Raw genomic sequence first — 101,783 nt, 5'->3', positions numbered from 1 at the left:
TTATCTTTGTGTCATACAAACCTGGTGTTTTCTTCTAGGTGTAAAATAAAATGCCTATGTGACTTAGGAACCATACATTCCATTTTAACAAGTGACTTCAGAAGTAACTCCCAATGCGGCCTATGTGCTTTTAAAAATCCCACTGAGGGCCTCGCTCCATCTTTAAACACCTAAATACATTTAAGAATCTGGTCCTTCGGCATTTAGGAGCCCAAGTTTCATTGTAATTTGCTCCTAAGTGCCTGAGACCTAAAGGTATTTAAGCACTTAGTTCCCATTGATTTAATGCCTAAGTAGGATCTGGGCCTAATTCTCTTTTGAAAATGGGACTTAGGCACTTTTGAAAATTTTACTCTCACAACTTATTACTGTAATTCATTTACCTCAGATATACTAGATCACAGAAACTGAAGAGAACTCCACAGACAATGCTGCCTTGGCTTGCATGCTGAACTCAATAGGGTTCTGTGGGAACAGGGTAAGTCAGGGCAGACTTTGACATAGAATTGTACCTTACAGGAAAGCACTACTCATTATTTCAAGTTCACTCCTCTGTTATTTTTTTTGGTGTTGCACCTTTCATTTGAGGGATTTGGTCAGATATTTTAAAGGGCAATCTCACACATTTGGTACTGAGAGTACAAGGTCTGGGCCCATTTGTTTTCTCTGCATTACAATAAGAAGGGGCAGTCTTGTCTACTGAATAGAGCTCTGGACTAGGACTCTGGGTTCTGTTCCTCCTTCTGATGATGATCTGCTGTGTGGTGATCTTGAGTGAGTCACTGCACCACTCTGTGCCTTTGTTTCCCCTCTTATAGTTTGTCTATTTAGATTGTGAGCTCTTCCAGGCAAGGACTGTCTCTCATTATGTGACTGTACAATGTCCAGCACAAAAGCACCCTGACCTCAGTTGTCTCTGGTGGTACCACAGCTAACTAATAAGCTCTGCTAACTTAGGCAGTTCTATAGGAGGTCATCTTGTCCTGGAAATTTCCCATTAACAGCTAGAGCTAAGGTCATCACCTTTTAAATTTAGATTTTTGAGACAATGTTATCCTATCACAATGTGACGTGGATTTATTCACAGAAGCAAGCATTTTCAGGAATTTTATAGCTTGCTTGAGCCAAATCACATGAATTTTCCCCCCAAACTTCAGCGGAGAGAGTAAAAATGCAATAAAATGGAGCATTCAAAAGAAACCAGAAAAAAGTGGTCTGCTGTTTTTTGTGGCTCTAGACAACTCTATAAGATGACTTCACCTAAAAATGCAAATACTCATGGAGTAACACCAGATATTTTTCCATAAACAGCACCAAGACATTTCTGAGCGCTTTAAAAAAATTCTTAAAATGATGTAGATTTAGAATAAGAGAAACAGCAGAAGAAAAAACAAACCATTTTCTTTTCAACATTTTTTTTTTTTTTTTAACTCTGCCAAGGTTTTCCCTGGTAACAATTTCTTCAAAATGTTCCAGTTCAGGGCTCAAAGGTGGTGTCTCTTTGCAAGGGGAGAGGAAGGGATGGGAGTAGGTATTCATTTGGAATGACTATAATGGACCTTTCTTCATGGATTACAACTAAGTTCAAATAATTATACAGACAAAAATATGATCTACAGTATGCGCAATCTAGCTGGAGCTATCACACGGCGTTTGTCACATTCTCTAGGTTAGATAAGCTTTGAAAAATCTCTTCTTCTACCTCCAAGGCAGAGAGGAGAATTACCATTTACTTGTAAGGTAAAATATAATTAGGTTTTCAAACAGTTTAACCCAAGTAATGTTTGTTTAAGATTCCCTAACCACACTGCACTGCCCTTAACACAGAGATTGACTAGCCTACACTTGGATGCTCTTTAGCGGATAAAGACCATGTTGCGGTGACAGCAAAGGAATTCAGTTCCTATATTCTCCATGCTGCTTTTTCTTTCTTTGTGGCAGTGCTCCAAGGGACAAAGGTGACTTTATGTTTTGTCTGTCTCTTTCGGCCTCTTCATCCTCGTCGTATCTTTCATCCTCATCTTCATCCTCGCTATGATGAGGGCTGGAATGCTGAGAGACAGAAGGCGATGGTGGTACTGATGAAGGCCTGGGGTACCTGAAACCTTCCGTCTGCCAGAGACATAAGCAAGAAATAAACATTATGCCAGTGCAGCTTGTTTAGTTACACAGAGTGACGATAGGTCGATATATCCAGAGGGCCAAGGCAAAGATGATGTATAAGTAGGGCCCTACCAAATTCACGGTCCATTTTGGTTAATTTCACAGTCATAGGATTTTAAAAATCATAAAGTTCATGATTTCAGCTATTTAAATCTGAAATTTCATGGTGTTGTAATTGTAGATGTCCTGACCCAAAAAAGGAGTTGTGGTGTGTGTGGGGGGGAGATCACAAGGTTATTGTAGGGGATACTGCTACCCTTACTTCTGTGCTGCTGCTGGCGGCGGTGCTGCCTTCAGAGCTGGGCAGCTGGAGAGCCACCGCTAGCAGCAGCGCAGAAGTAAGAGTGGCAATACCATACCATGCCACCCTTACTTCTGCGCTGCTGCCTGAAGAGCTGGGCCCTCAGTCAGCAGCTGCCACTCTCCCGCCACTCAGCTCTGAAGGCAGCAGCGTAGAAGTAAGGGTGACCTGACATGGTATCGTCTTGCCACCCTTACTTTTGTGCTGCTCTGGCGGGGCACTCCTTCAGTGCTGGGCACCCGGCCAACAGCCACTTCTCTCTTCCCGCCCAGCTCTGAAGGCAGTGCAGAAGTAAGGGTGGCAATACCCCCCCAAAAATAATCTTGTGACCACCCCTCGCAACTCCCTTTTGGGTCAGAACCCCCAATTTGAGAAATGCTGGTCTCCCCCATGAAATCTGTATAATATAGGGAAAAAGCACACAAAAGACCAGATTTCACAGGAGGAGACCAGATTTCATGGTCCCTTGATGCGTTTTTCATGGCTGTGAGTGTGATAGGTCCCTGTGTATAAGGTAATGAAGGCTACATCTGCCCCATACACCAAACTTAGACTCCCTTAGGTCTATTTACTGCCCGTGTTATAGGGAGTCAAAGCTGATGTAACTTACATGGAGGAACCATATGAAAACGAAGTGGGATGGAGGTGTTCCCCCTCTGCTGTGTAGCCTACATAAGGGCCAGGCAGAATTCTGAAGAGTGCAGGGGCTGTCCTTTTCCTTCCCCTCTGGGGACCATGCACAACCTATCACTCTCAGCCCTGGCCTGCAGAACCATAGTGATGCAGCAGGGGGAGTAAGCTGCAGCCCATAAGGAGTATAGCAGCGGGTGTGCTCCCTTTGCTCGACAAGTGGAGGCATCCTGGGGCTTTCCCTTTGCAGCAGTGCAATCTGTTTTATCTCTGGGCCATGCCTGGCAGGCATGATCTAGCCCAAGCATCTGTGACTTTTAAATAAAATTTTAACAGGAAAAGTCCATATTCTTCATGGCAACACAGAGCTGCCGGTTTTAAAATGGAGTGACGTGGGAAAACAAAAGAAGCATCTATAAATTAAGGAAGAACAGGAGTACTTGTGGCACCTTAGAGACTAACAAATTTATTAGAGCATAATAGAGCACATCCGAAGAAGTGGGCTGTAGTCCACGAAAGCTTATGCTCTAATAAATTTGTTAGTCTCTAAGGTGCCACAAGTACTCCTGTTCTTCTTTTTGCGGATACAGACTAACACGGCTGCTACTCTGAAACCTATAAATTAAGGGTTCTGCTCATTTTCCATCTGGTAACTCAGAATGGCCAAAACTCCCCCAAATCTACACACAGTTCGTCAAACCCTACAAAAAACAAAATTCAATTTCAAACGGATTAAAGACCATTCAAAAAGCGAAGGCTTTGTCAGGCCTCTGTTTTCACACTTGCAGTTTTGCCCGTATTTCACTGCAAGTGCAGTTTGGTTCATGCAGGTACTTTCAGGCCCCCTAAGGTACTTAGCTGCTCACATAACACTATTTGCACCCCACAAAGCAGAGCCCAGCTTTTTGAAAAGTTAACCGTTGGTGTGAAAAGTTTCGCCCTAAGAGGAGTATTTTTAGTAGTTAAAAATAAGGATTGTATGCAGAATATCCACCTCAGCTTTAAGTATAATGTAAGGCTTTAAGATCTACTATTATAATCTGACATTCGAGACCTTATTGACAATCTAAAGAAAACTACCTTTTGAATAAGATGTGGTACAACCTTCAACTCCCCGTATCTTTGGAGGAGTTCAAGGCTGGTTTTGCAGACATGGCTAAATTATTATAACACCAAGGCCATATCATAAGTCAGCTCTAAGATCTTATTGCAAAGCTAGGTTTCCAAAGCCTTCTGTCATGCTCTTTATGTCTTAATAGCCTGGAAGGAGTTCTAACATAATATTAACCCAGCACCCTAATATGCACATTCATTTCAAAACACTGAATTTAACTCCCCCTGCAGCAGCTATAAAATGTAGCAAAATACAAAACAATGAAGTAGATCAATAATCTAATTTTTGATGAGTTAACTGGTTTCACAAATGTCTACTTCTACCTTTCCCTTTAAAATTCCCCCGTGTTTCATAAATCTTCATTATTAATAGAGATTGACTGAAATCTAAATTTTGGGTCCAAAATCAAAATACGTGGTCCAAGCCCATCTATTGTTAGGTGCCAACACTAACCCTACCCCTAACCGTAACCAACTCCCATCAACTTCAAGATTCTCAAAACTTCCAGGATAAATTTTCCATTTACATTAAGTAAACTGGTTAGTGGAGTTACTGGATTTACATCAGTGCAACAGCTTGAAAAATCCCCCTCAAATATCTCTATAAGGGATAGAATCAAACTCCCTAACCTGAATATTCCTGAATCTAGGTGCGTATGAGCTGAAATCAAACCTCAGTCTGAACTTTCCTAAATTTTCGAGTGTTCACAATTGCCAGCGCAGATCCAGATCCAAATCCAGATAAAGGGTTTTGGTCTGGGCCCCCATCTCTAGCTGTTATTTTAAAAAAATGAATTGGCAGATAAGGTTTTAAATAACTGGGTCCTAAATTTAAAACTGAGCATAATGCCACCCCAAATGGGGGCCATATATATGCAATATGCTACAAAAGTAGATTGAATGTGTGGCTTTGCTCCATCCTCAGCCTTCCCCTCATGTTTTTCAGATTATTCCTGACAGAGATACAAATAATTTGCATGAGAACATGTAGAGAGGCTGGATCAGGGAGTGTATGTGCAACAATTTGCAGACCCTGCCTCCGTGCCCCTAGATCCTTTTCGCCCCTTCAAAGCTCCTGTTGCAGAAGGCCTGCAGAGCAACCTTCCTATGGGTTTTATGGGGAGCAAAAATAGAAATGGCCAGTTTCTACCCAGTAGGCCAGATCCTCAGCTGGCCTAAACTGGCATAGTTCCATCAAAGTTAGTGTACACCAGCTGAGGATCTGACCCTGTATTCTAGTTCATGGGGTTTTCTATTGGGCAGCCATACACTCTATCAGAATTTGGTAAAACTTGACTGTAATAAAGTATATTAAGTTTTTTATGCTCATAGGTTCATAGAATCATAGAATATCAGGGTTGGAAGGGACCTCAGGAGGTCATCTAGTCCACCCCCCTGCTCAAAGCAGGACCAATCCCCAGACAGATTTTTACCCCAGTTCCCTAAATGGCCCCCTCAAGGATTGAACTCACAACCCTGGGTTTAGCAGGCCAGTCCTCTCTTTTTCTCTCTCAAGACAGTAGTTGAAATGCAGACAAAAATCACCTATAACGATAGACATACCTTTGGTGGAGCATTTGGTTCCATCTCAAATTTATCTGGGAAAGTTCTGCTCAGAGCCAGGTGTCTGGCATGCATGTAGTACTGCAATAGAAAACAGAGGTCTACATGTGCAAAAACCCAATGAAGACTTGGGCACATTTAGGCAGCGAGAGGGAAAGTAACACTATTGTCTTCTCAAAGAAGATGCTGAAGAAAGACTGAATGGATGGATCTTTAACTGAGGCTAACCCAGTTGGGATGGCCCTTGTGAAACTGTGGACACATTGCACTGAAGTAATGATCATATCCTGAGAGATTTATACTGGAGTAACTGGGCAGAAACTGCTTCTTTGGCTGCAGTGAAGATACTCCTTAATCTCACAAAAGTGTAAGAGAACGGACTTCACCCACTTCAGCCAGTCTAGTTTTCTGGTGGGGATGGGGTGATTCTTTCATCCCTAAAAATATAGCACAGGTTTCTCTTTCTTGAGTGGAAATATTTATTTATTTATTTATTTCTGCTCACGAATGTAATACAGTAACACACAGTACATACAGTAGACATGTTAAAACTGACTCATCCTTCAGAATGAAGGCACTGTAAGGAGAATAGATTTATGACATTGACATGCTTTTGCAAATTCAGAAAACCAGTCTGATGGTTTTGCAAAAGTTCAAACTGCATGAGGTTTGCACATTCCGAGGGCCCACACCGAAATGACAGTTTACTGTGACAGGCTGTGATCCTGTAATAGGATCCACATGGACATAAGGTCCTCCCAAATGGATCCCAATGCAGGATAAGGCACATAGTAATTAAAGCAGTGGTACATTTTACTCATCTCTCCACCTGTGGACTTTAGAATACTGATCTACCTCCCTCTGGTTAATGTGTGGTATTGCATCATTCTCTGTACTAGGCTAAGGGTGTTATTTGGCCTTCACAGCACAGTCCTGGTTTGGGGATGGTGCAGAATCCCAATGGTATTTTAGGCAGAATAGGTGGGATTTTCAAAATGCCTAGGTGACTTGGGACCACAAATCTAACTGAAAGTCATTTACACTTTTGCTCCGAAATCACTTGGGTGCTTTGAGACTCCCACCCAATGCCTCCCAAGGTCTAGGGATGCTGCTGCACCATCCCTGAAGATGGTATAATGTCCACTCTCCACTGTCCAGTTTGGAGAGGCTCGTGCTGCCAGTGGCACTAGCCTTGTGCAGTCTTTGTGCTTGCGAGCATAAGGACCACATTGTGTTTGGCTCCTGTTTGAAACAAGCAGATCAAGGTGATTCCTCAGCTTGGAAATAAGTGGGTACTTGAGTAAGTTAATAGGGAGACTTCCCTGAATTGGGCCTTGGTGTTAATGATGACAGATTATATCCCCAATAACCATTGTGGTGGATGTGTGTTTGGGCCAATGGCTTGTTATATACTCACTAAACACAGTCACATACCCTGCCTAAATATCTCCAGTCCAGTAGGTCTGAGAGCCTCTCAGTTCGATTTCTCTGGATGATCCTCTGACGCCGTGACTGCTGGCAAAATCCATACAAGAACTGAGTCAGCTGGTTACATGACTCATCGGGAGAGCGGTACCTCCTGTCAACTATGTAAATACCTGAGGACACAAACAAAGTTGCAGATGAACAGGTATGGAAGCGAGCTTTTGACCTTTTAAATTTCATTTCTATCTTTCTTTACACGTAATCTTTTAAATATAACAAGTATGGACTTGTTTTATAATAGGTGGAGCAAGGAATGACAAGTGTTTCTATTCTAACAAGGCATTTCAGCAGCTGGTGAGAAATGCTTTTGATTTTTTACCTTTCAGGCTGAAATTTGGTAGATCTGTTCTCTGCTCAGGAAGGCTTTTATTGTTTTAAAGTCTGTGCAAAAATGGTCCAAGTTCTTTTGTGTGGTAAAAAAAAAAATCGCTTTTCCATTATAAAAAAAATTGCTACCTTTCTTGAATACCTGTGGTGGCTCAGTGATGTGAGGTGGTGGTGTGAAATTTGGCAGACAAGAGACACAGGCTATGTCTTCTCTGCAAAAGGTGGTGTGTTTTTATATTGAGACAGCTAACTTGAGTTAACTATCTCAATGTAAAATCCTAGTGGAGACAAGGCACAGCTAATTATTACCTCAGTGTTGCTAGTCAAGGTCAACACTTTATTCCCCATCTGTGGTTGAACGTGACTCACAACAAGGGGTAAAAACTATAGTGCTTTGTCGCCACTAGGATTTTACAGCCAGACAGCTATCTCCACGTAAATACCTAATTTTGCAGTAAAGACATAGCCATTCATGTACTTTTTGGAAGTTTGGTGAAAATTGGTTGTGATCTGTGAGAGTTATAAGGATTTGTAAATAGGTCTTTGTTCATGCACATCAAATTTTGTAATGCAATATCTTTATGATGTGCCAAAATGTGCCAACATTTTGTTCTTTTTCAACCTCACTCTAAACACCAACTTTTTTGAAGATTCGGGGCCAAGGCCCAGATCTTAAGGTATTTAGGCACCTATCTCCGATTGGTTTCAAGGACGTGGGCCTTGATTCTCATTTATAATAAGGCCCCATTACATCATAAAAGTGCTTTAAAGAGGCCTTATTGTAAATAAGAATCTCAGTTTGGTTTAGTCAAGTTATCCTCTCTCTTTCATGGACTCCACAAACTGTTGCTGCTATCCCAGGAAAGCCATCATGAATTCTTAAAGCAGAGGCAGATTTCCACCACTCCCTTAGAAAGACTAATAGATAGTCCAATTGGAAGGGATTGAAGGAAGAAGTTAGTTGAGATGGAAGAAGGGCTAATGAGCTAGCTGGGATTGGAGATTTGGGAAGACCAAAAAGAGACAGGAGGGAGAAGAACAGGTTTTGGATAAACACCTAAACTTTCAATCCAAATCCAATAGCTGAACTTTGGGGTTAGTCCATCAATAATTTTTCTTCAGCAAGGAGAGAAAGTGCAATATGCGCAGTCACAAAGCAGCTGGTTAGTTGGGTTCCGAAATCTGATGAGTTTAAAGCACTGTTAACAAGCTCACCATAAGCAGCTGGGTCAGCTACATGCTCCTGCATGAAACAGCCAAATCCAGAGAGGTTTGTGGTCACACTGGGAATGCCCATCACAGTGCACTCAGCTACCGAAAGAGACATAAAAAGAGATTTCATGTCAATGTGCTTGGCTCGGTTTCATCTTGAGTGGATAGAAACAGAAAATAGAATGATGTAAAGCCCTTTCAGTGCCAGAGCTGGTCAGAAGGTTTCAATGAAAAACCATCATGATTTTGCTGTGTGTTCTTTCTTCCCTCCCTCTCCCCTGCACTGCCATTCAATCAGAAAAGTTCAAAGAAAGTGACATTTTGATGAGAAATGGAAATTTGTCCCCCCCCCTTTTTTTTTGCAAGCACTTATTTCTGTTTTCCAGCTAACTCTAATTAATATCCTCTGTGAGCCCAGTGTTCACATGTGGGAGCCTAAATCCAATGTCCAGACCCTTCCTTTGGCTTTGAAATTGGCACCTGCTGTGTGCACATGCTCATTTCATGTACATATTTGCAAATCTAACTGCCCAAATGCAGGACTTGGGCCTCGTAATTAATCTCCCACATTTGTAAACTGGGTTCTGTATCTTAGGCCACAGGGAGAAAAATCATAAAAATATGATTGCTTTCAAAGCCAGTCTATCTAATTATTTTTCCAGTTATACAGTAGATGCAGAGCAAATTGTGCTATAAATCATAAATATGATATCAAATTGTGCTCTCCTTTTATAACTATTATTATTATTATTTACTGAGCACCAACAGGTTCTTCCATAAAGGAAGGCATGTTCCCTATACAAAGCAGCATACAGTTTAAATCAGACGTTAGCTCTTTAACCCTTAAAATGCCATTAAAAAACCTATATGACAATAGGACTGATACCAGATACAGAATTTAGGATTAGGATGAAACTAAAAAACCATCAAGGTCTATTTTTATTCTTGGGAGATTCATATGGGTAACCCATTAGGATGAGCAAAACCACTCCCTCAAACTGAGTGCCAGCCAAACTTTTCTGTGTTAAGCTATTCTAAAGTCTAACATCAAAATCTTCCCCAGCTCTCACAATTTCCCCCTCCCCCCATATCCTGGTTTGGGCTGGGACAAGAAGCTAAAGTGCTGAAATACAGCGAGATAATTGTGACCCAGTTGGAACAGGAGACAGGAAGTTTTAAACATTGTCTGAGAAAGCTTGATTTTGTGAGATTTCTACTCAGATTCACTGGCCAACTACAGATATGCTTCAGATAAGCACCCAAAACTTTCAGATGCTTATCATAACTAAGGGAGATATTTTCAAAGGCACAAATGGAAGTTAGGCACTTAGCCCTAGATCCTCAAAGGCATTTGGGCACGATAGGAGTTAGGCACCAAAATATCTTAGAGCATCTGGGCCCTAATTCCTAGGTTGAAAACCTGACTGCCACTGCGCCTTTAAATATCTCACCCTAATCCTATGAGGTTTATCTATTACTACTTGTAAGTTGTCGTCTTCATTTTTGCCACTTCTCTGTTCGTGGTTGGCAATTTTTATAGCCTTCTTCCAAAACTCTTGATCATATGCCAGGCTGTCATGAAGATTGGCCTTTGTGAGCTCCACTGATATCCAGTCCATGTACTGAGTCCTTGGTGTCTATCGCTACTCCTAAGGCCTGGTCTACACTGGGGGGGGGGGGGTGGGATCGATCTAAGATACGCAACTTCAGCTATGAGAATAGCGTAGCTGAAGTCGACGTATCTTAGATCAACTTAGAATCACTTACTTTGCATCCTCGCGGTGCGGGATCGATGGCCGCCGCTCCCCCATCGACTCCGCTTCCGCCTCTCGCCGTGGTGGAATTCCGGAGTCGACGGCAGAGCGATCGTGGATCGATTTATCGCGTCTACACTAGACGCGATAAATTGATCCCCGATAGATCGATCACTATCCGCCTATCCGGCGGGTAGTGTAGACGTATCCTAAATGTTCATAGTAAATACCAACAGAAATATCCAGCAGACTGAAATATTAGTACCAGATAGTGTAAATGTGCATCACACCATTGAAATCAATGTAGTTATGTCAAATTACACTAGCTGAGGACATTTTGGATTGCGTCTATTTTCTTGCCTCATTATTGCAATATATACATTCCTCCAAATCTCTTTTTTTAAGGGCAGATGCTTGATGTTACTGCACACAAAATGGATTTGTCTTCTGATGCTACAGCAGACAGAAAGGTTACATGTGATTGTGGGAAAGTCAGGGTTGAAAGCAGGGACAACGCTGGGTGGTTTTCTGTCAATGGAGCAATGCCAATTTACACCAGCTAAAAATCTGGTCTAAGAACTTTGCCATCAGCAGAAGCTTTGTAACGGAGAGGAAACAGAGTCAAAAGCATTCTTACATCATTACAGTAGAAACTGAATGGCAAGCTACTCCATCTTTTTAAATGCCCCGAGTGGTAAAATGCATATTAAACTTCTGACAACAGTCAGCCTAAAGATTGCTTACCTGGAGTGTAACCCCAAGGCTCATAGTATGAGGGAAACACCCCCAAATGGCAGCCTCTGACAAAATCTTCATAGTCCATGGGTAATAATGGACTTGTTGAAGACAGGAACTCTGGGTGTAATATCACCTGGATATTCAAAACTTACATTAGAGCCGAAAGAAAAATAGAATCAATATTTTTAATTATATAAGAGATCAAGTGCCTTCATCTCTAGCCTAAGCCTAGGAATCTGGACATTGCCTTCTGTGTCCCTCCCTAATTCTATTTGTACATAGCCCAGTTTGATAACATTCATAATTTTTGGTACCTTAATTTGTTTCCCCCCGCTAGAGGAGATTTTGGAACAAACTGATAAACTAAATAGTAATAAGTCACCAGGACCAGATGTTATTTACCCAAGTCTTCTGAAGTAACTCAAATGTGAAATTGCAGAACTACTAACTATAGTGTGTAACCTATCATTTAAATCCGCTTCTGTACGAAATGACTGGAGGATAGCTAATGTGACGCCAATTGTTAAAAAGGGCTCCAGAGGTGATCCTGGCAATTAGAATCTGGTAAGCCTGACTTCAGTATCAGGCAAACTGGTTGAAACTATAGTGAAGAACAAATTTGTCAGACACAAAGATGAACATAATTTGTTGGGGAAGAGTCAACATGGTTTTTGTAAAGGGAAATCGTGCCTCACCAGTCTACTAGAATTCTTTGAGGGGGTCAACGAGCATGTGGACAAGGGGGATCCAGTGGATATAGAGTATTTAGATTTTCAGAAAGCCTTTGACAAGGTCCCTCACCAAAGGCTCTTAAGCAAAGTAAGCTGTCATGGAATAAGAGGGAAGGTCCACTCATGGATTGGTAACTGGTTAAAAGATAGGAAACAAAGAGTAGGAATAAATGGTCAGTTTCCAGGATGGAGAGAGGTAAATAGTGGTGTTCCCCAGGGGTCTGTACTGGGACCATTCCTATTCAATATATTCATAAATGATCTAGAAAAAGGGATAAACAGTGAGGTGGCAAAATTTGCAGATGATACAAAATTGCTCAAGATAATTAAGTTCCAGGCAGACCGCAAAAAGGATCTCTCAAAACTGGATGACTGGGCAACAAAATGGCAGATGAAATTCAATGTTTATAAGTGCAAAGTAACGCACATTGGAAAACATAATCCCAACTATACATATAAAATGATGGGGTCTCTGAAAACATCCACTCAATGTGCAGTGGCAGTCAAAAATGTGAACAGAATGTTGGGAATCATTAAGAAAAGGGTAGATAATAAGTAAGGCTAAGATTTTGTCATTGTTATTTTTAGTAAAATTCACGGACAGGTCACGGCAGTAAACAAAAATTCACGGAAGCCGTGACCTGTCTGTGGCTTTTGCTGCTGCAGCTCCATGGTTTCCCCCCGCCACTGTGGTGGCTGGGAGCTGTGCGGTTCCTTCTCTACCCAGGGCAGCTGGAAGCTGCAGGGGGTCCCCTTCTGCACACCGCAGCAGGGAGCTGCAGGGTGACCATATTTCCCAAAGAGAAAACGGGACACTCCCAGCTACTCGCCTGAAGTGTTTCCCTTTCCCCTACCCCCACCCTGTGCGAGGCTGTAACCCTGAGGAGGGCCCCTCAGGAGTCTGTCACTGGAACCTTGCAGGGGGCTCCCTGTCACCTGTCACTGCTGTTGCCTGTTGCTGGAACCCTGCCAGGGCCCTGCTGGCTGCCAGCTGGAGTCCAGCAGTCCCTGGGGCTGAAGCAGAGAATGTCACAGAGGTCTCTGGAAGTCACAGATTCCATGACTTCCATGATCTCTGTGACATAAATGTAGCCTTAATAATAAGACAGAAAATATCATGTTGCCTCTATATAAATCCATGGTACACCCACATCTTGAATACTGCATGCAGATGTGGTCGCCCCATCTCAAAAAAGATATACCGGAATTGGAAAAGGTTCAGAAAAGGGCAACAAAAATTATTAGAGGTATGGAATGGCTTCCGTATGAGAAGAGATTAATAAGACTGGGACTTTTCAGCTTGGAAAAGAGACGACTAAGGGGGGATATGATAGAGATCTATAAAATCATGACTGGTGGGGAGAAAGTAAATAAGGAAGTGTTATTTACTCCTTCTCATAACACAAGAACTAGGAATCACCAAATGAAATTAATAATCAGCAGGTTTAAAAGAAACAAAAGGAAGTATTTCTTTACACAACGCACAGTCAACTTGTGGAACTCCTTGTCAGAGGATGTTGAGAAGGCCAAGACTATAACAGAGTTCAAAAAAGAACTAGATAAGTTCATGGAGGATAGGTCCACCAATGGCGAGTAGCCAGGATGGACAGGGATATTGTCCCTAGCCTCTGTTTGCCAGAAGCTGGGAATGGGCAACAGGGGATGGATCACTTGGTGATTACCTGTCCTGTTCATTCCCTCTGGGGCACCTGGCACTGGCCACTGTCGGAAGACAGGATACTGGGCTAGATGGACCTTTGGTCTGACCCAGTATAGCCATTCTTATGTTCACCCCTCTACATACATGGTACCTTTTCTTTTATAATCTCTTCATATAAACCTATTGTGGAAATAGTGTTGACATCTAAAACTATTCTTCAGATGGTTCATTGGTGACATCATCCCCTCTTTTTAATAAGGAAAACAACAGAATTGAACACTATGGGTTAGGGCAGGGGTGGCCAAACTGTGGCTCACGAACCACATGTGGCTCTTTTACCGTTAAAGTGCAGCTTGCGGAGGCCCCCACACCTCCCCCCAATTCTCCACCTACCAGGCTGGAGGGGAGGGGCAGAAGCTTGGGACCTCTACCTTGCAGCGCCGTGGTGGGGTAGGGGCTTCTGCCCAGCTGGGAGGGCCCTGAGCCCCATCAGGTGCCTCCCGCAGGGCTGAAGCCCTGAGCCCCAGCAGGTTTGCCCTGGCTCTCGAACTTCTGAAGATTGTCGTATGCGGCTTGGAGGGCCAGTAAGTTGGCCACCTCTGAGTTAGGGTATGGCATTTAGCCACAGCCTACAGTGGGGTGTGGTACCTAGGTACGCTGCCCCAAAGGAGATCTCACGAGGAGACGCAATCCCTCTCTGAGCCACATAACACTAAAGGTGATGATGTAAGCCATATCACCCACTTTGGGAACCCTGCCCAGAAGTGTGGGCAGAAAGAGGGTGTGGAGTACGGGCTCAACCTTTACTGGGCTTGCCTACCACAAATATATGGGGTTCATGTTCATTGCAAGGGTTGGAAGGTGCTCTTTTCCTCTCTTTATAATATGGCCCTGTTATTAGATTTGGGTAAACAACATATAAAGCTTTACTGGGCTACAGGCCCATCAGATGAAATTCCAGCCTCAAAGAAGTCAATGGAAGTTTAGCCATTGACTTCAATGGGGCCAGGATTTTAAAAATTGTATCTAGAATGTTTTAACAACAGCTATGCCACCCCTAACATTAAATGCCTAACTTGAAATTCTGTGAGTAATAAGCGGGTGATGGGGTCTGTAAACGTGACTGGCTGTTGCCATTCGAAGAGGTGTTGGGTATTTTATTCCGCATATCTCTAGTAAGAATAACCACACTTTCTCCAACTCAGACTAATTAGGCTGAGGTAGTTTAATGAAATTCCGTTAGGGAAAAAAAAGAGAAAAAATTCACAAAGAGAGATTGTACCTTAACTCTGTCTGTGCGGTTATTGAAGAGTCCGATGCGCCGAATGGTATTGAGGATCGGGTCATTGGAATCATCGATCATGTTGTGGGTGGTCACTGGAGGCAGAGACTGTCGCTACATCAGAATAAAGGCAAACATTGATCAAGGCATGAAAAATGGCTGGCAAAGAATCCATTAACATAGAATCTTAAGGTGAAATCCTGGCCCCGTTGAAGTCAATGGGAGTTTTGCCATTGACTTCATTAGGACTAGGGTTTAACCCTTCAATTTTAAGGCCAGAAAGGAACATTGTGATAATTTAGTCCAACCTAGTGCATAACACAGTGCCATAAAATTTTACCTAATCATTCTTGAATCTAGCCCAATAAATTCTGCTCGTAATAGACGGTATCTTTTACAAAGACACCCATTTTGATTTAACGAATTTAAGTGATGAAGAATCACCCACATCCCAAGGTAAGGTGTTTTAATGGTTAATTATCCCCACAGTTAAAAATGGAAGAGTCCAGGAATCAAGAAGGGATGGGAAATAAAACAAGGACTGAGATGTAGTAGGACGAGGAATTGTGAAGAATTTGAATTTACTATTAAAGGAGAGGACCAAGGAGTTCAGGGAAATACATCAGGTAGTGGGAGTGCTCTTGCGCTACCAAAAGTAGTTAAGATGGTTTGATACTAATTCTTAAAAAGAAACACAGAGACAATGGAAAAAACACACAGACTGCGTTTAAAAAGTTGACTTTAGGAGAAACGTACATGATGGAAAACGATTCTCCAATTCATACATATCCCTGTTCACTATACATGATCCTTATACATGACCGTGTTTATCTTTTCCATCCAATAACTGTGTAAGTACTGACTATTCTCTCTGACCTGAGTTGAAAAGATGGCTCTTTTCATAATGGTTACATCATCCCGGTCAAGGATCTTGTTCAAATCTGGAATTTCTCCCCTGCAAAGGCAATACAGACAGAATATATCACCAAATGGCTTGTTATTGGGCTTTTTGGACATTATGATTAAGAGTTTGCATTAAAGTTACACAGAGAAGATGAAGAAACTCAAATAGAGCTGATCCAAAATTCACTGAAGTCAACAGGCATCTTTCCAGCCTCTTCAATCAGCTTTGAATCAGGCCCTTATAGAGTTTTTTCCTGTTTTCTCTATATTGTATCCACATGACTATCCTGTTCTCTTTCTCCCCCCACAGCTTTGCTGCAATTCCCCCTTTGATGTATTTGGAATATTTGAAAAAGAAAACAAGTCACAAAACCTGTCATGAACTTTTATTTCTATTTTTTTGTCAAAATTTAATTTTCATTTTTAAAAATTTCCAATCAGCTCTATAGGTGAAACCAAACAAGACAAAAAGTGTAAAAAAAATTGTGTCCATTTTTCATAGACATTTCATTTTTGTTGTTTTTTTCCAACCCAATCTTTTGCATTTGGGATCATATAGATCTTCCAACTCAGGCTAAGATCCCTTTGAAATCAATGAGAGTATGACCTGATAAAGGAGTGCAGAAATTTTCTTCCTTTTTACTATAAGCAAAGTTTCAGTATATCAGAGTTCCACTGTATTTTATCTACCTAAGCTACTTATTTGGCCCCATCACCATAATACCCCACTATCCTTAATGTATTTATCCTCACAACACCACAGTGAGGTAGGGAAATACTACTATCCCCATTTTTTAGATGAACTGGGACTGACAGACAAAAGGATAACATTTTCATAAGCACGTAAGTGACTTAGGAGCCTGCATCCCATTCATTCTCAATGAGACTTAGGCTCTTAAATGCTTAAGTCACCTTTGAAAATGTTACCTTAAGTTACTTACCCAAGCTCACACAGGAAGTCTATTGTGAAGCAGGAACTTGAACATGGATTTCCGAAATCCCTAATGACACCATTTGTTCCTACCTCTCCCCAATTCTTTTCTTACATCCATAATACACATCTATAAACAACACAGGTGATACAGTGGGCTCCTCTGCAATATAAACACAAAGTGACCTACATACTCACTTCAGTAGTGCATCGTAGAGTTTCTTTCCAAATTTTTCTTTCACACATTGTGCGGTGTCCCTAGTAAATAAATATGAAAAATGGGACATGTCAGGGGCAGGGCCAGAACACACAGTGTTGCTGCTGGTGCCCTAACTTATGCAGGGGGACCCAGGATCAGGGGAGGCAGAAAGGGAGCTACGGCCAATTCCAGCCATACTGACTGTGATTTCAGCACTGCTGAGGAGATGACCCACAGAGATTTTCCCAAGGCCAAAAATGAAGTCAGTGGTAAAACCAGGACTAGAAATTGGGAGTGCTTGCTTCCCAATCCCTTACTCTGACAAATAGACCTCGCTAATGTCTCCGAAACAGAAAAACAGCACTGCAATGTCTTGGGTGGAAAAAGCAGTGAAATGGGACACTTTTCAAGGTTGAGAGGTTTCAAATTTAACCTAACCTAGGGGGGAAAAGAGAGAGAGAGAGAGAGAGAGAGAGAGAGGAAATAGGTTTATTTTAAAATTCCCACCTGCAAGAGCCTTCAAAAACAAGGGATAGGACAAACTGTAGATAAGCTACAAGCTGTTCCTCCTGATAAATTGGTTTGAAAACCAGATAACTTCTTGGCAAACCTAGGCCAAGTTGCAAACTCATAATAAAATCTGCACCAGACAATGTTTACGTCGTTTAACATTTTGTTGTAGCCCTTTTGCACACCAGTAAAAAGCGCCTCTAAGTACAACTTGCAGTTAGCATATCAAGCCACTAGATGGCATTTCACAGAACATAAAGTACAGCTAAAAGCACTGCACTCAAAAACCAGCAAATGTAGTGTAAAGTCATAAAATACTTCTATGGGACTTTTCCTGCCTTTTTGCTTGTTGAGCATTAGCGATGGGCCTCAGGCAAAAAATGTTATTGGAGCACCCCGAACTTTGGAAAAATTGGATTCCGGCTGCCAACGGTTGGTTGCCTACTGGGTTACAGTGGTTAGACTCTATATCCCACCAACATAAATCATAAAAAGCAAGGCAATAAGAAAGTAAGTCATTCACACCTCTTCGGATCCCCACTAAACAGCTCCCCTTGTCAGCCCCAACCACCTCTCTTCCACCATCTACATATTTTCACCTTCTTTCTGAACAACCAGCCATTACCTCAAAACCCCTTCTATCTTTAATGGTTCTGAGCAAGCTTTTCAAAGGTGTTCATGGGTGTTGGATGCATAGCTGCCCTTTTCTGCCTTTGGAAATTTCCCCCTAGATGTTTGTGTGCTCTGATACTTATGGTGTAGTGGTAGCTAACTGCAAAACCTTAACAGTGACCTCAGAAGCTTTAAGGCAAAATAATTCCCCAAACACACGGAATGTGTGACAGACAGATGTGCTGATTACAGCTGGGCAAATTTATTTTTTGGCAAATGGGAAATTAGCTGAAAAATTCATTTTTGGGTCACAAACTATTCATGAATTTGGACTGAATTCGGATTGAATTCAGCATGTGCTTGGGGCAGCCCATTTGCAGGGGCGGCAGGGATCCAGCATGAGAGCTGAGAACCAATGGGGAGCCTAGGGAGCCGTAGTTCCTTGGGCCTGGTCCACACTAACCCCCTACTTCGGACTAAGGTACGCAAATTCAGCTACGTTATTAACGTAGCTGAATTCGAAGTACCTTAGTCCGAACTTACCGGCAGGCAGGCTCCCCCGTCGATGCCGCGTACTCCTCGCGCTGAGCTGGAGTACCGGCGTCGACGGCAAGCACTTCCGGGATTGATCCGGGATCGATTTATCGTGTCTAGACAAGACACGATAAATCGATCCCAGAAGATCGATTGCTTACATCCGGACCAGGAAGTAAGTATAGACGTACCCTTGGTTAGCTCCCTGCCTATAGAGCCAGCCCTGGAGCAGGGAAAGAACTACATTTCCCAGCATTCCCATGGCCACTACCACCAGGAAAGGGGGATTGAGGTAGCTGAGACCTCATGCTGCAGTGAATGGAGAGCTGCACTGTGAGTAGGGATACCATATTTTAACATTCAAAAAATAGGACACTCCACGGGGAGGGAGGGTAGCCCCTCCCTGCCACCATCCACTCCCTCCGACTGCCCCCCACAGAAACCCCAATCCATCCAACCCTCTTGCTCCCTGTCCCCTGATCACCCCCTCCTGGGACCCCTGCCCCAACTGCCCCCCAGGATCCCACCCCCTATCTAAGCCCCAATGGTCCCTGTCCCTTGACTTGACCCAATGGGGGTCCAACTGCCCCCTCCTGAGACCTCCCCCAACTTCCCCCCTAAGACCCCACCCCCTACCTGTCCCCAACAAACCCCTGGGACTCCCATGCCTATCCAACTGCTGCCTGTCCCCTGATTGCCCCCCCCGAACCTCTGCCCCATCCAACCCCCCTTGCTCCCTGTCCCTTGACTGCCCTACCCCCCCGGAGCCCCCTTCCCCTTCTCCAACCCTCCAGCTCCCTTACCGTGCCACTCAGACCAGCGTGTCTGGCTTCGCGCAGCGCCAGACACGCTACTGCATACATGCTGCCGTGCTCCCCTGCGGAGCCACAGGTCCCCCGCCCCTCCCCCCCCCCCCCAGCACCTGCCTTCCAGATTTGAACACCTCAAAATTCAGGAGTGCTCAAGCTCAGTTTGGGCAGCTGTTACTTCATTTCTCCCAAATCAAATATACTGATCTACTGTAACTTGCTGTAGAAAAAGTAGAATAAATTGAGCAAGAAATGCTTCCCAGTGGTTATTAGGACTGGAATTGCTATTTTCAACAGCCATTCCCTTTTTTTTGTTTGTTTGTTTAAAAGGAAGACAGTGATATTGCATTGGCAAATTCCCCATAGAAAGAAAGAGTGGAACAAAAGAATAATAAAGGCACCTCAACTTTTCCTCATTTATGTAGGACAGTCTTATAATATGCATCCAGATATCCTCCAATCACACAAGCTGAAAATTGTTCCACTTTACTGCAGTTCTGTAACTATATGGGAACCAATCCTGTGTGTGTTCTGTGCACATCTAAAATTCTTGCTGAATGACCTGCCCTGGGAGCGAGTTACCAGTGACCCAGGGCTGCGGCAGGAGGGTGCAGGTGGGGGGGGAGAGAGCCCAGGGCTGGGGCGGCAGGAGGTGTGTGTGGGGGGAACCCAGAGCTGGGGCGGCAGGGGTGTGTGGTTGGGGGGGTGAGAGCCCAGGGCTGGGGAGGCAGGGGGGTGCGGGTCAGGGGGTGAGAGCCCAGGGCTGGGGAGGCAGGGGGGTGTGGGTGGTGGAGAAGAGCCCAGGGCTGGGGCAGCAAGGGGGTGCGTCGAGGAGCCCAGGGCTGGGACGGGGGGGCAGCCAAATTTTTTTTTGCTTGGGGTGGCAAAAAACCTAGAGCCGGCCCTGGTGTCTGCAATGAGGATTTGCATCTGTGTAGCTACATCAGTACAAATATCCTCAGTACAGACAGACTTGGTGTCAGACTGCCCATGCTTGCTGCGAGGTATGTTTCTCTGCAGTGCAGTAAATATATACACGTTTGTGACCATTCAGAATTATACCATCTTTAGAACACAGAGCTGAAGTCTGGTTGTTGGCTTTAGTGTGCGGGTGCTGAGTGGTGTTGGTGGGCTGTGCTATACAGGAGGTCAGATTAGAGGATCTGGTGGGCCCTTCTGGCCTTAAGCTCTATGACTCTATGAAGTTACAGCCTGGTGTTCCTGGTCATCATGATGTTTATGGCGGGAGTTGAAATGACATGTTTTCTCTACTTCATTCATTTTTACTATCACTCATTGTTACTAATGTTTATTTTTCACGTGTATAAATTAAATCTTCTCAAGAATGAACACTATTAAACATGTAAATGTGGAATGGGGCTATGGGGTGTACGTGGAAGAGTGGGGAGGGCATCAAGCCAGGGAGGCTGCAGGGGCATTAGGGCCAAGGGTGTAGGAAGGGAATCTGTGCCCATCTAAACAGCAGGGGTCAGAGGTTCAGCAGAGAACTCCACTGACCAGCACTGCTCTCCAGCCCCCATGCCAACATCTATGCCTTCTCCACATATTTTCTCCCTTCATGTCCATTCTACCCCTCATCCAGGCCCCACCCCCCATTCCCTGGAAGGTCTTGATCCTCCCCAGTAAGAGTCCCTGTTAGTCTGTTCACCTCTGGTCCATCAAACTGGGGTGACCTTCCAGCAAGCCACACAGGGTTAACCAGAAGTGGCAGCTCTGCTCCTGAGTCAACTCAATGTGTGACCCCCACCTCTCTGACCCTCTTTCAAAAGTGTCCCAGCCCTGAGCTGTTCTGAGAATGCATGCGAGTGTGAGATGTTTGGGAGTCATTGAGAATGTGTTCCCTTAGCTAGAGGAAAGCAAAAGAGTAAGTCTGGCAGGAAACATTGCAAAAGGGGTGCTTTGAGCAGTTTTTCTTTTACAAAAGTTAGTAAATAAAAAAAAAATTGCATGGAAAATTCAATGGCTTCCTGCAGAGTTATTGTGCTAAATTTGGAGACTGAATTAAATCAGTGTGTGAAAGAGAGGGGTTTTAATTGTGATTTAAGTTTGACTCTCAATGCTTCCTTGACTATGGAGTTTCTTTTGCTTTCACCCTACCAGTGGGCAGAGCCAAGTCTGATTGCGCTTGTAATGTTTGGAAGAGTCTAGATGTGAAGTCTGTTATTTATTCCATCTGTAAAATGAGCTGAACCCCACTGAATATTGCAGAACGCTGGATTCTGATCTGAATTTTGCAGCCTGGGGCCATTTCTAATGAATATTTGAGGTGAACTGGGAGAAAACAAAGGGAACTGCGTGAGGAAAGCTAAATAAGGCTCCACTTGGATTCATGCCACAAGCTGCCTCTGAAACTTATTCAAATAGGATAGGCTGCTTAGTTCACAGCACAGGAAGATGGGGCTTTATCTCCCAGATCAGCCAACTTCTATCCCCTGATTACTGCCAACCTCTTTTGGCATTTAATCTCCATGGCATCCATGATATCAGCTAGTGTTACAAGGTAATGCTGATGGCAGGTCTTTTTATCCAGCAGCTTAAGATGATGATTACCACAGTACTGCATATGGTTGCTCAAAGGCTGTTCATAGCTCGAGTACCTGCGAGCAGTGCAGGTACAATGCACCCTATATGGCTTTCACTTGCTGAGCTGAGGTAGATGGGATCAATTTATCCTTAGTTGCACTGGAAAATCATTGACCACATACTGTAGCTACAACAGGCTCTTCCGTTCACCCCAGCGAAGCCCCACTGTTTTCCCTTTGTATGTTTCTCTTTATTTAAAACTTCCCTTTTTATTTTTTCTGAGAAACACAAGAGAGGTCGAAATGCTTATTGTAAACCTGGCTGCTTCTCATGGTGCACAAAGTGTCCTACATCCGACCTTGAGAGAAATCCTAGCCTCACTGAAGTCAATCACCAAACTCACATGGACTTCAAGGGGGCCAGGATTTCACTCCTATAGAGTGTTTCTAGTCACAGGACTGATGCTTTGGACAAGCAGTTCTTGCGAAAAACTACAGGTACAACTCCCAGTAAATTTCATGTATTCTTTTAAGAGGGAATAGCCTTCCACTGAATAAAGCATGGTGTCGTTAAGGCAACTGTTTTTAGAGGGATGACTGGAGAGAATGTGTCTTGGATGCCCTTGATAAAGGTATTCCTATGTGAAAACTGGCAGAGGAACAAATCTGATCTGATTTCTCTCTTTCATATATGGCCAGGGGTGGCAGGTTTATATAATTTTTGGTGGGGCCCAGAACAGGTCCAAGTCGTGTGTGTGTCCCCCTCCCGCCCCAGCACCTAAGGCTCTGGGAGGGAGTTTGGGTGCCAGAGGGGTGCTGACTCTGGGACGGAGTTTGGGTGCTGGGTGCAGGCTCTGTGCTGGGGCAGGGGTGTAGGAAAGAGTGTGGGCTCTGGGAGGGAGTTTGGGTGTTGGGTGCAGGCTCTAAGCTGGGGCAGGGGGTTGGGGTGCAGGAGGGGGTTTAGGGTGCTGGGTGTGGGCTCTGAGAGGGAGTTTGGATGCTGGGTATGGGCTCTGGCCTGGGACACAGGGTTGAGGTGCAAGAGAGAGTGTGCGAGGGAGTTTGGGTGTGGGTGCTGGCTCTGGGCTGGGACAGAGGGTTGGGATGTGGGAGGGGGTGCGGGACATGGGACTGGGCTGGGGATGAGGAGTTTGGGGTGCAGCAGGCAGGCTGCCCCAGGGCTGGGGCAGGGGGGCAAAGAGGACTCCTCCGCCCAGCCCTCTCCCCTCCGGCAGCAACGAGCTACCTCAGCCTGCCCCTGGCACCACTCCCTTGTAGCTGGCTGCAGCAGTGGCTGGTGATGGAGCGCAGCGTGGAGCTGCAGAGAGCAGCCGCCCACTGCCCAGGGCAGGCAGGGATGCTCGAGGGAGACACACGGGGGTAGTAGATGGGGCCAGGGGAGAGACCTGGCCCCAAACATTGGTGGAGCAGACCCCTGGGCCCTGAATTTGCTGGGCCCATACAACTCACCATCCCTGTACATGGCAACTACTAGATCAGTTCAGTGATCCCAAGGATACTACTTCTGTTACTATTGTGTACTTCGCATATGAACCATTCAAGGATCTCAAAATAATTTACTAATATTAATCAACTGAGCCATCAAACACCCCTTTGAGGCATTTAATAACAATACTAGAACCCATTTCTTATATCGTGCCTTTCACTCATAGATATCAGAGTATTTTAGAAAGGTGGGGAGTATCATCACCATTTTACAAATAGGAAAATTGAGTCAGAGAGGTTAAATGTCCAATGACTCAGAAACAAGAACAGAACCCAGGTTTTATGGCTCTTTGTCCCTTAACCCTAAGACCAGCTTTCTCAAATGTGCAGGTAAGGTTAGTCGGTTTAGCCACTTGTGAGGAATCCACTTTTAATTGTTTATTTCCCTTATCAAATAACAACTAGTCTATGAATGTGTTCAGTGAAACAGGTTTTGCATTCTTTAAGCCCAGTTCAATCTCGATATGATTCCACTGGTTTCACTGATGAATTTGGCCCTATAAGTTTAGAGGACTTGTCTGCATAAAACTACATAGTAAAGCCTATCTTTTCTCACCTGGAATAAAGGAGAAATTAAGGGGTTATTAGATGGAATGGCTGGAGGTTGAAGGCTAATTTTAGTGGGATGCCCCACCAAATACATGGTAGAGTGGCTTTAGTTGTTTGAGAGGAGAGTTTATTAATTGGGAAAACAGAGGAACTTTTTAAAAAAAATATTAGACTTCTAACTGCGTGTTTGAAATTTGGGGTAGTGGCCATAGCTTCGTGCAGGCTCTTGAGAAATAAATATCATCTACTATAGCATCATCTTGCATGAGTGGCCAATTCATGCTCCATATTTCATAATAAAAGAATGGGAGTAAATAACTCCTTTCCACCCAGTGACAGTTATACTAGCAAAGTCTTGATGAAGAAAGCTTGCCTTATACTCTGAAGGGTACACTACCCAAGATCTATGTATTGTGCTCATTTCACTCATGCAGTTAGCATTATGAGTGTTGCTGGAGATCAAAGGCAGGATGTGGTCCAAAGTGAGTATCAGGATCAGACAAAAGACCCAGAGCTTGATTCTCCACTGTCAAAACCTTGTGTTGTCACACCCATGTCAACTGAGTGCAAAACGCGAACCTTCCGATTGTAATGCTAGTGTTTAACATTCACTTTACATGGGGTATAAATGGTGACAAGGGCAAAGCTACCGAGAATCCGGTTCCTTGTTAATAAACTAGAAAGAGGAAGGGGAAATACCTGCCCTAATTTATTATCCTTATCTCCCTCTTCCCCACAAATGGACTCAGGTTACTTACTATCTTGTATTTAGCAAGAGGGAAAGTAATGAGCCTTATTCTCCACCAAAGCCATTCACTTATCCCTTCAATTCACCATTCAAGAGCAGTAATGAGAATGGTGATTACCATAGTTGCTTTCGTACTGCTTGGCCTTTCAGTGTTTCCACATTGAAATTGTTCGTCTTTGCTGGCATGATGAAGAACACTACGACTGTAACATCACTTCTGTGAACCTAAACAGAGGAAAGATGGAGGGAAAACTTGCAATGTTAACAAGAAATCGTTATGCAAAAACTAACAGAGATTCCAGACAATACAGAAACCTTGTCCACACTGGGAATTAGCCATAGTAGATGGTCAGCAGAACCCATCTGCATTTTAACTAGTTGTTCAAGAAGGCCCTGATCCTGCAATGAGGTCTGTCGGGGTGGACCTGGCCTTCAGTGGGGCTCCATGTAAGTGAAATAGTGTACTCAAACATTGCTCATTGCAGGACTGGAGCTATAAGGGGTTACCAGGAAAGTCAAATACATTACTGAATATCTACACTGTTATTTTTACTCTTCAACGAGGATTTCAAAAGATGTAGATATAAAGCCAAACTGCAAAGATAAAAACCACACACAGTATTTAAAACCGTAATATTAAATTACTGTGATAACAGCTAAGATGATTTAAACTGAAAGAATTGTTTAAAAATCAAATGCAGTTTTTATCATGTGTCCCATTTCTTTGTACATTGCATTTCAATCAGCTCAGGGTGTATCCCTAGCAGGCATTCAACTAGCATAATTTTCTCCTACAGGTCTCCCAGCGCTTGTTGCAGCCAGCAGAAACTGCCATGGAAAATCTGGGCCTTTGTTTACAGTTGGTTTTTCTTGCTGGTTCTCTCTCCTGCCTTAGCACAATGATGTTTTTGCTTGTTTGCTTTTTGGCTGGGGGGGGGGGGGGGGGGGGGGGGGAGAATATGCAAAGCTCCAGGGAAATATTTACATAGAATAGAAACCCATTTTTTTAATTTTAATTTATAAGCATCTCTATTAACATTAGGAGTTGTAAAAATGTTTCATTTAATTGCAGCACAACTACATTATGAGCCTAATGTATCTGACAGCTCCCTTTATGGAGTTACTGGCACCCTCTAAAATTTTTTGAAAGATGTTTTCTAATACATATTTCTAAAGGACATGAACCAAAACCTGGGATGCAGCATCTTGATCATCAGGGAAGTTTGCTTCTGTATCTTGAAGACATGGTCGACGGATATACATCCCTTGCCACTAGAATGGGCCAGAGTGCTTTCTCTTGGTGTAGCTGAGGAGGGTCTGTTCCACTATCACAATCCAGTAGCCACTTAAGAGAAGAGCTAGGTTACAGCAGCTGGAGTGGTCCCAAAAGACTGAAAATTGCTGGGGCACTGCACTACCGACTTTTTTCCTCTGACTCCCAGCATCCTTCCTATCTATCTGTGTACCAGAGGCATTGGGGCTGGCAGGTGGTATAAAACAAGCCAGCTTTATGCCAGATGTGGTTTCTCCCATGCGGGGGGGCAATGCCTCATCAACCCTCTTTAGGGCAGATACAAGGACCCTTTGTGCCATGACCTTAGCTGTTAGCAAGGATCTGTCCCAATGTATATTTTATTATCTTCAACATTTCAACCAAGCTTTCAAACCATCACCAAAATGGTTCTGTAAAATATTTACAAATATTTTAATCAGATGCCACATATATGTAGAGCTCAGACACACTACTGGACATCCATTTGAGAAGCTTCTGAAGGGAAGCATTCCTAGATTCACAAACAGCACAGATAGCTTGCTCCTCCCAATTGGATTACCCTCAGCAATAATTGCAGACCGGACGTTCTCCATGATTCTTGTCAGCAACACTTTTTGTTAATGTCGTCATTAATTAGATACAATAATAGAACGGTGCAATGCATCACTTAAGCAATTCTTTCTCCTCTTCGTTATGCAAGACATTAGCTGTAAACAGCATTAGTAAACCTTAGCTGGGTGAATGCTGCTAAAACATGGCTAATGTTATATCACATTTAACCACCAGTATAAGGTGACCTGTTGTGTTGGTGAACAGATCAAGTACTTCCTTTCAGTCCACTGATTTCAATGGCATAGGAAGATAGGACTGGAAGGGACTTCCTGGGTCACTGAGTCAGCCCCAGCTATCACAGGAAACCCTCCCCATCATATGTTAATGGATGATGGCAGTAGAGCAACTGTAGTGGAAAAGATTCTTCTGTGATCCCATGACTCTAGAAGCTCAGGCTTTAAGAAAAACACCAAATATCATGAGACTTATGATAAAGTTCTGAGAGTTGGCAACACTGCAGTGGAGTAAGATAGCAAGCATGCCGTCCAATATTTCTCTATGGTTCAAAGGAACAAAAATGAACATCTGGTGGATACTAAGGGCTAATCACTGAACTGCTACTAAATACACTGTATACAGAACACAGGGCAGCACTGCAGGGACACAGAAGCTGCAGGGGATGGAGTGAAGCAGGCAGGAGCACTCTACAATAGGCACAAACAGTAGCTCTACGCCCTCATGAAGTCACTGTTGGGTGACAGAGATGTTTGTTAGTCTGTCCTTCTGTCTCACAAAAGGAATCAATTTAAAAGTCAATTGGGTCTCCTGTTTTCGCCAGTCTGCTGTATCTAGGGTTTATTGTTATTCTGGAAGTTTCTTTAGTATCTAGATTGTAGAGTCCCAGAGATGTGGAAATTTCTGCTTGAGCTGGCAATGGGGACCACATTTTCCTGCTGTAGCTGGGTGAATATGCAAAGGGATTTCATAGTGTGGAGATTCTGGCATGTGATCTACACACTTGGGTGAATGTCACACTGATAGAATTAAGAGTGTGTGTGTTTGCGTGCACGCGCACATTTAAACTAATCTGCAGCCACACTACTGTCTGCCAAGAGCAAAATAATACATTTGATTTCTCTGTGCCCTTGCCCAATAGACTCTGAATCAGATACTTGAAGCTAAGCCCTACTTCAAAAATAGCGATAGAGCGTCTGCACCAATTACTATAAAAAAACCTCCTAGGGCCCCAGTCTCTGCTACATTAAGGTCACTTCATGCCACTCTGACAGTGTAGAGGGTCCTTAAAACCCTCCTGAGAATATCCCCTGGGCAGGGTGCCTCCTCAACTAGTCAGTGATGGCATAAAGGATCTATGCAGGCCTTGCTCCCATTCACTGGTGTAGGAGGCATACTGAGGGCAGGTCAAGATAGCAAGGAGATATAGCCAGAGCACACTGTACTATTGCTGTTCCTTGAGTCCCAAGGCCATGGGAAGTAGCGTTTAATTTACAGCAGCCCTGAGGCTGATCTGACATTAGATTGAGCCAAGCAGAACTCTGACTGCCCCAAAGTATTTGAAGCTACCTTTGCCCCTTCCTGTCCCAAGCACAGAAATGGTAGTCCTGAGAAATTGGTCCTTAATGCACAGAACTCCAAATTCCCGGGATAAACATGGTGGGAAGGAGCTCAGCAGGATGCAGGCAGTGGCACCCTTTGGTTGGGCAAAGTATGGGCACCCCAATTGCCAGGAAAGTCTATGAAGCTAAGCAAGAAAGCCATCACATTGCTATGGGACCAAAGACATTATAGTAAACAAAAGCATGGTGAGATTTTTGTATGTGACCTACACACCTGGGTTAATTTCATCTTGATAGAATTAAGTGTGTGTATAAGATATCTGCTATCTGCATTTCCAAATGCTTTCTTACCCGCAGCAGGAAGTTTAATCTGGATAAGGCCTCTAGAAACAAATCAGCTCCTTTGTTTGAATATTCGTATCTCCCAGCGATGAAGAAAAACAAGGTCCTTGCAAGGTTGAAGTCAAGATGGCTGAAACCAGGCAAACAAACATAAAAAGGTTCAATAGGTGATCAAACAAAGCAGAGAGCAATTCTCTAATCAGTGAAGGTCACTGACATACAGCAGCTGCCTTACTGACCCACAATCATCAAAAAGTTAAGGATTACCTACAGTGCTTCACATTAAAGTGGCCATTGAGCTCCCTTTTGGGCAAGTAGCATACCCGTCACCTTCTGCCTGATCCTACAAGGGGCTAAGTGGAGACAGGAATGAAATCTAGTCTTTGGATCCTAGCTCCCACTCAGTCACTGGAATCACTAGGTAACATTCCACCTCAGATATAAAGTGCTCTTTACAGTCTGCCTACTCTAGGTCCTGCTGTAAAAGGTCTGTACAACCAGATGCTAATTTTGAAAAGTAAAAGCATACCCATAGAAATGGCCTCGAACGAACTCTTGGATCCTAGCCTTGTACATGGCATGCAAATTCTGAAACTCATGCATTGCTGAAAATTTCTTAATGTTCAAGCCATTTGGAGTAACAACATCTGGAAGAAGCAAAGAAAAGGCAGAGATAGACATCTTCAGAGTTTGAGAAAGCTTTAAGGAAAGAACCAAAATATCTTTAGTTGTCAATATGTAAAGATGTACTTAGTCTTATTGCTCATGATGGGGAAATGGCCTTCTCTAGCGCTACAACTTTTCATCAGTTTAGCTCTATAAAAGCAGCAGAAGACTATAGACCAAATTCTGATCTTAGTTACACTGGTGTAATTCCAACATAACTCCACAATGTTCAGTAGAGTTACTCCAGCTTTATACCTGTGTAACGAGGAGCCTTTTGTCCATAGGGCCACTAGAGGAGCCAACCTACTATCTGTAGCATCAAAATTGCTTTGAATCATGTTTTACCTGCAGAACTGTACCTTAACATGCTCTCAGTGTGGATGATTTGATGCTGGAATATTAGTGTCCCCTCAGTGTTGCAGGTGGGGAGTTCCAGGAGGTAGCCTGCCCAACCAGGGCTGTTGCTAAATGCTAGAATTTAGCCCTCTGCTGGTATGTTACATCCCCTTTCCCCGCACTCTTTGCCTGATTTGTCTCTATGGACTGTAAGCTCTTCAGGACCGGGAACTCCTTTTATTAGATGTTTGTACATTGCATAGCATGATAGGCCCCCATCCTAATAAGGGGTCTCTGGGCACCACTGGAATACACAGAATTGAACATGTATTTAAAAAAAAAAGGTACTGCTCCTCAAAGTATTTTAGGTTTCTCCTGAAAAAAAAGCTATGCAATTAGAGTTTGCACTTCTGTAGTCCCTTGCGCCTTCCCTCCTCCCACCCCCCAAACTGAGGATCTCAAAGTATTTTTGAAATAGAGGATTATAGGTATATACGGTTCACTCCAGTTACTACTGAAATGCAATCTCCACTATTGAAGAATCCTATTTACTTCAATGAGAACTGGATTCAGCCCTCGGGGCACAGATAGCAGTTTAGAACAGGAAGTGAAGTGAAGAGGGAGCCAGTCAGGGCCGGCCCTAGACCAAATGGCACCCAAGCGAGGAGCGTCTTCGGTGCACACACCCCCACCCCTCCATGGTTAAATTTTTGAATACCTTACTTTTATTGCATTTGTAGCCCATTTCACGACTTTGATGCACAATTTGCATGCATGATTTATTCCTATCAGATAAGATGATACATTTGCACGCTAGAATCTGTAAATCTGTATTTATTCATGCCATATATAAGCAAATAAAAAATAAGTTTCCTCAAAGCTCATAGAAAAACTTTTTAATTTTAAGAAAACCTGAAATGTACTAACATCAAGAAACTGAACTGTGCACCAGCATTGGGTGGACTAGTATTAAATAGTGTTACAGTAGGTGACAGCCTTAGAATGTTAACCGTAGTCTTTTAGTTAAAAAGTTCGCTTTTCTCGCCTTTGCACTCGTGAACTGAAGCACAGCATCAGCGAGATCCAAAAGACTGGCCAATGGCATTCTGAGTGATAAAATAGCAAGTGGTGTTGGTCTCTTGTTGGCCATCGTTGATCGAAGATATCTTCTAATGAGCCTGAGCTTTGAAAAGCTGCGCTTCCCAGTCGTGACTGTGACCGGCAGGGTGAGCAGAATCCTCAATGCTATTTAATTAGGAAAAGTGTCCTTCGGCTCTGCATCATGAATGAATTGGAAAACTTGGAGTGGAGAGTGCTTTCCACGTGGCCAAATGTGATGGATGTTGTCGAATTTGACAGGAGGTTTTTATCAGTGACGTCTGAATATTCCCCATGTGTCAGCGTCCTGTGAAGGTCTGTACAATTGTTGAAGAGTGTTTTCCTGTCCGCCGGCAGCTTACTAAGGTCATACAAAAAAACTCAGGTCTTTTTGTCGTTCTTCATTTATCCCAACTTTTCTTTGATGGACACTTGAGCAGTGTCAACAAGCGAGAAAAAACCTCCCTCTTGAATTTTTCTTCCAAGTTTCCAGTTACTTCATCTCTGCCCTTGTAACCAAACTGTCTCCTCTTCCAATGAACACAAGTTTCCTTGAAGACAGGCTCAACTCCTAAGTTTTCCACCATTTCTTTGGCAGCAGTGATGGCATCTTCAAATCCATTGTCTTGGTAGGTCACAATGAAATCAAGGCAGCTTCTCATCAAAGTAGTAGCGGTCGTGATGTCCATCAAATGAGTTTGTATTGCCTTGCTTACATTTACTTAGAACAGGATATCGTGCCAAACCACAACTGAGACCAGAAATTTTAGGTCAGTGATCTGGTTTGCCAGGCTTTGCGGCTCGTGTCAGATTCCAGCCTTGGCTTTACTCAACTGTGCCAGTTCCATCAGTGCGTCGTAAACCTCAGTCACTTAGTACCTCACTGATGTTATGCGGTCAGTGCAGCTCTCCCAGCACGTGTCATTTAGCAGCTTCGCAGTCAGATTTGTAACATTGTCCATGAGAATCTTCTACTTGATCATTGATGCTGAAAACAGGATGTATATCCTTTACAGTTCTCCAAAAGAGAGATACTGAATTTAAAGATGATGATGCTGCATCTGACACAATCAGATTGAGAGAATGGCAGCCACAAGGCACGAAGGAAGCTCTTGGATTCAGCGCAAGGATCCTTGCCTGGACAAGACTGTTTCTTCTCTTCATGTTTGCGCCATGGTCATAGCCTTGGTTGCGGCAGTCCTAAAGCTTTATATTATTCTTATTCAAAACGTTCATAAACAGTTCTGTTAGGCTTTTCCAGTAGAGTCATCCACAGACCGGAAACAGATTAAATGTTCCTTTACTGGGATGCAGCCATCTTTGTCATCACCAAATCTTACTGTAAATGACATCCATTATTAATGCAGTCCATTATTAAAGCATAGTACTTTGCTTTGACAAGCCGCATCAATATGTTTTCAACCAACCTTCCTTTTCATACGGTCAATCAATTTGTTTTGAATTTGTTTGCTGCAGTAATGGTCAATAGCTTCTTTACAAACTACTCAATGTAGGCGCTCACACATGACATCGGCATATTTCTCATGGAGCTCTACCAAATTGAGGAAATTACCATTATGTTCAGTGAACAACTTATCAACAAGCCCCAGAAAGCCAAATTATTCTTTGCAAGAAAGAGGATAATTGAGATCAGACACTCGAGCACATTCCTCCAATGCTGGGTTTCTACATTAATAATGTGCTGATTTTCTGCATCTATGCATTTATTCCCTGCTTGATCCTGGACTCAACCTCCATCCATTAGGACTGAAGCTGCAAAATGACTGGGTGATTTTTCATGTTGCTTCAGAGCATCAGCTAAATTATGCCAGTAATTGTACCTGGAAAGCACAAGCAACGATTTGGCATTCCTGTCAAATATTCTGCAACAAAAGCAGAACACTTTGTCAGTTGATTTCAAGTAAACTAGCCAATGCCTATTCAGTTTCTCACCATTCTCGAGCACTCGTTCACAGTGTGACTTTGAGAAATGTTGCTTCTGTTCATTTACTGGAAATATCATAACCTCGATTTTGCCCGTCCCATTCAGAATTGTACGATCAATATCAGCGGAGTTTAGGATCGCGGGCCATAAAGCAGGAGCTGATGTATCGATTTGTGGTGTGCAATTTTTCTCACTGCTGTTTCTGTCACCATACGAGGCTGATTCTTCTTTATAGTTTCTCTCGTTTTCATGTAAGCCACATTCTTCTTTATCATCACTCAATTTTACACCACCAGGAAAACTGGACGATTCTCCATCACTTTTCTCATATTTCCATTCCTTGTCTTCAAGTAAATCTGCTAATTCCTTAGTAATAAGACCGCCATCATTTACACTCCGCTCCTCAATTTCTTCTAAGCTGGGACAATTGCTACTGCCAAAGACTGGTCTATGTTGTTCTATTTCAGATAACTTCCCATCAAATTTGCCCCTTGCTGCAAACTAGATTGCAATTGAACTTTTCACTTCCTATACTGAGCTCCTGAAGGCTTCTTCGAGGGCATCTTTTTTTTCTGTGGGGAAAACAGACAGTATTAGGGAGAGCAAAAGTCTATGTTCCGCAGTTTTAGAAAGTCATCAAACATTATGTGTTAAGCATGGCAAAAAAGTAACAGTATTTCTTTATATTGTTGTGTAGATAAAGATTCGATCAATACCTCTGGTGTCATTAAATGTGTCCTTTATTAGTCACTATTTACACTCTTCAAATCTTAAAATACAAGTACATCGTCACAATTACACAATAAAATAAGGTTCACAATATTGCAGCTGGACTCTCACTTTACTTCAGTTCATTCTGATATCGTGTTGACTGACTGGCGATGCTCCGCCCCTTATATACCTGCGAGGGCATGGCTGATAACATTCTAGGAGGTTTGAAAAAAATATAGCTCTCAGAAAGTCTTGAAGGTTCCATGAGATTCTACAAAGTTCCAAAACATTCTAGGAGGTCAGTGAAAAACAATCCACATATGGAATGCCTGAAACGTGTTACTTCAAACATTCTATTTTCCCTTTTGTCGCTAACAATAAAAACAGCCCCCCAAGCCTGATGCCCCCCAAGCCCGGCACCCCACGCGGTTGCCTGGGTCGCCTGCCCCTAAATCCGGCCCTGGAGTCAGGACCTCAGGTGGTGTAATTCAGTGTAGCACTATTGACTTTAATAGAATTATGCCAATTTACACTAGTTGAGTATCTGGCCTATCACGTCTAAATACAGGGAGTTTGTAGAGATACAAGAGGTAATTACCAGATAACCCCTCTGGCACTGGTGTTAATACTCTTTATTCTCATGAGAAGTGTCATGGGATCCCTAGTGATCATATGTCAGGTCCTCTGTTTAATGTCTCATCTAAAAGACCCCCACCTCCAGAAGCACATCAGCCCATAAAATCATGCTAGTTTATTGGCTCACACAAATAAAAACTGGGTCTATTCTGCTTTCAGTACACATGGCAAACTCCCATCAATAATAATGTGGAAACCAGATTCTTTAACAGAAACCCTATCCCCAATATGGAACTTGAACATCACAGCCATTAGGTCTCCAGGAAAGCTGTTTGATATTTAATTCCCCCCCCCCCCCAAATGTATATTTATTGCTCCATAACATGTAAAGGCACATCCAATAGAAGTAAAAAGTCTCTTATTTACTCAGGAGACCCCAGTACCTTCTTCGGAACAGCTATGGTTCTTTTGCGCCAATACAGATTTAAAAAATTGACTAAAGTACCACTGTGTTCGGTTCATGGCGCTTGCCTGGCATTTTCAAGATAAATGTCTTGACCATTTAAAATGATTTTCTTCAGAATTAATGTCATGTTCCACTCCAGAGGTGCCTGATATTCTATGGTGGGTAAGTGATCCCTGTCTATTCTATGTACAATTTGTAAGGTGCTTGGAGATTCTGTAGGTTGAATAGCAGTACCCTACAGTCCCCGTTAGTAGTCATAAAATGCAAATGAGTTGATCCCATAATGAACAGACCACCCAATAAATTTCAAGTTTCAAACCGAAGACCTTCATTTAGCACGGTACCTTCAGGGCTGGATTAAGGCAGGGGCTTTAGGGGCTGCATCCCAGGGCCCCGGCTCAAGGGGGCCCCAAAAAATAAATCACAGGCAGCGATCTCCAATTCCGGGCCACTAAAAGTCCCTCTGCATGCTGCCCCCTCCCCCAGTACTGTCCCCGCAACTCCCATTGGCCAGGGGCAGTGTTTGTGGGCAGCGTACAGAGACACGCTGTCCCCCTCCCCACATGGGCCACAGAGACATTCTAGCAGCCAACCACTTCCAGGAGCAGCGTGGGCCCACGGCATGCAGGCAGCCTGCTTGAGCCCTGCTGCGCTGCCGGCCAGTAGCCGCCTGTGGTAAGCGCCTCCCGGCCGGAGCCTGCACCTCTCACACCCTCCTTCACCCCAACCTCCTGCCCCAGATCAGAATCCCCCTCCTGCACCCAAACTTCCTCCCAGACCCTGCATCCCTTCCTGCACCCCAATCCCCTGCACCAAACTCCCTCCCAGGAAAGAGATTTGTATACAGTGGTCCCACAAAATCTAATAGCTCCTGGCCCACAGGAGAGTTAATCCGGCACTGGGTACCTTTGTTTGGTAAATGTCTAGATCTAGATTCTCAACACAGTTCTGGCTCCACCTCACCTCCAAATCCTACTCCCAACCTGCCCTCTACTTCCTCTGACACACCTCTAGTGCTGGGGGTGGAAGTAGCTGGTGTTGAATACAGCTGTGCCATCTCCACCAGTTCTATGCCAGCGGAGCTTTCAAATAAATAAAAAGGGGAATTCTCAACACGTTATTTCTGACCAATTTACATCCACTCTGTGCTGCCTTAATGGACTGGAGAATCCGGCTTCTACTTTGTAGCCAATGATTTTAGTTTATTATCCATTTATTGTGTGATGTTATGATTAATCAATGTGTTATATTACATATATTCATTGTATGTTGATTAGAGCTGATTTGTAGGATTATAAAAGTATAAGATTGATCAGTATTTAGAGGAACTATGTAATAGACATAAGTGAGAGAAGCTGAAACGCAAGAAACTGTGGGCTGCAGCCTGCAAGACTTTAGCTATTTTAGGCCTTATGATGGCATAAGTCAATGACTGAAATATAACCTGAAAGATTATGGGAAAAGAGGTACCAACTGGTAATATTGCAAAAGCATAGCTGGGAAGATTACATTTAAATTATAAAATGCTGTAACAACAAATATTGTCTCCAATATGTGCCTTATCCGCAAGATAAAGGTGGTACGTCAATGTTAATGAGAACCTATGCAGCCTATAGAATTTGGGGTCCCTTGTGTTTCTAGGAGACACAAACCAATAAGAAAGAGAGGGTTGCCACTTCCATGTATATGCGCAGAATGTAGGCATAGTCAGAAGCACAGTATAAAAAAGGATGCCCAGAGCAGGAAAATTGAGCTTCCTAAGGGAAACTCCAGCAGGAACCACTCCCGTATTGATGATCAATCCACAAGAGGGCCAACAGACTCTAACACCATCAAGGAGGATGTGAGTATGTCTGTAGGTATAACTGGTACATGGTACTTATCTTTAGGAATTGTATATGCTGTGACATTTATAACTTTGTTGGTAATTTTAATAAAACTACTAAAAGATAGATGCTCTTGTAATTGTATGTATTATTTGCCTATGGTTTCATGTGTTCCTATGGGATCTAGATATAGAACAAACAGAGATAACTCTGTTGAACTTGAGTGTGTATCCACCAGAGCTGAACCCACTGAAGTATAATTAACATTAAATAGAATAAAAGGCTACAACTTTTTTTGCTAAACATTTAATGGCTGAACCAATTATTTTGAAAGTATGTTAAAAATGTGCCCTTGGATTGGAAGGTAGATTCATTCAATGAATTAGGGTTTTTGTGGTTGTTGTTTTTCATTGCATGAATGAATGGACATTTCCTTTCATTATTTAACTATTTTCAAAATTGGGTAAAAATAGATCAGATTAAGAGTTATTAGATTTCTACATATACAAGAAGGAAATTGGCACGTATATAAATAACAATCACAAAATATGATATTACTTAGAGATGTCCATGAGTCACAAAGTTCAGCGACTGAGCAATATTTTTTCCAGACTCTGGATCTGTGATTTTGATTGAACGATTTGGAGCTACCGTCAAGACATCAACTTTAGATCTAGATCTAGACTGACATCTACATTTCCTGCAGTATGGATCCAGACTTTTGATTCAGATCCTTCTCTAATATCCATGAAGAGACAGTTTAATAAAATTATAGACTATGATAAGAGCAAAAGACTCATAACAGTAATTTTCAGCTAATGAGAATGCAAATTTGTACATCAGAGTTGGAACAACTTCTTCTCTGTGACTGAAATTTTTGAGGGAATGTTTACATTTGAGGTTCAAGGTTCTGGAAAATTTGGTTTATTGTGAATTGTTGATTTAATTTAGAGCTCTCAAAAGAGAAACTGATATTATTAGCTGGAACCCACATACTACAAGCAGGCATTGTGTAAACCCCTAAGAGGACAGTCAATGCATCTCAATCTAGCACCCCCTGCTGCCAATTCTAGGCCATTCTTGGTGCCAGTGCTAATGGCATACATACATTTTTACATACATTTACCTCTTATCTACTGAACCACTTAGGTCACTTTCCATCCCCACCCCACAAAAAATAATTAATGAAATTTATAATGAAAATTATGAGGCAACTTTAATATTACTGGGGATAGTAGAAATTGCCATGATTACCACACCTACCTAGCAAGAGACATAAAAGGCAATAAGAAGAGATTATTTAAATACATTAAAAGCAAGAGAAAGATGAAGTAAAGCATAGTTCCTCTACTTAGCCAGGAAGGAGAGCTAATAACTGATGACATCAAGAAAGGTGAGGTGTTTAATGCCTGTAATGCACCACTAAAAAGGTTAATGGTGACCAGATACTTAATACAATGAATATTAACAATGAGGGGGAAGGAACACAAGCAAAAAAGGGGAACAGGTTAAATAATACTTAGATAAGTTCGATGTATTCACGTCAGCAAGGCCTGCTGAAATTCATGCTAGGGTGCTTAAGTAACTAGCTGAAGGAATCTTGGATCTGATAGCAATTATCTTTGAGAACTCATGGAAGATGAGTGAGGTCCCAGAGGATTGGAGAAGGGCACATACAGTACCTATTCTTAAAAAAGGGAAACAAAATGGCCAATTATAGACCAATTAGCCCAAGTTCGATACCTGGAAAGATACTGGGACAAATTATTTAAAAAATCAGTTTGTAAGCACCTACAGGATAATAGGGTTATAAGCAGTAGTGAGCTGGAGCCGGTTCGCACCGGTTCACAAGAACCGGTTGCTAAATTTAGAAGCCGGTGTAGAACCGGTCCCAAACTCCGGTCCATGGGCCACATCCAGCCTGCGGGACCGTCCTGTCTGGCCCGCCAGAGCTCCCAGCTGGAGCCCCGGCCCTTTAAATAGCCCCTGGAGCACCCCACTGCCCCAGAGGCTATTTAAAGGGCCCGAGGCTCCCCGGCTTCTACCGCCCCGGCCCTTTAAATAGCCGCTGGAGCCCTGGGGAAGCGGCGGGGCTCGTGCAGCTATTTAAAGGATTGGGGCGGCAGAGGCAGCTGGAGCCCTGACCCTTTAAATAGCCCCTGGAGCCCCCCACTACCCCAAGGCTCTAGGGGCTATTTAAAGGACCCGGGGCTCCCCTGCTTCTACCACCCCGGTCCTTTAAATAGCCGCCGAAGCCCAGTGGAAGCGGCGGGGCTCCAGCGGCTATTTAAAGGACTGGAGCAGCAGAGGCAGCTGGAGCCCCCTGCTACCCCAGGGCTCCGGCATCTATTTAAAGGGCCGGGACGGTAGAAGCAGAGGGAGCCCCAGACTTTTTAAATAGCCCCCTGAACCCTACTGCTGCTACCCCAGGGCTTCAGCAGTGGGGTTCTGGTGGCAATATAAAGGACCTGGGGCTCCAGCCCCTGCTGGGAGCCCCAGGCCCTTTAAATTGCACCCTGGGGAAGCCGGGCCACCCCGGTACGGCACACCAGCTCTTGCCGGTACGCCGTACGGGGCCGTACTGGCTTACTTTCACCTCTGGGTAAGGGGGTGGGGCTGCAAGCTCCAGTGGCTGCGCGGCATCCTTACACAGCAGCATGGTAAGGGGGCTGGGCCGGGGCTGGGAGGAGGGTTGGATAAGGGGTAGGGAGCGGTTGGAGGGGGCGGAGATTCGGGGGGGAAGTCGGGGGGGGGGTGGGTAGGCGTGGGAGTCCCGGGGGTCTGTCGGGGTGGTGGTGGATGGGGTTGGGGCAGTCAGGGGACAGGGAGTGGGGCGAGTTGGGTAGGAGGTGGGGTCCTGGGGGGCAGTTAGGGTGGGGGATCTTGGGAGGGGGTGGTCAGGGGACAAGGAGGGGGGGTTGATGGATTGTGGGTTCTGAGGGAGGCAGTCGGGGTTGGGGTCGGATGGGGGTGGAGGAGGGAGAGAGACAGGCATGTGAGGCTTGTACTCACCACACGGTTCCCTATCGGGTCTTCGACGACATGTCCTTCACTTGCTCCGGGTGAAGGACCTGCCGCCAAAATGCTGCCGAAAACCTGGAGTGAGTGAAGACTCCCCTGCTGCCGAAGTGCTGCCGAGGACCCGATAGGGAACCGGTTCTTAGGATTTGGGGAGCTCATCACTGGTTATATGGAATAGCCAGCATGGATTTGACAACAACAAATTATGCCAAACCAACCTAATTTCCTTCTTTTGACGGGGCTACTGGCCTAGTGGATAGGGGAGAAGCAGTAGACGATATATCCTGATTTTGGTAAGGCTTTTGACACACTCCCACATGACATTCTTATAAACAAACTAGGGAAGTACGGTCTAGATTAAATTACCATAAAGTGAGTCCACAGTGGTTGAAAGAGTAGTTATCAATGCTGCGCTGTCAAACTGAGAAGATGTATCTAGAGGGGTCACTCAGGGGCCTGCTACTATTCAATATTTTCATTAATGACTTGGACAATGGAGTAATTATGGATAATTATAAAATTAGCAGATGACATCAACCTGGGAGGGATTACAAGCATTCTGGTGCACTGGATTAGAATTCAAAAATGATCTTGATAAATTAAAGAATTGGTCTGAATTCAACAAGATGAAATTTAATAAAGACAAGCGTAAAGTACATCACTTAGGAAAAAAAATCAAATGCTCAACTACAAAATGTGGTATAACTGGCTAGGTAGTAGTACTACTGAAAATGCTCTGGGGGTGATAGTGGATTACAAACTGAATATGATTCACCAATGTGATGCAGTTGTGAACAAGGCTAATATCATTCTGGGGTGTACTAACAAGAGTGTTGTCTGTAAGACATGGGAGGTAACTGTCCCACTCTACTTGGCACTGGGGAGGCCTCAGCTGGAGTTCTGTGTCCAGTTCTGGGTGCCACAAGTTAGGAAAGATGTTGATAAATTGGGAAGAGTCCAGAGGAGAGCTACAAAAATGATAAAAGGTTTAGAAAAATCTAACCTACGAGGACAGGTTAAAATAACTGGGCATGTTTAGTCTTGAGAAAAGATGACTGAGGGGGGACCTGCTAACAGTATTAAAATATGTTAAGAGAAGTTATAAAAAGGATGGTGATCAATTGTTCTACATGTCCACTGAGAACAGGATAAGAAGTAATGGACTTAATCTGCTGCAAGGGAGATTTAGGTTAGATATTAAGGAAAAACTTTCTAACTATAGGGGTAGTTAAGCTCTGGAACAGGCCTCCAAGGAAGGTTGTGGAATCCCTGTCATTGGAGGTTTTTAAGAACAGGTTGAACAAACACCTGTCAGAGATGATCTGGGTTTACTTGGTCCTGCTTTAGCACAGGTGGCTGGACTTGATGATTTCTCAAGGTCCCTTACAACCATACAGTTTTATGATTCTGTAATTGCTTATAGCTAGAGAGTTTGTTACGGAGTTGCCTTATCGATAAACTCAGCAGCAAACAGAGATTGCTGTACTCTTGGTGCTCAGTTTGTGGATGCCAATTATTCCCTTTTTTTTTTTAATTTGATTTTCTGGCGTGGATAAAAAAGCTGGCTCACTTCACAGATCGTTTTAGCAATAATGTCCCTGGGTAGGTTTCAAGCTTAATGATCTACTGAAGGATTATTGACCTTTTTGAGCAACCATTGTCTATGTGAATTTCACAACTTTACTGATCACAAGCCAGCAGTTTGTAACATTAATGGGAGGCTGAAACAGATTCAAACGTACTTGCTTACATCCTAAGATTCAAAGACTACTAAAGTACATATGCCAGTTCACATCAAATCCCATTTATAGCAGGACCCACCTGTGTCCATTTATAATTAAGGGCCTAGGTTAGCCCTTAGTTACAAACCCCTAGTTACAAGCCTTGTTACAAACAGCTATTTAATTTCATCTAATTTCACCAGTTTCACTTCAGCATGAAACTCGATGAATCTCAACAGCTTTAAAAAAAAAAAAAAAAAACACATAGAAGAAACCAAATCAAAGTTGAAGGACTAAAAATAAGAGTCCCACTCCTGCAAGGCCACTCCGCATGGAATTCTCCCTGGCTTTTCAGTGCAAACTCTATTTGCACAGGGTTTGCAGGCTTGAGCCACAAAGTAGTATTGGAATCAGACCAACACAGTTTTTTTGAGCTCCTGTAACTCAAAAAGTGTAGGCCTGGATTTTCAAGAGCGATCATTATTTTGGGATGCCTCCTTTTTTTGGTGCTCAACAGGAGACATTTTAAAGAAATCTGATTTTCAGAGGGCAGGTGCTCTGATCTTTCTGGAAATCAGGCTCCTTAAGGGGCCCCAGAAATTAGACAACCACAGAACACTCATCATTTTGAAAATCCTGGCCTTACATTTAAAATTGATAGTGCCCTTGTTGCAAGTCTCAGTATTGAGGCAAAGAACTGGACAGGCAACGGACTGTGTACTTCTCTCTTACCCATAGGCGTAATCTGTACAGTTTAGGGTTGAGGCATTAAGGCGAGAGGGTATTATGGTGGTAATCAGAGTGCCACTCCCTGAGCCAGACCTATTTTACGGCCTGACAGGATTTCAATTTTCAGGGCTGTCAAATCCAAAACCTTCCACGAGCACTCAATTAAAGTAAAATTGTAAAAAGTAAACAAAGAGTGAATTTTTTGAGATAGCTATTCTGTAATGTAGTCCAAAGCAATTTTAGTATATTTATGTTTGAAAATGGCCAAGTAATTCATATTGGAAAATCATTTGCTAAATAGTTTCCAAAACATTTTTGCAGTGTTTTTCTAAAGATGCATGCCCATATTTGGAGCAGCGTGGCTTGTGCTCACAAAGTATTCTGTCAGTACTTGCAGGACACATCTGGATAGAAGTATCAGCTTGCTCATCCTCTAAGCACCAGGACATGCAATCAAATGAACTGCCTAGAATCACACTTTGGTTTTGCCTATTCACTCCTTCCTTATTTTAATAAAAGAAAAAGTATTACCATAGGAAAGAAAATTACATTTAACACCCCTTTCTTATATCAATGTATCTATCCACCTATGTTGCTCATGGGTCAATCACTAGTATCTAAGTGCTGATGTAACGTTATGTGGCTGGGCTTCAACCCATCAAAGCAAAGAAGCTCAGAGGCTGTGTGTGTCAATAGTGAACACAAGAACATAAGAATGGCCATACTGGGTCAGACCAGAGATCCATCTAGCCCAGTATCCTGCCTTCGGACAGTGGCCAATCCCAGGTGCCCCGAGGGAATGAACAGAACAGGTAATCATCAAGTGATCCATCCCCTGTTGCCCATTCCCAGCTTCTAGCGAACAGAGCCTAGGGACACCATCCCTATCCATCCTGGCTAATAGCCATTGATGGACCTATCATCCATGAATTTATCTAGTTCTTTTTTTAATCCTGGTATAGTCTTGGCCTTCATAACATCCTCTGGCAAAGAGTTCCATAGATTGACTGTGCATTGTGTAACAGTGAGTAAATGTATTACAAAATTCCCACTGATGCTTTCACTAGTTCAGCTGAACATGTGTGGGAGCACTAATATAGACAAAACTCTTGGGGCTTAGATAAACCTGCTGAAATAAAATTAACAATCCTGGTGATAAACTAGGATTCCCACAAATGCTAACCACAGTGACACAAATGGTGCTGAATTTAAATTGGTCTTTGGTTACATATGCTGTTAAAATGTGCTCAGCACCAGTTCAGTTGACACCTATTGTCAGCTACGGCTGTTTTCCTAAGTGTAACAAGGCTGCTGCGTATGCCTCTCTCTCTCTCTGTCCACGTCTCATCATATCAAGGGCAATTTAACCACAGTGAGAAGTTAGTACAGGAAGGCAGGTTCAAGTCTTACCGGCTTTTCTCTTAAGCATGTGTTCTGCTTCTATGGCTGTTATCTGAGAAACCGTGGTGAAAACATGGGCACAATGTACAGACGCCCGTTCCATACAGTACCGATGGTAAATCTCTCTCTCTCCTGCTTCTTTGTCTATGTCAAACTGTTGAACAACAAAAACAATACACCTGTGTGATATGCTACTTCAAACAATTGACCATACATTAGATCAGGGGTAGGCAACCTATGGCATGCATGCCAAAGGCGGCACGTGAGCTGATTTTCAGTGGCACTCACACTGCCCAGGTCCTGGCCACCAGTCTGGAAGGGCTCTGCATTTTAATTTAATTTTAAATGAAGCTTCTTAAACATTTTTAAAACCTTATTTACTTTACATGCAATAATAGTTTAGTTATATATTATAGACTTATAGAAAGAGACCTTCTAAAAACATTAAAATGATTTAAGGTTTTGCGTGCCAGTAATACACAGTGAATAAATGAAGACTTCTGAAAGGTTGCCAACCCCTGCATTAGATGAAAAAGTAAAGTTCCTCTTCTCTCATTTTGTTCTTTGAGGCACCTGAAACTGACATTTTCTGGTACTTTTAAATGCTGTCACATCAGTTCCACCATTATTATTTACTGTCACTTGAAAGATATAATCTTCTCATTCAATTCAGTTCCAACTCAGGTAATTTCTAGAGATGGGCCCAAATCAAAATCCCAGATGCAAACACCCCAAGCTCTGAAATATGTCCAATTCAGATTCAAACTTTGTAGCTGGCCCTAGCTCTATACTGGACTTAATTAAGGTCTGAACATCCCTAACCTTGGGGGGGAAGTATACAGGTATTGAAGGGTATGTGCTGTTTAGTAGAGACAGGAATAAAGGTAAAGGTGGTGGGGGTAGCACTGTACAGCAACAGTAAACTGTAAAGAAATAGGAAGTGATAGTAGGGACAAAACAGAACCTGTTTGAATCAAACACACTTTGGGAAAGGATTGTAAGAGAAGTTCTGTTGGGACAGCGTTAGGACTCTGCTGCTATAGACCCCAGATCTGACTCGGATATGAATACTGATTTCATTAAAATTAATAGAGATGAATACTTTTGGGAACTGTGTTATAATGGGATACTAACTTCCCGGATATAGATTGGAGAAGAAATGATACTAATTGTGGTAAGGCCCAGTTATTCTTGGCTGTGATAGACGACAGTTTCCTTCATCAAATCATCACTGAACCAACAAGAGGTGATGCCATTTTAGACTTGGCGTTAGTAAGTAGTGAGGACATCATAGAAGAGCAGGTTGTAAGAAATAACCTTGGATCAAGTGATCATGAGTTGAGTCAGTTTAAATTAAATGGAAGGATAATCAAAACCAGGTCATCAACTATGGTTTTTAAATTTCAAAAGGGCAGGGAAATTAAGGGAATTAGTTAAAGAAATCAGCTGGACTGAAGAGCTCAAGGATTTAAATGTGGAGGAGGCTTGGAATTTCTTCAAATCAGCTATACAAAAATTATCTGAAATTTGCATCCCGAGAAAGGGGAAAAAAACTTGTAGAGAAAGGCTCCAGACCTAGCTGGATGCATATTCACCTCGGAAACATTATTAGGAGTAAGCAGAGAACCGATACAGAATGGAAAGGAGCTTGATCAGCAAAGCAAGCTACATCATGGAGATTAGAAAATGTAGGAATAAAGTCAGAATTGCTAGAAGTCAAGCTGAATTAGACCTTGCCAAGAAATCAAAATAAATAATAAATGTTTTTTGAGTTATATAAATAAAGAGAGAATAAAGGAGGATGAGGTTGGACCGCCAGGCGGCGTAGCTGAGAAGGAGATTACAGAAAATCTAGGAATGGCCCCAAAACTAAATGAATACTTTTGCCTCCATTTTCAATAACAATGATAACATGGAACATGGGCTTGACGGCTGTATGGCTGATGGAAATGAGTGTCTAGAAATGGAAATTATCACATTTGAGTTGGAAGAAAAATTTAAAGAGCTTAATGCGCTCAAATTGGAGGGGGACCAGATAACTTCCATCCCAGAATACTGAAAGAACTGGCACATGCGATTGCTAATCCAGTAGCAAGAATTTTTAATAAAACTACCTATTTGGGGGTTGTACTATATGACTGGAGAATATCTAATGTCGTGCCTATATTTAAAAAAGAGAAAAGCATGACCCAGGAAATTACAGACTCATTAGTTTGACCTCAGTAGTATGCAATATTTTAGAGCAAATTGTGAAGGAAAGAATAATTAAATTCCTAGAGGTACATGGTAAAGGGCATATAATGCAACATGGGTTTACCAAAGGTAGCTCATGCCAGACTGATCTATTTTCCTTCTTTGTGAAAATAACTTTTTTTAAATAAGGGAAGTGCAGTAGATCTGATATATTTAGACTTCAATAAAGCATCTGACATGGTGCCACATGGGAAATTATTAGTTAAATTAGAGAAGATGAGGAGTGGAGCAGTATAAGCATTGTAAGGTGAATAAGGCATTGGCTAAAGGGGAGAAGGAAATGGGTTATGCTAAAAGGTGAATTATCGGACTGGAGAGAGGTTACTAGTCGAGTTCATCAAGGATCGGTCTTGGGAGCAACCTTATTCGGATTAACATTTTTATTAATGACCCTGGCACACAAAGTAAGAGCACGCTAATGAAATCTGCTCATGATACTAAATTGGAAGGCAATCAATACAGAGGAGGATCTGAATATTATACAGGCAGAACTGGATGACCTTGAAGACTGGAATGACGGAAATGGGATGAAATTCAACAGTCCAAAGTGCAAGGTCATGCACTTGGGGGTGTAACAACAAGAATTTCTGATACAAGGTGAGGGCTCAGCAGTTGGAAGTGACACAGGAAAAGAGAAACCTGGGTGTGTGGGTCTATCACAGAAGAACTATGACCCACCACGTGATGTGGCTGGGGAAAGGGCAATTCTAGGATGTATTAGACGAGCATTTCCAGTAGAGATAGAGAAATATTAGTGCCATTGTACAAGGCACTGGTAAGACCTCTTTTGGAATACTGTGTACAATTCTGGTCATGCATGTTCAAGAAAGATTAATTTAAACTGGAATGGGTGCAGAGGAGAGCTACTAGGATGATAAAGGGAATGGAAGGCCTATCTTATGAGGTGACTGGAAGAGCATGGCTTGTTTATTTTCACAAAAAGAAGGCTGAGAGGGGAGGGGAGGGATAAATTGCGGGGAGGGGAGGGATAAATACCATGCAGGGCAAAGAGCTAGTTAAGCTAAAGGACAATGCTGGCACAAGAACAAATGGATATAAACTGGTCCCAGTCCAGTAACAGCCTCTCACTAGGAGTTGTGGTGACAAACAACTTAACTGATTTTAAGAAAGAGCTGGACAAATTTATGAGTGCAATTGTATGATGGGGTTGCTTGTGATGATGGGGGGGCGGGCAGGGCTCAATAGTTCTAGGGTTCACTTCCAGTTTATAGCTTATGTTCCTAAAACTTATGTTTCAGGGTTTCAGCCAGGCACCAACAGGGGTCAGGAAGGGATCTTTTTCTCCAATGTATTCTGGGAGGTTTTATTATCTCCTTCCTCTGAAGCCTCAGAAATGGCCACAGCTGGAGTTGGGATATTGGGCAGGGTGGGTCAGGGCTCTAATGTAGCCCTGAGCATTTTCTCTCTCTCAGGTTCTTACCCACGTGCTCTGGGTCTAACTAATCACCATAGGTAGGGTTGGGAAGGAATTTTCCCCAGGTCCTTTTGGCAATGACCTTGGGGGTTGTTCACCTTCCTCCGTAATGTGAGAGTGCCAGGATTATCTGGGTATCTCTCACTGAATCATTTCCCTGCCATTGCGGGAACCTCGAGACAGGTGCACCCAAGTCCCTCCTATGCTCTGCCTGTGGCACATTTACTTTGTCCTCATTTCTGTTGGACTGTGTGCGCCAGTGCTGGGTGATGTCGGTGGGCTGTGATATACAGACGGTCAGACTAAATGATCTTTTTGTGCCTTCTGGCCTTGAACTCTATGACTCTAAAACCAGATACAAATTATTCAGCTTCTCCCCATCTCTATTAATTATGTTCTTTGCACCTAAATTCCCAACTGCAGTTGCAATCAGGTATGGTATTCTTTACTTTCTGTCCTGAACAATTTCATCGTTTTGCTGTGTGTTGTTAAACACCTGAGGATTTCCAGCCAGAGGTGGCAGCATTTCAGTGGTGAATGTTGCAATTCCTGTGGATAGCTTACATATCAGCATCATCTGCAAAAGCTCTTTTAGGCTCCACTGGGATGAGAGACACTATACAATAAATATAGGTTATTTCTCTTGTCCCTAAAATTGCAACTGCAGTTATAAGGGCTGCTGTGAGAACTAGAAAATAGAAGTGGGTGACGTTGGCTCAATTGGCAGTATGATCTGCACGGGAGGAAACTCAGATCACTATAGAGCCAATGCTTAAGAATTCAAACAGTCACCACTAATTTCCACGACAAAAGCCAAATCTGTACAATGTAGTCTAAAAAAGCTTAACTCTAATTAGGTGTCAATGATTATATGGTTTACAGTTAAATTACAATCCTATTAGTCCTAAATTATCTTTCACTGCTGGGAATACCAAGGTAACCCTCTCAAGGTTGATGGCAAGGACATGGCATATACTGCTTTTACATGTAGTTTATTAAGTGCTGAAGGCTGTTACAATGACATTAAGAATCTCACTTATGCAGAATTCTCATGATTCCATTATTGCTAGGGCTGACAGTTAGCACATTCTACCTTGTGAGTGCCCTAACAAGACATCCAATGCACATGGGGGAATCAAACTAGTCAAGGAATTGGAAGGAGGTTGGGGATGGGGGAAGGGGGAGGACTGGACTGGGACAGGCTAAGGCTAGAAAGGACAGGGGCAAAAGGCTCTTGGAATGGAATCCAAGATTCCAGAGTTTCAACATCCCTCTGCTGTTAGCAAATATCTGTAAAACCCATTATCAAAGTGTGTCTCCCATCCCCCTCTAGTGGCTGCTCCACATAGCAATAGTAGGTTGTCATCCTCTATCAGTTATTCTGTTAGCTCAAGTAGCAGAGATCTTTGTCATGGATCAAAAAGTTCCAAACCTGCTGATGACATATATGGGTGTCAATGTTTTGACAGAATGGATTAGTAACTGAAGCCAGATCTCCTGAGTCCCAATCCAGTAACTTAACCACCCAACCAATCTTCATCTTTCAGAATGCCATGATATGGGCCTTTTTGTCTTTATCAGTGGTCTCAGTTCCAGCCTCATATATGCAGGTGTCAATTAACACACAGTGTTTCTTGAAGAATCTGCAATGAACTTTTTCTTACAGGCATTAATGGCCTGATTTGAAAGGTCCTGAGCACTGGTAGCTCCCAGTGACTTCAGAAGGAACTCTGGGTCAACGGCACTTCTGAAAAAAAATCAGATATTAAGGGTGGGATTTTCTACTCTGCCCCCACTGAAGAGAATGGTAAATCTAGAGTTGGTGGGGAAAAACATGAGAAAAGTGTGCAGGAACTTTTCAAAAATGTTTTTACTTTAAGAAAAATCATTGATATTTTTTGATTGTCAAAAAATTTCAACAACTATAGAGCTGGTGCAAAGCCCCAAATATTTTATTTAAAGTGTTTTGGTTCCCTCCCATCAAAAATTGAATTGCTAAAAATGTTAATTAAAAACTCCAAATTTGGAAAATTTTGACCAGGTCTAGTTAAAAACTTCCTCCTGACTCCAATGACAACAGAGCCCGAATACTCAAATTCCATAAAAACTAGGGTTTAAACCAGAATATTATTTGTCATTCTTGTTCATTTTTGTTTCTTTATGCAATGCTTGAATATTGATTCCCCCTTCCTCACTACTATCAAATTCTTCAGCTTCTGAAAATGAGAAAGGTTTTGTTTCTGGATGCTCTTGTATGACTTCTAGACCAAGTGCTTGAGCAGCATCAACATGGTTCTATTAGTGGGGAGGAAGCGGATCTCATCATTTTTAATCACATTGTTCCTCCTCCCACAGTTCATCCTCTTTCTGTGGTTCTTTCTGCTGCAGCTTCTGCTACTTACAGAAGTGTTGGGTCCTGGCTTTTGACCTTACTTACAAGGTGGAGATAGAAATCTCATTGTCTACCTCTTAGCAGGCTTGAATGATGACTTCAGAAAATAATAGTCTTAGATGAGTTGAAGGCCAGGTTAACTGGTACTTAAGTGATGAGACAACACAACAGGATAGAGAGTGCAGATTGAAGTGTCTACTTGGAAACTGTGGGATGCCTTTGTTCTACTGCATATCTGCCAATGTGAATGCTAGCACAAGGGCAGGCCTGCCACTTACTATTTGATTTCCTCCTCCTCGCTCGGTCCACTCTCGACTGGCATGTGAGCCACCAAAGTATCCACAGTGGCCTTCGCAGTGGAGGTGGGGTCACCACAGAGTATTGCGTCCAGCTCTTTGTAGAACTGGCAGCTCGTGGGCGCAGCACCGGAGTGGCGGTTTGCCTCCTGCGCCTTGTGATAGGCATTCCTCAGTGCTTCACTTTGACCCTGCACTGCATTATGTCCCGGGCATGGCCCCTTTCTGTCATGCATCGTGAAATTTGTCCATAGGTATCATAATTCCTATGGCTGGAGCGCAGCTGGGACTGGACAATCTCCTCTCCCCAAATGCTGATGAGCTCCAGCAGCTCCGCATTGCTTCAAGCAGGGGATCGCCTGGTGCGTGGAGCAGGCATAGTCACCTGGAAAGATGCGCTGAGACCACTGCAAACAGGAAGGGGACTTTCAAAATTCCCAAGGAATTTAAGGGGTAGAGATGACGGTTGGGCACCTAAGGGCAGTAGAGTTCAAACCGATGACCAGAGAGGCGAGAACAGGCATTGTGGGACACCTCCCGGAGGCCAATTGCAGCACTGTAATCGACCAGGATGTCAACACTGGCACCGCAGCACTGTATCCCCAGCGCAGAAAGCTGTACGCCTCTCGTCGGGGTGGTTTTTTTATAGCGCTGCAACTGCGAAGTTTCTGCACACTAAGTGGCTTGGCAGTATGTACACCTCGGGAGTTACAACACAAAAAACTGCTTTTCTGTGCAGAAACTTGCCAGTGTAGACAAGACCCAAGACTGCTTTAGGTTTCTTCTTCACACGGATTTTAAGGACAAAAATTTTCCTCTCTAATCCCCTCGTTCTAACTCTAATGTTCTGTTTGGTTTATTACTAGTCAGCTCGTTCTGCACATGTAGAGATCTCATTGAGCTGACTAGTAATAAACCAAGAAGAACATTAGAGTTAGAATGAGGGGATTAGAGAGGAAATTTTTTGCCCTTAAAATCTATTTCAATTTCAAAAGAAAAAGAGGGAAGGGTTACAAATACATAATGTTGTGAAAAACACCCTGGGACTTAGTTTCATGCAATCCTGGAGCAAATTTTGAACTAACTTCTTCTCTCTGCATGGAGTCCTGTGATGGATTTCTAGTTTTATTCATGGCTTCGTAGTTTACAATCAAAAGTCAGTGGTTTCAGCTGAGTTCCATTTGGAGTTTTCAGATTCATCAGAGTTCCTAACCCAGCATGAAGCTCAAAAACATTCAACTCTGCACCCTTTGCAGACTGAAACCTCCAACTTTCACATATCTCCAGTCATAGCAATAACAGAGTTTAAAAAAAAAAATAGATAAACCTTGGAATGCTAAATATACTGTCCGATGAAGGTTGCAAGTAGAACTGGTTGGAAAAAACAGATTCAAAACTAATGTTTTTGTTTCAAATGGACCTTTGCACATCAAATGACATTAAAAGGCTATTTAAACTCAAAGTTTCAATTTGAAATTAAATGTCTTGGTGGGAGTCAACATTTTGAAACGAAAGGTTTTGTTTCAAATTCACATTTTGAAATGAAAAAAACATTTTCATTTGAATATATATCTAGAAATAAAATGTTCTGCTTTGAAATGTCACTTCAGAAAATCAAAAACTATCAAAATTGACATGTTTTTCAATGACAAATATTTGTCAGAAAACTTTCAACCAGCTCTAGTTCACACCAGTCATTATTGATAAAGTGACTATATTTAAAAAAAAAAAACCCACACCCTGATTATGGCAAATTCATAACCTCATCTCTTCTCAGAGATCATTTTTTTCATTTCATCTGAACATACTTCTGTTTTTTACTCCTACTTCATGGCTATTGAAAGTCTCAAACTCCAGAGGTGACCATCCCTGAAGTCTGGGGAAGTCTTGAGTTAAATCTACACATTATGACCAACTTCTATCTCTATAGTATGCCAAACAAAAATCCCCCAATCCAAACACTCCCAAACTGTAGGGAAGTTTGGACTGAGATCCAGAATCAAACTTCACAGCTGGACCCTAAGTCTACAATGGGCTGAGACAAAACTCTCAATCCAGATACTCTAACCTAACTTCTGTTTTAGCAACATCATTCTTTCAGCAATGAGGGGGTTCAGTGAAAATGGCATTCCCAACTGAGAGTGTTTGTCATGTATTCACTGTACAAAAGTATAGCAAAAAAGCTCATGCTCCCTAAGTCATCTTGAATCCTTAGGGAAATTGTGAGCTATGTAAAAACATCATGCACTCAGTATGATGCCAAGTTGACAAGTGTATCATTTGAAAAAGTGAACTTGGGTATTTTGAGTCTTTTTACACGTGAATGTGATTTGTGTGAAGAAGAGATAGGTGTAAAACAAAACCCTTAATCTGGACATCCCCAGTCCGAGGATGAGGGTTTGAAATGTGTATCAGAATTTTTCAGCACTGGTCAATTGCAGTGTGAATGGCTGTGCCCCCACATCAGTATTATGGCTTCCAATCCATCATTTGATACGCTGGGTGTAAACGCACATTCCACTGAAGTGGAAAAAAAAAGTTACTCTTGTTGCTAAGGTACTGAGCTGGAACTCAGGACATCTGTGCTCAATACCAAGCCCTGCCAAAGAGATCCTGAGTGACTTGTAGTAAGTTAGTCTTTTAGTGCCTCTGTTTTCCCACCTGTAAAATGGGGATAGAAGTATTTTCCTACTTCATGTGGGTATTGTGAGGCTAAATGGATTATCAATCATTATTAAACACTAGTCATGGTTTGTGAGCTGCTCAGAAAACATGATGATGGGGACCATGTAAGTAGAACTGAATCATTTCAGTTGTTGGGTTTGGTGTGTGGGTGTTTGGTTGTGTTAGTGGCCTCTGATATACAGGAGATCAGACTAAATGGTTTACAGGTCCCCTCTGGCCACTACCTCTATGATTCTGAATCTGCAATGTCTGCCCCAACAGCTGCAAGTACAAGGCTGTGTGGCTATTACAATACTTTGTGTGACTTTTGCTTGTAACTAAGACCGTTAACATGACCCCTGGATGTGTGAACAAGGGAATATCAAGAAGGAGTAGGGAGGTGGCATCACCTCTGTTTGCAGCATCAGAGAGACCATTACTGGAATACTGTGTCCAGTTCTGCTGTCCACACTTCAAAATGGATGTTGACAAATTGCAAAAGGTTTGGAAAAGAGCAACAAGAACAATTTGAGGTCTGGAAAGCATAAGAGACTAAAGAAGCTCAATCTAATTAGTTTATGTAAGAGGAGGTTAAGGAGTGACTCTTCACAATGTACGAGGGCCTAATAGGTATGAGATTCCCGATACTAGACAGCAGAAAAAGTCAGAATGAGATCCAATGGTTGGACACTGAAGCTAGACAAATTCATACTAGAAATAAGGTGAACATTTTTAACAGTGAGAACAATTAACCATTGGTACAACTTATCTATGGATGTGATGTGATGGAGTCTCCATCATTTGCAGTCTTTAAATCAGGCCTGGGTCCCTTTGTAAAAGATGTGTTGTTGCTCAAATAGAAGTTATGGGCTGGATGCAGGAATTATTGGGAGAGGTTCTCCGGACCCTGTTACGCAGAAGATCAAACTAAATGATCATAAGCGTCCCTTCTGGCCTTAAAATCTGTGAAAGTGACTTGCCTAAGGTCACAGAGTAGGTCTGTGGAACAGCTGGGAATAGTCAGTGACAGAACTGGGAATGAAACCCAGGAGTCCTGATCCCCAATCCATTGCTCTAATTACTAGACCCTTGTCCCTATGGAGCAGAACCTTCTTCATTTCCAGCTCAGGGGAAAGAACACAGCAGCTCTGGCATGCTATTGAATAAAGATTAAGAGGAACTAGTTATAAATTTAAAACCCAAAATTTAACTCCTTATTTATTGTTCTCTTATGTAAATGGCAAATAGTAGAATTTTCCTTCTTCTGTAGCTTAGCCGCACTAAATAAGAATAAAAACTACACATCCTGGCTTAAGTCAGATTTGCATTAGCTGCTCTTCTAATAAAGCGGATCAACTTTGCATAATGATGAGCTCAATGACTGTGGGAGCGGCACTGCCGTAAAAAGAAATGAGAACTGGACCTGCTATGGTGCCAACAAAAATGCCACAAGCAGGTAGTTTCAACTGAGACTTTACAGTGCATTAATTTAGTCATTATGCCCATCTCTGCACTACTTTACATCTTGTAGAATCATTTATAAAACTGTGCAGGCTAAGGGTAAAAAAGCTACCAGATCAGAATACTTATGTTTTACACCAACTTGGCACCCATGTAAATAACTACACAAGGTGCAAAACCACGGAGAGTCAGTCAGACCATAGTTTTTCCATGTGCAGTATTTTTAAACTATAAAATCTTAAGGTGAATTTTTAGTACTTGTGAGAGACTTAGTTGCTAGCACCAGAGACTTTTGCCAACGGACTTGCCCATTGTGTCTAGCCAGTGCTCCACAAACCCACTTTGAAAGGACTACTGCTATTATGAGAAAGAAGTTTGACCCTTCTGTTCATTGGCTTATTTGCTGAAACTGTTAGTTCTGATGTGGAGCTCTGTCCCCCAGGAATTACACTGAAGCCGCCAATATATTTCAGTGAAATTACAAAAGGTGCCAGCCTATGTGAATTCCTGGAAGGGTGGACAGAGTCCACCAGAACAAAAAGCCCCGCCCCTCAAATGGGAGAGAGACCATAGGCAGGCGGTGTGCACCTTCCTGCAGCAGCCACTCATGTACGAGAGAGGCAGAGGGCAGGACAGCTTTCACCTCCTGGAGTACTCAGTGGGAGGCACAGGGGTAGGCAACATCATGTGCTGGGTAATACCCACAGGGTCCAGCCAGTCTCTCTGACCATAGTTCAGGAGATCTCCAATTCTGGAGACAGCGGGACCAATGTCCAGCTCACCCAGGGGGCCTCCACCACTTGATCTCTGAGCTATACAGCAAGGTCTCAAGGAGGAGGTCTTCACCCTCTGGCTTGAAAAATGCTAGCTAGCCTGTTAGCCTCTAGCACTGAGAATCCCTGGCTTCTCTGCTGCAACTGCTAAAAAGGATGCCAGCTAGTGCCATGGACAGTTATCTTGTGGAAGCCAGACGGAGAATACCCTACTCAAGTCACTGAACAGCCAACAGAACATAACCTTTGGTGATTACTGACCTTGGCTGGATTTGAACAGACGGAAAAAAAAAATCAAGCTCTTATTATGGGTCCCTGACCACTTCATTCCCCCAAGCAGAGATGCTGACAAAAAAGCCACACAGGAACATTATACTGCACTAATGACATCCCATTAATTTTTCTTTGTTTTCTTGTTGTTTCCCCCTCAATAGGGGTGTTATTCAAACATCATAATCTTGAATGCAAGAAAAGAAAGTGTACATTTTGTTTCACTCTGACATTAACAGCTGTTAGATGGTAATGGGCTTTAAGTCTGTACTGACCTGGACCAGATTTGAACTAGTGACCTAGAAGTGAAAGGCTTATTATCCAATTACCAATCCCCTGAGCCATGTAACCCAACTGCAAGCTAGGGGGGCAATAGGGCCAGTTACACCAGAGATGAGTTTGGCCCATTCATGGCTTTGCATTCTGAGATGAATTACAAGTTCAGCCATAGTGTGGGTGTGATGAGCAGCCCTTGTTCTTTATCTCATTGGGGAAATGGTGAGTTCTATACAAGACACCTGTCTGCAGAAAACAGAGAATGAAATAGCTGTTTACACTTCTAGAAAGTTCTCCTGAATAATACACGATCCAAAACAAACAGAATGATTAAGTTAGATTTTTCTTTTTTGATTGTCCGCATAAGCAAATGAGAACTGAAACTATAAAAGCATCTAATTTAATAAAAATATATGAGTCTAATCTACACTGATACAGGCAGATTCTCTCAGTCACACTGTTGTAAATCCAGAGTGACTTTGCCAAATTCAGTGGAATTACATTTACACTAGTGGACCTGAGACCAGAATCTGGAACTTTAGGGCCACATCATCAGGACTGGCCAATGGTCCTCTGGGGTCATTCTAGCAACCAGGGATCGCTGGAGAGCAAAGGAATGCCATCTAAGCTCTGTTTTCCTTGACCATACCCCATACGCTAAGGGTGATGTAGTTGTGGTAGGCTGGTCCTACACTGGAGAATTGGTCCCGGGTCTGTTACAGTCTCTTCAGTGGCTGTTTTGTTTCAAGCAGCACAAACTTGCAATCAGATTTCTGAATCAAAAGGTTTTGGCTCGGCTGGGGAGAATCGTGCACAAGGTGGAAGGCCCTCACAGTTCTAGCTCCCCTCTGCTTGCAACGATGGGGAAAATGTCAGTAACTTTACATGTTGCTTTATAAAATTCCTGATGTTAAGGTTTATTCCCAAATGTAGGGAACTTGGGCCAAATTAATCTCTGGTATACATCTGTTGACGTCAGTGGGCTTACATCAGGCTATGCATTTGTATCCTTTATGTTTGTATTCATTTGTTGTACCTTGTTAAGAATATGGATATGAGGCATTTTCTCCTGCAAGAAGTACATCAGAAAGAAAGAAATGCTTTGCAATCTGTTTCTTTGTATACTTAAATAGGAATCAGAGTGTAGCCTTGCCCTATCCCGTGTCTTTTGAAACCTGATCCTGTCTATCTCATCATTTAGCCCTCCTTCCTCATGGCACACCAGTTCTTTGACAGTACCTCCTAATTAGGGCTAGGCAGGGTTCTCTTTGGAGCTCATTAAAGCCAATCCTTGTTTTTCTACATTGAGTGCTAGTACAGGTAACATGAGGCTCCCTCTGCTTCTGCAGGAGCTGAGCATGCCTGCTTGTTCCCAGGCACTGCTAGACTGCTGCTTCACCTCTGCATTATAAAATAGTTATCATCTATGGTAGAACATACACCCATTGGTTCTTTCCCACCTGTCTCAGATATTTTCCTTCAGCTTTAAGCAAAGTATGTTCCTTCCAAGAAACACTGATCAAAAGTGAGAGCTTAAATTCCATTTTTAAAAAATCCAATTGGCCTGAAACAGGAAAACTATGCGCTGTACTTTGGAAAGGGGAAAAAAGTGACATGCCCTTTAAAAGGTATATTGTCTCATCCAAAGGTTAAACACTAGAAAGCCCTGGAGAGTCTTTATCACTGGACAAATCACTTGTTTGACCTTAATAGTCTACTACTAAAAGACAACAGCAAGAATATCCTCTAAAGACCTGCCTATCTGTATCATTTAATGAGTGAGTGCTAGATCAGCCCCTTATGTTTCTCATCTGGCTTTTGGGCCAGGCTGACCTTTTTACAGCCAAAGACGCCCTCATTAAGACAGCTGATCTCTTAGTAAATGTTACAGCTTGTCAGGAAGAGCTTTAATGCACCGTAAGTGTCTGTGAAACAGTCGTGTAATAGCCTCACACAATTTCCTGCATCAGTACCCTTTAAATGTCAACCTGCCTGAAGGAATGAGCTGTGGAATTCCATTAGCCTCCATCATTAAAGTATATTTGCAGAGATTAATAATAAAACTTCAGAGGTGATATTAATACATAAAAGGTATTCTCAGAGAGAGAAATATGTCTGTTTTTAACTATCACCATAGCAATGAATGGGATTTCAGAAGATAAATATTTTTGTATTGATATATATTTATGTTGCTACTCAGAAATTCTCTGTGCTGTAGAGAGCATGGCTTTGATTTGAGAACACAGGAAAGGTAGGGAATTAAAAAAAAGGTTTGCATTTTACTGTTGTCCTTTTACAGACTCATACAGCAGACGAGCTCAATCTTTAACCATAATCTTTCTTGCAAAAATTATATTTAAGATGTACAATTCTCTTAAATTCTCTGTATCAAGGAAGTACAGACCATAGACCAGGACACTTCGTTCATTTTTAGCATGCTATCTAGCAGCTGGCTTATTTTACAGCAATATGACAAGTGAACTGACATGTATGAGGATATCACTGCACTTTTTAATTCATGTTTAACTCTAAGAAGTAGTAAAGATGCTCCTACAGAACAGCCACTATTTTGCAGGATACTAAATTCTGAGCTACCACAGCGAAGTAGTCTTTTAGGGTGGGATTTTTAAAAGCGCTTTGGCATGATTCATAAAAGGATGAATCCGTGATGCATAAACCAATCTCAAAATCCATTTCTCTCTGTATCTGCATTTGTAAAACACAGATCCCACCCTGTACCTGCAGTTGCTAAACAGCAAATATATCCGAGGACCGTAATAAAATTCTACTTATGTTTTCCATTTTGTGCTGTAATGTGATATCATGAAGTTGACAGAGTGGAACATAAAATAAAAACCGACACTCTACCAAAATTTCAAGAAATATTTTAAATAGGTCTTTTAATTTCAAACACAAATTAGTCAAAAAACTGAGAAAAAATTCTAGCTGCCAATAAGACTTAACCCTAAAAATTTGAGAGAGTACGCATTTCTGTTCGACTTACAAGGGAGCGGGGGCAGGTTGGAGGAAGGCAAAATGAGCCTCATAATAGGAACCCAGTTGTATGTTAACTACACAGAGATTACTGTAATAGACCATTTTTTCTACATCCTTACCCTGGTAAAAAGTGCTGTAAAACACAGCAGCTTAAGCGTCAGCTCTAAGCCTAGCCCCCAGCTACGTGGGTGCTGTAGCCACTACCTACTCAACTGGCCACAGGGCCTCTCAACCAATTTGCTCTACATCTCTGTCTTAGGTGCCTCATCGGCACCTAAAGAGGGAGATTTTCAAAGGCATTGACTTTCATTGGGAGGTGGGTACCTAACTGATCTTTGTGCCTTTGAAAATATCCTCAAATTGTTAATAATAAGGCTAAGAGCTTCAGATGGCAAGTGCTATAGCAGTGCAATATATTGTTATTGCCATTTATTTATCAGTCAGTGGACTGAATTGGGCTGTTGATTAGCCCAGGAGTTTGAGGGTTTCCAGTTTTCCTCCAGATAGGCCTGATCCAACTGACGTCAATGGAAAGACTCCCGATTTCACTGGGTTTGGAATCAGACCCAACATACCTAAGGATGTAACTAATACAATTTATTATGCTTTGAAATTGTGGCAAAGCACTTCTATGTCTGCCCACCCCATGAGAATATTCAAGAAGGAATAACTGTGCATTGGTAAAGTTAACAGGCACCAAAGCCAGGAGCCGCATGGTTTAATGAGACATTTTAGCATCATTGAAAAGTTAGCTTGAAATGCCATGGGGAGAAAACAGAACGACAGACTCTTACCTGGTCAAGTTTGTTGTAGAAATCTATACTTGCTGCACACAGGTACCTCCCGAGCAGTGTGGCATGGGTAGTAAAGACTGTGGCAACAGGAAGTTTCCTAAATCGAGAGAGGATTAGCCCAGCACCTGCCTGCCATTCATGAAAGTGAGCAATCAAGTTGGGCTTGTCATCAAACTGGCTGGTGAGCTGAAAACAATGTGAAAGGACACATGTGAAGTGCACTGCCTCCTGCTTATCACCCCCTTCTCAGCAGCCCCCAAGTGTCTGCTTTCTTCTGAATGAAAAAAAATCCTATAGCATTCTACTTGACCACAGCCCTGACCAGTCGGTAGAGTTGGTTGGCTGTGAAGAGAAGTACATGCTGCACCATGCCCCCCAGTGGCACGCTCACCCAGGGCGCTCTGAGAAACACAATCTTTCATTGTTCTTTATATTTTCTCTTTTGCTATTAGACCCCAGTTTAAGAAAACCATAAGTGACTCAGTGTTAATTGTTTGAGGGAAGATAGAATCTGGCAACTTTGGGAAGTAAATTGCCCTTGGCTTTCTGTGTGGAGGCAAGGACAGTTTGAGAGTGATCACCTGGTTGCTGCTCATTGGTAGAGAGAGAGCGAGATCACTACCACAAAGTGGTGTCAGTAAGAACTCAGACACCCAAGAAGAAACATAGGGTAGAAATGACATTAAAGTAACACCACATGCCAGCCATGGCTTTCCGTGGAAAGAATGCAGTTGAACTGACCAACAGAACACTTTGAAATCAGAGATAAGCTACAGCCATGAATTTGGCTCCAGACCAGGAGTGAAATTTCTTACCATTGGAGGGGAAAGTTTCAGGACTGTGGTTTCAGTACAATATATAATAGAGGAGTTACTGAGATTCCAAAATTGATTTGGATCTATGTCAGATCCAGGTTTGAAGCCACTGTTGTTCTAGACTTTAAAACTGTACCTCTTTAAAGAACCAGGCAGTCAATGATCCAAAGATCAGTGCATCGTTGGCTTCTCTGTCATTAAAAGGGATTCCTATGTTGCATGCATCCCAGAATTCTCCTTTCCATCTGTCCAGATTCCAGGCTGCTGATCCTATGTCAAAGAGCATAACGTATGGGCTGCCTTCTATCAGCCATCTTCCAAAAAATACCTGTTAATTAGAGGCAGAGGTGTTAGCAGAAAAGGCCAATTTCTCAAGGAGTGGCCTAAACTGAGCCAGCAAATTTTGCATAGAAACCTGAATTTCATGAGCAGAAGCATTTGGGAAAGACGTGGGTATTCCTGTGGGCACAAAATGGATATTTGGGGTTTCTCCTGGCAATGTGTGGAGGAAATCTAGTCCAAAAGCAGGGGGAAAAAATCCAAGAACAATTTTTCAAGATTTATTTTCCTGATATTTTTACTGAAAATTGAAAGATTTTAAGCCACTCTATAGTTGGTTGAAAAATGGGAAAAGAGATGTGAAAAATCACTTTTTCTATCAAAATGATATTTGTCATTGGTAGTTCAAAGTGACAGAACTTTCAACCAACGCTAGTGATGATCACGTTTACCTACTTAAATGAGAGGCGTAGACGCTTGGCACTTTACAGGATTGGACCCTGGGAACCGTAACTGCCTACTTTATACACATAACCTAATGGGCATTTGAGGTGCCATATATCTATGTCCAATTTAGGAGGCTTGCTTGAAAATCTGGACCATGGGAGCCTTAGAACCTGATTCTCATTTACTCTAAGGCCTCCTCTACACAATCAAGTTGTACTGCTTAAATTACAGTGGGATAGCTAAGGCTTACAACCCTCACTAAGTGCGCATGCAGTTATATTGATATAAAGATGCATTATACCAGCATAGCTATTCCTGTACAGGAAGGGGAATGAGGCTTGGTCTACACTACCCCCCTAATTCGAACTAAGGTACGCAACTTCAGCTACGTGAATAACGTAGCTGAAGTCGAAGTACCTTAGTTCGAACTTACCTTGGTCCACACTCGGCAGGCAGGCTCCCCCGTCGACTCCGCGGTACTCCTCTCGCCGAGCTGGAGTACCGCAGTCGACGGCGAGCACTTCCGGGTTCGACTTATCGCGTCCAGACTAGACGCGATAAGTCAAACCCAGAAGTTCGATTGCCAGCCGCCGAACTAGCGGGTAAGTGTAGCCAAGGCCTAAGATATACCTGCCTAAGGGTATGTCTACACTACGAAATTAGGTCGAATTTATAGAAGGCAGTTGTTTAGAAATCATTTTTATAAGGTCGATTATGTGTGTCCCCACACAAAATGCTCTAAGTGCATTAAGTCGGCGGACTGCGTCCACAGTACCGAGGCTAGCGTCAACTTCCGGAGTGTTGCACTGTGGTAGCTATCCCACAGTTCCCGCAGTCTCTGCCGCCCATTGGAATTCTGGGGTGAGATCCCAATGCCTGATAGGGCAAAAACAGTGTCGCAGGTGATTCTGGGTATATGTCATCAGGCCCCACCCTCCCTCCCTCCCTGCCATGAAGCAACAGCAGACAATCGTTTCGCGCCTTTTTTCAGCCCAGACGCCATAGCACTGGGATCATGGAGCCTGCTCAGATCACCGCGGCAATTATGAGCACTTTAAACACCACACGCATTATCCTGGAGTATACGCAGGACCAGAACCTGCCAAGGCAAAACCAGGCGAGGAGGCGACGGCAGCGTGGCGATGAGTGATGAGGAAATAGACATGGACCTCTCACAAAGTACGGGCCCCAGCAATGTGCAAATCATGGTGTTAATGGGACAGGTTCATGCCGTGGAACGCTGATTCTGGGCCAGGGAAACAAGCACAGACTGGTGGGACCGCATCATGTTGCAGGGTGGGACGATTCCTAGTGGTTGTGAAACTTTTGCATGCATAAGGGCACTTTCATGGAACTTTGTGAGTTGCTTTCCCCTACCCTGAAGTGCCAGAATACCAAGATGAGAGCAGCCCTCACAGTTGAGAAGCGAGTGGCAATAGCCCTGTGGAAGCTTGCAACGCCAGACAGCTACCACTCAGTTGGGAATCAATTTGGAGTGGGTAAATCTACTGTGATCCAAGTAGCCAATGCAATCAAAGAGCTGCTGGTATCAAGGGTAGTGACTCTGGGAAACGTGCAGGTCATAGTGGATGGCTTTGCTGCAATGGGATTCCCTAACTGTGGTGGGGCGATAGACGGAACCCATATCCCTATCTTGGCACCGGAGCACTAAGCCAGCGAGTACATAAACCGCAAGGGGTACTTTTCAATGCTGCTGCAAGCACTGGTGGATCACAAGGGACATTTCACTAACATCAACGTGGGATGGCCGGGAATGGTACATGATGCTCGCGTCTTCAGGAACTCTGGTCTGTTTCAAAAGCTGCAGAAAGGGACTTTCTTCCCAGACCAGAAAATAACCGTTGGTGATGTTGAAATGCCTATAGTTATCCTTGGGGACCCAGCCTACCCCTTAATGCCATGGCTCATGAAGCCATACACAGGCAGCCTGGACAGTAGTCAGGACCTGTTCAACTATAGGCTGAGCAAGTGCAGAATGGTGGTAGAATGTGCATTTGGACGTTTAAAAGCACTCTGGCGCAGTTTACTGACTCGGATAGACCTCAGCGAAACCAATATTCCCATTGTTATTACTGCTTGCTGTGCGCTCCACAATATCTGAGAGTAAGGGGGAGACATTTATGGCGGGGTGGAAGGTTGAGGCAAATTGCCTGACCGCTGATTACACGCAGCCAGACACGAGGGCGGTTAGAAGAGCACAGCAGGGCGCGGTGCGCATCAGAGAAGCTTCGAAAACCAGTTTCATGACTGGCCAGGCTACAGTGTGAAAGTTCTTTTGTTTCTCCTTGATGAACCCCCCACCCCCGGTTCACTCTACTTCCCTGTAAGCTAACCACCCTCCCCTCCCCCCTTCGATCACTGCTTGCAGAGGCAATAAAGTCATTGTTACTTCATATTCATGCATTCTTTATTAATTCATCACACAAATAGGGGGATAACTGCCAAGGTAGCCCGGGAGGGGTGGAGGAGGAGGGAAGCGCCGGGTGGGGTAGGGGAGGAGATAAGGACAAGGACACACTGCACTTTAAAACTTATTGAAGGCCAGCCTTCTGTTGCTTGGGCAATCCTCTGGGGTGGAGTGGCTGGGTGGCCGGAGACCCCCCCACCGCGTTCTTGGGCGTCTGGGTGAGGAGGCAATGGAACTTGAGGAGGAGGGCTGTTGGTTACACAGGGGTTGTAGTGGTGGTCTGTGCTCCTGCTGCCTTTCCTGCAGCTCAACCATACGCTGGAGCATATCAGTTTGATGCTGCAGCAACCGGAGCATCGACTCTTGCCTTCTGTCAGCAAACTGACGCCACCTATCCTCTTCAGCCACTTTCTCTCTTCACCCCGCGATTCAGCCCGCCACCTCTCCTCTCGTTCATATTGTGCTTTTCTGCACTCTGACATTGTCTGCCTCCACGTATTCTGCTGTGCTCTGTCAGCGTGGGAGGACATCTGGAGCTCCGAGAACATGTCATCCCGAGTCTGCTGTTTTCTCCTTCTAATCTTCACTAGCCTCTGCGAAGGAGAAACATTTGCAGGTGGTGGAGGAGAAGGGAGAGGTGGTAGTTAAAAAGACATTTTAGAGAACAATGGGTACACTCTTTCACATTAAATCTTGCTGTTCACATTACACAGCACATGTGCTTTCGTTACAAGGTCGCATTTTTCCTCTTATATTGAGGGCCTGCTGGTTTGGTGTGAGAGATCACTCACGCAGTGCCAGGCAACAGAATTCGGCTTGCAGGCAGCCATGGTAAGCCACAGTCTTTTGGCTTTTTTAACCTTCATAACGTGTGGGAATGGTTTCAAACAGCAGCGCCCTCATTTCCCAAACCAAGTGGCCGTTGGGTTGGCCATTTAAAATGGGTTTGCAATTTAAAAGGAGGGGCTGCGGTTTCCGGGTTAACATGCAGCACAAACCCAGCTAACCCCCCTTCCCTCCCCCCCACCCCCCAATTCTCTGGGATGATCACTAACAGCGGGGAACATTTCTGTTCAGCAGAGCAGGAACGGGCACCTCTGAACGTCCCCTTAATAAAATCACCCTATTTCAACCAGGTGACCGTGAATGATATCACTCTCCTGAGGATAACAAAGAGAGATAAGAAATGGATGTTGTCTGCATGCCAGCAAACACCGGGACCATACGCTGCCATGCTTTGTTATGCAATGATTTCAGACTATGTGCTACTGGCCTGGCGTGGTAAAGTGTCCTACCATGGAGGATGGAATAAGGCAGCCCTCCCCAGAAACCTTTTGCAAAGGCTTTGGGAGTACATCAAGGAGAGCTTTCTGGAGATGTCCCTGGAGGATTTCCGCTGCATCCCCTACACATTAACAGACTTTTCCAGTAGCTGTACTGGCCATGAATGCCAGGGCAAATTAATCATTAAACACGCTTGCTTTTAAACCGTGTGTAATATTTACAAAGGTACACTCACCAGAGGTGCCCTGTGTGCCCTCAGGGTCTGGGAGCATGCCTTGGGCGGATTCGGAGGTTACTGGTTCCAGGTCAAGGGTGAAAAACGTATCCTGGCTATTGGGGAAACCGGTTTCTCCACTTCCTTGCTGTGAGCTATCTTCCTCGTCCCCAAAACCTTCTTCCGTGTTTCATGATTCTCCATTGACGGAGTCAAAGCACAGGGTTGGGGTAGTGGTGGCTTCACCTCCTAGCATGGCATGCTGCTCAGCATAGAAGCGGCATGCCTGTGGCTCTGCCCCGGACCTTCCGTTTGCCTCTCTGGTTTTGTGGTAGGCTTGCCTTAGCTCCTTCATTTTCACACGGCACTGCTTTGTGTCCCTCTTATGGCCTCTGTCCTTCATGCCCTTTGAGACTTTTTCTAATGTTTTGGCAACAGAGTTCAGCACTGATTCGTCTCCCCATATGGCGAGCAGATCCCGTACCTCCCGTTCGGTCCATGCTGGAGCTCTTTTGCGATCCTGGGACTCCATCATGGTTACCTGTACTGATGAGCTCTGCATGTTCACCTGGGCTCTCCACCACGCTGGGCAAACAGGAAATTCAAAAAGACAGGGTCTTTTCCTGTCTACCTGGCCAGTGTATCCAAGTTGAGAGTGCTGTCCAGAGCGGTCACAATGGAGCACTCTGGGATAGCTCCTGGAGGCCAATACCGTCAAATTGCGTCCCTACTATTCCAAATCCGACCCGGAAAGGCCGGTTTCAGCGCTAATCCCCTCATCAGAGCTGGATTAAAGAAATCAATTTAAAGAGCCCTTTAAGTAAAAAAAAAGAGCTTCGTCATGTGGACGGGTCCAGGCTTAAATTGAGGTAACGCTGCTAAATTCGACCTAAAATCGTAGCGTAGACCAGGCCTAAGGCATCTTTATACTGGTATAACTGTGTCCATCTTAGGGGCTGTACCAGTAGAATTGTTTCCGTAAAAATATCACCCCTCTAGCTGAAACAGTTATACCAGTACAAAAATTGTATAGAGCAGGCCTGAAAGCCCGATCCTCATTAACTCTAAGGCCCACATTCGGCAGCACACTCACCTCGCACCACTGTCACTGCACGTGCTCCTAGGGCCCCTCAGATCCAGGAAGCCCCCTCATCTCCCCTGTGGTGGTGCCGGGAGGGGCTACCATCACATGTACGCCTCCTCCCCTGCTGCTGCCCCTCACTGTAGCCTCATTGGGGGTGGGGGATGGAGCTGCCCTTTGCCCACCATGGGGCAGGAGCGGTGACTGCAGGTGGGGGGGCCCCCTGTGCTGGTGGAGGGTCCTGCCAGAATAGGGAAGTCCAAGGCGGAAGGACAGGGTCAGGGTCAGCCTGCCCTGACGCTAGTGGTTGGGGGGCACTAGGACCCTGCGGCGGCAGTTGATGCTGGGAGCCACATGGGACAGCCACCGGCTTGAGGCCTGGACGCTCTGAGGCCAGGGAGAGGTGTGCGGGGGCAGCAAGTGGGGGTCAAGGGACAGTCCCAGCCCCAAACATTGGTGGAACCGAGCCCCCAGGCCCTGAATATTGCTGGAGCCCAGGCACTACGGGCCCATATAACTCGCCGCCCCTGTCTAGAGCATAGAAGTGAATCTGGCCTAAAAGTCTGTAGTTATTGTCCATTCAAAAGAGAGTTTGCTAGATGGCAGAGACATGTCTTTGTAATCAGTAGTAGGTTTATATTTATAAACCTTGGTAAATAATTAGCTTTATGAAAAGTTACACTAAAACCAGAAGCAGCTGCTAAATTAGGAACATCACTCTGTACTACTATCTGAGGATTACCAAATCCCTTACAAATATCAATGTGTTATAGCCTGGTTCCACTCTGAAAAATAGGCTTTGCAAAAAGTGGCATCAAGGGACTCCAAGTCTATTGACTCTTGATGGTTTCCAGGTCAGGATTGCACAGTTTACAAATCAAGAGATTATTTTCCCTCAACTGATAGCCCTGCATATTCCACCTGGAATCTGAGAGGCAAACTTTCTCTCTTGGGCATCAGCACCAGTAATAAAGATTCTATAGGCCACATTAGACCCTCTCCTATCCTTGTGTAATTCCCTTGTTATCAATGGGTTTGCACAGGTGTAACTGTTTGGAATTTAGTAAACAATTCTGCTGCTGATTCACTGGAAGGAAAAGAATCTACACCACCTGTGTGAAGGAAGTGAAGCATTACTGTCTCCATTTTACAGCTGAGGAAACTGAGACACAGAGCTACTACAAGATATGACTGAGATCACGCAGGACATGTTTGTCCAAACTGGGAATGGAACCCAGATCCACCAGGTCCCAGCTTTGTGCACTGATCACAAAAAAACCCTCTTTTTTCGGGAATAACAATGAATGCAACACCTACGATAAGCACCATGCTAAAATGAGGGGACCGCACACTATTTCCAGAGCTAAATTGGCCTTAGAAAGCAGGTTCTTTGTCAGCAGATAACTTTTTTAATACCACTGTGGTTCTGCTATGTCTAGCTTTCAAACCTGCCATAGTGAAACCACAGTATGGTGAAATGCTATTCCCTTTCAGAGTTTATTCAGCAGCAAGAGAAGGCCAAATGCAATAAAAGAGAATTACACAACAGTTCAGTCAACCTAAGGTCAAATTATGTCTACTGAAATCTCACTGTATTTAGGGACTGGCAAAGTAAGTCATTAATCCAATTAAGTAGACTTGCAGATAAATAACTCTTAAAACATATAATTGGATAAACTGGTTCTCTCTCAAAAATAACCTTTAATGAATTGACTTTGCTACTCTAACGCTAAGTTAATGGTTTTGAGCCTTTCCTATTGGGACATTGACCAGGACTACAGCGTCAAGTGGAACGGCAAGAGCATTAACCAAAATTGTAATCTCCTCAGCGTCAGCTTAGTTGCCATAGGGAGCAGTGGCAGATCTCATTTACCTGACACCCCTGGCCTTTCAATGTGTCCACTGCCTTTTTAATTGCTGGGTTCGGAGGCTCGCACACCTCTACCTGAGTCTTCACGTTGTGCTCAAAGTAGGGACCGATCAGAAAATAATTTTCACCCCATTCGTCAGTTGTAATTTTGGCTTTTGTCTGGATCACAGTGTAGATGCCACCAACTGTAAAAGAAAATCAGAAGAGAGTATCATATTGAGATGGGTATAAGGTTCAAAATTCAGATCCAGGGTCAAACCTACCTGGCGGTATGGGTCAGGTCCACCTCCAGTTTAATTACTTTTCGTATTCACAATTCTGGGTGAAATCCTGGCCCTAGTAGTGAAGTAAATGGGGGGTTTGCCATTAACTTCAGTAGGCCCACAATTTCATCCCCTGTATTTAAAAATGGGATGTTCTCATATCCAGACCTCATGTGATAATTAAATGTTAATCCCATAGCACTTTGCCTAAGAGTGGGAGAGTTACCTAAATATCTTGGCTAAATATCAATTGGGTCATTATATGTGACCTCCCCAAAGTTCTTCTATATGGACACAGTATACTTTCCACCCTCAACTGTTATTATCTGTTACACACCAACTGCTTACTATTCTATTCTATCTGTTTTTTTAATGTCATGCCCACTTATGTGGAATCAGTGCATTGTGTTATTCTCATCCTTATATCTGGCTGTCCCCTATCTATAAAGCACACAACAAACATTTTGGATCTGCACATCCCTGGAAAGTTCAGATTGGGGGGATTCAAACACTATGGCTCAGGGCCATTCCTGTATTTTCTATGCCTAATCTAGTGGTTGGCTATAGGGTATATCTAAACTTTTTGCTTTGGCAGTTGTCATTTTTAAAGCTAATTCCTTGTGATGAGGATGCCTGAACATTGAGAATTGGACAGACAAACCCCAATTTATTACACACAAGCCACTAGAAAGCATCAGGCAGTAATGACTTTCAGCTGCTACTGACCTGAGCTGAATTTGAAATAATGTCTTTAAAGAAAAAGGCACTGTATTCCATCACTAACATAAAGAGCCCTTAATGTTTTAATTTCTATAACATCTTCCGCTGATCTCAATGTCTACAACACCTTTCAATGATATGTTACACATTATATACACAAATAACACTAGGGTGACCAGACAGCAACTGTGAAAAATCGGGACGGGGGTGGGGGGTAATAGGCTTCTATATAAGAAAAAGCCTCAAAAATCGGGACTGTCCCTATAAAATCGGGACATCTGGTCACCCTAAATAACACACAATACCACATTAGCAAGTAAATAACAAAGTTAACAGATCATTAGAATGAAAGGACTGAGAGACAGGAGTGCAGATCTTTTATGGGAGGGAATTCCACCATACCATGGACCAAGATGAACAGAAGCATAGTGTTTAGATGCAACAAAAGGAAAGGAAGGAGGAAGAACAGATAAATCAAAGTCTAGGTATAAACTACATGCCAGAGACCCGATTCACTACTGCATCAGTCCACTTTTACACTGGCTTAGCTTCACTGAATTAAATTGAAATAAGTCAACAGTGAATAAAGCCCAAGGGGCATACCCAGGAACCATATTTAACATATACGAGGGCGCTGAAGATCAGAGAGGTTTAACTAATTGCAACAAAATTAACCTAATAGGCACTATACGATTTTAACTGACCCAAATGCAGAAGCCAAATGAGCTACTAGAACTGTATTGTAATGCCCCGACTGTGCCATGAATTATTTGCTAAGGCTATAGATGTTTTATAAGGGCCCAATGCTGTGATTCTTTCTAAATATTAAGGGCCAGATTTTTAAAGGTATTTTACAAATCTGACCCTTCATTTACCAGGAAGCCAATGGGAGCTGAGGTTGCTCAGCACTTTGGAGGATTAGGTCCATGATCAATTAAAATGGATCAGCTGACATCTGCCACAAACCTTTTGCCAAATCTGATTTCCCTTCAGTACTGTTGAATTTAACATTTTTAAATTGTGCCCCTATAGAATGCATGTACAGCTGATGAACATATGAACAGGCCTCTGGGCATGCAAATCAATTAATTGGAAACTTTCAGACTGGAAATAAGCTGTACATTTTTATCAGTGAAGCTAATTAACGACTGCAACAGTTTACCAAGGGTACAGTGTTTCTCTATCACTTGCACATGTTAAATCAGCGTTGGATGTTTTTCTACAAGTTCTGTTCTAGGAATTATTTTGGGGAAGTTCTATGGCCTGTGTTATACTGGAGTTCAGACTAGATGGTCACGGTGGTCTGTTCTAGCCTGGGAATCTATGAATGTATGAAAAAGTATAGATACAATTATCTAGTTTGCATTTATAAGTTTTATGTGCACACTTAAAAGTTAGCCCCTACATTAAAATCCTGTTCTTTAAAAATAGCCCACCTTGTGAGGAGTGCAAACAAAGAAACATCTGAAAGACTGAAGATCCATAGAGTCATAACTAAAACAATAACATGTTATGGTGCTTAACAGCCATAGTGTTTAGGTCTTACAATAAAAACAATGCAGCTAAAATTTCATAAAATAAATATGAACAATTATTAAAATTGATCATAATGCAACAAAAGAAGAGTCTTTGCTCATGTTTAAAAATGTCGGTAGCAAATCTATAGCTCAGATGGTGAAGTTGCAGAAATAAAGATATAGCCAGCCCCAGTTCTTCCCTTACAAGTCATTAGGACCAGAAACCTAAGAAGCTGGCCTGTAGTCAGCAGTCGATATGATGATTGTTTAATTTGGATCAGGATTTAGGCAGATCCTGTGTGGTGGTGACACTGTGCAGCACAGGCTGGGTTCCTCAGTCTGCAAGCTGAGAGAGAGAGTACTGTAGCTGAGTAATTTGTCTAAACACAGGAGTTGCATCTCGAACTATACTGATATAGTTAAAGCAGTACAAATCCCAACTGTAGATTCAGTTATAAAAGTACTTTTGTTGATACCCTTATTCCTGTAAGGGAATGGGAGTAAGTTATACTGATCTAAGGCACCTTTATCTGACCTCTGGTGTCCGTGCCTTGCGTGCTCTAACGATCCCCAGAATCTGTGTTGGCAGGGGCTTTTTGTTCCTGGTAGGTTCAACCATACTGGATTGGTCTGTGGGGGAGGGGCCAGACAAAACAGACACCCTGGTCCTCCAGGTTGGGGTTAGGCACAGGGCTAACAACTCTGTCCAGTAAAAAACAAAATATGTTACAGAAACAGCGATGGCGAAATCGACCATTACTGTGTGAGATGGCCTTCAGGAGTCAATGACCTGTATGACTGCCAGTTGTGAAAGCTGAAAGGAAGCCACGGGCATGAAGACAAAAACCAAACTTGTTTTTTGGAATGAACAGACAATGTATGAAACAGGGAAGCTAGCTCAGGTCACAGCAGAGATGAGACGCTCCAGCTTACACAACCTGGGTATCAGTGAGAGCAGATGGACCAGATCAAGAAGATTAACAGCAGCCTCGGGAGAAACTTTGCTGTATTCTGGATGGGATGATGGACACCATGAGGGTGTTGCCATCCTCTTGCCATCCCCAGAGTAGCAATAAAATGCACACCCAAAGGCAAGCGAAAACGAGGCCGCCCGAAAACAACATTACGAAGAGCTGTGGAAGCTGAGCTGAAAAACCTGGGGCACAGTTGGGGAACCACTGAAAGACTTGTCAGAAACAGACAGGAGTGGAGCAGCTTCATTGCTGCCCTAAATGCCAGAGGTGTAACGGGAACATAATGATGATGAAGGCACCTTTATACCAGTATACCTGGCTCTATTCTAGGAGTTGTACTGGTATAACACTATTTCATTAAAAAGATTGTACGCGTAACCAAAATAGTTACACTAGTGCAAAACCTGGGTGTAGACTAGGTCTCAAGGAGTGACCCAACTGCCATTGACTTTAGTGGTGCAAGACTGGGCCCCGATTATCCAGCAGCCTCAGCAAAGAAGCTGTTTTCTGTTTCCTACACCTGAGTCCTGTTTCTTCTCTGTGGCAAAGGACCCAGTCTCGGGATCAGCATTATACTTTGGGAAGCAACCACTTAAAGGGCTACAGGGAGACATTTTCAAAAGGTAGGAATGGCATTGATGCACCCAATGCACACTGAAAGGTGCTGCCATTTCTATCTTTGAAAGCCTCTCCTTAAACTCAAGAAACACAACAGGAAGCAGCCAGTTAGGGAATGGAGCTGAGGGTGGGTTACATCCTCTTGCTGCCAACTCCAATCACATTTCTGCGGATGCATTCTGCACCAGCTGCAGGTGATGGATCAGCTCCTTACGGAGTCCAGTACAGAGTTTGTTGTAGTAATCCCGACGCAACGTTGCCAAAGTATGCATCACGGTTACCAGGTCAGTGTGCGTCATTCCTAAGATGATAAAACTGGCTTTGATCATGTTAGCACGTGAAAGACTGGGAAGGTGTCGGTGACTAAGATGAACAAGGGGGAAAGAAGAGGGCTGATCACAGTGCACGCCTCATTCTGTGCTATGCTACATCATGTCAGTCTATCTGACAGTAGGGCAAGTACAATTGCAATGCATTGTTTTACTACCTTCATTACAATAAGGATTGAGAACTTTAAAAAAAATAAGGTTTTGATTTTGAAGAACGCAGTAAAATCTGCAGAAAGAACTTGCCATGAAACCTGTGCATTATCTGGCCCCAGACATTTCAGTTGTCCCTCTGTTACCATGTGAACATGTGACTCGTGAGGCACGGATGTCTCTGCATACATGTGTAAGAGAGCTGGGCATGGGCGACGAGTTCTATGGGCCCGTGGTGCCTGGGCATCAGGAATATTCCTGGTGCCCAGGGCACAATGGGCCCGGCTTCAGCACTGGTTTCTCCCTCGGCCCCACCTTTTGCCCCCGGGTGCTCTCCCCCCCGCGTCCCCCGGGCCATTTAAAACAGCCCGGGGCCCCCACTCATCATGGCATGCAGCAGAGCTGAGCGGCTTCCTGCCTGCTCACTCCACGTGGCTGCCAGCCCCTCCCTGCAGCCCCTGTCCTGCCCCAAGCACCCCTGAAGCCAATAGGAAGCTGCGGGGGCAGTGCCTGGGGGTAGCAGCACATGGAGGCACCCCAGCCCGCCCTGCCTAGGAGTCCGAGGTAAACACCGCACCCACCCCAATTCCCTCCCAGAGCCGGCAACCCCCCTTTCCCACACCCCCTCCTGCACCCAAACTCCCTCCCAGAGCCTGCACCCCTTACCCCCTCCTGCACTCCCACCCCCTGTCCCAGCCCAGAGCCTGCACCCAAACTCCCTCCCAGAGCCTTAGGCAGGTGTGGGGTGGAGTATGGGGGGCGGGCTCTGGGCGTTCTGGACACCACCAAAATTTCTACAAACCTGCCGCCCCTGGGCATAGGAAGTTGGTACATGCAATTATATGCACGTGGACATGCTGGACATGCCTCAAAGAAAAAGACAGGAGGGGAAGAGTTGACCAGTGGCTGGAGTAATTTATTATACATGGAAATTCCCGGTTCATACCCTGAAGAGACGTCATACAAAGTTTCTTTCAAAAGGCACTGTTAGCTACTTTGAATTCACTGAAACTACTGTGTAAATAAGCAGTCCATTACTCACTCTATTGACTGCAGAATCTGGTCCAAAGTGAAAATGGTTGGAAAACGTCAGTCTTTAATTAGTTTCAGAATTCCAATAAGCCTGCTGATTCTTTCCTAATATGGAGTTTTAGGGTATCAATTAAAACTCCTTCCCAAACAAATGAAATGTAACAAAACACCCCATGATTTTCTTGAGCAGTTTATACATGCTTCTGGCAGCAACATCTGAAAACCTATTTTCAGATGCCAGCTTTATAAAAACAATGAAATGAAAGATGGGCACAAATTTTGGATCTCAATCTCAAATTCCCCCAAATTCTAAGGTGTTTAGATCTGACAGTTTTGGTCTGGCTCATTATAGAGATAGCAGGTTAACTGCAAATTTTGGATACATGTCTGGTTTTGGATTCTGACATCCACTGAAGCTTAGTGTTATTCAGAACTCGATCTGAACTTTGTGGTTTGGGGCAATCTCTAGTTTAGGAGGCCACATACTTTAGCCCTAAAGTTACTCTCTGTTGACAGCATGTGTAGACTGATGTACAAAGTTCAGATTTATGCTTAGCGTACACTAAAATCAATGTCCCACCATTCCACTGAAAACATTTTGTTATGCAAATTGATATTAGTCTAGCAGTCCTCCCACTGACACTGGCAACTTAGGGGCAAATTCACCAGTTTATTGATGTGATACACCTCTGTGTTTTGATATTAACCTTCACCAAATAATAATGGGGGGTTTGCTGGAACTTACTTTTTTCCTTATTTTACTCTCCCTTCTCTTCCTTTTTTCTGTTCCTTCATTTGTTTTCTTTCCTTCTTTCTAAACTAGTGTATCATCTGTCTGTTTCTATGTGTGCTTCAGAGCAGGTCAAAAAACATGCCAAGAAAAAGATCCAAGAAACAAAAATTAAATGGTTCCCTTCAAAAGTATTCCGTTTTGACCACAAATTTTGAAATTTAATTTCAGTGGGGTAAAAATAAACAACCTCTCACTTTTGTTTTTGCTGTTTTGTTTTGTTTTAATTCCCGCCTTTTCTAAATAGAGTAATAAGAGAAAATAAATAAGTGAAATAAGAAAAGAAAAGAAAAAACCCTCTCTCTCACTTATTTCCCTAACACAGAGAGAGAGAGAGGTTTTTCCCACTAAAACAAAAATTTTGAAATATTTTGTTTAGAATTTTTTTTAAAAGGACGAAAAGGATGAAAACAGATTTTTTTTATCAGAAAGTGTTTATTTAATTGAAAGGGCATTTTTGTCAAACAAATTTTGCTGATTTTTTTTTTTAAACCAGTTTTAGTTTTCATCCTTCCAGTCTAAATTCTCCTTCTCATCTTTCTCCGTGTTGTGCTCTTCCCATTCTATTTTTAAACTCCTAGGACTTACTCAGATACTATAGTGGTGGGGCTCATGCATACCTAAATAAATAGATACATCAATTACATGCACACTATGTACCCACCACTCATTCACTTGAGTCCCTCACGCCAAAAAACTAATACCACCCCCATCCCTGAAGGTGAGAGGGAAGAAAGAGCTACAGAGGAACAGCTGGCAGAAGGGAAGGAGCCAGAGAGAAGGGAAGAAATGGTACACAGGGAAATGGAGGTAGAGACTGAAGCTGGTGTGTGGAATGGGGAAATGAACTCTTCTCCAGGCAACTTTGCTTTTTAAGATTAAAGGAACAATGTTCCAGGAGCACTGTAATGGGCCTGAATACCAAGCTAATGGGTTTATATTTAGGTAGTGATAAGAACTGGTCACCTGCCTAGAGATTGTTGTTTTTTTTGTTTGTTTGTTTTTTGAGCATTGTATCACTTTATATCTTTCTTTGTTTATAAGACGGATCGAATAATACAGACAATATGCAAAGATATGCTAATATAAATATTAATCAAACATCTCTATAAGTATAGTTATCAACTTCATAAAGTGATTAAAAACTTCCTCATCAAAGCAATGGAAACCTCACTAATCCAGGCTAATGACTATGGCAAGTAACAAAATTAGTCTGTAAGAGACAAATTCTCATCCTCCCTGAGCAGCTTGAGCAAATTGACTTTTGCCGAGGACATACAAGGAGGTTTAAAGGGATGGGGCAAGGATGATGAGGAATTGTGCAGCCTCCCCACGGATGCTGCTGCAGTCTTTATTAGTGGCCTATAACATCTATCTATTACACATTTCCACATGTGTACTAGAAGGTGGGTGCACAACTGGTTGGAAAAGATTCCTCAGAGAGTAGTTATGAATGGTTTACAGTCAAGCTGGGAGAGCATATCAAGTGAGGTCCCAGAGGGATCTGTCCTGGGTCTGGTTCTATTCAATAATTTCATAAATAATTTGGATAATGGCTTAGAGAGTAGACTTATAAAGTTTGTGTACAATACCAAGCTGGGAGGGGTTGCAAGATCTTTGGAGGACAGGATTAGAATTAAAATTGGTCATGACAAACTGGAGAAATGGTCTGAAACAAATAAGATGAAACTGAATAAGGATAAATGCAGAGTAGGACACTTAGGAAGGAATGTCCAATTGCACAAATATAAAATGGGAAAATGACTGCCTAGGGAGGAGTACTGCAGAAGAGGATCTGGCCAGGGGTTATTGTTGATCAAAACTAAATATGAGTCAATAATGTGATACTGTTGCAAAATAAGCAATAATTCTGGGTTATATTAACAGGAGTGTTGTAAGCAAGTAATTCTTCCACTCTACTCAGCACTGGTAAGGCCTCAACTGGAGTACTGTGTCCAGTTCCAGGCACCATACTTCGAGAAAGATGTGGACATATTGGCGAAAGTCCAGAGGACAGCAACAACCAACATGAATGATGAAAGGTCTAGACAACAAGACTTATGAGGAAAGATTGAATAAAACTGGGGTTGTTTAGTCTGGAGAAGAGAGAAGTCTGAGGGGGGACATGATAGTCTTCACGTATGTATAGGTTGTTACAAAGAGGAGAGTGATCATTTGTTCTCCTTAACCACAGGATAAGAAGTAATGGGCTTAAAAACAGAAAGGGAGATTTAGGTTAGAGACCTTGGGGAAAACTTGCTAACTGTAAGGGTAGCTAAGCATTGGAACAAATTAGCTAGGGAGGTTGCAGAATCTCCTTCATTTGCAGGTTTTTAAAATCAGTAAACAAACACCTGTCATGGATGGTCTCTAGAAGATAATACTTAGTCCTGCCTCAGTGCAAGGCTTCTGAACTAGGAGACCTATCAAGGTCCCTTCCAGTCCTACATTTCTATGAATCTATTGAGGCTTTAGACAATAGATCCATGTAGTTTGTGGCCACTCTACATAATGCTCTGTCCTTTCCCTAGCTGGCACCAAAACCCTCCCTCCCTGCTACAGAGGAGAGAGCCAACATGGAGCACTGCTTTGCAGCATGTAAGGTGCATGACTTCCATGGCCTGCTCCCCTTGTTTCACTTCCGCAATAGACATGTGCAGTTCTACTGCTTTCCAGGCCAGGAACCTTCTGCAGAAGGGAGTGATTTTCCCCTAAACAAACAAGCATAATAAAAAAGCAAGGAAGCTCATGCATTACAAGTTACATTTTGCTCACTAAGTTGGCTGGGAATCGTTCATTTTAAATTATTCACGATACGACTTCAAAGGACACTAGTATATATTGTGCTTACATTTGGGTGACTAGTTCTTGTTTACATCAGTATTTATGGAAGAGTTTTGATTTGTGCAAATTTGGGCATTAGAATGCTAGAAATGCTCACTCTGCCACCCTACATGTAATATCTTTACTTGTCTGGGAACAAGGGTGTTAAATGGAGAAGATGAAAGACTACTGAATGATTTCAAATAAATACAAGTGAGCTATCTCTCAGCATGAGCAGTAGCAAGGAGAAGAACTATGAAGGGGGAAGGATCAGAAAGACCTACAGCAACAGAGATTTCTCCAGGAACTACTGCTGTTTATAAAAGTGAGGTCACCCTATCAGGAAACAGTATCAAAGCACATGACTTAGATGGCCCAAACACACAGGCAAAATATTCACTACTTGAAGGAGCACAAGCTACAAAGAGTTTGCAAAAAACATTTGCTCAAATATATATTAATATATCAAATATATAATAATTAGAACAAGTACTTCAAACCAGGATGGGTTAAGGGACAATTTGTAAGAAGGCTCTGATGTAAGGTAAAGAATCGTTTGCTATGGCTAATTCAATCAGTTCTAATATTCAGGTTGACAAAGTATAAGGTCATTACTTGGTGAAACTATTAGGACATTCTGTTCAAATTTGTTGAGTTCCAAATAATTTAATTGGACTGGATTAGTAGGGTAAATCTGTGTAGCTTCACTGAGGTCAGCAAAGCTAAATCAATGAGAGTATGGCCCATTATGTGCTTTGTAAATGCACAGAAAGAATTTACACTGTGGATTTAAATTATACATTATATTGAACCCTTTGATTTAGCCAGATTTCTGCTGCCATCTACCTGTCAATTGCTTGCCATGCACACTGGTAAAAATAAGCACTTTACTTGCAAAATACTCCAGGTAGAATGTTAACCCTAAGGCTATCTGTTCCTCTCACTTACATTTGTCCTTTAGGGTTCAGATGTTACAGATTACAATCTATTCCTCAATTTATCTTCTCTTTATTTATCCCCACAGGCAGCAAGATACACAATGTCAATCATTGACTCGTAGTAACTCATTTATGCTGCAACATTACTACCTTTCCCCCTTTGCTGAACTCAAGCTGCTTTGTTGAAGTAGGACAGCTCTATTAGCACTTTAAATCTGAAGTTACTCTGGCAGAGAGGTCATATTAGCTAGAGCAATGTGCAGAGTTCAAATATGATCACATGCACCAACCGTGAAAGCTCTCATGCAATGGCTGCCTTTAGGCCTGCTTGTAAATATTTGGCTAGATTTTTAACTGGTGTGAACTGATGCAGCCCCACTGACTTCTCGGTTCTACTCCTGACTTCAGCAGAGCTATGTCAATTTACACCAGTTGAGAATATGGCTTTCTGCAAGGGAAGGCCGAAGAAAATCACTGCACTTGAATGTACTGTCTTACAAATGCTTATTTTCATGCTTTGCATTCCCAGAGATTTTGCATCAGTTAAAAAAATAAGTCTCACATACATATACATCATAGCAATACAAAGAGAGGAACGGCCATATATCTACGCACACATATGCGCAACACTCACACGCTCACCCATATTTTTGTGATTGGTGCCCAAAAGTCTGTACATGGACAAATACACATACATGGGTTACTCACATGCATTCTGAATAAGCATACACAGATATAGCACATATACAATCACATATGCTTCCATGCTCACACATGTACAGAGTGACACACTTCTTTTGATACAATTTCCTAAGCTCTCCTTCTGAATAAAACATCTAGCTGCATTTATGAAGCATTCATTTCCACAGTTCCCACTTAATAACATTTGCATCCAGTCCCTACACACACACACACCCAAAAACAATCAAATTAACATGTAAAGTGCTGTACAGACCTTTATTGGTAACTTCCCAAGCGACTTCAAAGAGCAATAAATCCTCCACTGGCAGGTCTTCATCCTCCCACTGAGGAAGTCCATTAAGAGAGGTCACAGACAGTGATCTAACCAGAGGCATTTTGCTTCAGCGTTTAGCTCTTACAGTGCAGGCTGCAATCTTTATTAAATTTATAGTTATTTTTGTTTCTCTCTTTGGTTTTGATTGGCAAAATCTGCCTGAGAGCTGGGGTTGGCAGAGCAAATTTACTCCACTAGCTGGGAGCTAATGGGTTTAAACTGTCTGACTACAAGTATTAAACTGGCTCAGTGAAATCCCATGGACTTGCTAGGCAGCTGTTGGCAGAGATAGGAATTCAAAGCTGATCCAAGCAGGTCTTGGCTGTTCTGGGGGCAGGCCTCTTTCTCAGAGGGAGGCAAAGATCAGCATGAGGTTTCTCAGCCACAGCTTTCAATATCCACCAGACTCAGGAATAAGTGAAACTCATCAGCACGTCCCCTAGGGAAGACCTATAAATTTGCCACCTGAGTTGAGCCCTGCCCCTTATGGCTCCCATCAAGACCCACCCCTTCATGTTACACTCACTGATCTCTATCATGCACCTAACCAACATGATATCTAGGCACTTCCATGGATTTGGTTTCAGGGCTTTCAAATTTAAATATTAAATATTTGTCATCACCTCTAACAAAAGTTCCAGGAGATTTAATTAAGTTTACCAAATTCACCTCCTTCTTCTGTTGCTTTGCTAGCCCTAGTTACCCCTAGCCCCACACACAGGCTTCTCTCTGGCTCTGCTAGGGTCCGACCCAATCTCCAATGAGGTTAATGAACTGGCTTTGCATCAGACCCCTAAGCCTGATTCAGTAAAGCACTTAAACACATACTTAACTTTAACGACATGCTTGAGTGTTTTCCTGAATACAGGTGATTTCCTGAATCAGGGCCCTAATTCCTCCACTGGAGTTTCACTCTAGTTTTCTTAGCACTCGTGCGTCTCTTTTTCTGGCTTCCTTCTGGCATGGTTTTATTTAAGTTCTATAGTAATGATCTGGAAGAAGAACTAAATAAAACCTGCATTAAATTCACAGATATATTAAATAGTATGGTCTAGTAGTTTAAAAAAACTAGGACTCATCTCTAAGTCAAGTTTCAGGGATCTATTCCACCCTCTCCAATGATTCACTTTGTGTCTTTGTGTCTCTGAATAAGTCATTTCTAACTCAGTTTCCCTATCTGCAATATAGGGGCATCAAATAATACATCTCAAGGGAGATAGTGAGACTAACTTCAGAATGTTTGTCCAGTATTTTGGAATATTTGCAAGTATTTAAGTACAAATTACATTAAAATAATAATGTTATTACAACTGTGATTATTTAAATAAACCAGGTGTTATTATTAATGCTTATTGTTTATTTAACAATTTGTCCCCAGGTGTGTAGGGACAAAAACTAGTCAAAGTCTCAATAAAAAAAAGAACGTCCAATTTTTCCCCATTTCTCAGCAAGCTATGGAACTACTGGTCAACGTCTTTAAAAGTGCAAAATGATGATGAAAGTTGTCATCAAAATTTTATAGTTCAATTAAAAAGAAGGAGGAATAATCATGAAAATTCACATGTTTTTTCTGTTTTGTGACAAGCTCTAGTGATCACAGATTTTAAAAAAATATCCTAGGGATGTAGAATGGTTAAAGATACAGGTGTGACATAATGAAATGAGCCTGAATCTGAGAAAGGAAGGAGAATGTTCTCATGGTTAGAACAGCAGACTGGGAGTCAGGACCTCTGGGTTCTATTCACTACTCTGTAATCACTGCAATCTTGGGTAAGTCACTTAACCTCTTTGGGCCTCAGTTTCTTCAGTTGTAAAATTGGGATAATACTTAGCCTGCAAGGATGTTGTGAGCCTTAATTCATTAATATCTGTTAAGTCCTTTGAGATCCTCAGGTGAAAGGTGTTATAAGAAGTGTAAAATATTAATATTTACTATATTTATAATATATGTATTATTCCACCTGGAGGAATACTGGAGAGCAAACCAGTTATCAGTTTGTAATGGAGGCAAAACCCCAGTGTGATTCTGGGCTGGATACACACTGCAGTACAGACCCTGCAGGTGTCAGTCCCTGTGTGTGTGTGTGACAGTGATGAGACCACACAGCAAAGTTCCAGATCCTTCCATACCAGAAAGACATTGGCAATCTGTAGTAGCATTAGATTCCTTTAAAAGTGACCTCAGAAAACAAAAACGAAAGGAGACAATTTGCCTCCCTTACTCATGCCAAGCAGTCCCATTTCAGTCAGTGAGGCTAAGGATACAAGGAAACTCCCTTAAAAACATTCTGCCTGAGTTGGTGATATAAGTATTATTTCCTGGATAAAATATCCATTCCCCATTGCATACCTCCCCCCCAAAATTGATCCCTGGAGACTCGCTAGCAAAAAAATCCATCAATTCTACAATCTGACCCCTAACCTCTGATTTAACACCTCCCAGTCCACCTCCCTGTGCTTCCCCCTCCCCATCTCCTCTAGCCGCCTTCACTCCCTGGCAGCTATTCCCTACAGCAGCAGCAGTGGTTCCAGCTGAACATCCTCTACTACTGGCAGATGTGTGGCAGGCGGGTCATCCCTAGTGGTACAAGTAGGGCGGTATGGTATGGTATGGTATGGTATGGTACTTATTTATGGCCAGTATGCCATACCGGAAAGACACAGGAGAAGCAGAACGTGGAGCTGCCTAGCAGCCCCATGCCAGCAGATCCTCCGGCACAACGGTACCGCCCTCAGCCCTGCCCCCCAGCCCTGTCCTCCAGACTCCAGATGGGACTCAGGAGATGCAGCTGCATGGAAGGGCTGGGGACAGGGCTGGGGGTGGTACAGCATCTCTGGAGGAGCTGCCGGCATGGAGTCACTCAGCGGCCCCACGTTCTGCTCCTTTCACCGCTGCGGTTCCGGAAAGCCCTGTGGTTCAGAAGTCTTCAGCGCAGTGGGAGGAGGACAGAGCCCCACCCACCCACCTCCCGGTAACATGGGATGAATCATGGGGAGGGGACAGAGAGAGCGTAGGGACCCAGGCTGGGGGCAGGGTGGAGAGGTCATGTGGGGAGGTCACATGCCCCCACCTTTGTGTCCCTCCCATGAGTGCAACGTACTGGTAAGAAATGAATTCTACTTGCACCACTAGGGATTCTAACTCACTGGTCATCCTGTGGCATCTGACTGAGGGCCGACTGGTCAGGTGGAAGGGAGCCCCCTGGTGGTGCACTGGGTAGTCAGTTGTGGAATGAGTTTCCCTTGGTTTTGGAAGTGGGCAGGTCTCCTCTGGTTGGTGTGTGGGACTGGCTGGACCAGCAACTACCTAACTGGCTGGTGTGTGCAGAGAGGTTGGTTGAGGACTCAAGATGGGGGAGTGGCTCTCCCTAGACTCAGTGGGTGGGTGTGAATGGGAGTAGGTCTCCCTACCTGGTAAGGAGGGTTGGAGGAGAGCAGCTTTCCCCTCTGTGGTGGCGGTGATGAGGAACTGGCCTCTGGGCTCCAACCTAACAGCAGCTCTTCATACTGTGGCCTGGGTAGGTAGGCAGGCACTATTAGGAAGAGAGACGGATTGCAGCAGCTGCCATACTTGCACTCAAAGCAGAAGCGACTTGGTCCCTCCTCCCCTGGTGAGGTATGGGGATATGGTACTGTATAGCGCATACCCCATGTGCTCCTAGAGGCTCTGTGGGGGATAACAGGAGGGGAGTTCCCTTTGTAGTAGCTGCTGCAGCAAGGGTGGATATACCCATGCAACGCCACCAGCCTCAGTGAGGGCTGAAACTCAGCAAAGACCTCATCTGCTGTAGAAACAAAGCTCCTTGTTCCTTTCCACCCTAGCCATTGGTTTATATCAAATCCCATTTTCAAGGCTATCTCTGTAAGGAAAAGGGCTAGAATCTTATTTAAAAAATAAAATAAAACCAAAATTAACCTCATGGGGCTCAAAGAGTTGGCACAATTAATAAGGAGCTCTTCTGTCAGCCTTCAGTACAAGGCAATCAAGAAAATGTCTTTGTAGTTCATGAGTATATAACTAGTAGTAATGGGATGAAACTGAGCAAAAGGAAATTTAGGCTGAAAATTGATATCTACTAAAGTGTGTTAATCTCTCAAAAGGAAGAAGAGAGTAGCTCTTTGCCTGAGGCTTTTGAAACTAGAATGGAAAAGGTACTGGAAAATACTAGACCTGGGACTAGGCTGCAAAGTGTGGATCCGGATCTCAATATCAAATTCCCCAAAGTTTGAGGGAGTCCAGATCTGTCATTCACCACTGCGTTTCTCCAGTCTGTACCATCAACAGAGGCACATCAGTGCAAAATGGCGTAATGCAGTAGTGAATTAGGCCCATGAACCGGTTTATTATAGAGATAGGGGAAGAGGCAAAAATTTGAATCTTAATCTGATTTTAGATTGTGACCTGTCCCAAGCCCAAAGTTCAGGGCTGTTCAGATCTGAGGGTTAGCTCAGGCTCATCTCTAGAATTAGTAGTGTAGGAAATAATCCTGCACTGACAAGGGGATGGACAGCATGATAACCTTGTGGGCCTGGCTGATCTCACTTAAACTGGTGCAAATCCAGAGCAACTCCTTTGAAGACAAGAGGATTACCCAACTGTGGCACTGGTAAAAGTGAGAGCAGAATATATATATTTTCCATCTCTAATTTATAAAATAGCAAATACCTTAAGGCACATGCACAATTGCATGGGCATATGCATTTTTAAAATTCAGGGAATAGTTCTATGGAATAAAGGTAGGACCTCAAGGTACAGTGTCAAAAATGTGTGCTCTGGGAGCAGATCTACACTCAAGCACAAACCAATGCAGGGATGGCCAAGAAGCAGTTTATACTCCCCTATTCAGGTGTATAGAGTCACCAGCACCATGTTCATGTCCACTTCTCCCCTTCTTTTGCCCACCTCTGACATGACTATGGCCCACCAAAGAAAGCCCCCCATGCTGTCATCTGTTGTGGATGCAGCACACGGCTGACAGATTTATGGGGCACATGGGTCTCCTGTGCTAATACTATTCATCTGAGGGGTGTGGAACCTTACAGCTTCTTTGTGCCAGCGCAGTTATGCCGGAGAGTAACTTTAAATCTAGTGCTGGTTTCTCACTATATCACAGGATTGCCAACCCCAAGAGTTCAAATTTCATGAGTCAGCTCGCAGAAAGTCTTGGCTTAAAAATAATGAGATTTTTAAAAAGAATTAAAAAAAATTGAGATCTTTTTATTTGCCTTCTGAACTTTTGGGGTATACTCAGGTCACTTTTCTCCAAAGCTCTGAGAGCAGAAACAGCTGAGATTCTCATGTAATCACATGCCTCCAGGAGCTGGGGATTTTAAAAACCACCAGCAATCCTGAGACTTACCATAAAATTAGCAACACTGATCAGAATATGTAACACAGCCAATCATTTAACACTGTACAAGGGATGATTATTGCATATTTTGCCCATAATATCCCGGCCAATGTATATATATACTGTACAACATACAGTCAGCAAATATTTCAAGGAATAGTCTTCACCAGAGAACTAGCAAGAAACTCTGCACAGCTCACAGAGCACAGACATAGGTGCTGGTTGGGTGCTTGTCTTTTCTTAACAAAGAAATTCTTTGGGCCTCCTTCTCCATTGCCTTGCACCTTGTATTGTCATTCATCCCTCTATAGAGGGTATAGATCACTACTGAATGAGAATGGAAACACCTTACACCAGCTGTGCATGGTGTAAATGCCTATGAAAAGTGCAAAGCAGTGGAGACATATTGTTTTTATTCTCCATATCTACCAGTAGAGGCCGCCACACACCTCTTTAAATTACTAGGTAAGCAAGCCAGTAAATCAAGAAATAGCTTTATAGTGAGGAATCTGGAGGGCCTACTTAGAAGGCACCTTTCCTTTTTAACTAAGAGAGCACTCTCAGATCAAGCCAGCACATTTGATGTATCATCCACAGATCCTAACATACTTAGTGGCATGATCCCAGTCAAAGAACTGGCATTGGTCTCATAAGAATAAATATTGTGATTTATTATTTGTATTGTGTTAGCTCTAATCTAGGCTCAGGGTCCATAGTGCCAGGCACAATACACACACACACACACAAAATGATCTTTGAACCAAAGAGCTTACATTTGTTCTCTTTCATTATTAAAGTGAATAACTATTAAGGCAATTTGGAACCTGTGACATTGTGCAGTCTATATGGTTTTATAAAAACATGATAATAAGTGAATATAATATAACTGGGATAATTTTAGAAAAATATGGTAAAAAGTGAATATAACGTAACTGGGATATGCTTCATGCAAAAGGTCTCTTGTAAGGTATCATTACAAAGCTTATAATCTACTGAGTGTGATCATCCGATTTGTATAAATGTACCACTCTTGTATCTAAAACTAGAAATATAAAATATAACTCTGAGGGCCTATTGTAATTATGTAAAGTGTGGGCCATTAATGATGGTTTGGAATCTTGATGGCTCCCATTGTCTGCAGATGGCTGTATTTACCTGTGAGTCTTCCTGTATATGTGTGTGCTGGCAAGTGAGTAATGAAGTCTTGCAGTGACATGTGATCATGTCACCTGAACTGGAATCCATCTTTAACCTGGTGCTTTTCCAGTGAGGGGGGATGGAAACCCAGAGGGACAAAGGGTTCCCGCCTTATGCAAAAGATATATAAAGGGGTGAAAGAGAACAAAGGGGGAGAGGAGCCATCATGAAGAATCCCCTAGCTATCACCTGAGCTGCAACAAGAGCTGTACCAGGGGAAAGAATTGTGCCCAGGCCTGGAAGGTGTCCAGTCTGAGAAAAAACTTACTGAAGCATCTCTAAGGGTGAGATTATCTATATTCAGTTTGATTAGGCATAGATTTGCGCATTTTATTTTATTTTGCTTGGTGACTTACTTTGTTCCGTCTGTTACTATTTGGAACCACTTAAATCCTATTTTCTGTATTTAATAAAATCACTTTTCGCTTAGTAATTTACTCAGAGTATGTATTAATACCTGGGGGAGCAAACAACTGTGCATATCTCTCTATCAGTGTTATAGAGGGCGAACAATTTATGAGTTTACTCTGCATAAGCTTTATGCAGGGTAAAACGGATTTATCTGGGTTTAGACCCCTTTGGGAGTTGGGCATCTGAGTGCTAAAGACAAGCATGCTTCTGGGAGCTGTTTTCAGGTAAACTTGCAGCTTTGGAAAAAGTGATTCAGACCCTGGGTCTGTGTTGGAGCCAGACGGGAGTGTTTGGCTCAGCAAGACAGGGTGCTGGAGTCCTGAGCTGGCAGGGAAAACAGGAACAGGGGTAGTCTTGGTACATTGGGTGGCAGCTCCCAAGGGGGTTTCTGTGATCCAACCCGTCACAGAACCCTAATCACATGGAAAGTCATTGGGAATTGGCACCTTTGGGTCCTTTGCCTGAAGGAATTCAAGTCTCCAATCCTAGATCAATAATTTCCCAAAATGATGACAGACAGACAAGCTGGGTGAGGTAATATCTTTTATTGGACCAACTTTTGTTGGTCAGAGAGAAAGAAGCTTCAGAAGAGCTCTGTGTACAGACTCGAAATCTCGTCTCTCTCACCAACAGAAGTTGGTCCAATAAAAGGTATCACCTCATCCACTTTGTCTCTTTAATATCCTGGGACCAACACAGCTACAACTACACTGCATACAACAATCAGACCGTCAAAAGTAATACCAGATATGTGCTACTGACTTACTGAAGCCTTGCTAACCCCAAACATTCAAAAATCAGGAGATTGGCTTAAAAATCACGATACTTTAATAATAATAACAATAATTTTGGGACTCTTTTAATTGCTTTTTCATTTTCAGTCCTATAGGGTTCACATTTTCCAGTTTTCCTCCTCAACCATAAAGGCTAGAACCTTGTTTGTTTTTTAAAGCTGAGTTATTATGTAATCCCCTGACTCCAGGGACTGGGGCTTTATCATTAGATCAAATCACAAACATTGGAGCACTCCTCTTACGTGAGCTTGGGCAAATCATGTAGCCACTCTGTACCTCAGCTTCTTCTTTTGTAAACTGGAAATAACATTCACCCATCTTTGAAAAAGCTTTGAGAAGTGCTATATAAGAGCAAACTTTAATTGTTATTATTAGCTCATAAACTATGTATATTTTATTTAATCTGTGTCTCTTCCTTTTTTTGAGGATTTGTTTACACAGTGTATTCCCAGATTTGCTTTCTGTTCTCAAATATCTAGGGAAAAAGAAAATGATACACCCCACGGTTTCAATGGTGTGGAAAATTTAAAAAAGAAAACAATACCCAAATAAGAGGCTGGTTCTGTACATTGGATACAGCCAACTGACTTTCCACCACTATCTTTCTGAATGCTGAATGTTCCTGGTAGGCAAAAGATACTGTTATCAGCCAAAAAGATAAATGTCCATCTCTGTCAAATCACACAGGAGTCAAGAGCACTTTCATATATGGAGATATCCTATCTCCTAGAACTGGAAGGGACCCTGCAAGGTCATTGAGTCCAGCCCCCTGCCTTCACTAGCAGGACCAAGTACTGATTTTGCCCCAGATCCCTAAGTGGCCCCCTCAAGGATTGAACTCACAAGCCTGGGTTTAGCAGGCCAATGCTCAAACCACTGAGCTATTCCTCCAAAGCCCACAGTGAAATTCACAACCAACAGAGACTTTCACAAAGCAGGTAAAAATTGCTTTGCATGAAATTACTTTGGGGAAATTGGATATGTTGCTTTAAAGCTTTATAATAGCAGCCTGTAGATTATTTTTAACTCTCTCCTCTGTGGGTTTGTGTAGTGGGTTGCTTTTTAAACACTCTTTTTTGAACTGCACAGGCGTCTGTCTCTTTCTCACTGTGTAACAGACATTTATACAAATGACAAGGGAAGAAAAAAGACAAAAGCAAACAACAACAACAAAACCCAAGCCCCAACCATTGCATATATATGATAAAAGAGGATCTGTAGCTAAACTCTTAACTTATCCTGACAGTAATGATGAACATGGACGAGACTGTGCAATAAAAGCTTTAGCTACATTTATTATGAAATAGGCCTTGTTGGAACAATAAGGTATATGTAATTCATCTGTTTATATGGACCAGTTTCTTGGTGAAATCCTGGCTCCGTTGAAGTTGCTGGCAAAACTCCCACCAAGTTCAATGGGCCAGGATATCTCCCCTTGTTTGCACGTGCAATTTGCATGCACAAAATTTGCTCAGGGTAAAAAGGAATTGTAGGCACAATTTGCACCTCTCATTCAATTGCAGGCTCAAATCTGGTAGTGGAGGTGCAAGGACTCTGATTTGCACTTTAAACGGAGAAGCTGAAACTCTTGAAGACATTGGCTCTTTGAGACTCGTGCCCTGCATATTAAATTGTATTGGCTTTAATATTTTTTTTTTGTCAACAGCCTGTAATAAAATATGTTGATCAAAATCTGCAAACTTAAAACAAAAGAAATATTTTATAAAAGGCTTATTGAACCTTTGACCTCTTCAGCGTCTGTTGTCCATTATAGAACATGACCAGTTTTTAAAACAGTTATGCATTTTTCATTATAGATTTGGGTTCCTGTTAAACTGTAACGAAAGACCATTGTACACTATGTATTTATTCTACTTCCATTGAGACTAGTTAAAACATAAAAGCTACTCTTCAATTACAGCATCATCATTCGTATTTCAGTATTTAGTACTTGTAATGTGTGTGCAAGGGTTGCAGGATTGAGCCCTAGGGATGTGAGACCTGATTCATCTCCCATAGTTCCAGCCCCTTCTTAGCCCCTTACCAGATTGCTGTGAGAGGATCCAACTGCCGGAGCCCATATGTATTCAGTGTCCAGAGTCTGAACCAGTTCAGCCACTTCTTCCGTCTTGGGGACTAAAGACACACTCTTGAGGTGCGTATCCTCTATCTAATACCTTCTCTTGAGAGCTGAAACCTTTCATTCCTGCTGCCTAGTCCATGATATCAGTGCTGATCCCCCTCAGCCTCCATTTTAGCTCAAACACACACTCTCCCAGAACTGCAGACATATGGGTATTCTGGGTTCACAGCGTAACACTTCAAAGTGCACAGGGTAGGTATAGCACATATCACACACAGAATTACATTGCACAGAATTATAAAATACCATTGGTTTTTACTGAAGCATGAGAAATACATACAGGGTATATATATCATATAGAGAAAACAAAGATCCTGAACAAAATTCCCCCCTCATTTGAGTTCACCTTTCCCTTGGGAGTCCTCCGTGGATTGTCTGAGTTCAGGTAGGCAGGGTTCTCCCTGCCTTGTCAGGCTCCTGTAGCAGCTTCCCTCTGCTTGAGCTGGTGAAAAAGGCCAAAGAGTAAGACTCCAAACAAATGATCTCCTGCCCTTTTTATAATCTTCCAGTCTCTCGGTCTGGGATCAGCCTCCTCAGATGATCCCAGACCCCTGCCAGGTGACTTTGTTGCCAGATTCTGACAACCAGTACTACTGTGTAGGAGCCGGTCTATTGTCTAGGAGGACTGTGTTTGAATAGAAGACCATCCCCGTTTAATGACCAGGCATTTTTATCAGCTCTGTATCATTGCCACTTGGAATTTCAGTCCAACATGGTGGTAAAAGGAAAATAAAGAAGCTACAAGGCCGTATCTTCAATATGCAGGTTGGTAAAGATACTTACAGAGAGTTCATAATCTCACATAGAATTCATCCATACATAAGGAGTGACTTAAGTGAAGTCAATAGGCCTGATTCTCAACTGGTATAAATTGACATACCGTATTTTCCGGCGTATAAGACGACTGGGCGTATAAGACGACCCCCAACTTTTCCAGTTAAAATATAGAGTTTGGGATATACTCGCCGTATAAGACTACCCCTCTTCCAACGCACACCAAAAAAAAATTAAAAAAACATCAGATTTGATTTCAATATGGTAATTTTAATTCAAATGCTTATGACATGCAGGTACTTAGCAGGAAAACTGTCACTTATAAACATAAGGCTGTTTGTCATCAAACATGTAAACATAAAACAGTGCAAGTGGATTAAACTTTTCCTAATTCACTCTAAAGCTGAAAGGAAGGATAAGACAATAAACCCATGGGAGCTGCCATGCTGTTTGTTTTCTAAGCTGTCAACCAAACTGGAACTGATGATGAGAGGAGGAAGATAACAAACAAGAGAGAGAGAGCAAGGCTTGGTCTACACTAAACCCCCAAATCGAACTAAGGTACGCAACTTCAGCTACGTGAATAACGTAGCTGAAGTCGACGTACCTTCGTTCGAACTTACCGCGGTCCAGACCCGGCAGGCAGGCTCCCCCGTCGACTCCGCGTACTCCTCGCGGCGAGCAGGATTACCGGAGTCGATGGGGAGCACTTCTGAGTTCGATTTATCGCGTCCAGATTAGACGCAATAAATCGAACCCAGAAGTTCAATTGCCTGCCGCCGAACCAGCGCGTAAGTATAGACAAGCCCCAAGTGCCGGGCAAGTCCCTGGCGAGTTAGCAACGCCCATCATAACTGCAAGCTACGGTATTTTTACAGGTTTTGCTGGCGTGACAGTTTCCCTTTAAAAGTCTTCAAAATCCTTCTGTTCGTCATCTGATATCATAAGTACATCAATGACATCTTGTGATACATTTGTAAGGCAGTCATCGTATGGATCGAATTCCGTATCAGATGGTGTGGTCTCAGCTTCGGCTTCCTCTTCATCTTGCCACAAGTAGTCGTCCTCCATACCATCTAATGAATTTGATATGCCACACTTCTTGAAAGACTTGATTACTGTTTCTGCATCAATATCATTCCAGGCTTTTATGACAAACTTGCACAAAACATCCAACTGTGGAGCACGCATGTTTCCTCCTTTTGTGAATGACTTTTCGCCGCTAACCATCCATTCATTCCACTGTTCTTGAATGCGATCTTTAAATGGCTTGTTTAGGCACACATCCAGTGGCTGTACCAACGATGTCAATCCTGCAGGAATAACTGCCGCATCTGTGTTTAGTCTTGCAAGCATTTGCTTGGTGCTGGGAGTTAAATGAGCCCTGAACATATCCCACACCAGTAGACTACATTTTTGAATAAGTCCACCTGGTCGCCTGCTCCATACATTATCAAGCCATAGCTTTACCCCTTCTTCATCCATCCAGCCTTTTTCATTCACATGTACAAAACAACCAACAGGGAACTTGAATTTCGGCATTGTTTTTCTTTTAAAAATAATCATTGGTCTCAGTTTGGCGCCATCAGCTGTGCATCCTAGTACCACTGTAAAACTGGACTTCTCATGTCCTGTTGTTTTAATTAAAATTGTTTTTTCACCTTTTTGATGGACAGTTTTATTTCCAACCATATCAAAATTCATTGGAGTTTCATCCATATTTCCAATACTACTTAACGCATAGCCATGTTTAGTGCGCTGTTGTATTACGTATCGATGGAAACTATTTACTTTGCTATCAAGATCTGCAGGTAATTTGGGGGCAATTTTCATCTTTTGCCTCAGTACCATATTATGCCTTCCCATGAATCTAGTACACCAGGATACAGTGGCCTTAAATCTGTTGCTGTGATCTGGGTTAGATTTGGCCCACTGAAGTGCAAACAAATGTATTTTATTTCGTGTCACTACATAACCGTTTTGGCGATGCTCATTCACCATGTCTGCTACATGTTTTTCGAGTTCTGGCCAATGTGGAGTGCCTCTTCTTAATGCACACTTACCCCTTGGCATACTCTTTAATGCTTTTTCATTTGCTTTCCAGTCCCGAACCATCTTTTCTGTTACTCCATATTGGCTTGCAGCAGCGCAGTTATTATGTTCCATGGCAAAGTTTACCACTTTAAGTTTGAAACTGGCTTCATATTTCTTTCTTCTTGCTGGTGGAGCCATGATGGGGTTTTGACTGTTGGACATTTGTATACTGTACTGTATGTACTGGTGCTATACTGTATGAACAGGTACAGATACTGGTGCTGTACTGTATGTGGTACCCCGTATACAACAACCAGCCAATCATGGCAAGCGATGTACCTTACCGGCGATTGGCTGGTTGTTGTATACAAAGCCTGCTTGGATTGGTCAGCTCTCCCTGCCTGCCCAGCCCTCCCTGTCTCCAAGACTATCAGAGCGGTAGCGCAAACACGCCTCTTTCACCCGTCTGGCCCGCCTTGTATCCTATTACCTCCTTCTCTGCCTCTCAGATCTCGCACATGCGCGCCTGCGCCGCTTCACTGCAGTCCTCAGGAGCGAGATCTGAGAGGCGGAGAAGGAGGTACGGTAATAGGATACAAGGGCGGGCCAGACGGGTGAAAGAGGCGTGTTTTTCTGGGCACAGCGCCGCTCTATCTCTTTTTTCCATACCCCGGGCGTCCCGGACGCCTGCAGCTTGCTCCGCCCTTCACTTACACCTTCCCGGTGAGGGGCCCCCTCACCTCGTCATCGGGCGGGGATGTGGCCGCGGCCGTTTTTGAGCTCCCCCCACCATATGCGGCGACCGCAGATTCTCCAGTCCGGCTCGGAAGTTTCAGCACCCGCCCTATAAGACGACACCCGGCGTATAAGACGACCCCCAACTTTTGAGAAGATTTTCCTGGGTTAAAAAGTAGTCTTATACGCCAGAAAATACAGTAGTTCCATTGATTTTAGCTGGCCCAGCAGAGTTATACAAGTGTAAAATGGGTGTAAGTCAGAGGAAAATCAGGCTGATTTATTTAAATTAAACTGATAACATTATTTATACCCATGTTCCAAACTGCAATACACAATGCACTGAAAATTGATACCCTCCCCAAATTTTTCATCCCCAACTATTTTTTCTCTGTTCTAGGAATATTGTTATTACTACAAGTTATAAGACTTCTAGAGAAAGTGCAAGTCTAGCAACCAATTATTAAATAAACTTTCTCTACTTGGAAAGATCATCATTACCAGTGGTAGGGGGATTCATTCCATACATTTGTGGAAAGCTAGGACTAAGTATTCTGCATAATGTCTGATCTCCATAGTGCAGTTGGCGTGATGCCCAATATACACAGATCTATCCTTGCACTAAACTAGGCCCAACATAGCTAAAAGAAATTGAGCAAAAAAACCCATGTTTAAAAAATAGGCATTACAAATAAATAATAAAAATATCAAAATTATCAATTAATAAACCAATCCACATAACAACAGAAAGGATCATAGTTTATAAATTATACTTCAGAAGGAAATATTTACTAGGTATATGAGCACAGAACTAAAAGCCACAGAGCATATGCCTACACCGCAATGTAAGCCTACTCGAGTCAGCTGACCTGTGATAGGAAACCATGGGCTTGAGTGTCTAGATTGTGTTTTAAACCTTGTTTAAGCATTTTTTGACCCATGCTCGAACCTAGGCTCTGGCTTCCACAGTGCAGTGCACATACCCAAGTCAAAATAACCATATCTCCGAGTCCCGAATGCCCTTCTCCCTGAAATGTGGCTGCTCTAGCCCTAGGAACGTGGTGCACCATGGGGAAACTTTACTGCTAGCCTTGTGCATTACCGAGAAGCAGCTCCTTAGCAAAAGGCTTGATTGGTTCGCTCTCCATTGCAAACTCAAGGGGCTTCTCTGATACCATGCTTGCAGACAGGAGCCGCAGAAGCTCCCTAAAAGTGGGGGGGCTACCAGCGCCCAAACCGTGACCTGCCTCCATGCTGCCCCTTCACCCAAGATCCCGCCCCCCACTCGCTTCTCTCTGCCTCCTGACCCCCCCCCCCCATTCCGGCGCCCCTGCTTGCAGATTGGTGAGCAGAACAGAATGGGTTAATGCTGACCTGAACTGCTGCTGTTTGCCAAGGTGGGGGGGAAGGGGCCTTCTGTTTTCAATAGAGCAATAGAGTGGATTGCAGATAGTTGGCACAGAGAGGCGTAAGGAAGTTGTCCCATGGAATTGTGGGATACTTCCAGATGACTCCTGGGTCCTGAATCAAGCAGGACTGCAGCTACACTGCAAAGCAATAAGGCTCAGACTCTAGGTCCCAGCTTGACTCGAGATTGGACCCTCTACTCCTGCAGGATCCTGGGATCCTGGGTTAGCACAATTGCATTGTAGACGCAGAGGGGTTAACTTGGAGCCCAGTCTCAAGCACGGGCTCACATTGCAGGGTAGACATATGCAGAACTATAGTCCAGCCTCTGAGCTTCTTTTGTGAATTGAACCTTGTTGCCTCAATTTCCCACCTGCAACATAGGAATAACACTACTTACCTGGATGGTGAATGATAATTTCTTCATGCTTACAAGGTCTTTGAAGAGGAATCATATTCCATGTGCACTGAAGATGTCTGTGTGCTCTAAATGCAATGTCTACACAAAACCTGCAGCTGGCCTGTGCCAGCCAACTCAGGCTCGTGGAGCTCAGGCTGTAGGGCTGTTTCACTGCTGTGTAGACTTCCCACCTTGCAGGGTCTTAGAGACATGGCTCCAGCCCGAGCCCAGACGACTACACAGCAGTGAAACAGCCCCACAACCCGAGCCCTGTGAACCTGAGTTGGCTGGCATGGCAGGTGTCAAGTTGCTGTGTGAACATATCTTTAGGTTACTCTTTTGGTTTGTCTTCAGAGTTTTCAAAATATGGACAATATTTTGCACTGTCTGCTCAGGCAAAACTCTCATTTAAGTCAGTGGGAATTTTGCCTGCCTGTGTCTTATACTAGGCCTTCCTTGAAGACCTTCTGTCCTCCATCTGAATAGCTCAATGTTTCTTATGGACATTAATGAATTCAGGCTCTCACCATTCCAAGAGTGGGTCATAGTCATTATTCTCATTTCACAGATGGGGAAACTGTAGTACTGCTTTGAGTCCTATTTTTGTTGGGCAAAATTGATCCCAGAGAAATCCACCTCACCATTGAAGGTGGGTAAATGTGTGTTAGGGAAGAAAAACTTTATAGAAGTGTGGGGTGTGTAACTAGCAATAATGCATGGGTTTTGTTAGTTTGCTGTAAAGGTAAACAATTTCACTATCACATGTAAGCCCTTGGAAAACAAAATGAACAGGGGTGTTTAAAATGCTCATACATATTCTGAGTCAAACTTTGTAGCAGGGAATTATGATGTTTTGTAGCAATTATAGATATACACACAGACACACACAGAGAGAGCATTGCACTGTGAAAATTAGAGCAGTAGGCGGCACTATTGACATTAACATACGTTCTCCAGATGTTGTATTGTTTTGTTGCAGCCAAAGGATGCTTTATTCCTGTTATTAAACCATGATTCATGAAAACTTCATGAAGGGCACAAAAACAGAATCACAACAGAATTAGTTAATTAGGTGCTCTTCATATAGGGGAGTAGCATCTGCTTCACACGGAGAAACACAGGGAGGAAGAGAGAAAACAAGCAGCAAAGGCAGGATCTTTAACTAAGGTGAGCTGTTAGTACCTGTGGTGTGTGGAGTGCCAAAACTAGAACTATCCTTAAGACGCAACTGAAGGAACCTCAGAGACAAGAGTAATTCTTGAATTTTATTTGTATGTATATAGTACATTTGCCCAATTCATGTAAAAGGACTCGTTACTTAAGTTGTGGATGTGAGTTACTGCTGAAATATTGGTGGTGGTGATTATGGTTTCTAACTATTAAAAGGTAGGATTATAATGCTATAATTGCATAGAGTGCTGCAGACTGTAGACATCCATTTATTTATTTTTATTCCCTTTCCTTTTTTTCCTCTCCTTTTCCTCTCTCCTAACTTCTGTTTCCCCCCTCGGCAGCCTTTTAACTTTTAAAAGTGTTTCTTTAATCTGCATATGGGTTTTTTCCGCCAAAGAGTTTCTGCTGCTTTACTATTATCCCTGCACATTTTTAGGTGCACATCTACTGTAATGCTCTAGAAACATTAAATAATTGTGGCGAGAAAATGAACAAAGGCAAGATTAATTTTTTTTAAATGAAAAGCAAGTTTCCAGGTTTAAAATTAACAGTCCTGCTGTGGAGTTGTTTGTTTCAGGCATTTTATTTTTCAGCCATGCAAATGAAATGAGATATCAGTTGTGATATTATTAATCCTTTCAGAGGGAAGCTGTTGCAAAATTGCTTGTATTAGAGACAGAGAGAAGGAGATAAAATAATTTTTCTCTATCTTAGAATCTATTTTCAAACTTTTGAGCCAATAGTTTTGTTGTTGTTGTTGTTGTTGTTGTTGAATCCAAAAATGGTTAACATTAAAATAAAACTTTCAAACATGCATACGTGATTTAGGAGCCTAAAACCTATTTTATAAAGGTGATGTATGTGCTTATTAGAAGCCTAAGTCCAACTGACTTTCTGCCAAAGTGTTATGTGTTTTTGAGACACGATTGCAAGACATTTGAATTATGATAGATGAGTTTTCCCTAATAAGACTTAAAGAAATACACACAGAGCCCTTCTGTTCAGGGAGAGCTAGGCACTGGCTGTTTTGAATGGATTCCCAATATAGGACCTGATCCCATAGTCCACTGAAGTTGATGGAATGGCTCCCATTGATATCAGTGAGCTTTGGATCAAGCTTCTAGTGGTTGGTAAGGGCCAGGATGGTTCTGAGGAAATCGGGAACACAGAGTTTTGTACTTAATATCCATTTCTCTCTCTCTCTCTCTCCCTAGCTGTGATATGACTAGGCTTTTCCTCTTTTCATTAGTCATGGTGATCATTTACCAAAATGGGACTTTTGGAAAACCTGTTTATGGGGACCTAGCATCCACTCAGCTGGTTGATTTTTCAGGTATGTTTTTTCTGTTTCGTTTATTCAGCTAGCTATCATCCCTGCTGCTTCTGTAGGTAAAGTATCACATATTGCAAAGACCATCCTCATATTTATTGGAGATACTGTGGGCTAGAACCATGACCCCACTATATCTACTGACACAGAGAGTATGGTGCAAGGCTGGCACATTACTGGCTTAAACTGGCTAGTGGAGGATTCCTCCAGGAAGAGGTGAATCCCTAATGGTTTAGAGACACCCCCAGATGTGTCCAGGAAGAAGGGAATTTGGATGGGAGGGTATCTTCTGACCATTTCTGGCAGCTGGAACAGGTCCCTGAGGCCATTGACAGGTGGATGTAAGCTAAGGGCTGCTCTAATGTATACCAAGTACTGGCACTATATATAAAACACTAATTTTAAACATTGAAATCATCATTACATTTTAGGCTGAACCCAAAGAACGAATAAATAACAAAGAGCCTTGCTCAAAATAATGATTATTTCTTGGGGGAAAAGTGTGAAAAAAAATTGGCTGAAGAACAGTCTTCCCAATACAGGCTGTAAAAATTAAAGGGAATCCATGCATCAAAAGAAATCACATCAACTCATAGGAACGTTGATGACCCGTGTGTTTTGCAACGGATCCCATTCCTTAATGTCCTAGTCAAGCCATAGAGTCAGATTCCCACTAGCTTTCACCTTATGGTCTTCATTTACCTGTGCAGGGTAGCCTATAATGACCTCTTAAATCTGCTTTTTCTGCTACTCCAGCTGTGCAAAGCAGACTAAAAGCTAGGCTAGATAAGTGACCAGTGGAGGAATCCCCTTACATAGGGGAAACATCCAGTGGCAAGAACCGGTGTAAGGACCATGTCAGGGGACATGAAGGAGAGGGCATTTCAGCAACTCCTGACTGCTAGATTGTCCCTTTGGTCTAGAGCAGGGGTAGGCACCCTATGGCACACGTGCCGAAGGTGGCACACGAGCTGATTTTCAGTGGCACTCACACTGCCCGGGTCCTGGCCACCGGTCCGGGGGGGCTCTGCATTTTAATTTAATTTTAAATGAAGCTTCTTAAACATTTTAAAAACCTTATTTACTTTACATACAACAATAGTTTAGTTATATATTATAGATTTATAGAAAGAGACCTTCTAAAAACGTTAAAATGTATTACTGGCACGCGAAACTTTAAATTAGAGTGAGTAAATGAAGACTCGGCACACCACTTCTGAAAGGTTGCCGACCCCTGGTCTAGAGTGACCAGATAGAAAGTGTGAAAAATCGGGACAAGAGGTGGGGGGTAATAGGCGCCTATATAAGAAAAAGCCCCAAATATCGGGACTGTCCCTATAAAATCAGGAGATTTGGTCACCCTACTTGGTCTCATTGCATTTGGGTGCAAGTTAGAGAAGCCCAGGGGGCTGTTCTAAGATGCAGTGGGGACAGACCTACTTTTCATTGGTCCCAAGATCAGGGGATATGTGTATAGGTGGCGTACAGCCACATTTGCCTTCCTCTTGGGTTCTGTACCAATCACAGCACAGCCAAACCCAAGGATTAGGCCCAATAAGTGTCAAATGGGTGTAAAATATTACCATTACGATAGGCTAGCATTTTACATCCACTTTGCACAGGAGCAAATTATGCCAGAAGATTCATGGGAATGGAGAATTGCCCCATGCAACGACCCATACATTTACCCTATACCTTTTAATAAACTGATGTGTAAAAGAAAGTTTATGAATGTGATCTTGCCTGATAACACCGTAGGAAGTAAAGACACAAAGGATTAGTTTGCACGATTCTTTATACCTACTTTCTCCTGGTATTTGCTATTGTGTTTTGCTGGTAACTTTTGGATTTAACTGTGTTTTGGGCAGAATGTTAATCCCATTGGCCTGATTCTCCACTGCAATGAATCTCGTGGAATCATGTATGGCTGTATAAAGTTGCTATAAAATACTCAACAAATACGAATGCCGGTGTCGTACACACACACACTTTGCACAGGTACACATGACTACACAGGAGCACTAAACAAAGGCCCTGTATTTTTGTGGGTAGTGTGTGATATTTTTGGTGTGTTATGTACATTTTAAATCTCAGTTTATGAATGACTGTGCTGCTATCACTATGTTAATAATACATTTAAGCAGAAAGATAAAACACAGTCCTTTGGCTACTCTTTTCTTTTAATAAATTAGAAAAAGTGAACAATCGTACCTTTCATATTCTTTATGATTATACATTCATATATTTGCAAAACAATTTCCATTCTTTGTTTTGTTATAATAAAATTCCCTTGGAACTATTTTGTAAAAGATCAATAATTATTGCTCTCTGTTGTACTTCGTAGCAGAATATTAACAACTTTTCATCAGTATCTGATTCCTATTTTGTTGTTGCCAAGTCTTAACCCTTCCTGGAAAATTTTACATGAATTAATAACTAATAACTAGTCACAATGAGTAAAATTCTGCCTCCCCCCCCCCCCCCCCCGAAGTCAATGGGAATTTTGCCTCTGACTTTAATAGAACCAGGATTTTACCCAATATTTTAATCAATGGTCCCACTATTAACACCTCCCCTTCCCTTCCCCCCAGTGCCTTCTGCCTGCTGGCAGGCCCCACCGATCAGCTCCTCTCTCTCCCTCCCCATGCCTCCCACCTGTCGTGATCAGCTGTTTCCCGGCATGCAGGAGACTTTGGGAGGGTGGGGGGAAGGAGCGAGGACATGGCGCGCATGAAGGAGGGGGTCAAGTGGGGGTGGGAAGAGGTGGGGTGGGGGTGGGGTTTTCGGGAAGGGGTGGAGTGGGGGTGGGACCTAGGGCAGAGCTGGGGGTTGAGCACCCCCCAACACAATAGAAAGTCAGTATCTGTTATTATTGGGGTTAATAGTCCTCCAGTAGAAACCAATAGTGACCAGTAGAAATCAAGAGACATCAGAAGAAATCAGCTGAAGAATTCTGACAGAGTCTATTGGAGTTTCCAGCAGGCTAAACCTACTGCATGAGATTCCTAAGGGAGGTGCTTGCAAGGTGTGTGCATGTGGAAGACCTTGAGTTTTGCACACTCTTTCAAGGTATTTTGGATTTCCTCAGTGGTGATGGTGGTGTGTGTTTTGCCCTAGATGCTGAATATCCAGTCAGTGACATACAAGCCAAGAGGAACTCCTATCAGGCGAGCCAAGATGCCGATAGCCCCAATTCTGCAGAGCAATCCAGCCTCTGCTACTTCATCCAGGAGAGTGAGATTGCGAGTCAGATCTCCTGCAGACTGCGATTCACCAGGAGCAAGTTTAATTTTAACCCTTTTGGACTTCGGTTTGGGAAAAGGCAACAAGTCAGCTTGGCCAGCAAAAGGGATCCAATCACTTTAAGCAGTGTCAAAAAATTACCATCCCTATTAAAGTTCAAACTAAACCAAATGGTGCCCTGGTGTGGAGACTTTGGGGAGCAGGATTGTTAAGAGCACAAAATCTGTTCTAAGAATGGTGCCCAGCATTTTCAAAAGTGATTAGTGATTTTTGGGTGCCTTGAATTGTGCATCACCAAACTTGAGATATCAAAAGAGACCCACTTTTCAAAGGACGGGTGCTCTGTACTTTCTGAAATTCAGGCCCCTATAAGGTGTTTCAAGTTGTGCACACAGAAACTGAGACATAGAAAATCACTCATCACTTTAGAAAACATAGGCCTATATAGGTATATATACATAATTTTTCTTTTAAAACATGATTTTCCAGTTGATGTCTGATATTAGTGAGAAAAAGGCAGTTGCAACTCCAATGCAATACTGTTGTGCCTGTCTTCTCTATTGTACTATGCCACAGCCACCTGCAAGACATTACTTACTATTTATTTATTTATTTTGGTCAGCAAAATGTTTGTATTTTGTTTATATACCACTGAGGATTTTTCAGCGTTGTGACTTCAAATGTTACATCATTCCTTATCTACAAATGGTGATCACAATAAAGTGACTGAAATGCTACTGCCCTAATACTGTGTGAGTTTGCCTTTTTTTTCAGTTATCTCCTCAGGGGGCTGCTGGCCCTTCTTCACTTCTATTTGAACAAAGGGGGCTTTCATTCTTCTATCTGACTGCTGGCAGGAAACTTTTAATGAGCTGCAAGTGCTTTCTGTGCCTTTTTTATCTGGCCAAGCCTAGACAGGAACAGTTACTGAGGTGGACAGCCCTGTGAGCATCACAAGCTGATCTTCATCTCTTCCTGTGGGAGTGCACCATTTTATTTCTTTGTCTGCAATAAAAGGTTTGCCCTGGCCTGCATGCCTTGAGAGAATATTCTGCAAACCCAAATGTCTTGTGAGGAAAGAGGTATTTCCACTCACTAAGCCTGCCTCCTGGTACTAATTTTAAAGTAAAATAAAATATCATGAGATTGGTAGTAAGGTCCCAGTTCAGCAAAACATTTAAGCACATGCTGACAGCCATCCCTATTTAGCAAAGCACTTAAACACGTGCTTAAACTAGGGCTACCATACATCCGGATTTTCCCGGACATGTCCGGCTTTTTGGGCCTCAAATCCCCGTCCGGGGGGAAATCCCAAAAAGCCCAACATGTCCGGGAAAATAGAGAGGGGCCGGTGCCGCTGGGTGCTGGGCCGGGGACCGGGCCAGGGCCGGCAGTGCTGGGCCGGGGGTGCTGGCCGGGGGCCGGGGAGGCTGGCCCAGGGGTGCGGGGCCGGGGGTGGGCCGGGGGCTGGGGCTGCTTGGCCGGGGGCAGGCACCCCAGGAGCCGAGCCAGGCTGGAGACGCTGGGGCCGGGGCCGGCCGCCGGAGGGAGCTGCTCGGTTGGGGGGGCCAGACTGGGCCGCGCCTCCTCCCCCCACTCCCCCCAGCTTACCTGCTGCCTGCTTCAGGCTTCCCGTGAATCAAATGTTCGCAGGAAGCAGGGGAGGGGGCAGAGTTGGGGTGGGGACTTTGGGGAAGGGGTGGAGTTGGGGCGGGGGCATGGGTGGGGTTGGGGACGGGGACAGGGCCCCGTGGAGTGTCCTCTTTTTGGACACTCAAAATATGGTAACCCTAGCTTAAACATGACTTTATATGACAGTCAAAGGAACATAAGAATGTGCTTTAAGTTAATCATGTACTTACCTGCTTTGCTGAATAGGGATGGACTGCTGAAATGTAACCTCTAAACTAAAGGATGATCTAAATGATTATCTGAAATCAACAGAAGTCATTCAAAGGCCTTTGGATCAAGTTCTGAGGTCTTTGTTTATTTTCTTTATGAATTTTATCATATTTGAAACCTTTTTGAGTATTTAATCTCCTCTCCCCAAAAATAATGTGGCCATTATTAAAGGATAACTGTCATCTTTGACAGTAGACAGTCACTTTCAATATGTTTATTTTGAAATAGGTTAATTAAGAAGGAGAAAATTTGACATGGAACAAACAAAATTAAAAGATATTCAACATAACTTCTATCCTAATTTTTCAATTCTGCAGGCCCAAAGTTAGCACTGGAGATACATATTTAGGCTCTGAAATGGAGAGGGCCTGATTGTCAGAAATGCTGAGTAAACACAACTCCTAGTGAAGCCAATGGGAAGTGCTGAGTTCCATGCTGGCTGGAGTGGCTCACAAGGGTGAGTGCCTGCCACAGGTCAGATGTCAGAAGGAGGGCAGACACCCCAAGCTGGTGATGTTCTATAATTAGATTTCACCAAGCCAGTAACAAATGTGAACTCTTGGATCACTATACCAGTCTTACCATGGAGTTACAGACAGTCCCCTTCCAGGGGTTCACACAACAAAATTTTTGGTGGCCTCAAGCGTG

General features: G+C 43.1%; 1 protein-coding gene across 1 annotated transcript; it reads right to left on the bottom strand.

Moving 5' to 3' along the window:
- Positions 1-1,398: 1,398 nt before the first annotated feature.
- Positions 1,399-78,670, bottom strand: GYS2 (glycogen synthase 2). Its single transcript, XM_008165767.4, has 16 exons — positions 78,182-78,670; positions 67,076-67,257; positions 59,606-59,797; positions 58,655-58,840; positions 43,053-43,197; positions 29,077-29,194; positions 28,557-28,677; positions 24,922-25,028; positions 16,992-17,051; positions 15,836-15,914; positions 14,960-15,073; positions 11,293-11,419; positions 8,798-8,893; positions 7,205-7,368; positions 5,771-5,851; positions 1,399-2,112 (listed from the first exon to the last, which is right to left on the bottom strand). The coding sequence occupies exons 1-16, from the start codon at positions 78,300-78,302 to the stop codon at positions 1,897-1,899; spliced, it is 2,109 nt and encodes a 702-aa protein (XP_008163989.1). The 5' UTR covers positions 78,303-78,670; the 3' UTR covers positions 1,399-1,896.
- Positions 78,671-101,783: the final 23,113 nt, after the last annotated feature.

The sequence above is a fragment of the Chrysemys picta genome, chromosome 1, assembly GCF_011386835.1.
Source record: "Chrysemys picta bellii isolate R12L10 chromosome 1, ASM1138683v2, whole genome shotgun sequence".
In the NCBI taxonomy this organism is placed as follows: Eukaryota; Metazoa; Chordata; order Testudines; family Emydidae; genus Chrysemys; species Chrysemys picta.
The sequence above is the reverse complement of the archived record's forward strand: the minus strand, read 5'-3'. Positions and strand labels throughout refer to the sequence as shown.

Bases quoted from the DNA above. Each gene is read 5' to 3' on its own strand.
- GYS2 (XM_008165767.4), bottom strand. From the start codon at position 78,302: ATGCCTCTGGTTAGATCACTGTCTGTGACCTCTCTTAATGGACTTCCT. The intron at 59,798-67,075 runs GTAAATGAGATC...TCTAATTAACAG, and splicing joins TGAAAGGCCAGGGGTGTCAG to GTATTTTTTGGAAGATGGCT. The intron at 11,420-14,959 runs GTACAATCTCTC...TTGAATATCCAG, and splicing joins ACCGCACAGACAGAGTTAAG to GTGATATTACACCCAGAGTT.